A 144,179-nucleotide genomic window follows, 5' to 3' on the forward strand; every position below is an offset into this window, starting at 1 on the left:
CAGATGTGGCTGTAGTGTAGATGTTGTTTAAGACCTGCATTTTAAAAATTGTTCTTAATGATCATGAGGGAGATAGGGTGTATGTCTGCATGAGTTTGGTGTAGTGGTTAAATACACGGACTCTTATTTGGAAGAACTGGGTTTGATTCCCAACTCCTCCGCATACACCAGCTGATGTGACCTTGGGTCAACCACAAGTTCTCTCAAAACTGTTCTGCTCAAGAGCAGTTCTGGGAGATTTCTCTCAGCCCCACCTACCTCACAGGGTGTCTGTGGTGGGGAGGGGAAGGGAGAGGAGATTTGTAAGCTGCTTTGAGACTCCTTTGGCTAGCGAAGGGCAGGGTATAAATCCAATCTCCTTCTCCTCCTCTTCTTCTTCAACTTCAACTTCATTATCACTTCTCATAACTTCTCATGGAAGAAGTCAAGTGTCTTGTTTCCACTTCCAGTTCAGAGTTACCCATTTCTGCCTGATGTCACCATAAAGTCCAGTTCTCCTTTTGCTCGCTGACCCTATTTTGCACCTACCGTTCCACAAAGGAACAGAGTGGGCAATGATTCTTTTCCTCTAAGGAGTGGAAAACACCACAAGCGGACACCGACATGCGCCCTTTGCGACTAAACTAAACAGAAATAATTATGCATGTGCCCCTGCCATTATCTGAATCACTGTTATTGATTCTTTTTGCTGAAGCTCCTGCAGCGTTCCAAGAACTATAAGAAAGCAATTAAGAAGCAACTTTGAAAATGGTTATAGCATTGGTGCCATTTAGAGCTAAAAGGCAAGCAGGGCTCAGTAGGATTCAACTCTGAGGATTCAGTTGTATGGTTCCGACTCAAATAAGTGTACCTTGGTTGTTATTCCTTCTAAGCATGATTGCCTGACGTCAGTGCATGCTTGCCACAGAGGAGGCTATTAGACTTCTCTTTATGAAGCACACAGATGGAGTCTGCTCCCATCTGGTGTAGCTTGCAGAAAGCAATCTGCTGCAGGGATAAGCCTGTAGATTAGCACAGAAGAACCTGGATTTTAGGAGAAAATTTACATCCAGATGGCAGCCTTAGTGGTGCTGCTGGTCCTGTTGTGTCATGTGTTGTGCAAAGTAGACACCCTGAAGTGCCCTGTAATTGACGCCCTGACTGTTGCACATGAGTGGTTTCATCCGGGTGGGGTCCTCATTGGTGGGATGGCTTCTCAGATGAATTATATTTTCCACCCAGCTTTGTTCAGGGAACAACCATCTGAAAAACTGTTTGACCTTCCAATGTAAGGATTTTGGGGTTTTTTTTCTCCACGCTGTGCAATACCAGCTTGGTATTCTAAGAAAATGTAGTATGGGAAATGCAGTTGTCAAATATGTACATATGGGGTAACTCTATGCTAGCAGTGCCTTTCTCCAAGCCCTGGTATTTTGTGAGTCTGATGTTATTTACCATTGTTTACATCATAGCTGAACATTTGTCTCCAATAAAAAGACAGATAGACAGACAACCTTTATTGGTATAGCAAAGATAAATCAAGGATGAATCAAAGGTTTAAGAGCTAGAAGTTTAAAAAAAACCCAGTGAAAGAACAAAGCAAGGCAAAAACCAAAATACATCAGTTATTAGTTTCCCTGGTTCAAATTGTGAGCTGAAGGAAACAGGGAACATTAGAAATTATAAGAGGGTTATAACTAGAAAGTAACCATTGTACCTTAACTCTGTCAGGAAGGCCACGCCATGTACAAAGAAGGGGGTTCAAAAAATTTTCTCAGAACTTAATGCAAAGTGGACAAGTTAATAAAATGTGAGAAACAGATTCAATAGCTCCCAAGCTACAGGGGCATTGTCTAAATTCATAGGGAATCTTTTGACATCTTCCAGAAAAGATGGCCAATGGCAGTACATTAAATCTGGCCAGCATGAATGCCCTGCTTTGCTAAGGGTATTTTTCTCCATTTTGAAAGTTGAAGTTTGAAAGTATTTTATTTAATTGTTTTGAACTTGGATATAATGAAATATAACTTTTAGACACAATAGCGTATGACAAAAATCTGAGAAATTTCTTGAAAAGTCATCTGTGCAGGAGACTGTGAGATATGACAAAGTCCATGGCTTTTTTTTTTTCTGGGGGAACATGGTGGAACAGAGTTCTGGAACCTCTTCATGGAAACAAAATTCTCCAGAAATGTTTAGAAGTTCAAGAGGGGCACCCGTGTATTTCTCCTTCATTTCCCTCTTGAGAGTTCCAACACCTCTTTTTCCATTAAAAAAAAAAAAGCCCCGATAAAGTCCACTGTTGGGATCTGTATTGGGGTTACTCCTGCTTAATTTGTTGATAAATAATCTGGAATTGGAGTGTGCCAAATTATTCATGATGCTGAAGTCCAAAGGAGATCACGAACAGCTCCAGAAGGATATTTCCAAACACTGTAGATTTTTTTTTTTTTAAAAAAAATAGCAAATGAAGTTCAGTGCAAGTCAATCCAAAGTGATGGCAATTTACTTGTTGCTATATTTATAGTCCACCATGCCTATATCCTACTGCAGCAACATTGCTCATCTGAGAAGGTCTTCTGCAGGTGCTGACTTGCTAATGGTAAGATCCAAACTGCTGTACCCTGGTCTTTTCTTGTGTCTCCCACCCTATGCAATGACCTGTTAGAAGAGGCCAGGAAGGCTTCCATGCTCCTGGCATTTCCCAAGCTACGTAAAACAGAATTATCCAGAAGGCCATTTTAACGAAGGGCATAGGTGACATCAGAACAGACAGGCCCAGGAAAATGGCACTGTGTTCCTGCTGCTATCATTCCATGTTCTGTATTTTTTAACATGCCGTATTTAATAACTGTGCTTTGTCAAGACGACAGCTCCAATTCAGATTTCTGCAGTTCCTGGTCCTATCACATTGCTTGTCAGATGAATCAACCTACTGATTGCATTGATTTAGATGATGGAATCCTTTTGACGTCTCAGTGACAAACAAGCAACTTCTACTGGCTGTCTTTTGATATTCTTGAATGTTAGCTAACTGTTTTTGTTCAGAGAGCACATATTTTCTTACTCTGCTTTACCTATGCCATTCTCACCCATTGACAGTTTTGCCCACACCCACCTTTGATTCACAGTTCATGGTGGTATTGTTTTCACATGCCCTTTCTTGCGCTTTCTTACGCTTTGCCTCATTACTTTTGTACCTTTGCTCCCACATTCCCACAGTGCCAAAGGCACATGATACTTTTACAGCTTGTATTCAAACGTAGCTTGCCTTATTTGAAATTGGTGCACTTACCTGGATGGTCCAGGGTAACCTGATCTCATTAGATCTCAGGGCTAATTAAGCAGGGCTATTCTGGTCAGTACATGGATGGGAGACCTCCAGGGAGCTCCAGGGTTGCTACAGATAATGACAAACCACCTCTGAAAGTATCATGCATTGAAAAACTCATGAGGCTGCTATATGTCAGCTTCTTCTTGATAGCACCTTTCATGACCATTTGAAGTTGGTGGTTCAGCCTGGAATTATTGAATGATTGTCTAAGCAGCAGAAGGGACATTGCTTGTGAAAGAACATTTTACTTTCTTTGCAGTATGACAACAAAGCTATTCCAGCATGTTTTGGCCTTGGCATTTGCAGTAAATGAGATAAATGAAAATCCCAAGCTCTTACCCAATGTCACCCTCGGGTTCCATGTTTATGACAGCTACTATAATGTGATGATGACATATTGTAGTGTTCTTGATCTGTTGTTCAAATCACACCGATTGGCTGCCAACTACCAGTGTGGCTCCCAGAAAAATTTAATTGCAGTGATAGGTGGACTTGGGTCTGATATTTCTTTCCGATTGGCAGACATCTTAGGTCTCTACAAGATCCCACAGGTAAGACTGGAGGGTTTACAAGCTGGAAATGAAGTTAAAGAAAAATATATAACAATGTGTGTGTGTGGGGGGGTGGTGGTGGTGGTGGTGGGTGGGTAGTGGTGTCCAAACAAATAGATCCACTAAGAAGAAGGTCAGATCAGGAACTTTGAACATCACATTTCATTCCAATGAACTGCTATAATGTATATGATATAGCAGCAAGGTAGAGCCCCTCCTAAAACTTTGATTTGCCCCATTTAGAGGGGGGGAGGGTCCAGCCTCCTAAAGTAGTGATAGGCTGATAACAAACCTGCCTTTGGGCTAACTCAGAGATGCCTCTGAAGTCGGCCCCAAAAATCCCTTTAGATGGCAACATCTGCTGCCCATCCCCATCCTGCACTCACTCCGTCCTCCAGGTCGCTCTACCCGGCTCAAAAAGCTACCACTTTGGAAGTGGTAGAAATTTTTTGGGCTGGCTGCCAGGTGCCTCAACGTTGTTTGGAAGGGGAAGGGTGTACACGAGGTGACTTGGCAGTGTGGAAGCGCCAAGCCGCCCTAAGCCATTTCTGGCTTTATTTTTTGGTTTGCAGCCTGGGCAGAGCGCTTGTGCGCATGAGCGCTCTGCTCATAAAAAAACCTGGGGAAGTGACTTCTGAGGTGCCTCCCCATGTGGAGGCGCCTGGCCGCCTCATGGAGGGGATGTGGCCACCTCTCCAGGACTGTGTGGAGGCTCTGGGATGGCTCTTTTTGAGCCGTCCTGCTTTCAGCCACCTTCCAGCCACCCCAGAATGCCCGCCTGGTATCAGCCATAGATCCATTTTAAATGATGATTTTTTTTTTTAAAAAAAATCATATTTAAAAGATAATCAAGACACTATACTTAATAAAGATACAGAAGTGTTTCCATTTCTATCATTATTATTACAAAAACATAATAAAATATCCATCATGTAATAAACGGATCTATACTAAAACCAGTATTAAGTAGTTATAATAGGTTGATTTTTTCCTATATGTAACTGTAAATTTTGTATGACCATTCCAAGGTAGCTGGTAGGTCCATTTACAATATACTGCTATATACATGCTGCATGCTCATGATGATTTACCCATATCATTTATCAATCCCTATTTTGGATCTTATGGGATGTAATATCCCATCGTTTTAGGAATTCATTCGAGCACCAAGATCCACAACAAATGAGCCTCTTGGTCTGGGGAAAAATATGAAAATGCTCAGGCATTGAAATAGTTGCTTTTTAGAATGGAAAAAATGCCTGGTTAAAAATTCAGTAGTATGTGGACTCTCCTTCTCCATCTGACGGCAATGCCGATCCTGTGAACTTTGGCAGATTTATTTATTTGTTTTCTTGTTTAGGAAATTTAGACCGCTTTTGTACTAGGCTCATTCCAGGTGGAGAGCCCTTTTGTTCCTGGGGCTTCTCTCCGTTTTCACACAAGTTGCCCCAGCACTGCGAGTTGGCTCACCGCTTTCCCACAGCAAGCAAGATCCTCTTCCAAGTGGTTTCTGTTTGCCATGGGAGAATGGTGAGCCAATTCGCAGCTCTGGGGCAACTTGTGTGAAAACGGAGAGAAGCACCGGGATGAAAAGGGCTCTTCACTCAGAACAAGCCCTAGTGCAAAATCAGTCTTATATTCAGCCCCACTCTGTGAACAGGCTCAGGGTGAATTCCAACATGGTTAAACAATTTAAACAAGAACATTACAATTAATGAGGACAACCATTAAAACAGTTACCTCCTGGTTATAAACAGGAGACAAAATAATTTGCAAAATTCCAGCTGGCTGATGAATCAGGTAATATATCATGACTGAAGTAATATCATAACATGACTGGGCCGTCAGACATGGGGAGGGACGGTGGCTCAGTGGTAGGGGGAGGGACGGTGGCTCAGTGGTAGGGGGAGGGACGGTGGCTCAGTGGTAGGGGGAGGGACGGTGGCTCAGTGGTAGGGGGAGGGACGGTGGCTCAGTGGTAGGGGGAGGGACGGTGGCTCAGTGGTAGAGCATCTGCTTGGGAAGCAGAAGGTCCCAGGTTCAATCCCTGGCATCTCCAAAAAAGGGTCCAGGCAAATAGGTGTGAAAAACCTCCGCTTGAGACTCTGGGGAGCCGTTGCCAGTCTGAGAAGACAATACTGACTTTGATGGACCAAGGGTCTGATTCAGTATAAGGCAGCTTCATATGTTCACACTTCAGCACGCTTTAGTACATTCCAGACATGTCAGCATGCTACAGCAAGGGAGGCCAAATTAATTAAATTTAATTTAAAATCATGAGAGGGAAGGCAGGAAAGGTTGCAACAGTGCTTAGTTCTCATGGCCCTTTCTTACACGCCTAGGAAAATGCTGTTCACCACTTTGGGGCCAGGAAGTGATTCTTCTCTAGGCCACTTTGGCCAGGGATCCTGGAGTTTTTTTTTGCCATCTTCTGGGCATGGAGCAGGGGTCACTGAGGGTGTGTGGGGAGAGGTGTTTGTGAATTTCCTGCATTGTACAGGGGGTTGGACAAGATCACCTTGGAGGCCCCTTCCAACTCTATAATTCCATTATTCCAAATGAGGAAAGCTAAATGTGATTCTGGCTAAAAAGGAATTTGCATTTAATTTTAATTTTTTTAAACAACTCCTTTTTGTTTGCCTAATGCACATGCACTCACACATGCCTTCCAACCCAACTCTAAAATGTCTGTGTATTTCCTTTTAGCTCACATATGGCTCTTTTGCCCCAGAGGGGAGGGATGTGACACAGTTCCCTCGCTTTTTCCGCATGGTTTCCAATGAAACCCATCAGAACAGAGGGATTATCCAGTTGCTTCTGCATTTCAGTTGGACGTGGGTTGGACTCTTTGTTGTGAATGATGAAAGTGGAGAGCATTTCTTGCAGGGGCTGGAGCTGCTATTCTCCCAGAATGGGATCTGTTCAGCTTTCACACAGAGAATCCCAACGCAACCGTACTATTGGCTTCCGAATGCTGAAATTCCCAATTTGGCCTCAAATATTTACCTTCATTTCAGAGAAAGCAAAGCCAATTCATTACTCATCTATGGAGAAACTATGACCTTTATATGGTTGACCATAACTTTGGTTGTAGCAGTTCCTGAATATGAGGAAATCAAATCTCTTGGAAAGGTGTGGCTCCTAACAGCCCAGATTGATCTTGCTTTAAACAGCCTCCAAAGAGGCCTTGATTTGCAACTGTTCCATGGAACTATTGCCTTCCGAATTCATTCAAATGAGCCTTCGGGCTTCCAGGAATTTCTTCATAACATAAAACCTGACTGGACACAAGGGAATAGCTTTCTCAATTATTTCTGGGAGCAAGCATTTGACTGTTCATTTCCAAATTTCCATGAATCGGGGAAGACCAGTGAGACATGCACTGGGGAAGAGAAGCTGGAGAGTCTCCCAGGTCCTTTTTTTGAAATGAGCATGACTGGTCACAGCTACAGTATCTACAATGCTGTCTACACTGTGGCATATGCTTTGCACATTATGTACTTATCTCGGTCAAACTTCGGAGCAAATGTGAAGGGTGAAAATATGGAGCTGCAAGATCTGAAGCCCTGGCAGGTAATGTCTGTACAACAAAAGAACCTTAGCCAGTTTGGTGAAGTGGTTAAGAGCTGTGGACTCTAATCTGGGAGTATTTGATTCCCCACTCCTCCACATGCATCTGCTGGGTGATCTTGGGTTAGTCACAGCTCTCTCAGAGCTGTTCTCTCAAGACCAGTTCTTTCAAACCTGCCTCAGCCCCACTTACCTCAGGGTGTTTGTTGTGGGGAGAGGTAGGGAAAGGAGATTGTAAGCTAGTCTAAGACTCCAAGTGAAGGGTGGGGTATAAATCCTATCTCCCTTTCCCCTCCCCTCCCCCTCCTCCTTCCTTCCATAAGAACATAAGAGAAGTTATGTTGGATCAGGCCAATGGCCCATCCAGTCCAACACTCTGTTGCACAGTGGCAAAAAAGTGCCATCAGGAGGTCCACCAGTGGGACCAGGACACTAAAAGCCTCCCCACCAAGCACCGAGAACACAGAGCATCACTTCCCCAGACAGAGAGTCCCATCTACACCATGTGGCTAACAGCCACTGATGGATCTCTGCACTATATTAAGCACTATATGGTTTAAAACAATCCCCAAAATTTCTCTTCAACAAACAACTCAAAAATTATGTTCTACAGATAATTTAATGAATTTTTTTGTAGGTTCACATTTCCTCTTCTTGAAACCTGAAAAGGTTGAGTTTTTTCTCTGCCAAAGTAACTGCATTTTAGAAGCCATATATCTAGAAGCCAAGGGTTGATATATATATATGTGACCCATGGACAAAGTCACGCCAGGCCCTCCTGTCTTCCACCATCCTCCGAAGTCTGCTCAAATTCGTGTTTGTTACATAAGTAATGCTGTCCAGCCATCTCCTCTTTTGCTGTCCCCTTCTTCTTTTGCCTTCTGTCTTTCCCAGCATCAGGATCTTCTCCAGGGAGTGCTCCCTTCTCATTGGGTGGCCAAAGTGTGTGTGTGTGTGTGTGTATATATATATATATATATATATATATATATATATATTAGGATCATTAATAAATGTGACTGAGGATTCTGGGAGGTCAGTGGGAAAAAAATCTTGTTACAAAACACAAAATGCATTGTTTGAAGGAAAATCCTCATCCTGCAAAATTTATGGTTATATTTAAAAGGCTGAGGTTCAGGTTTGGGGCTGCCATAACAGCCTAAGATGGTTTGTGAACAGGGGTATAATTCTAGCAGGAGAGTACAACAAATACACACATAGAACATGACCTAAATGAGCCCCTAAACAGGAAACAGGGTCTTAAGGCATACTTATATTGCACAGTCCAATGTCTGGCTCCTTCTGCTTCCCAACGCTGCATTGTTCACAAACAAGAGCTTGCGAGGCTCTTTTTTGTAAGATCTTGGAGGATTGGCTACATCAGGGTGTGTGGCCTAATATGCAAAGGAACTCCTGCTAGAATTACACCCCTGTTTGTGAACAATGCAGTGTTGGGAAGCAGAAGGAGCCAGACATTGGACTGTGCAATATAAGTATGCCTTAAGACCATGTTTCCTGTTTAGGGCCTCATTTAGGTCATGTTCTATGTGTGTATTTGTTGTATTCTCCATCTCTAAGCGTTGGGAGCAATGAGGAGTCTTGCTGAATCTACCAGATTCTCCTGAGTGATGTCAACTGTGCAGGACAGAAAGGGGATATGAAGCAGGATAGGTAAGCTCACGGCTACCCATCATGCCTCAGAAGATACTACAGAAGAGAGGCAAGCAGGGGACAGGGGGAAGACAGGCTGTAGCCGGGGATGAGATAAGGAGAGTCAGCGGTAGTGGCAGTCAGTGGTAAGCCACGCTGGCAGATGTCAAGTGCCTTGCCATGATATATTTTGTTGAGATATGAATGAGTATTCTGAGCAGGATGTGAAGCCTGGGACTGTTCTTATTGCTTTGCTTCCCCCACACTTCGCTTGCTGTTACCTTTGTAACATATTATAGAAGACACTCTGCTGACTTGAGACACCGCCTCATGGCTGTTGCTAAAGCAAGCTTGATAACCACCTGCATTCTCAGGACATTGGGAGGGAGGGGGCTAATCTCCTGCCTAAGATCCCCGCCAAGCTTTCCCTCTTTTAGAAGAAGAAGAAGATATTGGATTTATATCCTGCCTTCCACTCTGAAGAGTCTCAGAGAGGCTCACATTCTCCTTTACTTTCCTCCCCCACACAACAGACACCCTGTGAGGTGGGTGGGGCTGGAGAGGGCTCTCACAGCAGCTGCCCTTTCAAGGACAACCTCTGCCAGAACTATGGCTGACCAAGGCCATGCCAGCAGGTGCAAGTGGAGGAGTGGGGAATCAAACCCGATTCTCCCAGATAAGAGTCCGCACACTTAACCACTACACCAAACTGGCTTTTAATTGAATATGTAACGGTTTTGCAGTATCTATATATCGGAACCATATTTCCTAGGGTTTTTTAGTCTTAGCAAAAGCCTGTTGTGCTTTCAGGTCTGTCAGTAATAAACTTAACCCTTTCCCATGATTAGAGAGCAGAGTGTTAAAGCTGCAGTACTGCAGTCCTAAGCTCTGCTCACGACCTAAGTTCGATCCCTGGCAGAAGCTGAGTTTTCAGGTAGCCAGCTCAAGGTTGACTCAGCCTATATATTAGAACCATATTGCCTAGGGTTTTTAGTCTTAGCAAAAGCCTGTTGTGCCTTCAGGTCTGTCAGTAATAAACTTAACTCTTTTCCATTATTAGAGAGCAGAGTGTTAAAGCTGCAGTACTGCAGTCCTAAGCTCTGCTCACGACCTGAGTTCAATCCCCGGCAGAAGCTGGGTTTCCAGGTAGCCAGCTCGAGGTTGACTCAGCCTTCCATCCTTCCGAGGTTGGTAAAATGAATACCCAGCTTGCTGGGGGGAAAGCGTAGATGACTGGGGAAGGCAATGGCAAACCACCCCATAAAAAGTCTGCCGTGAAAACGTTGTGAAAGCAACGTCACCCCAGAGTCGGAAATGACAGGTGCTTGCACAGGGGACCTTTCCTTTCCTTCACATGATTGGCGTGAATTACTGAACTGCCGGGATCTTGACAGCAGACGCCAGAGTCACCGGTGAACGGCTCAGTGGAATTTCTCCTCCTGTCTTCATACTCAGAGCTCTGCCCTTGTTCTAATAGATAATCAAATAAAGGTGTTATGTGCCATTGAATACTGACAATGTATAGCCAGTAAGCTATAGTTAGGCTTTCGTATTGATATTCCAAGTCATTAGAATATCATTCTGAAACAAAATTCAAGGTACCTTATCATATTTTAATTACAAATGCTAGGATTGTCTTTGAGGACTCTGGGGGGGGGGGGGGGGAAAGGATGAGAGCCCAAGTATTAGAGACTGCTTTTGAAAAAGTAAAGACGCTTACGATGAAACAAGCATGTTTACAGAGAGTGATATGCAATCCAACTTGAGTTTACCATGATTTCCTTCATTATCTGCATGTGTGTAGTAATTGCTGTTCATTGCGCAACCTTTTCTCTATGGATTATGTCATATTATTGTCATATGACATATTATTTTCATATTACTTAGATGTAAGATGTTATGTTTATGAACGTGAACACGTTAATAAAAAAGAATGTTCTCAGCCTCAATATACTGCTCTCCATTTGTTTTTATTTTTCCACTTTCGACTAGCTCCATCGCTTTCTCCAAGGCATTTTGTTTAACAACTCAGTGGGTGAAGCAATGTCTTTTAATGATAATATGGAAATGGGGATGGGATTTGACATAATCAATGCGATCGCATTCCCTAATACATCCTTCTTTAATGTGAAAGTTGGAAGGGTGAATCCCAATGCTGCTGATGGAAAATCATTCATCATCCAAGAACATTTAATTGTATGGCACAGAGGTTTTAACCAGGTATAGTGTTTGGGATATTCTTAATAACTTTTTGTGATGTAAAAGATTGTTTTCTTGCATGCCTTATTTATTTATTAAGGTTTTTACACCTCTTCCTCCCCCAAGCAGGTTACAACGTCACCCCCTTAGTTTATCCTTACAGTAACCCTGTAAGATAGTCACCCGGTGAGCTTTCATGGCAGAGTGGAAATCTGAACTTGCAGTTTCCTGATTTTAGTCTGAACTCCTTGATAAAAGAAGGCCAACTTTTTCCATTGCCCCTGTTCTGAGCTCTTCTCCTCTTTGCTAATAGGTGTTGCCGGTTTCACTGTGCGTTGATTGCTGCTGCCCTGGTTATCGGAAAGAAAAGAAGGAAAGGGAGAAATTCTGCTGCTATGATTGTGTTCCATGTCCAGAAAGGAAGATTACAAATCAGAAAGGTAGGTGGCAGAAAGCACCAATGTGTCCTTCATATGCCATTCATTCAAGTCAGACATGTAGGCGAAGCAATACATTTCCCAGCTTTTAGGTCTAATAAAGATAACACATGATCAAGTGGCAGTTAACTCAGCTATTCACACAAATGCTTGGTGTATATCAACCTGTCTAGATATTAGGAGAATTTGACCAGATCTACACAGCATTAGGAATGAGAAAGAACAGGGCTTTTTTTGTATCAGGAACTCATTTGCATATTAGGCTACACCCCTCCGATGTAGCCAATCCTCCAAGAGCTTACAGGGCTCTTCTTACAGGGTTTACTGTAAGCTTTTGGAGTATTGGCTACATCAGGGGTGTGTGGCCTAATAGGCAAAGGAGTTCCTGCTACAAAAAAAGCCCTGAGAAAGAATATCCAATCACCATCATTTTAGGAGCTGATTTGCAACATCTGATGAAAAGCCAGATGATATGTATGTCATATGTGAACCAAGCTTTCCCTGATAATATAACTGAGGAACAGAGAATTCCAGCAGGGGATTGATAGCAAATGCCTTAGCAAAGAGGAATGTTTGAGCTGGCACCTAATAGAAATCAGATAGGCACCAGGCTAAGCCTCAAGCATTGCACAGGTGAGGTGCCATCCTTGAAAAAGCCCTGTCTCTAGTCGCCACCTATCTCACATCTGCAGACAGGGGCATAGAAAATAGGGTTTGTAAGGAAGATCGTACTTGGTGGGTTGGACAATAAGAGAAGAAGCAGTTCTTAAAGTTCCCTGGTCACAAACCCTTCACAACCTTACAGGTAAGAATCAACCCTTTGAAATGTGCTTGGAAATAGATGGGCACAATTCCAGTATCCTTCACTCATATATGACTTACCTATAACTTGGACCCTCTTCCTTTTTTTCCCCAGATATGGAAGACTGTGTCACATGCCCAGATGATCAGTATCCAAGCAAAAATCAAGATCGCTGCATCCCTAGAATTATAAGTTTCCTGTCTTATCAAGAACCTTTAGGGATCAGTTTAGCCTGTGTTGCAGTTTGTTTTTCACTCACCACTGCTTTGGTGCTAAGAACTTTTATTAAGCACAGAGACACCCCCATAATCAAAGCCAACAACCGGGATATCACCTACATTCTTCTGGTCTCTCTCCTGCTCTGCTTCCTTTGTTCTTTCCTCTTTCTTGGACAACCTATGAAGGTCACCTGTTTACTTCGACAATCAGCTTTCAGCATCATATTCTCAGTGGCCATTTCTTGTCTCTTGGCCAAAACCATCACTGTGGTTTTGGCTTTCATTGTCACTAAACCAGGGTCCAGGATGCGGAAGTGCGTTGGGAAAAAATTGACCAATTCTATTGTCCTTTCCTGTTCCCTTATCCAAGGAGGGATCATTGTGGTGTGGCTCAAAACCTCTTCCCCCTTTCCAGATTCTGATAAGCAGTCACTGGCTATGGAGATCATAGCTAAATGTAACGAAGGGTCCGTCATTATGTTTTACATTGTCCTAGGGTACATGGGACTTCTGTCCATTATTTGCTTGTCAGTAGCTTTCCTTGCAAGGAAGTTGCCAGCCACTTTTAATGAAGCCAAGTTCATCATTTTCAGTATGCTGTTGTTTTGCAGTGTTTGGGTATCATTTGTTCCAACCTACCTGAGCACCAAAGGGAAATACATGGTAGCTGTGGAGATCTTCTCCATCTTGGCCTCCAGTGCTGGTTTATTGGTTTGTATCTTCTTCCCCAAATGCTACATTATTCTGCTGAGGCCTGAGCTGAACAAGAGGGGGAAGCTAATAAGAAGAAACGACTAAAGACTGGCTGTCTTATCACATTATGAGTTCTGTATTATCTTCTGTACTAATAAAAGTATATGTCTGTCCATCTGTGGCAAGTGTAACTCCTCAGAAAATAAAGCTGGGTTCCTCAAAATTGGCCATCAGTTTTCAGGACTGTGGTAGGATTTGCAGTGGCCAACAAGAAGGGAACTGGAAAATTCTGGCCTATGCAATCCCCAGAACCCCACCCCGTGCTTTTTGCAGTGTGAGATATAGCTATGTCTGGCAGGCACATCTCATTAGAAAATAAGGCTAGGAGCCTCAAAATTGGCCAGAAGTTTCAGGATGATGGGAGCTTCTGTGCTTAAAATGAAGAGAATCAGCACATTTTGGTCCTGGTGATTTTTAGACCTCCCCTTGTTATTTGCAGTGGAAGTTAAGGTTGTCTGTGCAGGCATAACTCTTTCAAGCATGAGGCCTTGAAATAGACCACTGGCTTTGAGATGATTGCAGGAGTTACAGTTACAATTCATGGAATCAAACCATCCTGGCTCAGGTTATCCACAGAAGCCTCTCCCCCCCCCCCCCCCTTTTAGTGATGGAAGCGAAGTTTGTCTGTGACATCAGACATCAGGCAATAAACTTAAAAGTTTTTGAAATTGGTGGCCAGCATCGTGGAAGTCACAGTGCCAAACATGGAAGGAATTGAAACCATTTGACCCATGCAATCTCCAGAAAAACAACCCCCTGATTCTGCTGTGGAAGCTACATTTGTCTCTGGAAGGTGTAACTCATTAGAAAATAAAGCTAAGTATTTCAAAATTGAACAAAAGCCTCCAAAATTAAAAACATCAATAGTAATAGACAAAAGTATATGTGTTTATTTCAAAAACATATATAAAAAAAATCTTTTAGGGACCCAAATAAAGCCTCATAAAGTAATCAGAGTGACAAAAAGAACCACATATGATCTGATGCATTTTGGCTCACAAGAGCCTTCTTAAGAGGTTAAATAGTATAGAATACAACTTTTTCTCAAACTTGTCCACCAGTTTCAGGATTATGGTAGAAGCTGAAATGCCAAAAGTGAACAGAATTGGTTAATTCCAGTGGTGGAACTCAATTTTGAGCAGACTTCGAAGGATGGTGGAAGACAGGAGGGCCTGGCATGACTTTGGCCATGGGGTTGCCAAGAGTCAGACTCGACTGTGCGGTTGAACAACAAAAAGAACTGAATTCCAGTGTTAGGGATGGCAAGAGGGGAAACTTTGTTTCTTGTGCTTGCGGGCCCTACGGGAACACCAGGTTGGTCATTGTGTGAAATAGAATGCTGAATTAGAGACCATTGCTTTGATCCAACACAGGTGATGTTACGATCTTACGTTCTAAAGGAGAGTCATGGTTCGGAAACACTACACCTGCTCCTTCAGTAAAAGAAATCCATATGTAGAAATGGGCTTCTGGACATGGCTCATCTTTAAGACCATAGGTAGTTTCACACGGGAGATTTACCCTGACCTAGCCCCACCTCTCTTTAGGATTAAAAATGCATGATCATATGAGCACATCTGCCCTCTGATCCGCACCCATTCTCACTCCATCTCCAGATACCACCTAGCTGCATGAAAAAGCTACCTGGATTTTCCTGGTAGCATCCCCTTGAATTGGATGTAGGTTGCATAATCGGCTGCTGTCTGAATGCCCTGGGGCAACTCATAAGTGGAAGAGCTGTGTGATTGTGCCAAGTCATTTCATATGAACATATGAAGCTGCCTTATACTGAATCAGAACCTCGGTCCATCAAAGTCAGTATTGTCTACTCAGACTGGCACTCTAGGGCCTCAAGCTGAGGTTTTCCGTGCCTATTTGCCTAGACCCTTTTATAGTTGGAGATGCCAGGGACTGAACCTGGGCTGGGACCTTATGCTTACCAAGCACTGAGCCACCATCCTTCACCTTTAAGCCTACAGCACTCAGTATTCCCAGGCTGTCTCCCCTCCAAGTGCTAACCAGGCCAGCAAGGTTGAGTTCCCACCCCCCCTCTCTGAGGTGCACTTGTGTGCTTCTCCAATTGAGCGCATACACAGGGGCCTTTTTAAAAAAAGACAGCCCTTTCTGCAGGGGTCCGTGGTTGAGCCAGGCTAGCAATGTGAATGGGCAACCACTGACGGATAGCCCAGAAAGGGTGGATTTTTTCGCAATGGGATCAAATCATGTCAATTTCACAGTGTGAAACCAGCCCATGTCTCGCAGATGTCTTGTTGTGCTTCCCTCTTCACATTCAGCCCCACAGAAACATATGCTAATTACTTGGGTGCAGGCTGCATACATGGCATCACACATTTAGACTTGCCAACTCCAGCATGGGAAATTCCTGAAAATGGGGGTGGGGTGGGGGGTGGTACAGGTGGAGGAAGGATCTGGAGAAGAATTTTACTTGCATCTATAGCATGGCATTGAGTTTGTTCTCTGAAAACATAATTTCCCATAAGAAGACCGGTCTCTATAGTTTGGAGACCAAATGTAATTCTGGGAGAACTTGAACACCTGGGAATTGGCAACTCTACCTTGCACAGAGATATGCATGAGAATCTAAAGGATGGAATTCCCTTTTGAAAATGCCTTTTATTAATGTTTGCTATTTGCTGGTGGAGGAGCAAGAGGAGGGAGCCAATTTTATCATGGGCAGTTCTATTCTAAAACGGATTTTCCCTGCCTACCTGAATCATAAGACTTTTTAAGGACTTTTTGGGCTTTTTCCCACAGAGCTTACCACGGAGCGACGTCCCTCTTCACCGCGCAGCGTCTGCGTGGATTTCCCACCAACTGCTCCGAGGAACCAGGAAGAGCCGTGGCTTTTGCGTCGCTAACGTAAACTGGTTTTTAGCGGTTTACATTTGCAACGCAAAAGGCCCGGCACTTCCTGGTTCCTCGGAGCAGTTGGTGGGAAATCCACGCAGACGCTGTGCGGTGAAGAGGGACGTCGTTCCGCGGTAAGCTCTGTGGGAAAACGCCCATTGTTGTTGTTCTCTGTGTTCACTGTGACTTCAGCTCTTTCTCTTGTTGTTCCATTCAGGCCCTGAGCAGAAGAAATAGCATTTCTGCTGATAGTGGCACTCAGAGGCCACATTTTACAAAGGTTAGTTTATTCACAGCAAAAGCCAGCAAAAAAACAATACAGATAAAACCAATGCCTGTTACAGTAACCCATATAAATTGTGCTGAGAGAACAAAGGTAAAATTGCTAAAATCAGTTATAAAACATACATACAGTTAATAATGGGATTAAACATTTTAAAAACGATCAACTAAGAGAAAGAGGAAGAAAATGCCTAGCCATTTCCCTTCAGAGCTATGAGTGACTTTCTAGTTCTGGTGGCAAGCCAGCCAAATTTAGCTAATTTGAGTATAACCCTAGGGTTCCTGTCATTCAAAAGATCCTTCAGTTGTTGCATTTTTTGATTAAGAGTGGTAGGCAAGATTGCAAGAAAAGAAAGGATATCATGGTGAATGCTGTACACCCTGTAGTCATACAGGACATGCACTAAAGATTCTATCCATTACAGCAGGGGCATAATTACAAAGGTTATTATTTCCCCTAAAATTATCTTGAACACTGTCATTGAGTCTTTTTGTTAAAGCCATTTTCCAGAAGGCACCAAAACCAATCAATAAATCAGCCTGAAAAGGGGCCTAAACTCGCACCAATTGTGCCATTCAGAACTCAGATTAGGGAGAAGGGCTTGTCTGCTTTGCGTCGGTTTGAACTCATTCACCTACTGATGCTGGGCCACCGTACTTTGGCTGCCATTCAAGATATCCATTTTCAGGCTTGCTGATGTTAATGATGATGAAGACGTATTTCTTCTTTTGATGCTCATTGCCCATAACTGCTGCCATCCAGCCTCTCTCATTGATGGGGATTCAAACGTTAGGACTGTTGATGAGGACTGACACATGTGACTACAGGGAGGAGGCCAGCTATCAGATGGAACACTTAGCAATTTTGTTGCTTCTGTCATCAAATATGACATGCAAAGCAGATGGTATGAAGTGCCCCTCAAATGATCCACTCCCTGTTCCACATGAATGGTATGAGCCGGGGGACTTCCTTATTGGTGGGATTGTTTCCCAGATTATGTACGTTTTCCATCCAATTACCTTCCAAGAACACCCTTCTCGGAACCTGTTTGACCTTCCAATGTAAGGAGTTTTTTTCCAGCCTATGTCTCTTTTTATTGGGAAGGTAAAGATTTGTAGTGTAAAGAAACAGAATTTTCAAACCACATCACATCTTTTGTTCACAGAGTAGTGGATTCCTACCTTCCACAATAAAAGAGCTACCTTTCTTTCTGGAAGTGGGATTTAGGATGTACTGAAGGGCGTAATGTTTTGTTTAGAAATCTGATAAATTATTCAAGATCTCTAGTGAGGATTGTAAAATACAGTAATATGGAGGAAAGCAGAGAAAAAGGCATCAGAGTTGTCTGTGTGTTTGCCAATATGCACAACGAACTAATTTTATTTCAGAAATGTTGAAACAACACTAGTTTGAAAGGAAATGATATTAATAATCGTAAGCCTCCAAATTATCTTTGTTGGTTAAAAGAGAGAATTGTGATTTAAATTTGCTGATCGTGTCGATATGACTTGTTTTGAAACTAGACTGTCTTAAATAGAGAATAGAACAGCACTGTGATAAAATAGTGCCTGTAGAATTCTCCTATAAATGATCATTTACTGCTATTTCAGAATGGTGACAAAGTTCTACCAGCATTCTCTAGCCTTGGCATGTGCTGTGTATGAAATCAACAGGAATCCCAAGATCTTGCCCAACATTACACTAGGATTTCATATCTATGACAGCTATCACCATGAGAAGATGACCTATCGCTCCATTCTGGAGCTTCTGTTCAAGTCACAGAGATGTGTTGCCAACTATAGATGTGATACTCAGAAAAATCTCATTGCTGTTATCGGGGGACTTAGCTCTGATGTCTCCAGCCACATTCAAGACATCCTATCTCTCTACAAGATTTCACAGGTAGGATCTTGGCATGTGGTCATGAGGATCTTTTTAAGTGATGCCATTGTGGTTCTGAAAATGAATTTATGGTTCTGAAAGAGGGAGAGATTTGGACAAAAATCTTCTCTAATGTATAAAGAACAAAGCCAGATGAGGAATGGGTTCAAGTAGACGGGGGAAACAAGAAGTGGAGAGTAGATACTGGCATTGAGGGATTTCTCTCCCACCTCCTCCCCATGATCAGCTAGACCTGAGACTGGGATATAATTTTTTTAGGTATAAGCTTGGGGTGTATGTTTGTGAGAGTCAAAAATCCCTTCATCAAATCCTATGACTCTTGAAAACTTCTATTGCCAAAATCTTGTTGGTCTCTTAGGTGCTACTGCACTCTAATCTAGCTATTTTACTGCCAATCAAGTTTACTGCTTGCTTCTTTCTGAACTCTGTGAGGCTTCAAGTGCTTATTCTTCACTCATTCTGTTACATTAATAACTATTTTAACTTGGAAGCAAGCTTATAATGGGGTCACTTCCTAACATCCATTGAGGACCTCTATCACTCCCTATTTTATTGTCCTGATTTTAAGATTGAATGGGATAGGTTTCTGAATCGTATTTTATCTTCTCTTTTTGGTAAGTCAAATCAGGAGAGTCTTCTTGCTGTCTGACAGAGATAGACATATTACCCTCCAAGTTGCAAGATTCATGACTGGAATTATGGAAAGGAAAATGAAGTCTGTACCACACTAATTGTTCATTATTATTATTCTGGGTAGCTTACTAGTGTGGTACCGGTTAAATTTTTTCTGGTGTTTTAAATTTTATATCTGGTTTTTAAAATTGAGTTTTATTGTATCTTATTGTATTAAGGCACGAGGTATTCTGTTTTTTTTCCCCTCTCTCTTCTTGCTTCTTTTGTTTTATTGCTGAATCTGGTTGTTTGATGCTATGGCAATATGTGCTAATGCCATAAATTGAATGACTGACTGACTGGATAATGGGGTCACTTAAGCATTCAAGGGAGTTGGAAGAACTCCCTCCCCCCATGATTAAGCAAAGATAGGATATTATTTCTCCATTCAAGTACCTACTAGCAACAGATTTTCAGCTCTGGCAAACTTATCCGACTCCCCTTCTGTAACCAGAGCCTCAATCGCTGCAATTGGTGCTTCAGCTGCTGACTCCAACGAGCTCCATAATGATGGAAGGGGTTGCAGCAATGGAGACCTTGCTCACAGCTCAAATTCTCCTAGGCCCAAGAGAGTGCCTGCCCAAGCAGCAAACTCTTACCATGTACTCTGTACTCTGGCTGATTTCTGTGTCCTTATGGCAAGAACTATGGAGCATATTAACAGCAATTGAACTTCCTTATATTTTAAAGTGGACTGATTAATCTGCCACAGCCAGAGATATAATAAAATTCCGGTATCTCATTCCAGGACTGGTCCATTTCACATAGTTTGTATTACATTTTATTTATTTATTTTAGGTTATTTATAGTCCGCCCTTTCCCAAGGATGGGCTCAAGGCAGATAACAACATTCTAAAAACAGCGTGAAATGGCAATTAAAACCATCTCAGTCACTGACAAAATTCAGCTAGATGTATAATGGGAATTTAATATGATAATTCAAATCCGGATTTTTAACTTGACAAAACCCCACAACATAATAGAATACACACTTACTCGCAGCTAATCTGAACAATGTCTGTCTTTTCCTTAAAGCTCACATATGGCTCATTTGCATCAGAAGAAACGAATACAACACAACTCCCTTCCTTTTTCCGCATGGTTTCAAGTGAAACCCATCAATACAGTGGGATCATTCAGTTACTTCTCCATTTCGGATGGGATTGGGTTGGACTTTTCGCTGTGGATGATGACACTGGCGAACATTTCTTGCAGGTCCTGGAGTCATTGTTTTCTCAGAATGGGATTTGTTCAGCATTCACACAAGGAGTCCCAAAAGCATCCTTCTGGCATCCTCATGGTGAAATGAACACTTGGGCTATGAATATTTTTCAACATTTAACAGACAGCAAAGCCAATACCTTTGTCCTCTATGGAGAAACAATGACCATCATATGGCTGGTTGCTGTTGTAGTCCTAACGGTTCCTGAAGGTATGGAAAGTGCATCACTGGGAAAAGTCTGGATCATGGCAGGACAGATTGATTTTGCTATAGCAGGCCTCCAAAAGGGTTTGGGGTTTCAGCTGTTCCAAGGTTCTCTTTCATTCACAATCCACTCAGTTGAGCTTCTAGGATTTCAGAAATTTCTTCACATTGTAAAACCTTACCGGACAGAAGGAGACGGTTTTCTCAAGGAGTTCTGGGGACAAGTCTTTGACTGTTCATTTCCAGATCCTCAGGAACCCAGGATGGTTGATGGAACATGTACTGGTGAGGAGAAGCTGGAGAGCCTTCCAGGACCTCTTTTTGAAATTGCCATAACTGGTCACAGCTATGGTATATATAATGCTGTGTACGCAGTGGCACATGCTTTGCATACCATGCACTCTTCTAGACGCAATCACAGAATGATAGTAGGTAGTAAAGAAATTCAGAATCTTCAGCCTTGGCAGGTAATTTCTTTGAACTGAAATGTCTTTGTTCTTTTGTGGGAAAATGTGGTGAACCTTTCTGATTAACCAAGTTTTGTAGATTGACATGTTCTGTTTAATGCCCTGACCTAGGTGGCTTAGGCTAGCCAAATCTCATGAAGGATCATAGGCTAAGGAGGGTTGGACCCAATCTTCCCTCTAAGCTGCAGAGTCTTGTGAGCAAAAATTCTATTTTGTGAGCTACTGCATAAATTATTGTGCTCTGGTGTCATCCTTCCTGAGCTCAGAAAAAATCTGTGAGCTGGAGGCTAAAAATCTGTGAGCTAGCTCACGCTAACTCAGCTTAGAGGGAACATTGGTTGGACCTGGTTAGTATTTGGATGGGAGACCACCAAGGAGTTCCAGGGTTGCTCTGCGAAGACAGGCAATGGCAAACCACCTCTGAACATTTCTTGCCTTGAAAACCCTATGAAGGTTCACAGTAAATTGGCTGCTACCTGACGCAAGCTTCCACTACTCACTGCTTAACAGCTGCAATCATTCGTTCATTCGAATTTAATATGGTCAACGACCAGCACAAATCAGAAAAAATTTACAAAAGCTAAAAAACAAAGCTAAAATACAAAGCTAAAATACAAAATATTTGAACATCACATTAAAAACAAAGCTAAAATACTTACAAAGTATTCGAACGTCACTTCCTAACAGTAGGAAGTAAGGTATATAAAATAGCAATTAAAATTTGGCTTCAGAACATAATATATCATTGTGAACTTTGCATACAATTGAAAAGAACCTTGCATAAAGACCCGTAATCTGTGCGTTCAGTCCCATAAGAAACTTCCTAGTGATCTCAAAATTAGAAAGACTGAAATGCCCCTGAAATCTACTTATTAAGCGACTAATTAACCTTGCCCGTATCTCCTTGTAAAATTGGCATGAGAGGAGAACATGTTCAACAGTTTCGATGGCCCCTGCTACACAAGGGCGGACCCTCTCATTCTTTGGGATCTTTCTATATCTCCCCTCTAAACCTGCAGGGGAGATTGCATGCCATCTAGCTAGGGAAAAGGCTCTGCGATGAACGGGAGATTCCAGGGATGACAGATACACTGCTGGAGCTACAATCTGGAGCAGTAACAGTCTATTTCAATGTCCAAGAGATAAGAACCCTTTGCTTTTTTCCCTTCTTTCAACCAGCTCCATCCATTTCTACAAGGCATTTATTTTAACAATTCAGCTGGAGAAACAGTGTCCTTCAATGGGAACAGAGAAATGGGAGGAGGATTTGATATAACAAACCTAATCACATTCCCAAACAAATCTTTCTTGAAAATGAAAGTTGGAAGGGTGGATACCAATGCACTCAAAGGGCAAGAATTCACTGCTGATGATGCTATAATTGTGTGGCACAGGGATTTTAACCAGGTGTGGATTTTAGATTCAAGTTCATTTACTGCTGAACCTTACCCTAATTGTAACCCTAACCTCAACCCTAACCCCAGTCTTACATTGGGATGGGCAATGGGGTTCTCTGTGTGTGCCATTTATAGTATTCCAAACTGAAAGAGATAGCCTGTTTAATCTCTCTTTGGAAAGCAGTATTTGTAAACAATGTAATGGTTTCAGCACGGTACATACTTCCCTTATGTCGATTAGAATTCAGTCGTGCTGTAGGGTACCTATTGTTCATTGGGCACAAACACAAAAGGCTCCACCAGTTGGCTACCTGAGTTTCCATGGATAAGAAATTAGGCCAAATTTCTTTTTTTCAGGGACTCAAATACAGTATCTCTTACCTAACAGCAGATATAATATTCACCAAAGTTAGGATTGTTTTGGGGATATTTGGAACACATTCATTTTTGTGTGTCAACTGCTTATTTCTTCTTTGTAAATCTGCAAATTACCATATAAAATTGATCCGTTCTCGTTTTCAACTCTTCTTTCATTTGCTGATAGGTGCAGCCCATTTCTTTGTGCAGTGACCCTTGCCAGCCAGGGTATTGGAAGAAAAAGAAGGAGCAGGAAAAATTTTGCTGCTACGATTGTTTTCAGTGCCCAGTGGGAAAAATATCAAGCCAGAAAGGTCAGGAAACCCTATGGCACACAAATCTCTGTAACTATCAGACTTCATGGATCCTTGAAGATGGGCATTTCAGTGTCTAGGAATGCGTTGTTGTTCAGTTCTATGCACATAGAAGGTTCTGAGTTCAATCTCCAGAAGTTGTTGGGAGACACCTTTTCTGTCTGAGATCTCAGGAGAGCCAGTTTGGTGTAGTGGTTAAGAGCAATGGACTCTAATCTGGAGAACCGGGTTTGATTCCCCACTCCTTCACATGCAGCAGCCTTGGGCTAGTTACAGTTCTCTCAGAGCTGTTCTCTCAAGAGAAGTTCTCTCAGAGCTCTCTCAACCCCAGCTACCTCACTGGGTGTCTGTTGTAGGGAGAAAAAGGGAAGGAGATTGTAAACTGCTCTGAGACTCTGAGTGAAAGGTGGGGTATAAATCCAACTTCTTCTTCTTCTTCCAGTGACCTTATGATTACTAACTCTAAGTTGGAAATTCCTGGAAATTTGGGGATGGATCCTGGGGCGGATTGGGTTTTAGGAGGGAAGGGACCTTAGCAGGATATAATCCTGTAGAGTCCATCTTCCAAAGCAGCCATTTTCTCCAGGTAAATTAATCTCTGTAGTCTGGAGATCAGTTGTAATTCTGGGAGATCTCCAGGCCCCACTTGGAGGTTGACACCCCTAATTGACCTCAACTACCCAATGGTTTAATTTCAGTATAAGGCAGCTTAATGTGTACTATGAAACAGCATGTCTTTTCTGGGTTAATTCAGGTGACATTCAATCAAATGTCAAAAATAAAAAAAAGATTCTCCCAATTAGGTTGGTTATCATCTCTGACTCACGGAAAGATAACAGTATTACTGTATGTTATGTATAAATAGTAATAAATATTTTAATTACTAGTGTCTGCACCCTGGCTTGTTCCACTCACCAACCCCCAAGTCCATATAATTATAGTTAGAACAATCAGTTTTGCCACATGCTAATAGAGCTGCTACATCCCCAGAGAAGCAACAGCCGGAGCGATCAAACCTTTTTGCAAACTGGAGCCAAAAGCTGGTTTATAACAAATGGTATACCGTACAATTCTCCCCAATGCGAAAACAGAGCCGCTCCCATTGTTTCCCTCTCCTCCATTTTATACTGACAAGAACCCTGTGAGGTAAGTCGGACCCAAAGTCACGCCCAGTAGAATGAGGGTTCAGACCTGGATCTCGTTGATTCTAATTTAACACTCTAAGCACTGTACCACACAGACTCTGATAGGTCAGGGAAACTGGTTAACCCTCCTTTGTTTGGTCAGAAGGATTTTCTATCTTGTGCTTTCCATTTACAGCTCCAGTGCCAAGGGGAGGGGCAGAGGTGGGCGCCCTGGACCATCACTCTATACATCCAAACCCCAGTTTAGTTTACATATAACAGATGAAATAACACACAAGCACAGTATTTTCAGAAAAAAAAGTGGAATAAAATTGCCCACAACTTTTATTGTTCCCAGCTGTAGTAAGCCTTGGCACAGGATGGAGTAAGGCTCCTACACATTGACTGATCCACCTGCCAGTTGATGAACTGCTGGTCACCTTGGGATGACAGGTTTTCAGAACCCACTAGGGCAGAAGCCCAGATGCGGTCTCCCCTGCCGCATGAGAGTGAGGGTGATCCCAAGACATTTCTCTGGGTTGGGCGCCTCAGCTGCCTCTCATGTCAAGATACCTTACTGGTATCCCCACACTCAGGAAATGGGCATGCAGATTGGTTTTCCTGAGAATGGATCCAGCCCCATGCTGATACCACCAAGTTGTGACAGGAAGAAACGCATGAACACAGAAACCACATGCAGCCCCTGAAACACACCTAAATAAAGGGATGGGTGGGTGAGCCAAGCAATCCGGAGGCAAAGAGAGGGGGCAGGAGTGGTGCAGCACCCTAAATAGCCAATAGGCACCCCTGCTCTCTTCTCAAGACATCTCATAGGCCTGAAAGGGGGGTGGGCAAGCATCCAACTTCCCATGATATGACTCCTGGCCCACCTTTTCTATCCTGCGGTGAAGTAGCAATGCCTACCCTCACTCTCCCCCTCCCCACAATACTGCAAATGGTGAGTCTGGATCCTGACTTGTGCTGACTGCGCATGGTAGTTTCTCAAGAGGAAACCTTTGCTTACATTGCAAATCCCAAAGATTTGTTTAGTAGATAATCTGTGCCGAGATGGTATGAGTCCTTTCATTTTTGACACTGCAAGTCCCAACATCATTTGAAGCCGGTCACCAATTTGAAGACCACTAGCTTTTTTTTTTTTTGTAATGAGTTGTGCCTGCCAAAGAAGAAGACGACGACATTGGATTTATATTCTGCCCTCCACACAAGAGTCTCAGAGCGGCTCACCATCTCCTTTATCTCCCTCCCCCACAACAGACACCCTGTGAGGTGGGTGGGGCTGAGAGGACTCTCACAGCAGCTGCCCTTTCAAGGACAACCTCTGCCAGAGCTCTGGCTGACCCAAGGCCATCCCAGCAGGTGCAAGTGGAGAAGTGGGGCATCAAACCCGATTCTCCCAGATAAGAGTCCAAGCACTTACCAAGCACTTAACCACTACACCAAACTGGCTCTCTAGATAACCATAGATTCAAAAGCAAAAATGATACATGGGTTTCTGCGGCTTGCATGGACAAGGATTTTCCAGTTCCTTTCATGTTTGGAATTGCAGCTCCCATGATCATCCTGAAACCAGTGGTCAGTTTTGAGGTTCCTAACTTCCTACCTTTATTTTCTGAGGAATTATGCCAGCCACAGGTGGATAGACAGAGGGACAGACAGATCCTTTTATTATCATAGATAATGCTTTATGATATTGTGAGAGCCAGCATTGTGTAGTGGTTAAGAGCAGTGAACTCTAACCTGGAAATCTGATTTGATTTCCCAATCCTTCACATAAAGCCTGCTGGGTCACCTTGGGTACAATTGACTTTCTCAGGCCCGCCTACCTCACAAGGCGCCTCTTGTGGGGAGGCAAAGGGAACAAGATTGTGAACCATTTTGAGACTCCTCAAGGTAGAGAAAAGTGGAGTACAAAAACCTCTTCTCTTCTACAACTGCAATAGAGTTAAAATGCTTAACCACAAAAATGAACAGGTAAACAAAACTGAAATAATGATGGTGATCATGATAATAAACCATAAAAAATTATTGGAATGCATTTTTACATGATCATTCCCACATTCTGAAATCGTGATATGGCTTGGATACTGTGGCACCATGGGTGTGAAGACGTGGGCTCATGGAGTGTAATTTTCCTGCCTCCTCCATCCTATGGCAAGTCAAAATGGGCACTGGAATCGTGTTGCTGTGGAAAGTTGTACCCCATGGGTGGAAACTGTTGCCCCCATGATACTGCTAGTCCAGATATAAGCCTAGAAGAGCATGCATAGCAATCCTTATTTTAGAGATCTGGATCAATTTCAAATTGTCTTAATGTGGCCATTCTTCCTTTATTTCAGACATGGATGACTGTACCAAATGCCCTGATGACCAATACCCAAGCGTTAACCAAGATCAATGTATTAACAAGGATATAATCTTTCTATCTTATGGGGAAATTTTAGGGATTGCTTTAGCCTCACTTGCAGTTTTCTTTGACATAATCACAGTTTTTGTCCTAGGAACATTTATTAAATACAAGCGTACCCCCATAGTCAAAGCCAACAACCTGGCTATCACCTACATTCTTCTGGTCTCTCTTTTCCTCTGCTTTCTCTCTTCTTTACTATTCCTGGGACAACCCAGAAAGGTCACCTGCTTCCTACGACAAACAACCTTTGGCATCATCTTTGTTGTAGCTGTATCGTGTGTGTTGGCCAAAACCATCACTGTGGTGGTAGCTTTCATAGCCACCAAACCAGGATCCCAGATGAGAAAGTGGGTGGGCAAAAGGCTGACCAACAGCATTGTCCTTTCCTGTTCTCTTCTTCAAGGAGCCATTTGTATGGTGTGGCTAGGAACATCTCCCCCTTTCCCAGATTTTGACAAGCACTCAATGATTCAAGAGATCATAGCCATATGCAATGAGGGGTCTGTCATCATGTTCTACATTGTTCTGTGTTACATGGGATTTCTATCTGTCATTAGCTTGACTGTGGCTTTCTTAGTTAGGAAGCTGCCGGGCAGTTTTAATGAAGCCAAGTTCATCACCTTCAGCATGCTGATCTTTTGTAGTGTTTGGTTGTGTTTCGTTCCAACTTACCTGAGCACCAAAGGGAAAGACATGGTAGCTGTGGAGGTCTTCTCTATCTTGGCCTCCAGTGCTGGTTTATTGGTTTGTATCTTCTTCCCCAAATGCTACATTATTCTGTTCAGGCCTGAGCTAAACAGGAGAGATCAACTAATGAGGAAAATTAATTAAACCACACAATAGTTCTCTTATAAGTATTTCTTTTATGCTGCGTCTGGCACAATTAGAATTATCCTGCTTCACCTGGTAGCTTCCTTCTTTATATATGTCAGTCTGGCTCATTCGACTTACAAGTCCACAACAAATGTAAAATTCATCAGCGTAAAATAAGAAAGGAAAATGTATGGAAGTAAAGTGTGGAATAAAACCTATCCTTAAATGCTAAATGATTATTCTTCAGTAATGGTGTTTCTAGTTTCGAACAGTACAGTTTCCAGTTCTCTCAGCCAAAAAACATAGAGTATTGAGCTGCATGAAGAGGTTCAAGAAAGAAAAGGGGTTGGTCCACCCTTTCACCTCAGAGAGTGTAAGAGAGGATGATGGCATCTCAATCCTCCGGAGACACAAAGGTTCTTACAGATGGGTGGTGGTGGCAGAAACACTGAACAAACAGGGGTTACAGGGGAGTAAGGGAGTGAAGGACATCTTTAGGCATTCTTGGGATGGCCACAGAGTTTCTGAACTCAGGACATGGACAGAGAGAGGGTCTTGAGTTGGCTGTTTCTCCACAGGATGACACTGTAAGTGACCTGGCTTGGTAACAAACTGAATATGGGTAGCCAAATTCAGAGACAAAGCTAATGGTTTATGTCTGGACTACAAGATTGATTGGTCAGTGCATTTATCAGTGCACATGGCTATAGGGTGAAAGGCAGTTGAGCCACCAAGTTTGAGAACTTGGCATACTAAACTTTGGGAGTACTTTGTTCTGGATAAGTTGGCTGATACGATTGTAACTGTTAAAAAATCTGGACCACATTTGTTATTAGATAAATGGTTTCCCTTCTTAAATTACATATTGGGCAAGGAGTTTGTGTCTGGGTGTGATGTACATTTAGATCAGGGGTGGGGAACCTCCATCCTGAGGGCTGTATGCGGCCCTCGAGGTCACTTGGTGACCAAAACCAAACCGAGCCATGTGGCAGCCTCCCTGGGGCCTGGCTGGCCAGTGAGGATCATGGGGCCCAGCCACGCTGTGCAGCAGCCTCCCCAGGGCTAGGCAGGGATCACAGGGCCTAGATGTACTGTGCGGCTGCCTCCTTGGGGCCTGGTTGGCCACCCAGAATTGCTGCAGGGCCTGGAAAAGTTCCTGTCACAGTTCAATTTGCACTTGATTATCCCAGAGGGTGTGGCCTAATATGCTAATGAGGGTGTGACCTAATATGCTAATATTTAGGGGATGTAGTCTAATATGCTACTGAGTTCCTGCTGGGCTTTTTCTACAAAAAAGCCCTGGACCTATGCATTTGCCTAGGGCGATGGGCTGGGTGCCTCTGTGTGTGTGTGTGTGTGTGTGTGCGAGTGCCAGGTTAGGCTCTCCCCGCATGACTTCAAATAAAAAAAATTATCTGCAGTAATTCTGCTGGCATGAATCATTCTCCCTTGGTGAAGCACTGCTTTTAAAGTTGATAATTCGATAATTTTTATGGCCCGCGAATGATGTTATAAATATCCATATGGTCCTTGGCAGAAAAAAGGTCCCCCACCCCTGATTTAGTTAGTATTGTATTATCATTATTGGTGTTTAAGTAACTGTCAATACTTGGTCACTTATTGTTTTTTCTGTACACTGTTCCATGTATGTGAATTCTGTAACTAGGAAAAATAAAGTGGACAATAGTTCTCAGAGGAGGAGGGGGAGAAAAAGCCGCCATTGGTTGATAGCAATTTTTACCCTTTGAGACCAACCTTTGCAGAAGGAATTACGCACCTCTGCAATTATATCTGGATCACTGTCATTGATTCTTCTTGCTAAGTCTCCTGCGGCCTTCCTGGAAGTATAAGGAAATGTTCAGTAACCAGATCTTAACATGGTTGTACACAATGTGCTTTCTAAGCTGCAGAGTCTTGTGAGCAAAAATGCTACTTTGTGAGCTACCGGCATTAAAGTTGTGAGCTACTGCATCAATTATTGTGCTCTGGGGTCATCCTTCCTGAATGAAGACAAAAATGTGTGAGCTGGAGTCTAACAATCTTTGAGCTAGTTCACGCTAACTCAGCTTAGAGGGAACACTGTGTAGTCGCCTCCACTTGTGCCACTGAAAACTGAAAGACAGGCAGGACTCAGTAGGATTCAGCTCTGTGATTTTCCTTCTTTGATTGTACGATTCTGGCTTTAAATCACTGTACTTTGGTTGTCATTCATTCCAGCCGTGCTTGTATGAAATTGCTGATGCTCAAGAACAGGCTGAAGTAGGCAAACAGATAATATGTGTGAACAGAGTCTGTCCCCATCCAGTGTAGCTTGTTGAATGCAGTAGTAGAGCTGAAGATGGGCACAGAGGAATCTGGAGCCAAACAGGGGATTTCTCATCAGATGGCTGTCTCAGTGGCACTGTTGATTCTGTTGTCTCACGTGATATGCCAAGCAGAGATTATTAGGTGCCCTATAAGTCATTCCCTCCCTGTTGCACATGAGTGGTATCATCCAGGTGGGCTCCTCATTGGTGGGGTTGCTTCTCAAATGATTTACATTTTCCACCCAGCTTGCTTTGAGGAACACCCATCTGAACAACTGTTTGACCTTCCCATGTAAGGAATTCTTTTCTCACTCCTGAGCAATGTAAGCTTGATGACCTTAAAATATGTTGAATGGGAATTCCAGTTGTCAGAGACTCTTTCTCTCTCTGTGTAGGTTTTTTAGATCAATGTTGCCTTTTTTCAGTAACTGATGTTCTGTAAATCTGGGGCTATATACCTTGTTTCATATTGTACTTGGATTTCTTTCTCACATAGTCAAACGTTTCCAGTTTTGAAGAGATTTATTCCTTTAATTGTTTTGAACTTTATTAGCACAATGGCTTATGAAAAAAAAAATCCCTTGAACAGTAATCTGTGTAGGAGATTGCAAATATGGCAGGTTTACAGTCAGTTTTCAATGGCTTCCCGGAGATATTTGTTTGATCATTGAGAGAGGAAGGATGCTGAACTAAATGGACCTTTGGTCTGACTATACAGGGCTATTCTTTATATTTTTATAAGACCTCTTCCTGTGCCTATTCATTCTTACTGTGTTTTATCTGTGACACCTTCGTTCATCTCCAGGTTTTACCCTTACCTTATTTTCAGCTGCAGTTTGCAAATTGCTCTGTGCTTTGGGTCTGAGCACCTTTGTATCTTCTCTTCTGCACTCCCAAAGTACTGAAAAGTACATGAGGCATGCAATATTCCCTTGAAGCATTGGAGCCTTGTGAGCCAAAATTCTACTTCGTGAGCTATTGGCATTAAAGTTGTGAAAGGAAAGGAAAGGAAAGGAAAGGAAAGGAAAGGAAAGGAAAGGAAAGGAAAGGAAAGGAAAGGAAAGGAAAGGAAAGGAAAGGAAAGGAAAGGAAAGGAAAGGAAAGGAAAGGAAAGGAAAGGTCCTCTGTGCAAGCAACCAGTCATTTCTTTCACAACATCTTCATGGCAGACTTTTTATGGGGTAGTTTGCCATTGCCTTCCCCAGTCATCTACACTTTTCCCCCAGCAAGCTGGGGACTCATTTTGCCGACCTCGGAAGGATGAAAGGCTGCGTCAACCTTGAGCTGGTTACCTGAAAGCCCAGCTTCTGCCAGAGATCGAACTCAAGTCGTGAGCAGAGCTTAGGACTGCAGTACTGCAGCTTTAACACTCTGCGCCACAGGGCTCTTCTTAAAGTTGTGAGCTACTGCATAAATTAGTTTGCTCTGGGGCCATTTTTCCTGAGCTAAGACAAAAATGTGTAAGCCGGAGGTTAAAAAAACTGAGCTAGCTCACACTAACTCAGCTTAGAAGAAACACAGGATGCATGTATGGCTTGAATTGAAAATTGTTCACCTTATTTGAATTTGGTAGTACAGCCTACTGTGATGAAATGAGTGCTTAACTCTCTTTCCAGTATGGTGACAAAGCTATATCAGCATCTTCTGGCTTTGGCGTTTGCTGTGTATGAGATCAACAAGAATCCCAAGATCTTGCCCAATGTCACACTTGGATTCCACATTTATGACAGCTACTACAATTTGATGATGACCTATCGTACCACTCTGGATCTGCTCTTCAGATCTGATAGATTCACCGCCAATTACAGGTGCATCCCCTTCAAACACCTTATTGCTATCATTGGAGGACTTGGCTCTGATATTTCCTTCAGAATGGCAGATATCTTAGATCTCTACAAGATCCCACAGGTAGGGTCTGTACGTTGGGGATATGAGGACGGAAACCTTTTTTTTGTCATTCTAGGGGTGATTTTGTGAAAAAGAAAAAGGGAAAGTTACAACTGAGAGAATATTTTGCCAAGTCATTACAGATTAAACCCCAGAATTACAGAATAAATAGGGCAGGAGTGGCCAACGGTAGCTCTCCAGATGTTTTTTGCCTACAACTCCCATCAGCCCCAGACATTGGCCATGCTGGCTGGGGCTGATGGGAGTTGTAGGCAAAAAACATCTGGAGAGATACCGTTGGCCACCCCTGCAATAGGACATAGCTTCAAAGAACAAGATAGACCCAGGAACTCAGGAAATCAGATTTCTATCTAATTAATTCCTAATGACATTGTGCTCTGAGAGATACAGCAAAAGTTAAACCAGGATCAGGGCTGTAGCCAGAGCAGGGCTAGTGGGGACAGTGCCCTAACTAGAGATCTGATCCACTATTCCTAACAAAAAAAGCCCTTCAAAAGTAAAGGTGTTATTTAAAGAACGAGACTTTGTTTTTATAATGGGGAAAAATTGGTTTTAAAAAATCACCAGTAGCTGGCACATCCAAATGTGTATGGCTTCATCTTAATCTCTCTCTCTCTCTGGATGGATAGATAGATAACCTTCCTATATATAGGAATTTAGGGGGAGGTATTTGTGAGTTTCCTGCATTGTGCAGGGGGTTGGACTAGATGACCCAACTCCATGATTATAGGCATATATCCCTCTCCATATCAAATGTGCAAGATGAATCACAGTGATTATTAGCACCAAAATACATTAAACCAGCAACTCTGCTGCAGTTTGAACCATCCTCATATTGCCCCCTTGACTAGTTTAGCTAGAAACATGACTGACTGCATTAAGTGAGTCAGAAGCTGCGAAATGAACAATATTGGTTTGGTTCTACCCAACTTTCCTGCTACTGAAAATGAAGGGCAGCCCCCATTTTACCACCCTAAAGGCTATGTTGGGAATAATGGGACCAGCATATACAAAATCCACATGGGTTGTGGGCTTTAATAAGGAGTAGAATTGGAAGAAAGTGACTGAAAATGCAGGCTAGATCCAATCTGTTGCAATTATCATGTAAGGAAAAAAAATGTGCTTTAGAAGATAAAAAGTATGAACTTGAAAGTAGCTAGTCTCATTTAACGCATACAAGTTGTTTATATCAAGCATGTAGACACAAATTTACATCTACAAATGTGAGTTTACAGAGCTCAAGGGATATAAAGACATTTATATTTGCTATTAAGAAATCACCAGTTTTCCATTTATACCCCTGAACACTCACCAGGGTATGAGTGAGTCTCATCAGGTGGTGAATAATGGAGAAGTGACCACCAAAAAGACTATGCTGGGGATTATGGGTTCTGCATTAACAAAAGATATGTCAGGCAGAAGCCAAGTAAGGCGGACAATTGAGCAACAGAACCAAAACCAGCCAACCAACCCTGGTTTGATCTAACCCCTGATGAGGACAGCTGAGTCTCGTATTGTTCAAGAGAACTGGATTTAATTTGCAAATTGTAACTTTTTTTAATCTCTCAAAAATGTAGTGCATAAAAGAGCACACACCTGCACTGAGACACATCTTTGGACCTGTTGCTTAAATATCCATGCATTTCTTTTTAGCTCACATATGGTTCTTTTGCCCCAGAGGAGACAGATACAACATCATCACCTCCTTTTTTCCGCATGGTTTCCAATGAAACTCACCAGTACAGAGGGATTATCCACTTGCTTCTGCATTTTAGATGGGTGTGGGTTGGACTCTTTGTCGTGGATGATGAAAGCGGAGAGCGTTTTTTGCAGGTGCTGGAACCATTATTTTCCCGGAATGGGATCTGTTCAGCTTTCACACAGAGAATCCCAACACAACCATATTGGCATCCAAAAGCTGAAATGACCAATTTGGCCTCAGATATTTACCTTCATTTCACAGAAAGCAAAGCCAATTCATTTCTCATCTATGGAGAAACCTTGGCCTTCATGTGGTTGAGCACAACTTTGGTCCTTGCAGTTCCTGGATATAAGGAAATCACCTCTCTTGGAAAGGTGTGGATCACAACAGCCCAGATGGATTTAGCTGTCATTAGCCTCCAAAGGGGCCTTGATTTCCAACCATTCCATGGTACCATTTCCTTCAAAATCCATCAAAATGAGCCTCGGGGCTTCCAGGAATTTCTTCATATCATACAACCTGACTGGACAAAAGGAAATGGATTTGTCCAAGATTTCTGGGAGCAAGCATTTGACTGTTCATTTACAAATTCCCAGGAACCAGCGGAGATAAGCAAGATATGCACAGGGGAAGAGAAGTTAGAGAGCCTTCCAGGACCCGTTTTTGAAATGAGCATGACTGGCCACAGCTACAGTATCTATAATGCTGTATATGTTGTGGCACATGCTTTCCATGCTATGCTTGCATCTCGTTCGAAGCACAAGGCATTGAGGAAGGGTGAAAATATTGAGCTGCAAGATTTGGAGCCCTGGCAGGTAATGTCTATACAATGAGATAGCCTATTAACACAAACACTTCAATAGAAATTTTAAGACACCATCACAAATTCTCAGCAAGCCACTGGCAAATGATATTCTGCACATTACTCATTGCCAAAGTTCAGTGGGTCAACATTTCTTCTTATTCTGGAAGTTCTACCTCTGCAAAAGAGTTGCATGTTCAGATCCTGGTATCTAATATCATGGGGCTGGCCTCCTGGGTGGATAGATAAATCTGTACAAGGGGGACAGAAGTAGGTATGTGTAGGTTCTACCTTGACTGTGGGGGTGGGGGAAGAACCCTTTTCTTACAATGCAAAATATCCATTTTGGGGTAACCCCTCTGGAGCTAATCGTGATACAGGGGAGATAGTGTGGCAGAGGTGTGTGTGGGAAGGGTAGCCAGCAGTTGACTGGAGGTGAGACAAAGGGACAGTGTTAGGGGGAAAGCCGATGCCGGGGAAGGCCAACATTGAATGGAATATGGAAGTTCCTCTCTGTCAAGAATGCTTCTTGCCATGAGTACTTCCATATCGGTCCAGACTTCTGTAATCTGCATGGCTGTAGTTGCTTGCTAGCTAATACAATTTTATGTATGTGAAATGTACCAGTAGCCTTTTTCCAACCTTGAGTTATGTGGTACGTCTAGGCATCAAGGTCAGTCGCACTCAGACTTTCACTTTTGAAGCAGCTTGCTTTAGCTGGAACTGATAAAGGAGGGAGGAGATGCTTCATTGATAGAGGGAAAAGGTGCTAATTGTTTCAAACCTGAAATGCTCTGGACCTGTACTATAACTAACTGCTCAGACCTGAGGGGCTCAGTTCTACCAAGACACAGCATTGGCTCTGCAACTCATTGAATAAACTTCATATGATTCACCATCAGAGAGGTCATCGTTGATGGAGATTGTGCAGTACTTGACACTCTCCCTTGTGAATATTTAACCCGTCCTTGTGAAATGTATATATAATAAAAAAGGCATTTATGAGTCTTATGAATCTTCTAAATCGTATCCAATCTTCTCCAGCATTCTGCTCTCCCTGTATGTTGCTTTCTCTCTTTCATCCAGCTCCATCCATATCTTCAAGGCATTTTGTTTAACAACACAATGGGTGAAACTGTGTCTTTTAATGACAACAAGGAGATGGGAGGTGGATTTGATATCATGAACTTGGTCACCTTCCCAAACAGATCTTTTGTGAACATAAAAATTGGAAGGATGGACCCCAGTGCATGCAAAGGACAAGAATTCATCATCAATGAAGATAAAATGGTGTGGCACAAAGGTTTTAACCAGGTGTGGATTCTGTTGATACTTTTTAGATGGGAAATTCAGGGACTGTTTAGCCTAACCAATAGCCAGAGTCAAGGGTTGTTTTGTAGAAAAATAGGTGGTCGAGCTCATCCAGGGATTGTTATGCAGCTGCACCTACTATTCAATGGACAAGGTGGGAAGGAGAAGATGGAACTCTCAGAAAGGTTCAGGAGCTGTGCTCCTGTGAGCTCCCACTGAATCTGAGGCCTGGCCAGAGTGCTATAGCATGTAAAAAATGTTAAGGGCTTTGGAAGCACATGGTAGTTCAGTGTTCTGCATTGAAACATGGATAGGAATGGTCAGGGCCTGGATGGGAGGCATGCAGGGCATTTTATATCTGTTGCTTTCTTAAGTTCCTTGTTGGAAAAATGGCCAAGTTTTTTGCATCCCTGCATTCTAAGCCCTCTCATGTTTACTGGTAGGTGCTGCCCATTTCTCTATGTAATGACTTCTGCCAACCTGGTTATCTGAAAAAGAAGAAGGAAAGGGAGAAGTTTTGCTGCTATGATTGTGTTCCATGCCCGAAAGGGAAGATTTCTAGTCAGATGAGTAGGTGATATAATGCAATATACTGTATGTTCCAGCATTCAGGGTAAGCACATGATCAAGTGGTGACTAACTCTACTGTTCACATGGATTCTTAGTGTTTGTCAAGGCTAGATAGAAGACATTGGCCATATTTGCACTATATTATAAATAGAGATGGGCACAACTTGGCCCATGAATTAAAGTTTGGGATGAATTTTGGCAAGTTTGTGGTTCACAAGCTGAAGTTCTTGGCAGATCAACTGGCGTGAACTTTCCACAAACTTTCAAGGTGGTTCATGTCAGTTTGTGAACAGATACGTTTCTAGACAGATTGGTTCTGCTCAATCGAAATATTTTCCAGACTTCAAATCAATGGGGAGAGGGGCTGGAACTTAAAGACATGTAGAGGAGAATCTGAAGGATGTACCCTGTGACTGATGTTTTCGCTTGCACGGGATCCTGAACCTGCGGCTGTCAAAATAACTGCCTGTTATTTCCCCAGAAAGCACTTTCCTGAAGGTACCTTTTTAGGGGTCATAACTCAGATCCCATAAATTCAATCTCCACCAAACTTGGAGGGCAGATTGAAGAGAGTCAGCTGGAGATTTCTTGGAAGTTTGGTTTCTCCAACACGCTGGGGGGGGGGGGGAGGCGCTGTTCTACCACCTCACAAACCTCGCCAGCTCATTTGGTGGCTAAAAGTTTGTGACAGTTTGTGGTTTGCGAATGGACCGCGCCATGAACCATGAACCAAACCAAAATGCATTTTCCTGGTTGGTGCCCATCCCTAATATGAAGAAGAATGTCTAATAGTGGTCAATGTCATCAATTGAGGGCAGGATACAGGAATTTTATCACCCCAGTGCTAACTGATCATTACTGGGCACAATTCAATCAGCTGGTTGTTAGGACTAAGGTACTTGAATGACTGACTCCTTTCACATAGTCCAGTCCACCAGTTAAGATCTTCACAAACCCTGCTCTCTATGCCCTTACTTTCAGAAGTGGAGGGAATGGTTTTTTTGGGGAACAAACAACAGTGACACCTGCTTGTGGAATGCCCTTCCCCTTGAAGTTTGCCTGGTGCCTATGTTCCTCTTCTGCTTCTCTATGGGTGTTTTCGCACTCACGTTTTACTGGCGCCACGACCCTCCTGACGCCGGCGAATCTGCATGGATTTCGCAACAGAAGCGCCGGCGCTCCCAGAAGCGCCGGCGCTTTCCGTCGCTAAGCCAGCGCAAACGTTTTCCTGCATCTTTGCGATTTCCGTTTGCGCTGGCTTAGCGACGGAAGTAGCCGGCGCTTCTGGGAGCGCCGGAGCTTCTGGTGCGAAATCCATGCAGATTCGCCGGCGTCAGGATGGTCGTGGCGCCAGTAAAACGTGAGTGCGAAAACGGCCTATGTCACTCCCACCATTGTTTTCTTTTCAACACCAGGCTGAAATGTTTCTGTTCACCAAGGCTTTTTAATTAAGAGGCTGATGTTAAATGTGATTTTCATCTGCAAACTGTTGTTTTAAGTTGTCTGTGGCCCGTTTTTCTGATATATCTTGTTATGTTGGGCTGGGAATTTTGAAATGCTGCATTTTAATTCATATCCTTTAATGGATTTTTTAACGATTTGTATTTTGTAATCAGCCCCCAGGCAGGTTGCTGTGCAGGTGGGATAAAGATGTTCTAAATAAATAGTTACATTTGGGTACCAGTTTTCAAACACTGATGAAATATCCACCTGTGAACTAGGTTTTCACTGCTAATAGAACTAGGGAACTGAATATTTCAACAGGGATTTCAATTCTCTCAGACAGAAAGAGAAGGAAAGCTTATGCAATGTCTTTGCATGATTTATTTCCAGAGTTTATAGACATCTGGTGTCTTCAAAACCATAATGTCCTCATGTCTATATCCACTATGGCAAGACACAGACTGTAAGGCTGGGCACATTTGAGGGTAGCAATATATGTCATTTTTTGCCACACTGTGGCAAGTACCTACAAAGCCCGGCAGAGAATGACAGCTTGTATTGTAGCCCTTTCGTTTGCCAGATACAAAAGAAGAAGAAGATGAAGATATTGGATTAATATCCCACCCTCCACTCCGAGTCTCAGAGTGGCTCACAATCTCCTTTATCTTTCTCCCCCACAACGGACACCCTGCGAGGTGGGTGGGGCTAAGAGGACTCTCACAGCAACTGCCCTTTCAAGGAGAACCTCTGTCAGAGCTATGGCTGACCCAAGGCCATTCCAGCAGGTGCAAGTGGCAGAGTGGGGAATCAAACCTGGTCCTCCCAGATAAGAATCCGTGCACTTAACCCCTACACCAAACCATCCTGCAGCTCAAAAAACCTGCTTTGAAAAGATGCAAGTTTTCTACCAGCAGGACTTTTATTTGTAGCAAGAACACATTTGCATATTAGGCACACACCCCTGATGTAGCCAATCCTCCAAGAGCTTACAGAGCTCTTAGTACAAGGCCTACTGTAAGCTCCAGGAGGATTGGCTACATCAGGGGTGTGTGGTCTAATAGGCAAAGGAGTTCCTGCAAAAAAAAAAAAGGCCTGTCTACCAGTATAAACTATCTTGGGCTATAGGAAAGTAGCACACTTAGCTGAGTAGCATGTTCCTACCATGTTTTTTCTGACAATTAAAGAGGGAAAAGGGGTCTATTTTGATCAAGAGCAGGCTAAGACTTTTTTTTTTGAACAGGAACACACAGGAACACAGTTCCAGCTGGCTTGGTGTTAGGGGGTGTGATCTAATATGCAAATGACTTCCTGCTGGGCTTTTTCTACCAAAAAAAAAATTCCTGTAGCAGACTGTTTTAGGGGTCATGGGATCCACACAGACAAATGCTACACAAGATTGCACTGAAATGACCATTTCCACCTATGGAACCAGCAACATGATCATGAAAATCAATTCCCACCCAGAAGGTAGGAAATAGGTCACATATGACTTGCCCACCATGTAGACTTTCTTCCTTTTTCTTTCTAGACATGGAAGACTGTGTCAGATGTCCAGTTGATCAGTATCCAAGCAAGAATCGAGATGGATGTGATCCCAAAATTACAAGTTTCCTGTCTTATCAGGAACCTTTAGGGATCTGTTTAGCTAGCATTGCAAGTTTTTTTGCTCTGATCACAGCTTTAGTTCAGGGAATTTTTATTAAGCATAAAGATACCCCAGTAGTCAAAGCCAACAACCGGGATATCACGTACACACTACTCATCTGCCTATTACTCTGCTTCATCTGTGCCTTGCTTTTTATTGGGCAACCTAAGAAAGTGACCTGCTTCCTCCGTCAATCTGCTTTTGGCATCATCTTCTCAGTGGCTGTGTCTTGTGTTTTGGCCAAAACCATCACTGTGGTGGTAGCTTTCATGGCTACCAAACCAGGGTCCAGGATGAGAAAATGGATGGGGAAAAGGCTGACCAACTCAGTCATCCTTTCAAGCTCTCTTATTCAAGCCAGCATTTGCACAATTTGGCTAGGAATGTCTCCCCCTTTTCCAGATTTAGACATGTATTCAATGGATGGAGAGATTGTAGCAGAGTGTAATGAAGGATCTGTCATAATGCTGTATGTTGTCCTGGGTTACTTGGGACTTTTGTCCATCATCAGCTTGACTGTGGCTTTTCTAGCTCGAAAGTTGCCAGACAGTTTTAATGAAGCCAGATTTATCACTTTCAGTATGCTGATATTTTGCAGTGTTTGGGTGACTTTTGTTCCAACATATCTCAGCACCAAAGGAAAATACATGGTGGCTGTGGAGATCTTCTCTATCTTGGCCTCCAGTGCTGGGTTACTATGTTGTATATTTGTCCCTAAATGTTACATTATTATATTGAGACCAGAGCTAAATGCAAGGGGAAAGTTAAGGCTAAGGGAACAATCCTAAATACTCTTTATGTTCAACTTCCCAACATTTGTTGACCACTACTGGCCTCAGGGACATCTGTCTTGCCTTGACCAGGGCTGAGGCCTTTTCTGCCCTGACCCCAGCCTGGTGGAATCAGCTCCCAGTAGAGATCCGGGCCCTATCTGAATTGCTATCTTTTTGTAGAGCTTGTAAGATGGAGCTGTTCCACCAGGCCTTTTGTTGAGGCAGCAGGTGTCCTTGATACAACTAAACTGTCCTCCTTTGCTGTGCTGTTGTGCTTTTGTGCTGCTGTAAGTTGTTGTAACATAGGGTTGCCAAGTCCCTCAAGCCTCCAGTGGGGGGACTCTCTTCATGTGCGCGAAGCGTGAGTGGCATGATGACATCACCTGGAAGTGATGTCATTGTGCCAGCAACAATCCATGGCAGCCACTCTAGGTGTTTCCAGGAATACTCTATGGTTTTCCTGGATGCTCTAGGCATTCGGGAGGGAAAAACTCTATGGTACCTATTGTATCATAGAGTTTTCTTTCCCAAATGGCTAGAGCATCTGGGAAAACCATAGAGTTTTCCCTGAAACGCCTATAGGGGCTGTCGCTCAACGTCACTGGTGCGATGACGTCACTTCCGGGTGATGTCATCGTGCCGGCGATGTTGAGGCAGGTTTGCCCCAGTGGCCCAATGTGGGCTAGTAGGTTGGGAACCTCCTGGGAGCTTGGTAGCCCTATTATAACACCTTTCTGGCCTATTACTGGGTCACCTCCCACTGGAATTTCAGTGCGGCTGTTGACTAATTTATAATCCATGGTTTTAACTATTTATTTTTAAATTGTTTTAATGGTTTTAAATGTTTTACTCTGTCTTGAGCCCCATTTTTGGTTAAGGGTGGCATATAAATTAACCAAAGAAATAAATAAACTCAGAAGTAGGTCATATTGTATTCAATTATAACTATATGACAAGTACAACTGTACGATTAGTCCAAGATGGGTAGCTGTGTTAGTCTAATTGTAGCAGCAGAAAAGAGTAAGGGTCCAGCAGCACCTTAAAGACCAACAAAATTTGTGGTAGGGGTCATGACATTTTTAATGTCGGTCGACCATCAGTTGCTGACTTGCCGCCTCGCCGACGCGGGGATTCAGGGGCTGGCCTTGCAGTGGCTTTCCTCTTTCCTTGAAGGTCGGGGACAAAGGGTCGCGATTGGGGGGGGGACTATCCCAGAGGCGTTCACTTAACTGTGGGGTGCCCCAGGGAGCGGTTCTCTCCCCGATGTTATTTAACATCTATATGCGACCTCTTGCCCAGATTGCCCGAAGGTATGGGCTGGGGTGCCACCAGTATGCTGATGACACCCAGCTCTATCTACTTATGGATGGCCGACCGGTCTGCGCCCCAGATAATCTAGATCAGGCATTACAGGCCGTGGCTGAGTGGCTCAGACTGAGTGGACTGACACTGAATCCTGCGAAGACAGAGGTCCTTTGTTTGGGCCGTCAGGGGCCGGGGGGGGGGGAATCCCCCTGCCAGCTTTTGGCGGTGTTCTGCTGAGGCCAGCGGACAGGGTCAAAAGCTTGGGGGTGCTACTGGAGCCGTCCCTAAATATGGAGGCTCAGATAGCGACCACTGCCAAGTCCGCGTTTTTTCATCTTAGACGGGCAAGGCAGTTGGCCCCCTTCCTGGACCCCAACGACCTAGCAACAGTGATCCATGCTACGGTCACCTCGAGGTTGGATTACTGCAATGCCCTCTACATGGGGCTGCCCCTGTGCCGGACCCGGAAATTGCAGCTGGTGCAGAATGCTGCGGCCCGGCTGTTATTGGGCCTCCCAAGATGGGAGCACATCTGGTCGGGTCTTCGGGCTCTGCACTAGCTTCCAATAATATACCGAGTCCGGTACAAGGTGCTGGTCATTACCTTTAAAGCCCTATATGGTCTGGGACCTGCCTACCTGAGGGACCGTCTCTCCCCACACGTTCCCCAGAGAGTACTGAGGTCTGGGACTCAAAATCTTCTCACCATCCCCGGGCCCAAGGAAGTGCGTCTCAAAACAACTAGAGACAGGGCCTTTTCCACAATGGCCCCTATATGGTGGAACCAGCTACCGGAAGAGGTGAGGGCCCTGCGGGATCTTACTCAGTTCCGCAGGGCCTGTAAGACGACCCTCTTCCGGTTAGCCTACGCCTGACTGGACAAATGTAGCTTTCTAGATTTTTGTGATTATACTGTATAGCTTCAATGTAAAATTTTAAGGTTTTTAGGTTTTTAAATGCTTGATTTTAAATGTAATAACTTTGTTCCGATTTTATTGTTTTATTGTTTGTTGTAAGCCGCCCTGAGCCACTTGTGGGAAGGGTGGGATATAAGTTACGGAATAAATAAATAAATAAAATAAAAAATCTGGGGTTTGTGTCCCTGTCTTGACTCTAATTGGCCCTTCCTGGCAACTATTCCCCACCCTCTCTCTTCCTTTACGTAATGGTTGAGGGAATGCTGCTTCACTGTATCTGAAGAAGTGCACTTGCACATGAAAGCTTATACCTTGAATAAAACTGTTGGTTTTAAAGGTGCCACTGGACTCAAATGAGAGCCAGTTTGGTGTAGTGGTTAAATGAGCGGACTCTTATCTGGGAGAACCGGGTTTGATTCCCCACTCCTCCACTTGTACCTGCTGGAATGGCCTTGGGTCAACCATAGCTATCGCAGGAGTTGTCCATGAAAGGGCAGCTGCTGTGAGAGCCCTCTCAGCCCCACCCACCACACAGGGTGTCTGTTGTGGGGAGAAAATATATAGGCGTTTGTGAGCCACTCTGAGATTCTGAGATTCAGAGTGGAGGGTGGGATATAAATCCAATATCTTCATCATCTTCAAATTTTGTTTCCTGCTAAGATTTCTTTTTCTGAGAGCCAGTTTCAGAGGGCATATCTATGTCATGGCTTTCAACTAGGGTTGCCAAGTTTGACTCAAGAAATATCTGGGGACTTCAGTGGTGGAGTCAGGAGCAAGGCTGTGACAAGTACAATTGAACTCCAAGGGGTTTTTTAACCATAACATTTAAAGGGACTGCACTCTTTTTTAAATGCCTTCCCTCCATTGGAAATAATGAGGGATAGGGGCACCTTCTTTTGGGCCTCATAGAATTGGACCTCATGATCTAAACCTTTTGAATCTTGAGGATTTCTTTTTAGGAGAGGCACCAGTGGAAAATTTTGTGCCTCTACCTCAAAAAACAACCCTTCCAGAGCCTCAGATAGCCATGGATTGATTCTCCATTATGCCCTATGGAGACTGGTCTCTATATGGTATAATGGAGTTCCCAGCAGACATTCCACCACCCCACTTTCTGATAACCCTGAAGTGGGGGGAGGGCCTCCAAACCAGGGGGTCCCCTGTCCCCAACTAGGGATTGGCAACACTACTTTCAACTGGTTTTACTATAATTTCTCCCAAACAAAGATATCTTGGAAAAGGTGATGGTGACTTCGGATTTAGTTAGGACTAGATGAATTGCAAAAGGCCTTTGCCACACATTCAACAGGAGATTTGCAATGCCATTTAGAAAAAAAAAAATCATTCTTTAATCTTCTTGTGGATGAGGGGAGAAGATCGCCAATAGTACCATTGCCTTTTCTGATCCACAAATGTATGGGTCTGCTTTCACCACAGGGCCTCGTCAGTTGCGTCGTCTGGCCAGACGGAACCCACCTCCCACCTGCTATGCTTCTAAGAAGTAGAAGAAAAGAAAAGTCATTTGCTAACAGTGATACTATTCAGTGTGAAACTTTTACACAGGCAATTAATTCCCCCTGTGATTATCTAAATCATTGTAATTTATCCTTTGTGCCAGAACTCTATCGACCTTCCAAAAGTTACTAGAAAAATAACCAATAAACATACCAGAAAGTAGTTATAAGAAACCCTTTCATATGCCTTTCGAAGCTGACATTGGGAGTAAGACATAGGCAGGGCCCGCTCCGATTATATCTTTTACAAGTCTCCCTTAACTTGAATAATTCTGGCCTTGGATTGCACTAGATTATCATCATTTAAGGCTTTTCTTAACCTTGCTGAGGTTAAAGAAAAGGGTGTTGTTATTCTCCCTTAGGAGTATCTTGGGAGAGTTCATTGCTGCCTCTTCCAGCTTGTTTACACCTCACCAGTGCAGTCATGGGGATGTAGAAGGGCACAGGAGCAACTGTGTCAGGAGACCCACTTTCTTATCAGATGGTGGTGTTAATTGTGTTGCTGCTTCTTCTGCCTCCCATGGCATGCAAGGGAACTGTTCAGAAGTGCCCCACAAATGATGTCCTCCCTCTACCACATGAGTGGTATCAGCCCGGTGACTTCATCATTGGAGGGATTACTTCTCAAATCCTTTATATGTTCCACAAATACTCCTTTGAGGAACACCCTTCTCAGAAGCTGTTTGATACCCCTGTGTAAGTTATGCTTTTCATTATCGTTCTCCCCATGTTATGTGAAGTTGGAAACCTAAGTCATCTGAATCTAGAGATAAGATCCTCAAAGAACATGAATATATGGTGCATTGTGAGAGCCAGTTGTATGTAGAGGTTAAGTGTGTGGACTCATATCTGGGAGAACCAGGTTTATTCCCCACTCCTCCACTTGCAGCTGCTGGAATGGCCTTGGGTCACCCATAGCTCTGGCAGAGGTTGTCCTTGAAAGGGCAGCTGCTGTGAGAGTCCTCTCAGCCCCACCAACCTCACAGGGTGTCTGTTGTGGGGGAGGAAGATAAAGGAGATTGCGAGCCGCTCTGAGACTCTGAGATTTGGGGTGGAGGGTGGAATATAAATACAATATCTTCTTCTATTTCCATAACTACACATTTAATACGGAACATTTGCAAGGTGTGCTTGAAAGCTTTCACAGCACTTCTCACAATTGCAATCCTTACAAACACTATGTATGGTGGGGAGAAAAGCGCAGTTGTCCCTATATTGTAGATGATGGGAGGGAATAGGAGGAAATGTTGGGGGGGACGGTTGTCTAAGACTACATAGTATAGGTTAAGGCTTTATGGAGTACTTTTCCACTGCCAAATGTACTCTTGTTCTCCTCTGTATCGGTATCTTTCATTGATCACCACTGTAAATCCTCTTCTTAGCCATTGCAAGCTTCCCCTCCTTCTTTCTAAAAATGATGCAATATGGTAATGCTCAGATGAGTCAATTTTAGATTAGGTTACTTTATTTTAAGCTAGAGTGGATCAGCACTATGGTAAAGTAACACCTGTGCATTGTAGAATTGCCTTGTGAAGGAGTATGCACCTTTCTCTGCAGTGTGGTGCCCAAGTTCTACCAGCACATGCTGTCCTTGGCATTCGCCATAAACGAGATCAATGAGAATCCCATGATCTTGCCCAACGTCACACTGGGGTTCCATGTCTGTGACAGCTACTATGATGCAAAGATGACCTATCGGACCACTCTGGAGCTGCTCTTCAAATTACACAGATTTGTCCCCAACTACAAATGTGACAAAGAGAAAAACCTCATAGCAATCATTGGGGGACTAGGCTCTGATATCTCCTTCCACATGGCAGATATCTTACACCTTTACAAAATCCCACAGGTAGGATCTCTGCATAGGGTGTGTGGATTTTTTACCAATCTTACATGTTATTCACTCTTCTTTTGTCTTTCCGAGAGTGATTCTATGATTTAGATAGGGAAACCTACCACAGATCAAAGAACAAAAGCTTCGGAGCTTCTGAGAAGCAGAAAGAACAGGATGCACTGGGTATATTTAGCTATTTTTGAGTTCAACAGCATTTCAAAGACCAACAAAATTTCAAGGTATGAATTTCTGAGAATCCAAAGTCCTTTCATTGAAGCTTCTTTGATCCCTGAAAGCTTGTACACTTGAAAACTTGTTTGGCCTTCAAGAAGCTACTGATCTTGAGTATAACTCTTCTACGACAGATGAACATAGCTCTCCACCTAAAACTATCTTCTTGGGAAAGTTCACACACTTTTAGTAGATGACTGTTTCCTAGAGCTTTTACTATGTTAAGACACTTCAGCAGGAGTAGCCCTGGACTTTCATACTCTCTGAAACAGCAAGCTGAAATCATTTTTTTTATTCATTCTGTGAATGGGGACAGTATATTCTCCCTCTCTCTAAAAAAAATAAAATTATCCTCATTTTTTTTCCAGTTTACATATGGTTCATTTGCTTCAGAAGATGGTAATACACGACAGTCCCCATCCTTTTACCGCATGGTCCCCAATGAAGCCCAACAGTATGTTGGAATTATCCATTTATTGAAGCATTTTGGATGGATGTGGATTGGGCTATATGTTGTGGATGATGAGAGTGGAGAACATTTCTTGCAGGTCCTGGAGCCACTGTTTGCCCAGCATGGACTGTGCTCTGCATTTGTACAAAGAATTCCAAGACAAACCTATTTGACAGACTTTTTTGAAATCAACGAGATGGTCATCAATATCTATCGACCTTATACAGATGCTAAAGTCAATACGTATGTCCTCCATGGAGAAACTTTCTCCATTTCATGGCTGAGCTACTTTATGCTTCTTGGAGCTCCTGGACACAAAGAAAATGCATCTGATGGAAAGCTATGGATTATGACGGCCCAGATTGATTTTGCTTTGACAAGCCTTCAATCGGTCTCGGATCTGCAGATGTTTCAAGGTGCCATTTTCTTTACGATTCATTCCACTGAGCTTCAAGGGTATCAAAATTTCCTTCAGCTGATCAAGCCTTGCTGGACTGAAAGAGATCATTTCCTCAAGAGCTTCTGGGAGCAAGCATTCAACTGTTTTTATCCAAATTGCAGCCTGCCAATAAAAGTTGATGGGACATGTACTGGGGAGGAGAGGTTGGAGAATCTTCCAGGGCCTCTTTTTGAAATGCGCATGACTGGCCACAGCTATAGTATCTATAATGCTGTCTATACTGTGGCACATGCTTTACATGGCATGTACTCCTCCAGATACAATCACAGAACATTGGTGGGTGGCAAAAAAGACAACCTTCAAGACCTGCACCCTTGGAAGGTATTGCCTCTATAATGAATCAACTTTTTGTCAGTGAACAGCTTCCCCTTCCATTAATCAGTTGCTCTACTGACAAACTTGTGTGGGTTTACATTTTTTTCCTATACCTGGAACCTACAAAAGCATAAACTGTGCAATTTCAGTGATTTACAACTGCAACAAACTAAACCAAAACTGCTTTACCAAATTAGGTCTAGATGAAACTGCTTAGTTATAGCGTGGTATGTGTGAATAGGTTAATGTTTGTGGAAAGAATCTATTGCTACCTGTCCCCCCCTCCCCATTCAGCATACTGTTTCCCCCAAAATTGTTCCTGAAAGATTGGGGTCTGCTTGGAACAAGGTGGGATACAACATAGAAGGTGACTTCCCTCTTTTACAAATGGACTAAGTTTGCATAAAAGAATACATGTGGGATTTATGCCAATTACTCTTTCTCACTGCAGTCCCTTGCACAATGTTCTGTCATGTGCTTACACTCAGGAGTAGCTTGTGGAAGATTCAAGGACTGTCAGAGGTCAGCAAAGGCATAAAAGTTCTGTTCTGCAACAATATCATGCAATAACATGATTACCTCAAATGTCAAAAGGAGTGCGGGGTCTATCAAAAAATTCTACTGGGGCAAAGGGGGTAAATGCATAATTGCGGCCCTTAGATTGTTTAAGGCTAAATCCCTCTGCCAGCTAACATTTGTTGTCCCAATCAACACCACTACAAATTACAAAAAACTGGAGAGTGTTTAATCAAAATTTTTAAGAACAGTTCTCCAGGTACCCAAGGGCATTCTGAATGCATTAATTAGGATAGAAACTGGCATGATTATAGTAGAAGCAAGGCTTTGGATTTTTGCCATCCAGTTCTGATTGAAACGTATGTTTTTTCCTAAGGGCTTGATCAGTTTAATTCTGCAAGATACCTTTGTCCCAAGATGGATTAGGGACATAGAGGACAGAATTCATTATTATGGCCTTTCAAAATAATATCTCAGTTCTCTCATTTATGATAATGCTAGGAAAATAGAGAAACAGAGAATATTGGACGTTGTCTGACAAAATGACCTCAATAGCGCAACCAAATGGCGAGTTCTGACAGAACCAATCAACAGGGTAACCCCGATGCCCTACCTATACCGCTTAACAAATAATGAATATAGGAGAACATTTACTCTTATGAGGTGGGACGTTCTCCCTTCAATGGTGGCGGAAGGGAGATACAAAAAGGTGCCATTCCAAGAATGATAATGTCCCTGCTCCAATGATGGTATCGAATCTCTAGTCCATGTCATATTTGACTGTGAGGCTTATAATGATCATCTAGAAGTACTTCCATTTTCCACGGCATACCTTTTACCAGTAGCCAAAAATTGCAACTCCTTAAGAATCTTCTTAGTGATAAGAACCCTGAGGTTACATACAAATTAGTGAAATTTGGCTGGCTTGCCACAAGAATAAGGAAAACTCTAATAATTCAGTCAGCAAATGAGTAAACACCTTTGCCGATCTGTTTGCTGTAACTGCCATGTTCTGTTATATTTGTAGTTTTACAACAGTATTTTATGCCTTTTTATGTATGATTTTATAGCCAATCAGTTTTAATTTTGTATGATTTTACTGTTTTAGATGGTGGCTTAGGCTGTGAATAAACAATTTATATATTTAGGGAAGAAACAAAGAGGCTAGACAGGGTTATTAGTTTATCCTTGGTTTTAACACTAATTTTACATCTTCAGTGTCTTAAAGTCTGTATTCGTATTTTATGTATATTTTAGGTGGTATCATATTTATACCACCTTTTATTGGTTATGGACCTTTATGAATTGTTTGTTGGTCTATGACCGTTATAAATAAATAAAAATATCATGCTCTAGTTCACTGACTCCAAGACACTCTCAAAGTGATGTTTGTAAAATTCAAGTCTGTGCGCAAAGGTTCTTAATATATTGTGAGTCTCTTGTTTTTATTTACTAGCTCCACTCATCTCTTCAAGATGTTGCATTTAACAACTCGGCTGGAGGAACTGTGTCTTTTAATGTAAACAAAGAAATGAGAGCTGACTTTGATATCATGAATCTGGTGACATTTCCAAACAACTCCATCTTAAGAATGAAAGTTGGAAGACTTTATAACAGTGTTCTGGAAGGCCAAGAATTCAGCATTGATGAGGATATGATTGTGTGGCCCAGACGTTTTAACCAGGTGTGTTTTTTGTAGGCCCCAAGTGTCGATGTCCACTCCATTCTTCAGATGGGCTATTCCACAGCCAGAATTGTCCCGCTCATCACAGTGGTTGCCCATACAACTTTTCTAATCTTTTGCAAATTTGGCACATAACACAACATTTTCCATCCAATCTCAACACGGTTTTCAGCCAAATAATAGAATGGACCTATGTCCTATCTTTCCTTGGAAGACATGAGCATTTTTTTACATCACTTTTTGACATAAATTCATGATGCTTTTTTCTTTATGGAGTGCCTGATAGCCAACTATTTCTCCTACTTTAAAAAACCTCTTGTGTTTGCCCACAGGTGCTGCCGGTTTCTCTGTGCAGTGGTTCCTGTCACCTTGGTTTCCAGAAACAAAAGCTAGAAGGGAAGCCATTTTGCTGCTATGATTGTGTTCGATGCCCAGAAGGGAAGATTTCAAACCAGAAGGGTAGGTGACAGGAGTCCTTCATATGACATTAATTCTGACAGCTATAAACCAAGCAGGGTTCAACAGGATTTATGAGTAAGCACTTGGTGAACTGGAGAATTTGACCACATTTCTCTATAGAACAGTAAATAGTTAACTCTGAGGATGAGGCTAATCTTCTGCATAATGCTATCCAATAGAATCAATTAAAACATTAAGTTGTGAATCACCAAGTGATGTATATGATGATTTGAATAACCATTCACTAGTGGACAACAAATCTTGGAATTAAAAAATATTTAATGACCCACAGAACAACTACACAGCCATACAAACAGACAGGGAGGACTGTGGCTCAGCGAAAGAGCCTCTGCATTGCATGTAGGCTATATCTGACATCAAGGTCAGTAGTGATGTACAGCTGTCAGCACCATGTGCAGAACTATGGTGTATAGAGATATTATGGTGCTGCAAATCTTTGGAAAACTTCATATGGAACGTTGGAGTAACATGTATCATGCAAAGAGTAGTATGTGCCAGGTTATATTTCCTTTTTTTGAGATGAAAATCAAGGAGAGAGATTTTCATGGTGCTCTTGCAATGAAGGTAGCTGTGAAAAACTAGTCTTAGCTTGCATATAAATTGACACTGAAATGAGACATCTAATCTTTTCCAGACATGGATGACTGTATCAAATGTCCAGAGGATCAGTTTCCAAGTGAGGACAAAAGCCAGTGCATTCCCAAGACAATCAGCTTCCTCACTTATGAAGAACCTCTAGGGATATGTTTAGCTTCGCTTGCTGTTTCTTTTTTCCTGACCACAGCCATAGTGCTAGGAACTTTCATTAAGCACAAAGATACCCCCATTGTTAAAGCAAACAACCGGGATGTTACCTCTGCTCTCCTGATCTCCCTCTTGCTCTGCTTCCTCTGTTCTTTGCTGTTTATTGGGCGACCTAGGAAAGTGTCTTGTTTCCTCCGACAATCTGCTTTTGGCATCATCTTCTCAGTGGCTGTTTCTTGTGTCTTGGCCAAAACCATCACTGTGGTGGTAGCATTCATGGCCACCAACCCAGGGTCTAGCATGAGGAAATGGGTGGGGAGAAGACTGGCCAACTCCATTATTCTTTCCTGCTCATTTACTCAAATAAGCATTTGTATAGCATGGCTTGGAACTTCTCCTCCTTTCCCAGATTATGATAGACACTCATTGACTAAAGAAATCATAGTAGAATGTAATGAAGGATCTGTTATTATGTTCTATACTGTCCTGGGCTACATGGGACTTCTGTCGACCATAAGCTTGACTGTGGCTTTCCTTGCTCGAAAACTTCCAGACAGCTTTAATGAAGCCAAGTTCATCACCTTCAGTATGTTTATATTTTGCAGTGTTTGGCTGTCTTTTGTTCCAACCTACCTCAGCACCAAAGGGAAGTACATGGCTGCTGTGGAGATCTTCTCTATCTTGGCCTCCAGTGCTGGGTTACTGGCTTGTATCTTTTCCCCTAAATGCTACATTATTCTTCTAAGGCCAGAATTAAACAAGAGGGAGCAGCTAATTAAAAGGAAGAATTAAACAATCTAATTGCCTTATTCTATGAATTTCTCCTGTGGAACAGAAAGACCAGATCTTATGTATTGTTACAATCATATGGTGGCAGTTTTGGCCTATTAACCAATGTCAAAATCTTCTTCACCTGTCAAAACAATGAGTATGTCAACTTTCTCTACATTCCTGATTATCTGGAGCTTCAGCCATACTTGTCACCCAGCAGGTTTCCACTACTGTTGTGATAGAAAACATCAGAATGCCAGAAAGAGCATTTTATTGTGGTGGCGGTCACCCTGATGAACACTCACATAAACAGATGAAGCTGCCTTATACTGAGTCAGGCCACTGGTCCATCAAGATCAGTATTGTCTACTCAGATTGACAGCATCTATCCAGTTTCTCAGGTAGAGGTCTTTCACATCACTATCACCTAATCCTTCTTTACTAGAGATACCAGGGATTGAACCTGGGACCTTCTGTAAACCAAGCAGAAACTCTACTAAAGAGCCACAGCCTATTCTCAGCTCTTCAGGCTTGGCAGCTTCTGGCCCAGATTCCACCAGTTTAACTTGGAAGAGGATATATGGAGAACAGATAGAATCAGTTTTGATGAAAGCACATGTCCTACAGACACTCAAAGCATATTGATATTCTGGATGTATAAAGAATTGTTGGTCTCTCAGCCATAAGAACTGGCTTTGAGGCTGAAAAGGAGAACCTCTTTTAACAGCAAGAACTCTGGACTTGCAGTTTGCATTAAGGGTTCCTATCCTATCTCATCCCACACCACCCCTTCTAAGGAAAGGAAAGGAAAGGTCCCCTGTGCAAGCACCATTCGTTTCCGACTCTGGGGTGACGTTGCTTTCACTACATTTTCACGGCAGACTTTTTATGGGGTGGTTTGCCATTGCCTTCCCCAGTCTTTTACACCTTCCCCCCAGCAAGCTGGGTACTCATTTTACCGACCTCGGAAGGATGGAAGGCTGAGTCAACCTTGGGCCGGCTACCTGAACCAGCTTTCGCTGGAATGGAACTCAGGTCGTGAGCAGAGTTCAGATCACAGTACTGCAGTACTGCTGCTTTACCACTCTTCTTTACCCCTTCTAAAGAAAGAAGTAGTACTGGCAAAATATGGCTTATGGATGTTGAATAGTATCATATAGCCCAATTCCATCAGATCTCATGAGACTGTGAGACCACCAAATAAGACTTGTAGGGAAAGGCAATGGCAAACAACCTTAATTTTTTTTTTTTTAAAAGTATAGCCTTATGTACACACCAAAAGCTCATTTAGGAAGAGGCAAAGGGTATCTCTAGGAATCACCAGAAACACTATGGTTTTTACCTGGGAGTTTCTGGTGATTCCTAGAGTTACTCTTTGTCAACTTCCAGTAAGTACACAAGGCTGCTTCCCCCTCATAATTTCCTCCCACTGCTAGTTTGAGCAGCATTGGGAAACAGGATCTGGGATCTTTGACTTGGCTCATTGTCTTAAGTCATCTGGAGTACTTGCTCTGCAGATTTACTTCCATCACACTGTTGATGTCTGAGGCTTAAAATGTATATTTGTGGAGAGATGTTCAGACTTCAGAGAGATGCTCCTCAAACCATTCATTACAAAGGAGTCTCAACAAATGGCGAACTATTCATCATTTTGTTGCATTTTTAGATTCATGTTCCCAAGTTCTTATGAGTTTTCTTTTGTCTGTGAGGTTTATCATGTATAATTAATAGATAGGTAGGTGATAAAGCCTTTCAATAAATAGCATTTATTTATTTAGCTATTGATGCCAGTTTGGTGTAGTGGTTAAGTGAGCAGACTCTTATCTGGGAGACCCGGGTTTGATTCCCCACTCCTGCATTTGCAGCTGCTGGAATGGCTTTGGGTCAGTCATAGCTCTCGTAGGATTGTCCTTGAAAGGGCAGCTGCTGTAAGAGCTCTCTCAGCCCCACCTACCTCACCGGGTGTCTGTTGGGGGGGAAAGTAAAGGAGATTGTGACTGCTCTGAGACTCTCCTCCTTCTTGCTAGCAAAGCAGAGTAATTCTTGTCTCCTCTATTTTATCCTCTAAATCAGGGGTGGCCAACGGTAGCTCTCCAGATGTTTTTTGCCTACAACTCCCATCAGCCCCAGCCAGCATGGCTGATGGCTGGGGCTGATGGGAGTTGTAGGCAAAAAAAGGTCTGGAGAGCTACCGTTGGCCACCCCTGCTCTAAATGACCTTGCAAAATTGGTGTGTATGTGAGGGGGGGGGGAGAGAAAGGGGAGAGAGAGAGAGAGAGAGAGAGCGAGAGAGAGAGAGAGAGGCACGAGGCACCCACCAATCTTCCATGGCAGAATGGGGAATTGAACCTTCATCTAGCTGTTCCTAGTTCTGCACTATAAGCTCTACTCCTTGCTGGTTAAACACATGAAAAAAGGGAGGCACGCCCTTTTGCAAACTCATTCAAGAAATTAAGAATCCAAGGATTTATCGTCCTATTGAAATTAATGCAGTTTAAACTCCTAGATCTCAACCCAGCCTACTAGTTGACTGTTCTAAGTTTTTTTATGTTGTCTACTGTAGAGTGGAAAAGGAGAGTTTTTGGCTTGGGTGTAGACTTAACTTCCTCTTACTGTGTCTTTCACACAAAAATGTAGAACAGTGTCTTCAGATTTTAGGCTGTTCATTTTCAAATGCAGCATGTTTGAGGGATTGTTCTTGGTGATAATGAAGCACGGTTCTTACTGTACAACCTGCTTCCCCCTTTTTTTGTCTGGGTTCTTAGTTCAGTTCTCTCACTGTGCCTCCGTGCACCGTGCAGTAGTATGTGGCAGAGTCTGCAACAGTCAAGGAAGAGATCTGCAGGTAGAACTGATTCCTGCCATCATTTTTGGAGATGGAAATCCTGCTCTGGAGAGAGGGTGTATAGTATGTGCTCCCACTGTGACGTATAGCTGCTACCCATTCTAGGCCTTTGCCTGGAGACTGCCTTATCAAAGTCCAGTCATAGTTACTAGAGACATAGTTATCCGGTGACAGTGCAGGTCAGCCTGATAGACTCTCCAGGCTTGGCTGTTCTTGGGCTGGATTCCAGTAGGGTGATTTGAGAAAGGACCCCTGGGAGAAGAACAAAGAGAATAATTCCGTTGTGATCCGTCCACACATAAGTAACAGCAGAATTATCTCATACCTTTGCCTCCCAGAGTGACTCACATGAAGGGCTGACGAAAATCAACATCAATGCAATGGAGTATTTCATGTTTGCTGATTGGCAACTATCTGCCAGTGGTTTAGGAAGTGCCTGTTTTGGGAATACGGGGGCATCTCACCGTGATGCTGTTTAAGGACATATAGCAAAGGGTTTGGGATTTGCATAAGGGGTTCATATCCCCTCCCTCACATCCCGTTATTGGGGAGGGAAGGTGGCTCAATGGTAGAGCATCTGCTTGGGAAGCAGAAGGTCCCAGGTTCAATCCCCCGTATCTCCAAAAAAGGGTCTAGGCAAATAGGTGTGAAAAACCTCAGCTTGAGACCCTGGAGAGCCGCTGCCAGCCTGAGTAGACAATACTGACTTTGATGGACCAAAGGTCTGATTCAGTATAAGGCAGCTTCATATGTTCATATGTTCATAAAGGACTGTCAGAGTAATGTGTTCATTAAAAAGGGGAACATTTGTTGGGACGGTTGGCTATTGTCTGTGGTTTTCACACACATGTGGTTCTAATTCTGTGATTGCAAAGGTGGGTGTAGGTGGGAGAAGGGGATCCCCTGGTTCGGAGGCCCTCCCCCTGCTTCAGGGTTATCAGAAAGCGGGAGGGCAAATGTCTGCTGGGCACTCCTTTATACCCTACGGAAATATAATGGAGAATTGATCTGTGAGTATTGGGGGCTCTGGGAGGCTGTTGATGTAGAAGCAACAATTTTTCAGCATAGCATCTGGGATCTCTCCACAAAATGTCACCCAAGTTTCAAAAAGATTGGACCAGGGGGTCCAATTCTATGAGCCCCAAAAGAAGGTGTCTGGGTTTTTTGGCCACTGTGTGACACAGAGTATTGGACTGGATGGGACATTGGCCTGATACAACATGGCTTCTCGTATGTTTTTATGTGACCTCATCCTCCATTATTTCCAATGGGGGGAGGCATTTAAAAAGGAACGTTAGTTGCCAGTTGTAATCTGAAATACTCTACAGCCCAGTAGCAACCAGGAGAGAGAGCTGGGAGCGGTGAATGCCCCTGAACCCCATGGCTTAGTCCAACTCACCAGCTGCAGGTGTTGAGATAGATATTGAAACTGCAGAGCATCCTGTCAATGATATTTGAAATGAACAAATGAAACAGGACGTGAGTGCATATGAAGAGCCCTGCAGGATCAGGCCAATAGTCCATCTAGTCTAGCATCCTCTCTCATACAGTGGCCAACCAGTTCCTCTGGATGGCCAACAACGGGGCACAGAGGCTGAGGCCTTCCCCTGATATTGCCTCCTGGCTTTGGGATACAAAGGATTAGTGCCTCTGAATGTGGAGGTTCCCCTCAGACACCAGGGCTAGTAGCCACTGATAGACTTATCCTGTCTGTCTGTCTGTCTGTGTTGGACTGGATGGGCCATTGGCCTCTTATGGCTTCTTCTATCTATCTATCTATCTATCTATCTATCTATCTATCTATCTATCTATCTATCTATCTATCTATCTATCTATCTATCTATCTATCTATCTATCTATCTATCTATCTATCTATCTATCTATCTCTGCCTGTCTGTCTGTCTGTCTGCCCTTTTAAAGCTGCTTGTTCCTGTGGACAAACCACGTTCCTAGTCTCTTAAAAAGTTGAGTGTTTGTGCAAGGAACAAGAACATTAGCTGTTTTTAAGTAAAATAGGACAGAGGATGCTATGCTAGTAAATTCAGTTGGAGCTTTCCTGTGTCTACAACCCGCTTCCCCTTTTTGTCCAGGCTCTTCATTCAGTGTGTCTCTTGCACAGTAGTAAATGGCTGAGTCTACAACAGTCAGGGAGGACATCTGCAGGTAGAACTGATTCTTGGCATTGTCATTGGAGATAGAAATCCTGCTTTGGAGAGAGTAGGCATAGTTTGCACTACCATCATTAAATACGGCTCCTAACCATTCCAGGCCTTTACCAGGAGGCTGCCTTAGCCAGTTCCACCAGTAGCCCTGAGAGATGTAGGATCCAGTGACTGTGCAGGTCAGCCTGATAGTCTCTCCAGGCTTGGCTGTTCCTGGGCCTGATTCCACTAGGGTTGCCAAGTCCAATTCAAGAAATATCTGGGGACTTTGGGGGTGGAGCCAGGAGACTTTGGGGGTGGAGCCAGGAGACATTAGGGGTGGAGCCAAGATCAAGCCTGTGACAAGCATAACTGAACTCCAAAGGGAGTTCTGGCCATCACATTTAAAGGGACGGCACACCTTTTCAATTCCTTTCTTCCATAGGAAATAATGAAGGATAGGAGCACCTTCTTTTTGGGCTTATAGAATTGGACCCCCTGGTCCAAACTTTTTGAAACTTGGGGGGCATTTTGGGGAGAGACACCAGATGCTATGATGAAAATTTGGTGCCTCTACCCCAAAAAACAGCCCCCCCAGAGCCCCGGATACCTGAGGATCAATTCTTCATGATTTTCTATGGGAATAAATCTCCATAGGGAATAATTGAATTCCCAGCATAAGAACATAAGAACATAAGAGAAGCCATGTTAGATCAGGCCAATGGCCCCATCCAGTCCAACATTCTGTGTCACACAGCGGCCAAATATATATATATATATATATATATATATATATATATATATATATATATATATATATATATATATATATACACACACACACACACACACACACACACACACACACACACACACACACACACACTGTGGCTAATAGCCACTGATGGACCTCTGCTCCATATTTTTATCTAACCCCTTCTTGAAGGTGGCTATGCTTGTGGATGCCACCACCTCCGGTGGCAGTGAATTCCACATGTTAATCACCCTTTGGGTGAAGAAGTACTTCCTTTTATCCGTTTTAACCTGTCTGCTCAGCAATTTCATCGAATGCCCACGAGTTCTTGTATTGTGAGAAAGGGAGAAAAGTACTTCTTTCTCTACTTTCTCCATCCCATGCATTATCTTGTAAACTTCTATCATGTCACCCCTCAGTCGACGTTTCTCCAAGCTAAAGAGCCCTAAGCGTTTCAACCTTTCTTCATAGGGAAGGTGTTCCAGCCCTTTAATCATTTTAGTTGCCCTTTTCTGAACTTTCTCCAATGCTATAATATCCTTTTTGAGGTGCGGCGACCAGAACTGCACACAGTACTCCAAATGAGACCGCACCATCGATTTATACAGAGGCATTATGATACTGGCTGATTTGTTTTCAATTCCCTTCCTAATAATTCCCAGCATGGTGTTGGCCTTTTTTATTGCAAACGCACACTGTCTTGACATTTTCAGTGAATTATCTACCATGACCCCAAGATCTCTCTCTTGGTCTGTCTCTGCCAGTTCACACCCCATCAACTTGTATTTGTAGCTGGGATTCTTGGCCCCAATGTGCATTACTTTGCACTTGGCCACATTGAACCGCATCTGCCACGTTGACGCCCACTCACCCAGCCTCAACAGATCCCTTTGGAGTTCCTCACAATCCTCTCTGGTTCTCACCACCCTGAACAATTTAGTGTCATCCGCAAATTTGGCCACTTCACTGCTCACTCCCAGCTCTAAATCATTTATGAACAAGTTAAACAGGATGGGACCCAGTACCGAGCCCTGCGGCACCCCACTGCTTACCGTCCTCCACTGCGAAGACTGCCCATTTATACTCACTCTCTGCTTCCTATTACTCAGCCAGTTTTTGATCCACAAGAGGACCTGTCCTTTTACTCCATGACTCTCAAGCTTTCTAAGGAGCCTTTGATGAGGAACTTTATCAAAAGCTTTCTGGAAGTCAAGGTAAACAACATCTATCGGGTCTCCTTTGTCCACATGTTTGTTCACCCCCTCAAAGAAATGTAACAGGTTAGTGAGGCAAGATCTTCCCTTGCAGAACCCATGCTGAGTCTTCCTCAATAACCCGTGTTCATCAATGTGCCTACTCATTCTGTCCTTGATAATGGTTTCTACCAACTTTCCCGGTATTGAAGTCAGACTGACTGGCCTGTAATTTCCCGGATCTCCTCTGGAACCCTTTTTAAAGATGGGGGTGACATTTGCTACCTTCCAGTCCTCAGGAACGGAGGCAGATTTCAATGAAAGATTACAGATTTTTGTTAGAAGATCCACAAGTTCAACTTTGAGTTCTTTCAGAACTCTCGGATGTATGCCATCCGGACCCGGTGACTTATTAGTTTTTAATTTGTCTATTAGTTGTAGGACCTCCTCTTTTGTCACCTCAATCTGACTCAGGTCTTTCAACACCCCTTCCAATATTAGTGGTTCTGGGGCGGGCAAACACTTCTCATCTTCCACGGTGAAGACGGAGGCAAAAAATGCATTCAGCTTCTCAGCCATTTCCCCATCCTCCTTCAGTAATCCTTTTACCCCATGGTCATCCAAGGGCCCCACTGCTTCCCTGGCTGGTTTCCTACTTCTAATATATTTGAAGAAATTTTTATTGTTGGTCTTTATGTTTTTTGCAATATGCTCCTCATAGTCCCTTTTTGCCTGCCTGATCACAGTCTTGCATTTGATTTGCCACTGCCTGTGTTCCCTTTTATTAATCTCACTTGGACTGGTTTTCCACCGCTTAAAGGAGTCCTTCTTACCTTTTACAGCTTCCATTACTTTGTTTGTTAACCATGCTGGCCTCTTCTTATACCTGTTTGTGCCTTTCCTAACTTGTGGTATGTATTTTATCTGAGCTTCTAGGATTATAGTTTTAAATAGTCTCCAAGCTTCCCCAAGGGTTTTGACCGTATTTACCTTTCCTTTCAGTTTCCTCCTCACATGCCTCCTCATCTCAGAGAATTTACCCCTTTTAAAGTTAAATGTGGTTGTGGCGGTCTTTTGGGGCAACTCCCTATTTATACAAATGGTGAAATCAATAACATTATGGTCACTGTTCCCAAGCGGCGCAATCACTTTTACGTCTCTCACCAAGACTTGGGCATTACTTAGGACCAGATCCAGGATCGCCCCACCCCTGGTAGGTTCTGAGACCATCTGCTCCATAGCACAGTCATTGAGAGCATCAAGAAACTCAATCTCTTTCTCTCGACCAGAACACATATTGACCCAATCAATCTGCGGGTAGTTAAAATCACCTATTAAGACACAGTTTTTACGTTTAGCCGCTATCTTTAATCCCTCCATCATATTATAATCGTCCTCTCTCTTTTGATTTGGTGGGCGATAACAAACTCCCATAGTTAAATTTCCTTTTGGGCCCTCTATTTCAACCCAAAGCATTTCTAAAAGGGAATCTAATTCTCTGACCTCAGTCTTACTGGACCGTATATCCTCTCTGACATACAGAGCCACCCCACCTCCAACCCTTCCCTCCCTATCCTTCCGATATAACTTATATCCAGGAATCACCGTGTCCCACTGATTCTCCTCATTCCACCAAGTTTCTGAAATTCCCACAATGTCTATGTTTTCTCCCAACACTAAACATTCCAATTCACCAATTTTACTTCGGACACTTCTAGCATTTGCATTTCAGCAGACATTTCCCTCCCCCTGACATTTCCCTTTCTGACAACCCTGAAGCGGGGGGAGGGACTCCAAACCGGGGGATCCCCTGACCCCACCTGGGGATTGGCAGATTCCACCAGTGTGATTTGAGAAAGGACCCCTGGGGAGAATAAATAAACAAGAGAAAAGTTCTGTTTTGATCATCCCAAATACAAAGAACAGCAGAATTATTTCATACTTTTGCCTCCCCAAGAGACTCACATGAAGGGCTGATGAAAATCAACATCAAAACAAATAAGTATTTCATGTTTGCTGATAGGCAACTATCTGTCAGTGGTTTAGGAAAAGCCAGTTTTGGTAACACAGGAAGGTCTAACCGAGAAGCCATTTAAGAAGAAATAGCTCAGGGCTTGAGATTTGCATAAGGTGGTGCATCAGCCCCTACCCTTTCCTCCCCTTCAAAGGATAAAAGGGATGGCAGAGTGATAACTTCTTTAAAAAGGGCAACAACTTTTGGGAAGACTGGCTGTTGCCTGTGGTTTTCTTTCACAAACATGTGGGCATAATTCTGTGCTTGCAGAGGTGGGTGGTAGTTATGGAGGGCCCAAGAGAAGGCAAGGAGAGGTTGCTTAAGAACATAAGAAGAGCCTTGCTGGATCAGACCAGTGGTCCATCTAGTTCAGCATTCTGTGTCACACAGTGAAGAGCCAACCACAGGGCTGCTGTTGCCTCCTGGCACTTTTGATTCTCAGCTGGACTACTGAACCCCCTCTGTGTCCACCACATTCAGCCAGGAAACAAATTCATTGACTTCTTCTTCCCAGTTCTGCTCGCTTCCATCAAAAGGGTTGCTGAATTCATATTGATCTGTAATGCTCTTATATGCCAATAAAGCTTGGCATTTGGGGAAAAAAAGGGGGAAAAAAAAGTTGCTGAAGAAAACGGATTTTAAAAAATGACCAGGGGTGATTTCCCACACAGCTTACCGAGGAGCGAAGTCCCTCCTCACCGCGCAGCGTCTGCTCCGATTTCCCGCCAACTGCTCCGTGGATTCAGGAAGTGCCGGACCTTTTGTGTCTCAAATGGAAATTGCTAAAACCCTAGTTTACGTTAGCAACGCAAAAGGTCCGGCACTTTATGAATCCGTGGAGCAGTTGGTGGGAAATTCGAGCAGACGCTGCCTGGTGAGGAGGGACTTCGCTCCTCGGTAAGCTGTGTGGAAAATTGCCCCAGGATTCATTTGTAGGAGAGATTCATCCATCAATGGGTCTGTTAAATATCCCCTTTCCCGCCAAGGATCCCCTGCAAATTCCACCCCTCCTCCTCCCATCTCTTGCATTATTGTTATCAAATTTTGACCCTGATCCTTCTGATCAACTTTCCACTTTGTCTTTGTGGAGGAAAATCTTCATCTGAGGAACAAGGGAATTGGCTGTTCTTGGGCAACACAGCTCAGAGGACACAATGCTGCTAAATTCAGTTGGAGCATTCCTGTGTCTACAGCCTGCTTCTCTCTCCTTTTTGGTCTGGGCTCTTAGTTCAGTTCTCTCACTGTGTCTCTCGACTCCTGCGCAGTAGTAAATAGCTGAGTCTGCAACTGTCATGGAGGACATTTGCAGGTAGTACTCATTCCTGCCATCGTGTTTGGAGATGGAAATCCTGCTTTGGAGAGAAGGTGCATGGAAAGTTTCTCCGCTGTACCGTATAACCGCTAACCATTCCAAGCCTTTGCCGGGAGGCTGCCTTAACCAGCTCCACCAGTAGCCCAAAGCAACGGAGTATCCAGAGACGGTGCAGGCCAGCCTGATCGATTCCCCGGGCTTGGCTTTTCCTGGGCCGGATTGCACCAGTGTGATTCGAGAAAAGACCCCTGGAAGGAGAAGGAGAGAAAAATTCAGTTGTGTTTAACCTGCAGGTGAATAACAGAAGATTTTATTTCATGCCTTCCCTGCCGAGAGGGACTTACACGAAGGGCTGATGAAAATCAACATCAAAGCAAAGGAGTATTCCATGGTTGTCACTAGGTGGACTATCTGCCAGTGGTTTAGGAAGGGCCAGTTTTTGGGAACAGAGGAGGCCTTAATGGAGGTTCTGTTTAAGAAGATATGGCGAAGTGTAGTGATTTGCATAAGGGGGCTCATGTCCACCCCTCCCCGACATCTCCTTTTCAGCATAAAGGGGCTGGCAGAGTCCTGCTTTCATTAAAACGGGGGACATCTGCTGCGAAGGCTTGCTGCTTGAATACCTGCTACTATACAATAACAATTGTCATATCTGCTCCTCTCGGAGTTGCTGTGCTGAAAGTACGATATGTCTGGATAGGGTTGCCAAGTCCAATTTAAGAAATATCTGGGGATTTTGGGGGTGGAGCCAGGAGAGTTTGGGGGTGGAGCCAAGATCGAGGCTGTGACAAGCATAATTGAACTCCAAAGGGAGTTCTGGCCATCACATTTAAAGGGACGGCACACCTTTTCAATGCCTTCCTTCCATAGGAAATAATGAAGGATAGGGGCACCTTCTTTTGGAGCTCATAGAATTGGATCCCCTGGTCCAATCCTTTTGAATCTTGGGGGCTATTTTGGGGAGAGACACTGGATGCTGTGCTGAAAATCTGGTGCCTCTACCTCAAACAACAGCCCCCCCTAGATCCCTGCGGATCAATTCTCCATTATTTTCTATGGGAGTAAATCTCCATAGGGAATAATAGAGTTTCCAACAGACATTTCCCTCCCCTCCCCCCACTTTCTGATGACCCTGAAATGGGGGGAGGGCCTCCAGCCCGGGGGATCCCCTGCCCCCACCTGGGGATTGGCAACCCTATGTCTGGAGAAGTAGTGGCTCAGACATTTATCCTATCTTACGTAAACGGAGCTGTGGCGAAACCGGCCCGATTCTGCCTTCAGACCCGGTCCCGTCAGCTCCCTATTGAGTCGCCAACTCCTGGAGGGAGCTATTCCTCCTCCTGCCCCTTGGGCTCGCTGCCACCACCTGCTCAGTCTTGGGGTTCAGATTGAGAGGAACAGGACTCCCAATCCCCCTCTCCAGCTGTGAGGCCAGGCCTCAAGGTCCTCTGCCACCCTGCACTTGGGTTTCACAGAGACCTCAGCGCTTCTTTGGGGCACCCCTGGAGGATTGGCACCTTATCCAACTGCATGCCTTCCCCCCTTCCCTGGGGCCCCCTTCTTAAAAACAGCGTGGTCTAAAGCGGTCTGGGGATCTATGTGGTACAGAGATTGACTGCCAGTATTTAAAACAGAAAAAAAACATTTATTTAAACAGTAAAAATGATAGGAAAAGAAAAACAAAACAAAAGCAGTTGCATCTACCAAATTAGCACAGCACAGCACAGCACAGCAAACAGCATAACAAAGGAAAGTTGTTTATAAACGCTTTCTACTGTCCCTGGTCTAGACTTGTCCTGTCTTGAGAATTACTTACGTTGCCTTGCTGCCTGGAGCCTCCCAGGCAGGAGCTCACAGCCAAGCAGCCTCCCTTCCCGAGCGCCTGCTGCAAACTGAGACTCTCTTCCTGCCTGGCACATGGCAAGAACAACAGCACTTCCTGCCTCTCTAGGAGGCTTTCCCCCTAGGCTCTCTGCCCTCAGCTCCTCCAAGCCACCCATAGTCCCACTATTCCCAGGACACTCAGCCAAAGTTTGATCTGGGTTCTCCGCCCCCTCAGCTGGTTTTTCCGTGTCAACCAACTGAGCTCCTTCCTGCCTGGAAGGCTCCACAGCATCCTGCTGCCCTTGCGGAAATTGGCACCCATCTTCCCATTGGGCACCCCCTCCTGCAGGGCTTGATGCAGGCTGGTCCTCCCCCTCCCTGGTTGGTGGTGAGGTGGCTTCCCTAAAGTTGCCTTCCTCCCCCCACTTTCCTCTGAGGGTTTGGCTGCGGGTTACAGCATTGATAGAGTACTGGCCAACCAACAAATCCCGGCCCAATAAAACTGGAACTGTCTGTTCCTTCATTACCCCAACCTCCATAAGACCTGCTGATCCTCGCCATTCCACTGGCATCCGGGCCACAGGAATCATGGCAGGTGGTCCCAGAACCCCCTTGATACTGAACGCCATATCAGGGACAATGTCAGCTTCTGACACCAGATCTGCCCTCACAAGGGTGACTGAAGAGCCAGTGTCAGCATAGCCCAGAACCAACCGGTCCTTAAGCCTCACTGGTTCAACGAAATCACTCCAGGCCTCTGCAGGCTCCACTCTGGTGAAAAGACATTCATGGCTTACCACGGCCACATACTCCTCCTTCACCTTTGGAGCGACTGGTGCTTTTATGGTGGGCCTGGGGGTTTCAGCTTGCAGCTCTGGGCAGGCCGACCTTAGGTGCCCAGGCCGGCCACAGCTGTAGCACGTTCGAATCTGGGGCCGATCCTGATTAGTCACATTGGGGGATTTTCTACCCTGTTCCTGGGCAGGTTTCCCTTCCCTTTGTGGTGATGGTTGCTCCTTCCCACCCCTTAGGGACCCCTTGTGTCCCCTCCCCAACTGGGAGGGGATCCAGGTCAACCCCTCTCTGTTTTGCACCAGCTCGTCCGCCAGCTCTGAGGCCTCTGTAATGGTTTTAGGTTTCCTATCCTTTACCAGGCATTTCAACTCTTTGGGAAGTTTGAAGTAGAACTGGTCTAAAATTAACAACTGAAACAAAGCCTTAAAATCCTGGGCTTTTTCTTCCTCTACCCATCTCTTCCCCAGATCACCTAGTTTTACACCAAATTCAGAATAGGATTTACATTCTTGTGGGGCTAAACCCCTGAACTGCTTTCGGAAGTGGTCTGGCCCCAGTTTAAACCTTTTAAATACAGTGGCTTTATAGCCTGCAAAAGTTATCCCCTCAGGAGCATAATCCATATTTCCTATTAATGGCATTCATTTCTATAGTTCATTCTGGGGTTTGTGTACCAGGAGGTTCTTTCCAAACATTAGGATCACCAGCAGGCCTCATTTTGGGCTGGAGCTCACAGGAGTGGAGCTCCAGAAGCTCTAAATTTTATTGTGCTCTTTCTTTCTTAACCCCTCCCCCCACAAAAAAACCTTGCTTCTGGGCTTCATTGTTCAACCCCCCTGTGAGAATTTTGCTGCTTTGACAATCTTTCTAATATTTCCCCCCAGAAAAAATGGGAAGATAACCAAAACGTATATAGAAGACAGATGGAAATCTTCCTCATGCCACTGTGGCCACATAGGAGAAAGTCATTTAAAAAGTATGATAGAAGCAAGGTTTTATTATGACCATTATAATTCAAGAAGCATTTTAAGGTGGATGTTGAGCTGATCTAATTGACTACACCTTCTGATGATGTCAGGGGTGTGTGATGTAAAAATAAAATTAATAATTCCTTGAAGTTGTGATCTGCTAATGAGAATACACACACACAAACACATGACTGTTAGCGTATTTTATTGTATGGAATTATGCATATGGTTATTGTCAAGTCTGCTATAATGTTTAAGCCATTCAGCTGTAACTTTGGTTCAGGAAAAGGATCCTGGGTAAAACCATTCTGTATTCAGATGCTGCTAGCTAAGACTCTCCTTCCCCCCCTCCCATCCTTTGTTATGTAGCAATGCTTGGAAATGAGAATATGGGAACAAGATTGTGGTGCCTTCTCAGAAGACAGCCGGTGCTAGAAAGTGCCTCAAGGCCAGCCGGTGCTTGAGAACGATAAAATAATAACAATGTGTGAATGTGCCCTGCATAGAGTATCCCCACCCTCAGGAATTCCTTTGATGTATACCTTAAATGTTTGCTCTTTGTGCATGCTCGCCAGTCTCTCAATCTGTTTCTACAGTCTTGCAACATGTTACCATAAACTAGAAACTTTTTTATCAATAAGGTCTCGTTATTGAAACATCAGACTTGAGCATTGTTTGTAAGAAGAGCCCTTTAAACTCTTGAAGGATTGGCTACATCAGGGGTGTGTGGCCTAATATTCAAAAAAGTTCCTGCTACAAAAAAAAGCTCAGGATAAGATAGTGTATTTTTATATACCTTCTATACATTCAATATAGTGTTTCCAATTGTCCTTGTTCCAGGGGCTTTAGAGGGACTGAATGTAACTTGAATGGAATTCTCATAAAGTCTTTTAACAAGTACCGTACTCTGTAGTCGTTATGTCAATTTTTTTGATAGTAATAAGGTTTCCAGTCCCCCCCCCCCCCGATTTCATAAGTTACACTGGACCTTTCCCCTATATATTCTGGAAAGGAAAGGTCCCTGTGCAAGGCACCAGTCGTTTTCGACTCCGGGGTGACGTCGCATCATGACGTTTTCATGGCAGACTTTTTTACAAGTGGCTTGCTCTTCCCTTCCCCAGTCATCTACACTTCCCCCCCAGCAAGCTGGGGACTCATTTGACCGACCTCGGAAGGATGGAAGGCTGAGTCAACCTTGAGCCGGCTACCTGAATCCAGCTTCCGCCAGAATTGAACTCAGGTTGTGACTTGTGAGCAGAGTGAAAAACTTTAAAAACGACAGGTGAAGGATTTGCTCTGTTTAAACCTCCAAGGAAAATATGCATTTCTTTACACTGTGTCTAAGGTTACCTATCCCCAGGTGGGGGCAGAGGATCCCCCGGTTTGGAGGCTGTCCTCCCACTTCAGGGTCATCAAAAAACGGTGTGGGGGAGGGAAATGTCTGCTGGGCACTCCATTGTTCCCTACGAAGACCGATTCCCATAGGGTATAGTGGAGAATCAATCCATGGGCATTTAGGGCTTGGGGAGGGGCTCTTTTTGAGGTAGAAGCACCAAATTTGCAGCATAGCATCCGGTGTCTCACCTCAGAACATGCTCCAAGTTCCAAAATAATTAGACCAGGGGGTCCAATTCTATGAGTCCCAAAAGAAGGTGCCCCTATCCATTATTTCCAATGGAGGGAAAGGAATTTGAAGAAGAAGATTGCAGATTTATACCCCACTCTTCGCCCTGAATCAGAGACTCAGAGTGGCTTACAATCTCCTATGTTTTTTCCTCCCACAACAGTCACCCTGTGAGGTGAGTGGGGCTTAGAGGGCTCTCACAGTAGCTGCCTTTCAAAGACAACTCCTGCGAGAGCTATGGCTAACTGAAGGCCATTTCAGCAGCTGCAAGTTGAGGAATGGGGAATCACACCCAGTTCTCTCAGTTAAGAGTCTGTGCACTTAACCACTACACCAAACTGGATCTAAAAGGTGTCCATTCTCTTTAAATGTGATGACCAGAACTCCCTTTGTTCAGTTATGTTTGACATAACCTTGTTCCTGGCTCCACCCCTAAAGTCTCCTAACTCCACCCCCAAAGTCCTCAGACGTTTCTTGAACTGAACCTGGCAACCCTAACTGTATCTAAAGCCTGCTTCCCTTTTTTTGACTAGGCTTTCAGTTCAGTTCTCTCAGTGTGACTCTTGCACAGTAGTATGTGGCTGAGTCTGCAGCAGTCAGAGAGGACATCTGCAGGTAGAACTGGTTTTTGCTGTTGTCTTTGGAGATAGAAATTCTGCTTTGGAGAGAGGGTGCATAGTATGTGGTCCCACCATAATGTATCATTGCTACCCATTCCAGGCTTTTGCCAGGCGGCTGCCTTATCCAGCTCCAGAAGTGACCACTAGAGATGGAGTATCCGGTGACAGAGCAAGTCAACTTGATAGACTCTCCAGGTTTGGCTGTTCCTGGGCCTGATTCCACCAGTGTGACTTCAGAAAGGACCCCTGGGGGAAGAAGAAGAGATACGTTCAGTTGTGATCACTCTGTGGATGAAGAACAGAAGGATTATTTCATGCCTTCCCTTCCAAGAGAGACTCACATGAAGGGCTGATGAAAATCAGCAGCAAAGCAAAGGAGTATATCATGTTTGCCAGTAGGTGTGGACCACCTGCCAGTTTTGGGAACACAGGAGGCTCTAACGGAGAAGCTGTTTAGGAAGACATAGCACAGGGCTTGGGATTTGCATAAGGGGGCTCATGTCCCCTCCCCCTGCATCTTCTTCATGGGATAAAGGGGCAGAGTGGATTCCTTCATTCAAATGGGGAACATCTGCTGGGAATATTGCCTGCTATTTCTGTTTTTTCCCCCACCAGGATGTGGTTGTAATTCTGGTTTTGCAGAGGTGGGTGGCATTTATGGAGAGCCAAAGGGAAGGCAAGGAGGGGGTGATTAACACCTTCTGTAACCGCCAGTTTTACCCAGTAAGTGATCTTCTTGGCTGCCTTCTTCCCAGCTAGGGTTAGCAGCTCTGGGTTGGGAAACACCAGGAGGTTTTGGGGGGTGGAGCCTAAGGAGGCCAGGGTTTGGTAAGGGGAAGGACCTCAGCAGGGTATATTGCCACCCTCCAAAGCCATTTTCTCCAGGGGAACGGATCTTGGTTGTCTGGAGATCAATTGTAATAATGGGGGATGTCCAGGTGCCACCTGGAGCATGGCAACTATATCTGTAAAGGTAATCTTCTGTGTAAGCACCAGTCGTTTCTGACTTTGGGGTGATATTGTATCACAATGCTTTCATGGCAGACTTTTTTGTTATGGGGAGGTTTGCCATTGCCTTCCCTGGTCATCTACACTTTACCCTAGGCTTGCCAATCCCCAGGTCCCAGCGGGAGTTCTTCCGCTTTCCCAGGCTCCTTCCCGCCCCCAGTCAGCTGGCCGGCGGGGGGAAGCCCCGACCCCAGAGGACCATGTTCTGGCTTCCTTTTAGGATGGTGTGTCTGTGTTACTTTGGAGAAGTTGGCAGCAACTCGTGAGTAGAGAGGCCAACCCTTCGCTTTAGAGTCGCCAGAAACTGGGGGGGGGGGGGGGAGGGAAACGTCTGCTGAGCACTTCATTATTCCCTATGTGGAGATTGATTCTCATAGGGTATAATGGGGAATTGATCTGGAGGTTTTGGGGGCTCTGGGGGAGCTGTTTTGTGATGTAGAGGCACCAAATTTTCAGTATAGTATCTAGTGCCTTTCCCCAAAGTACCCCCCAAGTTTCAAAACGATTGGACCAGGGGGTCCAATTCTATGAGCCCCAAAAGAAGGTGCCCCTATCCTTCATTATTTCCTATGGAAGGAAGACATTTAAAAAGGTGTGCTGTCCCTTTAAATGTGATGCCCAGAACTCCCGTTGGAGTTCAATTATGCTTGTCACACCCTTGTTCCTGGCTCCACACCAATGTCTCCTGGCTCCACCCCCAATTCTCCTGGCTCCACCCCCAAAGTCCCCAGATATTTCTTGAATTGGACTTGGCAACCCTACTTTACCCCCAGCAAGCTCAGTACTCATTTTACCGACCTTGGAAAGATGGAAGGCTGAGTCAAACCTCAGCCAACTATCTGAACCCATCTTCCGCCGAGATTAAACTCAGCTTGTGAGCAGAGCTTGGACTGCAGTACTGCAGCTTATCACTCTGCACCAGGGGCTCCTCTAACCATATCTGTGTTCAATTCCACTGAAAGTGTTGCTGAAGGAAAAATAATTTTAGAAACGACTGGGATACATTTGCAGGGGCAATGAATACCCCCCCTTTGCCTACCGAAGATTCCCTGCAAATTCATCAACCCCTTGCTTGGGAGCAATCCAGTTAGATACCAAAACACCAGCAGAACTTTTCGATTTGTGTCTCTGGACTTGGTGTGCATACTGTCTAGGCACGAGACAGGAGAGTTAGGATTCTGTGAACTGAAGATCCAGGAGCTGGTGAGCACCTTTGCTGCCACCTTTTGGTCAAGGAGATTACAGCTTGTGCTAGAGAGTTTTCTGAGGAACCCTTTCAGCGGGCATAGCTACACCGAGGCCTTCAACGGATTTTAATATCATTTCCCTCCACAAAGATATCATAGGAAGTGTGAAGGGGGTTGGGGATTTTTTCAGGCCTTGATGAATCCCTAAAAGTCTTTGCCAAAGATCTGGACAAATGTTCAACATTGGACTTGCTGTGAAGTTTAGCAAAAGTTTTGGCCATTCGTTAATCTCCTTATGGAAGAGGGGAGAAGATGGCCAATTCCGCCATTGCCTTTTCTGATCCACAAATATAGCAGTCCACATTCGCCTTTGGTCCTCGCTTCCTCTGGCCAGACAGAACCCACCTCCTACGTACTCTACAAAAATGTGGAAGAGAAGAAAAGCCACTTGGTAACAGCAAAATTATTCAGAACTCAACTTTTGCAGTAGCAATTAACCCCGCCAGGCAATTATCTAAATCACCATAATTTATTACCTGTGCCTGAACTCAGAACGTACTTCAAAATAACTAATATAGAAATAAGAGAGTAGTTATAAGCTCCTCCAAGTGCCTTTCAAAAGATGAGGTTAGGAGTAAGAGATGGACAGAGCCCTGTTAATTCGAATCCTGAGAAAGTCTCCCTTGATTCCTGTACTTCTGACTTCAAATTGGTGTAGCTGTTGTCCAGGGCTTTGTCTTCCTTGGATGAGGTTAATTAAAAGAGAAATACTTTTCCCTGAAAAGTCTATTGGGGAAGTCCATTCCTGACCCTTCTCACTTGGTTACCTTTCACCAGTGTGGTCATGGGGATGCGGATGGGCAGGGGATCACCTGTGGCCAGAGAAAAGGTCTTTTATCAGATGGTGGTGTTAATAGCATTTCTGCTTCTGCCTCACATGGCATGCAAAGGAACTGTGAAGAAGTGCCCCATGAATTATGCCCTCCCAATTCTACATGAGTGGTATCAACCCGGTGACCTTATCATTGGTGGGATTACTTCTCAGGTCTTTTATGTGCTCCACAAACCTTCCTTTGAGGAACACCCTTCTCAGAAGCTGTTTGACACCCCTGTGTAAGTTATTCTTTTTCCTCTCCCCATATGATGTGAAATCGGAAAGCTAATGAAGTTATAAGAATCACAAAGAATGCACATATATGTGGTGTTTCCATATCAGCATACACAATATGGAGCATTAGCATGGTGTGCTTCACTTCTCAGAGTTATCGCCACAATGTACGTTAGGGAAAATAGTACAGTTCCCCCCATATTGCTGATGAAAGGGGTCGGACAAGGAAAGGTGTGAGGGGGGCTTATCTCAGGTGACATAGTGTTCATAAAAAAATAAAGGCAGTCCCCTGTGCAAGCACCAGTCGTTTTTGACTCTGGGGTGACGTTGCTGTCACAACGTTTTCATGACAGACTTTTTATGGGGTGGTTTCTGCTGGGATCGAACTCAGGTTGTGAGCAGAGGGCTCCGACTGCAGTATGGCAGCTTTACCGCTCTGCGCCACGGGGCTCTTAGTGAGTTCATAGCAGAGATATATATTTTAAATCAGTAAATAAAAACCATGCCTCACTTTTGACTCAAGGTAGCTAACAAAGCAAGATGTCGCAAATGCACACAATGCAATGGTGGGATCCACCAAGCTTTTTTACTCCATGTCACTCAATCCTCTTTCTTAGTAAAGCCTCCATCCAACAAGGATTTTGTCCATGCAGGTCCCATCATGGTCTTTGTGATGGTGAAAAGGGACTTTTCTTCCCTTTTCCCCCAAAAGAAAAACCAATGCAACCAACTGAAACAACAAAAGAATATTCTAATCAGGCACCTCCAGAGCCAAGCTGTTTGCCATTGCCTGGTACACTCTTGTTATCTTATGACTCTTCTAGTCTGTCTCCCCCAATAGTCACCTTTTTGAATTCTCTTCTCCTTAGCCACTGCAAGCTCCTCATCCTTTCTCAAAACAATGCAAGCTTGTAATGTTCAGATGAGCTGATTTCAAAATCAGGTTAATTTATTTGAATTCAAAGTAGATCTGCAGTATAGTAAATTGTTGTGTATCCACTGTAGTATTGTCTCTCTGTAGTGTGGTGACCAAATTCTACCAGCACATGCTGTCCATGGCATTTGCCATAAACGAGATTAATGAGAATCCCATGATCTTGCCCAACATCACACTTGGATTCCATGTCTGTGACAGCTACTATGATGCAAAGATGACCTATCGGACCACTCTGGAGCTGCTCTTCAAATTACACAGATTTGTCCCCAACTACAAATGCGGCAAAGAGAAAAACCTCATCGCAATCATTGGGGGACTAGGCTCTGATATCTCCTTCCACATGGCAGATATCTTACGCCTTTACAAGATCCCACAGGTAGGATCTCTTCATCTCTCTCCACTGTGTTAGCACATATCAGCCAGGGGAATCCTTGACTTTCACACTCTCTGAAACTGCAAGCTGAAATCAGGTTTCAGGCTGCACAGGTATTTATTGTGTAAACAAAGGCTGCATATTCCCCTCTCTAAAACAACAACAAAACTTTACATGCCTTTCAGCTCTCATATGGCTCATTTGCCTCAGAAGACAGTGATACCTTTCATTCTCCATCCTTTTACCGCATGGTTTCTAACGAGGCCCAGCAATACACAGGAATTATCCATTTATTGAAGCATTTTGGATGGACATGGGTTGGGCTATACGCTGTGGATGATGAGAGTGGAGAACATTTCTTGGAGGCCCTGGAGGCCCTGTTATCACACCACGGATTGTGTTCTGCATTTGTAGAAAGAGTTCCGAGAGAAACCTATTTGACTGACATTTTTGAGATCAATGACATGGTCTCCAGTATTTATCGACCTGTTACAGATGCTAAAGTCAAGACGTGTGTCCTTTACGGAGAAACTTTCACCATTTTGTGGCTGAGCTATTTTATGCTTCTTGGAGTTCCTGGGCACAAGGAAAACAAATCTGATGGAAAGGTATGGATAATGACCGCCCAGATCGATTTTGCTGTAACAAGCATTCAGCCCCTCTCAGATCTGCAAATGTTCCAAGGTGCTTTTTCCTTCATGATTCAGACCAGTGAGCCTCCAGGGTATCAAAAATTCCTTCAGGTCATCAGACCTTGCTGGACCAAAAAAGATAGTTTCCTCAATAATTTCTGGGAGCAAGCATTCAACTGTTATTATCCGAATTGCAGCATGCCTATAAAAGTCATTGGAACCTGTACTGGGGAGGAGAGGTTGGAGAGTCTTCCTGAGCCTGTTTTTGAAATGCACATGACTGGCCACAGCTACAGTATCTATAATGCTGTCTATGCTGTGGCACATACTTTACAATCCATGTACTCATCCAGATCCAATCACAGAGCATTGCTGGGTGGCAAAAAAGATGATCTTTTGCATTTCCACCCTTGGAAGGTAATGCATTCACATGGTCGATTGAATTACTGACCGATTGAATTACTGGCATTCACATGGAACAATGAACTGCTTTCTTTTCCATTAAGTACTAGGGAAATGATGTTGGAAGCATTAATTATTGTCACAGTTTTGTGGGCTCATCTTTCTTTCAATACTTTGAGGTTGAATAATGCTAAGCTGTTGATTTTCGGGGATTTACAACTGCAAGAAACCAAACCAATTGCTTTACCAAATTGGGTCTCGATGTAACTGCACAAAATTATAGCTTGGATCCAGGAATGTGTGAATAGGGTAATACTTATCGAACATATATTTGTTAGCTGTTTTTTTCTGCATCCTGCTGTGTTCCCCCCAAATTGTTCTTGTGGGTCTGCTGTCTACTAGGAACAAGGTAAGATACAACACAGGGATCGGGCTTGAGTGCAAATGGTAATTGTCAGACAGTGACCAGTCTTTTCCATAAATGGGTGAAGTTTGCACAATTGAATGTATGTGGAATTTTTGCCAGTTTCCCCTTTCAGTCCCCTGCAGACCTACTATCACATGTAACATTGATGGACTTCTGCAGGACGGGAATGATCGCAAAGATCAACAACATCCTACTCATTGGTCACTGGCTATCAATGGGAAATAAATATTTGTAAAGGAAGATTATTAATCAGTTGTGATTAATTTATTTTTTAAAAAAATCTTACAACTAGCTCCACCCAGTTCTTCAAGATGTCTCATTTAATAACTCAGCTGGTGGAACCATGTCTTTCAACGCAAACAAAGAAATGAGATCTGGCTTCGATATCATGAATGTGGTCACATTCCCAAACAACTCCATCTTTAGAATGAAAGTTGGAAGAGTGGATTATAGTGATCTCAAAGGACAACAATTCATCATTAATGAGGATAAGATTGTGTGGCCCAGGCATTTCAACCAGGTGCGGTTTCTTGCATGTTCTATGTGGGCCATTCCATTTCTCAGATGGATCACTCTGCCATTGGAATCGTCCTACTCATTGGAGCAATTGTCCCATACTACTCTTCTGATTTTTAGCAAAGAGAAATTGAGCATGTAATTTAGTTTTCCTTTGTCTTTGGACATTGCACCTTTGTAATATATGATTAAAGTGAAAGTTTAGGACCAAGAGCTATTTAAAATATCATATTCATAATATTTAATGTTTGTAGCCCAAACCATCACATCCCTCACTTCTATAATACAGGGTGCAAACTTTGCTGGGAGTAAGACCCATTGAAGAGGAGGAGATCTATTTTTAAATAAACCTACTAAGTTTGCCAACCCAGTTTCTTTGTCAACCACATTTCTCCAAGAGCACAACAAAAGCTATGACATTATGTGTGTGTGTGTGTGTGTGTGTGTGGGAGACACTGGGTGAAGTAATAAACTTTTTTCATCCAATGAGCTGAAAGATAGAATGCGCCTATGTACTATGTTTTCTTGGAAGGCATGAGCATATTTGTTTCATACTTCACATTTTATATAAATTCATTATGCTACATCATAAATTGTTTCTTTCTTTGTGAAATGTTTGAGGGGCAACCATTACACCTCTTATGTTTGCCAATAGGTGGTACCAGTTTCTTTGTGTACTAGCTCCTGCCACCCTGGCTATCAGAAAAATAAGAGAGAAGGGGAGAAATTTTGCTGCTATGATTGTGTTCAATGCCCAGAAGGGAAGATTTCCCACCAAAAGGGTAGGTGACAGATCTCAAGAAGGTGTCTTCCACATGCCATGAATTTGGGTGGCTAGATAGGAAGCAGAGTTGACCAGGGGATGTGTGTAAGCATTTTTTAAACTGGAGAATACATTTCTGGATGGAAGGATAAATTTGAGGATAATCTTTTGTGTAACGTTAGTCAATGGAATCTGTTAACACATGAAGTTGTGATCACCAAGTGATATATATATATGAATGAATGAGCTACCATATGTTAGTGAATGACAGATTTGGAAAATAAAAAGGACTTCCTGCTCCAAACAGCCATGATTCAGCAGAAAAGCCTCTGCTTAGCATGCAGAAGATCCCAGCTTCAGGCCTTTGGATCTTCAGTTAAATTGAACCAGACAGTAGGTAATGTGAAGGACCTCTACCTGTGATGATTGATAGATAGATAGATAGATAGATAGATAGATAGATAGATAGATAGATAGATAGATAGATAGATAGATAGATAGATAGAAATAGATATGAAAACTAAACATTTTGAGAAAGCCATAATTCTCTGGAGGATGGTGAATCAGAACTCCATGTTACCAACATATACAATTTGCATCTTTTTCTTGAGCAAACATGAATCCATTTTTAAGATCTTCAAATGTTCATGACTCCAATAAGTATCAGTGATGTGCAGCTGTCTGTACTATGTGTAGGTGTGTATGGAAATTCTTATTATGCTGCTGTGAACCCATGGAAAACTCTGTGGGGTGGTGGAGAAACATGCATGCATACAAATTTAATACGTCCTCAGGTTATTTAGTTATTTGTTTTGGAATGAAAAGTGTTGAAAGTAACTCCTATGGTAACCTTACAATGAAGAAGGAAGCCGTATAAAGTCAGCCTTAGTTTGTATACAAATTGATCCTGAAATGGGACTTCTAATCTTTTCCAGACATGGATGACTGTATCAAGTGTCCAGAAGATCAGTATCCAAGCAAGCACCAAAACCAGTGCATTCCCAAGACAATCAACTTCCTCACTTTAAAAGAACCTTTAGGGATCTGTTTAGCCTCTCTTGCTATTTCTTTTTCCATGATCACAGTCATAGTACTGGGAATTTTCATTAAGCACAAAGATACCCCCATTGTCAAAGCCAATAACAGGGATATCACTTTTGCGCTCCTGATTTCCCTCCTGCTCTGCTTCCTCTGTTCCTTGCTGTTTTTTGGACGACCTAGGAAGGTGAGCTGCTTCCTCCGGCAATCTACTTTCAGCAGCATCTTCTCAGTGGCTGTTTCTTGTGTGTTGGCCAAAACTATTACTGTGGTTGTAGCTTTCATGGCCACCAAACCAGGGTCCAGCATGAGGAAGTGGGTGGGGAAAAGGCTGACCAACTTCATTATCCTTCCCTGCTCACTTATTCAAGTAAGCATTTGTATGGTTTGGCTAGGAACTTGTCCCCCTTTCCCAGACTTTGACACACAGTCACTGACTGAAGAGATCATATTAGAATGTAACGAAGGGTCTGTTATCATGTTCTATATTGTGCTGGGCTACATGGGACTTCTGTCGATCATAAATTTGACTGTAGCTTTCCTAGCTAGAAAACTGCCAGACAGTTTTAATGAAGCCAAGTACATCACCTTCAGTATGTTTATATTTTGCAGTGTTTGGGTGTCTTTTGTTCCAACCTACTTGAGCACCAAAGGAAAATACATGGTAGCCGTGGAGATCTTCTCTATCTTGGCTTCCAGTGCTGGATTACTGGTTTGTATCTTTTCCCCTAAATGCTACATTATTCTTCTGAGGCCAGAATTAAACAACAGGAAACAGTTAATTAGGAGGAAGAGTTAGACAATCTAATTGTCCTAAACAATTAAATTAAATACTCTAATTGTTTTCTTCTCTGGAATGGAAAGAGTGAATCAAATATGTTGTTACAATCCTATGGTAGCAATTTTGGATTACTAAGCAATAATAAAATCATCTCGCTTTATCAAAATGATGACTTTGTCAACTTCCACTAGATTGCTGATTGTCTGGGGTTGTCCCCAGCCTTGGCCTCCAATGGTTTCCTGTACTGACAAGGTGCCTGATGGTAGAACATGGGCATGACTGAAGAGGAAGCACTGTGAGTTGTAGATCTAGGTGGCTTTCTGAGAGGTTTCAGATGGACCAAAGTATGAGGAAGAGGGGAGGACAGTCTGACGAGCAGCCAAAGAATTCAAATGTCCTTTTGAACCAGAATTGACCCCTACAGGAATAGAAGACAGTCTTTCTGGAGGTCAGGCTGCCAACTAGACACCCTTGCTGGGCAGACTTATGACAGCTGCAAGTAAGAACATAAGAGAAGCCATGTAGGATCAGGCCAATGGCCCATACAGTCCAACACTCTGTGTTACACAGTGGCCAAAAAAAGGAGGTTCACAAGTGAGGCTAGAAGCCCTTCCACTTTGCTCCCCCAAGCACCAAGAATACAGAGCATCACTGCCCCATACAGTTCCAATAATATGCTGTGGCTAATAGCCACTGATGGACCTCTGCTCCATATTTTTATCCAAACGCCTCTTGAAGCTGGCTATGCTTGTAGCCGCCACCACCTCCTGTGGCAGTGAATTCCACATGTTAATCACCCTTCGGGTGAAGACGTACTTCCTTTTATCCATTCTAACCCTACTGCTCAGCAATTTCATTGAATGTCCACGAGTTCTTGTATTGTGAGAAAGAGAGAAAAATACTTCTTTCTCTGCTTCGCCCATCCCATGCATAATCTTGTAAACCTCTATCATGTCACCCCAAAGTCGACGTTTCTCCAAGCTAAAGAGCCCCAAACGTTTTAATCTTTCTTCAAAGGGAAAGTGTTCCAAACCTTTAATCATTGTAGTTGCCCTTTTCTGGACTTTTCCCAACGCTATAATATTCTTTTTGAGGTGTGGTGACCAGAATTGTATGCAGTATTCCAAATGAGTCTGATCCAATGAGTCTTCACAGGGTGCAAGAACATCTGATGTCTTTTGTTTGGCACATCATTTTTGAAAAAGAAATTAAGGATTCAAGGGATTGTTGTCCTATTGAAATGAATTCAGTGGAAGCCCCTGGATCTCAACCCAGCCTGCTGATTGATTGATGGTGCTTCTAATATCTTTGTTAAGTCTACGGTAGATAAAATTGGCTGTAGGCTTACTTCCTTTTACTGTGGGTCTTTCATGCAATAATAAAGAGCAGTGTCTTGGGATTTCAGACTGTTCATTTACAAATACAGCATATTTGTGATGAAGCACCCTTTGACCAAATCAGTATTCTTTTCCTTTGCATATTAGGCCACACCCCTATGTAGCCAATCTACCAAAAGCTTTCAGGGCTCTTAGTCCAGGGGCTACTGTAAACTCTTGGAGGATTGGCTACATCAAGGGGCGTGTGACCTAATTTGCAAAGGAGTTCCTGGGTACTCAAAATGATACAATAGAACCTCCATATCCAGAGGAAGCATACCTCAGTCTGCCAGATACTGGGGATGACTAGCAGAGGATGCCCATTCTCTTGGTGCTGCTTTTGGATGCTGAACATGATGGACCCTGGTGAGGCTCAACAGTTCATACTATACCCCGTGGCAAAGTATAGTATTTGCCAAGCCCTCAGAGCCGTTTTTGTGTTATCACTGATGACAAAGAACAGCAGAGGTTGTGTCATTTTCTGAACTTTTAAAAACAAATCTCTTCCAGTTTTTCATCTTATGTACACCTATGCATGGCTAGACAGATTCTGGCTTATAAAGTAATGTAGAATGACTTTCTTCCCACTACAACATCATCCCATATTGTGATTTCTTTATAAAAAAAAGTATACCCATGAGCACATGTCTACCCCAAACCAGTTCTCTGGTAAAGGAAATGTCCAGTGATGAGAGAGAAGAAGGAGGTCCTGAGGGAGGGAAGATTTATTTATTCATTTGTTTCAATTTTTAGCCCACCCTTCCCATAGAACAGGCTCAGGGTGGGTTACATCATTAAAACAATCAACAGTTAAAAAACCAATTTAAAATATATAAAATCTAAAATTACAGAGTAACAGTAGAGACGAAAATGGCAAATTCTGCCTCACAGTTATGGCCTATTGTCCAGGTCCAGCAGGTCCTACAGCACTGGGATGGAATGAAGGGGGGAAGCTGATAACAAGTGACATTCACTGCCTCAGCTGAAAGCCTGATGAAAGAGCTCTGTTTCACAGGTACTGTGGAATTCAAGCAGATCCTGCAGGGCCTAGATCTCCAGGGGTAGCTCATTCCAGTCAAAAAGGCCCTGGCCCTTGTCGAGGCCAGATGGACATCTTTGAGGCCAGGTATTACCAAAAGTTGTTGGGTCACTGATCGTAAATACCTATGGGGCTCATACAGGGAGCGGCGGTCCCGACGGTTTGCTGGTTCCTGGCCAAGATGGCATGGTAGTGCCTGATCTCATTGGATCTCAGAAGCTAAGCAGGGTCTGTATTTGGATGGGAGAATACTGTCCTGTACTCTGTAAACAGGCTGGTCAGGTGTAGAGAGGCCTCAGGTCTAGACAGCAAGACTTGGGAACATCATCAGGAGATGGAACTGGCATACAGGCTTGCATCTAGTGGACCAGTTGATCCAGCAAGCTTCCCAGACCAGCCCAAAGCTTAAATAGACTGAAATGACCATAGCTCTACCTGGTTGGCTCCCCTCCTGTACTGATAACATCACTGAGTCACATGGGGGCATTCAATTTGGCATCCCCAGAAGGCTGGCACCCTAGGCAATCATCTAGTTTGCCAAGTGGCAGGGCTGGTCCTACCAGGATGGCTTCTTCAAAGTGACCTAGCAACAATATCCTTCTCCGCATGGACTGTGGCCCAGGCCACAAACACCCTTCTTGCACTCTGAATAAGGTGCCACTTTCCAAGTTATGCAAGATGGAGCTTTAGAATGTGCACTTGTCTCTATTCAGTATTAGAAATCTTCCCTGGCTCAGCATTATTTCCCCACTGGAGTCTCCCTTTTTTCAGGTTTGCATCCTCACCACACCACGGATCACTTGACTGACTCGCTCGAGGTTTCTGCAGGACTTTGAGCCACAGAGAAGTGACTAGGGTTGTCAATCCCCAGGTGGGGGCAGGGGATCCCCCAGTTTGGAGGCCCTCCCCCCGCTTCAGGGTAATCAGAAAGCGGGAGGGGTGGAGGGGGAACTCCATTATTCCTTATGGAGACCGATTCCCATAGGCTATAATGGAAAATTGATCCATGGGTATCTGGGGCTGGGGGGGCTATATTTTGAGCTAGAGGCACCAAATTTTCAGCATAGCATCTGGTGCCTGTTCCCAAAACATTCTCCATGTTTCAAAAAGGTTGGACCAGGGGGCTCAGTTCTATAAGCCCCTAAAGAAGGTGCTCCTATCCATTATTCCCAATGGAGGGAAAGCATTTAAAAGGTGTGCAATCCCTTTCAATGTGATGGCCGGAACTCCCTTTGGAGCTCAATTATGCTTGCTCCCGGCTTCACCCCCAAAGTCTCCTGGCTCCACCCCCAAAAGTCCCCAGATATGTCTCAAATTGGACTTGGCAACCCTAGAAGTGACAGCTGCATCAACTCATTGCTCTGCTAGTTTCTGCACGGCTGCCAGGTTCCAGTCAACCACTGTGCAGCTGCATACTGAATGGCACAGTAATAGGTGCCACTGTCTTCCATTGCAGCACTGTTGACTTGCAGATATACTTGGTTTTGGGCCGGATCCCGAGTGATGCTGATGCGTGATCTTAGAGCAGTGTTGTAGTCAAGGCTCCCTCCTCCCCACTGGATGCCCATCCACTGAGGAGCCTTCCCAGTTGGCTGATGCAGCCAGTTGACACCATAACTGGTGACTGAAAATCCAGAGGCTGTGCAGGTCAGCCGGAAGGCATCTCCTGGGGGCTTGAGGCCTCCCTCTGATTCCTCCAGCTTAATCTGGGAGCAAACACCTGCCAGAAGGAAATGAAGACAAGGTTAAGGAAGCAGGGTATGAAGAGAGGCAGTGAAGTGAATTCAACAGCTTGCATTCATTGACAGAATCTGCCTGTTGCAATTAAACCAATCCAATGGCAATTTAGAAACTCATTTCACTGCGACCTCATGAACCGTTGGTGTATCATTTCTCCTGTGGAAGGAACAGCCGGAACTTACACACTGAGAAGAGCATCAAAAGCACAATTGCAACAGAGGTGGTCATGCTTCTTTGAGTCTTAATCTCAGTCAGACAACTCACCCAAGCTGAATAGCACAATCACAGAGCTGGTGGTCCAGAGAGCATCACGCTTTAAAGAAGATTGCAAGGGGAGTCATTTGCATGGGACCTGGGTCTTGGCGGAGTCTAATCTGCAGAGGCTGTGTTCATTTATGCCTCCTAGTTATATTTTGAGCACAATCCTTTTTGCATGAGATGTGATTACAGGGAGAATGCTGACCACCTTGTGCAGCTGTCTTATACTTAGTGGAGGCTCCCAGGTTTTTCCAGCTCTTTTCTTTGAAATCATGTTAGCTCTAGTGCTGAGATACAGACTAAGATATAGATCAGCTGAGCATGCAAAAAGTGCAAAACAACCTACCATGGATTAATATGCCCTTTGGCGGGGGAGGGCGGGATACAAAAATAAAGTTGTTGTTGTTGTTGTTGTTGTTGTTATTATTATTATTATTATTATTATTATTATTATTAGTAGTAGTAGTAGTATCCATATTAATCTAGATCTGGACCATTTAAATCTCCTCTCGACTTTATTATTTCTGATCAGACAAGGAACACATACGAACACATGAAGCTGCCTTGTGCTGAATCAGACTATTGATTCATCAAGATCAGAATTTGTGGCGGCAGCTCTCCAGGATCTTAGGTTGAGGTCTTTCCCAGCACTTACTGCCAGATCTTTTGACTGGAGATGCTGGGGATTGAACCTGGGACCTTCTGCATGCTAAGCAGCTGCTCTGCAACTGAGCCACAGTTCCTCCCTCCTTTGTTTCCTTTTGTTTAGTAGTTTCCCTGAGATAAAGGCCTTTGTTTAGGAACATGGTCTTCTCTCTTGCTAATAATTTCTGGCTTAAAGTTTACTCTATTAGAAAAAATAAGGCTTTATTATAAAATGCTTTAAGCTTGATCAATATATCCAGGGCTTTTTTTTTTTTTTTGGTAGAAAAAGCCTGGCAAGCTCATTTGGACATTAGGCCACACCCCTGTGCAAACAGGTTGATTTGTTCATCAGGGACACATGTCAGTCTTCATCTTCCATACATTTCAATGGTGGCAGCCGAGCCCTTGAGATCTCTCTCTCTCTCTGTGCATGTATGAGGTTGAGTTTATGCATCAATAATGAAGGGGATCCAGGAACTGCTTATGAGGGAATGGTTGATTTGATTTTGCAATTATTTTGGCATTTTGAAATGACTTACATTTGTTCTCCAGCGTTCTTAACAGCTGAAAACACTGAGAGGAAATGGAAATGGCCCTTCCTGTTTTTGATTCAGCTGCAAGCGACTTTGTCCTGTTGTGTATCTTTGGGCACAATAATAGACAGCGGAGTCGGAAGCCGTCAGGGAATTCAGCCGAAGGGAGAACTCGTTCTTGGAGCTGTCTGAAGAAATGGTGGCCCGACTTCGGAGAGAAGAAGGGTAGTATGTGCTCCCACTGTAAGCATATATTTCTGCAACCCATTCCAGGCCTTTCCCAGGAGGCTGACGGATCCATTCCCAAGAATAAGACTGAGTAGTGATGGAGAATCCTGTCACTTTGCAGACCAAGTTGAGATTCGCTCCCGGTCTCAATATTCCTGGTCCTGACGATGTCAGCTGAATGTCTGTAAAAGCCCCTGGGAAAAAGAGAACATTTCAATGAACTGGTAACATTTAGCCAGAGTTATAACTAAGGCAATAGTTCTGGTATTTTCATTAAATATATTCATACATCTTGGAACAGTCATCAAGGAAAACAAGAAAAATACGATTGATTTCATGATGTCAAGGAAGCAGTGGCTCAGATTGGCTGGAAGGATAGCGGGAGAAAGGGATGATCCCAAATGAAAGGGACTTCTTTTTGAAGAGGAGGTCTTGAAGCCCTTCAGAGCCTTCTGGAGGGATTTGCATGAGTCCTTCCTCTGGTGACCTGTGGATATAAAAGACCTGTTAGAAGCAGGACTGTGTAGACTGTTTGGTCCTTTGGCTTCATTGCCAAAAGTAAAAAAAAAAAGTTTTGACTGGGGGGTGGGGTGAGTGCAAAAAAGAAGCCATTTCTTTCTGTGGGCAGCTATTTTTGAGCCACCCGGGTTAACAGCTGAGTCTAATAGTTGATCTGTCATAGAACTGCTAAAAGATTCCCTGATGCTCACTCAATGGGCATTAATTGTTCAGAGACAGCTCCCTAAGAAGTCTGTTAACTCCCCAAAAATTCTAGAGAAATGTTAGAGATTTCTATTGATGGTGACAAAAGTTTCTTTCTTTCTTTCTTTCTTTCTTTCTTTCTTTCTTTCTTTCTTTCTTTCTTTCTTTCTTTCTTTCTTTCTTTCTTTCTTTCTTTCTTTCTTTCTTTCTTTCTTTCTTTCTTTCTTTCTTTCTTTTTCTTTCTTCATATCATCATCATCATCTAAATTTTAAGTCACTTTTCTACCCAATCAGGGCCACTAAAGTGGTGTACACAAAACATTTTAACGTTTGAACATTTCAAAAGATTCAGAATTATAAAAGAAATGATTAAAAACATAACATGCAGGCACAAAGCCAAATCCCACAAGAAGGATGACACTTTTCTTGGTTTGGATATTCTTATCTTGCCACAGTCATGAAACTGTTCTTTGACCAGTTCTTTGAGAGCCCTCTCAGCCCCACCTGCCTCACATGGTATCTGTTCTGAGGAGAGGAAGGGAAGGAGATGAAGCTTCCTGAGTGAAGCGTGGGCTATAAATCCAACTATTCTTCTTCTAACTTCTTCTAACTTTCATTACTGTCATTTAAAACCATTTTATTAGCATTCATATGTTAGAACACATCTGTGCAATATTTGTAGGCTAGTGATGGAGAAAGTAAACAGGATTATTAGGGTTTGTAGAATCTTTCGGGATCAAGGTGAAATCTTTGATAAAATCGGTTCATGGAGGTGTCTGCAGAAATTGTTGCATGGCTTTGGAGAGAGGGGTTGTACCACCTATTCCCATCATAAGGATATATTCTTGCAATCCATTCCAGACCTTCCCCAGGAGGTTGACGAACCCAGTGCCAAACATAGGCACGAGTAGTGATGGAGAATCCTGTTACATCGCAGACCAAGTTGAGACTTTCTCTGGGTCTCACTGTTCCCGGTCCAGAGGGTGAAATCTTTGATAAAGTAAACAGGACTTCTCTATTCCCAAGTTATAGACCTCTGATAGAAACTGGGGACAAACAAAAAACATTCCAGTCCCCTTTGGTGCCACTCTTTGACAAAGATCCAGTGATGTCATTGCATGGGGGACACTCTAGCATTTGGGTAAAAGCTCTATAGCACCTAGGGTTTTTACCCAAATGTTGGAGCATCCTTGCATGACATGCCTGGCGCAGTGATGTCACTTCTGGGTGATGTCATTGCATTGGGCACATTGGGTGGTGATGGACCTCTTTGGGGGCAAGGCTCCCCCTGCTGCCATCTTCAGGTTGGATGTGTCACTGGATGTCCCCAAAATAAGGGAAATCCCTGCCAGGGGCAGGGGAATGGGAACCCTGTACACATTCGTTTGACCTGTCTATTCCTTTTCCCTTGCGGCAGCAGAACCCTGAGTATATAATGTAGGCTTGGACCTAAATACTGAAGGGAATGTCGGATGTGATAGCCAGGGAATCTGTGATCAATTATGCATTATTGTGGTGCTTTGAGGCCCTTAACTTTGTTCTTCAGCACTGCACTTCGGACTTCTAAATAGTGAATAGAATTAGACAATGAGTGTTCTTCTTTTTGATGTACCTCCAGCTGGTCTTTTCTCACTGTGATTCTCGGGCACAGAAGTATACAGCAGAGTCAGCAGCTGTCAGGGAATTCAGCTGGAGGGAAAATCGGTTCATGGAGGTGTCTGCAGAAATTGTTGCACGGCTTTGGAGAGAGGGGTTGTACCACCTGTTCCCATCATAAGGATATATTCTTGCAATCCATTCCAGACCTTCTCCAGGAGGTTGACGAACCCAGTGCCAAACATAGGCACGAGTAGTGATGGAGAATCCTGTTACATCGCAGACCAAGTTGATACTTTCTCTGGGTCTCACTGTTCCCGGTCCAGAGGGTGTGAGCTGAACGTCTGAAAAACCCCCTTGGAAAGAGAGAACATTTCCATAAATTCTACACATCATATAACCAGAAACATAACTGAATCAATATTTCTAAAATTCTTATAGAGTACATACTTACATCTTGGAGAGGTCACCAAGAAAAATGCAAAGAATAGAATTAATTTCATAACACGATCGGAAAAACTGCTTAGCTTGACAGGCAGGATGAAGCTCTGAACTTGGACTAGAAGGGAGCTTGGGTTCCTTTTGAGTTTATCCTGACCGCCGCCCCCAAGTCAAATGTGGTTTGCATGCCCCCCCCCCCAGTGACCTATGTAATATAAAGATGGTTTTAGAAGCAGGCTTGAAAAGGAGATTTTACTCCTAGCTTCCTTCTGGTTTATTTCCAAATAGCTAGAAATTGTAAATGGGGATGGAAAACTGCAGTGATTGGTGGATAAACTCTTTTCTTTTGATGAGCGATTCTGGGTCATTGCTGTTGTGTTTATTCCTCATAGGCAGGACCGGATCTACATTTTTTCAGGAGGGGGGTTAAAAAATGGCGTCCCCTTTTGGGCCATCCTATCTTATGGTCCCATAGAATACAATGGACTCCATACCCAATTTGATGCCCCCCCTCCATCGGCGCCCGGGGCAAGCACCCCCCTCTCCTCCCCCTAGATCCGGCCTCGCTCATAGGCAATCTCAACCATCTTGTGGCCTACCACGCTTGGACCCAGAATGCTGAAATAGATGGACCTTGGTTTTTGTGGTTGTTCAATCGCGCAGCCGAGTCCGACTCTTTGCGACCGGTCCTTGGTAGGACCCAACAAATTCATGCTTGTGACCCACTTGCGGTAACCCACCTGGAACTTGAGTATGAGGCCCCAGCAGACCAGACCAGGAGGCTGGTGGTCCCTCATCACTCTGATGGGTTTCATCTAGTGCAAGACAGCCTTGGTTACTACATTCTTTAATTAATTTACTTTTCCCACCACCATTGCCCCACTTTCATTATGATTCACGAAGGGGATGATATTGAGGGTGGTGTTTGCTTCCCTCTAGTGATGATAGTGAGAAATGGTCACTTCTTCCCTCCTTGTTTGCATTGTCCATGTAAATTGAAGCATTTTCTTATACAACACACATTTTAGCTCATAGATAACACTATCATCTCATGGAATAAGGACCAGAAGTTTAGAATCATAGTGTTGGAAGGGACATCCAGGGTCATCTAGTCCAACCCCCTCCACAATGCAGGAAACTCACAGATATCTCCTCCTCACATACATCCCCAGTGACCCTGCTCCATGCCCAGAAGATGTCAAAAACTTCCAGGATCCCTTGCCAAACTGGCCTGGAGAAAAATTGCTGATTGACCCCAAAGTGTCAACAGTGGTAACAGTGGGAGGGCTTCTAGAGTTCTGGCCCCACTGATGCTCCTACTGATGGCCCTTGGGTTTTGGCCACTGGGTGACACAGAGTGTTGGATTGACTGGGCCACAGGTCTGATCCAACATGGCTACTCTTTACGTTCTAAAATAAATGTGACAGAACCGCACATAGATCTTGCTTAAGCAACACCTTGGTACACTGAATGTTCCATTAATGGCCGAGAGAAACAGGTTTTGGCTGGGGAAGGGACACGGTGAGAAAAGCAGCACATTGGCTGTATCTGGGAATGAAGCTTTAGGGGCCCGAAACAGGATCTCTAGGGATTGGATGGTCTGTTTGCTTCCAATGCACTCTATTTATATAGTCATAAATTAAGCAGTATAACAAAGGCCTCCTGAGACTTCTGGACTCTCCAGTCCAAAGGGAAGTAAATGTGATAGAGCTACACATGGATCCTTCCACTAGTCAGGACACACTACTTAAGTGTTCAGACATAATGGGACATTACTTTTAATTAACTAGATTAAATTAAGTTAAATCAGATTAACAGTAGTTTTGGGGCTTCCCTTAAATTCTTTTGTTCCATCTGTTGCAGTTCCATCAAAATGAAAAGCTGCCAGAAGCAAAGGAGAAGTTTTATATGGTTTTAGACCCACTTCCTCTCACTGGGTATTTCCCACAGTAATAACGGGCTGTGTCTTCAGGTTTCAGGCTGTTCATTTGCAAGAATAACATGTTGGTAGGGTTGTTCCTGGAGATGGTGAAGCGCCCTTTCGCCGAATTGGCATAGCTTTGTGCCTTTCCATCACCGCTTATCTCTGCCAGCCATTCAGGTCCCTTCCCAGGGGCCTGCCTCACCCAGCTCATGTGAGAGCTGCTAAAGTCAAACCCAGAGGCTTGACAGCAGAGGCGGAGGGATTCTCTGGGCCTTTTGATATCTCCTCCTGTTTCCATCCATTGTTTCTCTGAGCAGGCACCTGAAAAGGGGGGGAAAATGCATTTTAAAGAGAGATGCTGTACACAAGTCCCTAGAATGTCTGTATCCCCTGGATTTTTAAGGAGAAGAATGATACCTCTAAAGGCTGCAAAGAAGAAAAGAAACTGAATATCATTTTTCTGCCCAGCTTCGTTACCTGGAATGTGACCAGGCTGTAGCCACAACGACAGCGTTGGATAATTTTAAACAGGAAGCTGTCTCGGTATTTGCATACACCTGCAGGCACAGGACACATCCTTGGGGTGATGACAAACTTAGAATCATAGAGTTGGAAGGGACCTCCAGGGTCATCTAGTCCAACCCCCTGCATAATGCAGGAAACGTCTGTGCATCACTCCCCCCATAAACCATAGGGAAGGGATTCAGGGCTCAATGTCTGTGACAGGGAAGCTATGGCTAAAAATAAAGTGACACTAAAGGGAACAGCTCAGCAATGGAAGAACCTGTTTATGGCATGCTTTCAAGAACAAGCAGATGTATATCTATTGCGCCATAAATCCTGTTTACCTATCCTGCCAGTTTCTAACAGAGGCTTATGACTATTAAACACTCAATGAGAGTTTTTACGAAGACATATACTGAAAAACAATGTTTAACCACAGTATATTCACATGTGAATCAAGAAGTATTTTACAGTCCATTTTAAAGACGATGTGCAATATTCTTGCATTGTTTGTAGGACTTCCTGAAGTCCAATAATTCCCAAACAGGTGTGGCTGCAACCAGACCACTGCTTCCATCCACTTTTGAACAAAAGGATATAAGAGAAGCCATGTTGGATCAGGCCAATGGCCCATCCAGTCCAACACTCTGTGTCACATAAGGACATAAGAGAAGCCATGTTGGATCAGCCAATGGCCCATCCAGTCCAACACTCTGTGTCACATAAGAACAGAAGAGAAGCCATGTTGGATCAGGCCAACGGGCCATCCAGTCCAACACACTGTGTCACATAAGAACAGAAGAGAAGCCATGTTGGATCAGGCCAATGGCCCATCCAGTCCAACACTCTGTGTCACATAAGAGAAGCCATGTTGGATCAGGCCAATGGCCCCTCCAGTCCAACACTCTGTATCACACAGTGGCCAAAAATTTATATATATATACATATATATATACACACTGTGGCTAATAGCCACTGATGGACCTCTGCTCCATATTTTTATCTAACCCCCTCTTGAAGCTGACTATGCTTGTAGCTGCCACCACCTCCTGTGGCAGTGAATTCCACATGTTAATCACCCTTTGGGTGAAGAAGTACCTCCTTTTATCCGTTCTAACCCAACTGCTCAGCAATTTCATTGAATGCCCACGAGTTCTTGTATTGTGAGAAAGGGAGAAAAGTACTTTTGGAATCAATCCTTCTTCAGGCAGCTCACCAAGGGATAAAGTATTTCATTTGCACTGCTCTGTAACTCCGATGCATCTAGCAGGGCTCCAACCATCTATTTGTCTTGGGCTTCTCTTCCTTCTAGGGGAGGACAAGCCTTGAACTAGGCTTCTATACAGAACTGAATTAACAATTAGGTCAATTAGGCACTGGCCTATGGGCCACCATGCTTTTAGGGGTGCAAGGCTGGCTCCCCCTGCCCAGTTTCCCCCCCTGTTTGCAACCCTCCCAGTCTGCACACGCAGCCAGCAACAGAGCTGCTCTTTGCCCAGTTTGCCTAGTGCGGCTGCTGTTGCCGTTGTCACCAAGTTGTCTGCCTATCCCCTGTAGCTTAGTAAAAGGGGCTTTTAAGAAGGTGCTTGCAGGCTGCAGTGGGGGCTGTGGGCAGTGGGACAGGTGCTCAGACTCTGGGAAAATTTGTGAGCGGGCCCCCGAGATTTTGACTGCTTCAGGGCATCCACAGGGTTGAATCCGGTACTGCTTCTATATCATCTTTATTTCTACTCTTCTCCAAGCAGAGGGAAACTTGCCACATGGAATGTTTGGAGAACCAAGTACAGATATTCTCCTTTTCTTAAAGCAGGGATCACTTTTCATAAATATAAACAGAAGTCATTTGTTCTGGGTCAAGTCAGCACCATTCTCTCCCATGTTGATCTAGGAATATGCTATGGAATCTCAGATATCTATAATTAACTTTCCATTTTCTGAGTTTCAGGATTTCTCAATATCCATTACTTCAAGCTCATTTGGACTTGCTGACGATCTAGTCAGGCTGTTTCTATTCTACTTCTTACCAATCTACCCCTCCCTTGGTGGAAACTGTGCCTGAAGTGAGGGCTTTCCATATTTGGAAATTCTGATATCAATCATATTTCAGGTTCAGGTATACAATCTGGCTTTGCTTGAAGTAGAAGATATATTGGCCACTGTGTGACACAGAGTGTTGGACTGGATTGGCCATTGGCCTGATCCAACATGGCTTCTCTTATGTTTTTAAGATATTGGATTTATATCCCGTCCTCCACTCCGAATCTCAGAGCGACTCACAATCTCCTTTATCTCCCCCCCCCCCACAACAATCACCCTATGAGGTAGATGAAGATACTGGATTTATATCCTGCCCTCCACTCCTGAGAGTCTCAGAGCGGCTCACAATCTCCTTTCCCTTCCTCCCCCCCCTCCACAACAGACACCCTTTGAGGTAGATGAAGATATTGGATTTATATCCCACCCTCCACTCCGAATCTCAGAGCGGCTCACAATCTCCTTTATCTCCCCCCTCCATAACAGTCACCCTGTGAGATAGGTGGGGCTGAGAGGGCTCTCACAGCAGCTGCCATTTCAAGGACAACTCCTATGAAAGCTATGGCTGATCCAAGGCCATTCTAGCAGGTGCAAGTAGAGGAGTGGGGAATCAAACCCGGTTCTCCCAGATAAAAGTCCGCACACTTAACTATGACACCAAGCCCGCTCTGAGGCACCACCAGCCCTCGTTTCCTACAAAGTGAATTTTGACAATGGTCCATTAATTAGCACGAAGGTATTTACTTCAGACAGGCATTGCAAATGCTGCATCCATAGAAGATGGACTACAAGAAAAGAAGATGCTATGGACAGGGATTTCATGGCACTGGAGGACTAGAAGCTTGGTAGTTACAGAGGCAGAGTTTTCATCAGCTCACGAGCCAGCTGACATTGGTGGGTTGCTGAACTGAAACTGGAAGAGATTACTCTGATCATCATCATTGGAAGATCTGTCCCTAGTGGAGGTTATCAGCTCTATTGTATAGAGTTATTGCATTGAATAAAGGTAACCACTGGTTTCTCATTGTTAGCAGATTTGGTGTCCTCCATTTTCATCACAGTCACTTAGCACCATTTTTACATTATATTCATACTTAAAGAACATTTACATCCTACATAGAAAGCAGTTGAGGCAGAAGAAAAAGCATTAATAGCATTAATAGTCCCTAGTATAATCTCCAAAGAGACACCATGAATAAATCTCCAAATAAATTGCAGTATGAAGAACATATTGGAAAACACATAAGGACCCACAGTAAAAATTTCTTCAAATACATTAGCAGCAGAAAACCAGTCAGGGAGACAGTGGGGCCCTTGCATGACCAAGGCGTAAAAGGATTACTAAAGGATGATGGAAGCTGAATGCAAGTGTGGCAACAGAATGCTTATGATTTTTGTGTCTATGATGTGGTGCTTTTTTTTTTTTAAACATGGAATCATTTTTGCAAAGGATTGCTTGCTGTACACTTACAGCTCATAAATGCCAAATAAAACTAGAAGCCTGTTGCTCTTTTTTGATGCACATTCAATGGATTTCGTCTCACTGTACGTCTGTCTTGGGCACAACAATACACAGCAGAGTCGGCAGCTGTCATGGGGCTCAGGGAGAATTGGTTTGTGGAGCTGTCTGCAGAAATGGTGACACGAATTTAGACAGAAGGGTTGTACCATTTTCTCCCATCAAAGGGGTATATCCTTTCAACCATTCCATAACTTTCCCGGCAGGATGACGGATCCAATCCCAAGCATAACTCCTGTCAGTGATGGAGAATCCCGTCACTTTACAGACCAGATTGAGATTCTCTTCTGGTCTCAGTGTTCCTGGTCCCGATGATGTGAGTCGAATATCCGAAAAGGCTCCTTGGAAAAAAAATAGAAGATTGCAAGGAATTCAGAGCATCATACAATTGGAAGTGTAGCCAAACCAGTGGTTCTAAAATTCCCATAGAGTACATACTTACCTCTCAGAGTAGTTATCAAGGAAAATATGGAAAATATAATTCATTTCATGATGTAATTGGGGGGGGGGGGGGAAGAATGTTTAGTTTGGCAGGATGGATGAAACTTTGACTGAGAGATAAAAGTGAGCTTCTTAAATGTTCAGGTTCCTTTTGAACTCACCTTGCCCCCACAGTCTTTGAATGGGATTTTCATGACCCCCTCCTACTGTAATCTATGCAATATAATGCAATTTCCCAATTACTTAGGCATCAACATCTCCCAGAAAGTTTCAGTCTTTGCCCTCCCAGCAAAGAAAATATGTGCCAAGGTAGCATATGAGCCCTGAAGATCGCCGTGATCTGCCAATCAACATCTTTTGGGCATCCTTGGCTCAAAGGACATCCGACTTGCGTCGACCAGATGGAATCAGCTCCCCATGGAGATCTAGGCCCTATCAGACTTGTTACCATTCCATAGGACCTGTAAGATGGAGCTATTCCACCAGGCTTTCAGATGAAGCAAGTGGGCATCCTTTATTTTTACTGTCTACACCACTTTTATCCTCCCACACGATGATGTACCATCTGAACTATTATATTCGGGCGAATAACTATATTGTGCTCTGCAATATAAGCCCACTCCGCCTTTGCTATATTTATTGAGTTGTGTTGTTTAATTGTATTTTATTAATTTATTGCTGCGTTTTAACTGGTTTTATTATGCTACAATCCACCCTGAGCCCACTAGGGAAAGGGCAGAATATAAATCCACCAAATAAATAAAATAATGCAAAGGGATGCTTTTTAGGTTTAAGAGAACATAAGAACATAAGAGAAGCCATGCTGGATCAGGCCAATGGCCCATCCAGTCCAATACTCTGTGTCACATAAGAACATAAGAGAAGCCATGTTGGATCAGGCCAATGGCCCATCCAGTCCAACACTCTGTGTCACATAAGAACATAAGAGAAGCCATGTTGGATCAGGCCAATGGCCCATCCAGTCCAACACTCTGTGTCACATAAGAACATAAGAGAAGCCATGTGGGATCAGGCCAATGGCCCATCCAGTCCAACACTCCGTGTCACATAAGAGAAGCCATGTTGGACCAGGCCAATGGCCCATCCAGTCCAACACTCCGTGTCACATAAGAACATAAGAGAAGCCATGTTGGACCAGGCCAATGGCCCATCCAGTTCAACACTCTGTGTCACACAGTGGCCAAAAAATTATATATATATGGCTAATAGCCACTGATGGACCTCTGCTCCATATATTTATCTAACCCCCTCTTGAAGCTGTCTATGCTTGTAGCCGCAGCCACCTCCTGTGGCAGTGAATTCCACATGTTAATCACCCTTTGGATGAAGAAGTACTTCCTTTTATCTGTTTTAACCTGATAGAGCAGGGGTCCTCAAACTACGGCCCGCGGGCCAGATGCGGCCCGCTGAGGACATTTATGCGGCCCGCCGGGTTATGGCAAAATCAGACCGGAAGTGATGTTCGACCTAAACTCGCGTTAGCACACTTCCGGCACTGGGCTGAGGCGGCAGAGACAGAGTGTGAGGTGATACCGAGGTGAGGTGAGTTCCCAGGCCAGGGTGTGTGGTGTGGGGAAGGGAGAGAGATGCAGAAGACGGAGAACTGATGGCCCGCGGCCTTGTACAGTAATGGCAGTCTGGCCCTCCAACAGTCTGAGGGACAGTGAACTGGCCCCCTATTTAAAAAGTTTGAGGACCCCTGTGATAGAGGTTTACAAGATTATGCATGGGATGGAGAAAGTAGAGAAAGAAGTACTTTTCTCCCTTTCTCACAATACAAGAACTCGTGGGCATTCAATGAAATTGCTGAGCAGTCGGGTTAAAACGGATAAAAGGAAGTGTATATGTGTATATCTCTATTTTCATTGCTCTTGTATTGCATTTGTTGTTATGCCCTTTTGTTTTACACAATACTTTGTATGTTCATTAACTTCTAGCTTACTTTTCTTTCCCTTGAGATTCTTGCAGATCTGTAATCACCAATGGCTAATTACAATAAACAAACTTGAACAGAACTGAACAAATCCTTATATATTTAAATGATAAATTTAGCGGTGTATTAAATGAAAATGGGAATGGAAAAAGTAACCCCCCCGCCCCTACACACTGTTGACAGAAATAGAAATGGATATGAAAAAGAAACCAAATGGTGTTGCAGTGTGTGGGTGGTTGGGATGGCAATGGAACAAGTTTATTAGGGTTGTTCATAGCTTTCTACTGCTTGAAAAACCTTCATATAGAAAGTGCAATTTGTTTCTATTCAGTCTTGTTTCATCTGCTATAAGGGCTATAGGAGTTTTAGCTCTCTGGCACCACCTCTGGATCCGTTTCTGAAATATTCCTATAGGGAAGGGTTTTTGCCTGACCTCTGCTAGGATCTCTCTCACTGTGTCCCTTGCACAATAATACATGGCTGTGTCCTCTGCTTTCAGACTGTCCATTTGGAGGTAGAAGTTGGAGCTGTCCTTGGAGGCCGTGAATTGCCCTTGGATTGCAGGGGAGTAATTACTGTTCCCAGAACCAGGGCGATAGTACCAGACAAGCCATTCCAATGCTTTGCCAGGCTTCTGCATGATCCAGCTCATCCAGTAGTGTTAACATCAAATCCTGTGACGGCACAGGAGAGTTTATGGGATTCTCCTGGTTTTTTCACTACAGGATCTGACTGGGTGGGAACCACCTGTGAGAGAACACCTGGTAGAAACAGGGAAAAGAACATTGGTTGAGATAGGAACAGCAGCAGCTCACAAGGCTCATGTACAACCCAAATGCAATGATGGAAGGAACTGGATTCTAAAAACATACATGGGGAGGCAACCAAGAAAATGAATGTTGGCAATAAGAACAGCATAGCAGAATGATGGACGAGATCTCAACCAGCCTGCGTCTCCTGAGCCAGGAAGTCTGGGTGAGAGGAAGAGTCTTTGAGGTTTAAATAGGAAGCAAGTGTGTGCTTGTCTTTGCATACATCACCAACAGTATTTATTCAGGATCACACCCCTTCAGAATCTGAGATTGCTGCATTTATGAAGAAGGAAGGACAACCATTTGCTGGTAGTGTGAAAGTGGACCTGTTAAGAATGCAGTCACCTACAGCGATGTGACTTGTTTTGGCCAACTTGTGCCATGCCTCTGTCCTTCCTAGGCCCCTCTGGATGGCACTGTATGTGTAAGGCGGGGGTGGATACTAACCCCCAAGAAGGCACTCATAGCCATCACATTAGAGAAGAAAGGTGTATTGGTCTCTAGGGATAGGCCTGGGAGGCACTGGATTGTGACCATGTGCCCCGATAAGCAAGGGACAATTCTGCTGTGGAACTCCTCAAGTGAAGTTGGAGCACAGTCGCTTTCTTCTAAACTCTTAAAGCACTGATGCTAACAACTGTGTTATCCTGTTGCATAAGACTTTCCAGAGGAGGAAGAGAGGACCTTTGGGAATTGTGGTTTGCTTTGCAGCTGGTGAGACTCACCACAGTCTTCATGAGATGCTGGATGTGGGAGGCAAACTTCTCAGTTGCTGACCACAAACAACCATCAGTGTTTGTCCTATTGCAGAATTGTGGGGAAGGAGACCTATCTGCTTTTATTGCTGTCAGTTTGATGTAGGAGAGCCAGTTTGGTGTAGTGGTTAATTGTGCGGGCTCTTTTCTGGGAGAACCGGGTTTGATTCCCCACTCCTCCACTTGCACCTGCTAGCATGGCCTTGGGTCAGCCATAGCTCTGGCAGAGGTTGTCCGTGAAAGGGCAGCTGCTATGAGAGCTCTCTCCAGCCCCACCCACCTCAAAGGGTGTCTGTTGTGGGGGAGGAAGATAAAGGAGATTGTGAGAGCCAGTTTGGTGTAGTGGTTAAGTGTGCGGACTCTTATGTGGAAGAACTGGGTTTGATTCCCCACTCCTCCACTTGCACCTGCTAGCATGGCCTTGGGTCTGGCAGAGGTTGTCCTCGAAAGGGCAGCTGCTGTGAGAGCCCTCTCCAGCCCCACCCACCTCACAGGGTGTCTGTTGTGAGGGAGGAAGGTAAAGGAGATAGTGAGCTGCTCTGAGACTCTTCGGAATGGAGGGCGGGATATAAATCCAATATCTTCATCTACCTCACAGGGTGTCTGTTGTGGAGGGGGGGAGAAGGTAAAGGAGATTGTGAGCCACTCTGAGACCCTTTGGAGTGGAGGGCGGGATATAAATCCAATATCTTCTTCTTCTGTCAGTAAAATTTATGAGACAAGTGGTTAAAATGGTTGAGGGAGTTGATGAGAGGGATCATGAAAAGGCGGTGGCTAGCTGGGGCCTATTCAATGTGGATGAATTGGCACAGATTAGGTCAGGGATAAGAAGCAGTGGGGGAAATGGCGTGCAGGGGCATGACTTTGGGGATTGATTCCTCCAGTCACATATAAACTGTAAAGCAGCTGCAGCTGCTGAAAACAGTCTTTCTGTGTCCTTTTGATGTCATCTGAAAAATGGATAGAACTTTTGATTGAGGATGAAAAGAGACATTCCCTCTGGAGCCAGTTCTTTCATGGGCCACTCTGAGTAATAAAGAGAGCCCCGTGGTGTAGAGTTTAAAAGCTGCAGTACTGCAGTCCTAAACCCTGCTCACAGCCTGTGTTTGATCCCTGGTGGAAGCTGGGTTTTCAGATAGCCGGCTTGAGGTTGACTCAGCCTTCCATTCTTCCGAGGTTGGTAAAATGTGTACCCAGCTTGCTGGGGGGAAAGTGTAGATGACTGGGGAAGGAAATAGCAAACGACCACGTAAAAAGTCTTTCGTGAAAACATTGTGAAAGCAACATCACCCCAGAGTCAGAAATGACTGGTGCTTGCACAGGGGACCTTTCCCCTTCTCCTGAGTAATAAGTTTTCAAGGTTTTATTATTGACTTTTAAAGCCTTACACAGCTGGGACCAACATACCTATGGAATCGCATCTCCCCAAATATGCCCTGGAGACCATTACGATTTGGCATACAACATCTGCTGACTGTCCCCAGCCCGAAGGATGTCCATCTTGCCTCAACGAGGGCCGGGGCCTTTTCAGCCTTGGCCCCAGCCTGGTGGAATCAGCTCCCCTTGGAGATCTGGGCCTCCAATGAACTGTTACCTTTTCGTAGGGCCTATAGTTGAGGCAGCAGGCGTCCTACTCTGTTGGGCGTTCCATTCCATCAGCTGGCCCTATGCTGTGGTACCATCTCTGCTGTATAATATTAAACTACCTCTTTGCTGTGCCAGATTCTTAATCTATATAACATGTGCCCAACTGAGCCACCACCTATAACTGTTTATGATTAAGTTGTATTGTTTTATCGCTATGATATGTTTTGCTATTTATATTGTTTTTAAAATGTCGTTATCCACCCTGAGCCCTTTCTGGGATAGGGCAGAATATAAATAGTCTAAATGAATGAATGAATGAATGAATAACAGTTTGTATCTTTGACTTGTATCTCGATTGAAGCACATGTGCATAAAACAAGTCAAATATAGCCCATAAAGATTTTGTATCTTGCAGTTGTCACCATGTTTTGTTTGCCTCATTTGCGTTACTGTCATTTGATTTAACATCATTTCTCATAATTTAGAAAATATTTGCACTCCATGTAAATGCAGCTGATAAAAAAAAAAATTGCAAAAATGTTGAAACAGTTAATTTGTCCATTCATTGGAATGGGCATAATTTTGGGCCATGTCAAGAGGATAACAAGGAGGGGGGGAATGGGGCATCACACAACAGCATCTAATCAAGCCCCCTGCCCCCAATTGGTGAAGATGCATGAGCAGAAAATTAGGATCTACTTCAGTTGGAGACAAAGAAGATATAGGAGTATTGAACATAAGAGAAGCCATGTTGGAACAGGTCAATGGCCCATCCAGTCCAACACTCTGTGTCACATAAGAACATAAGAGAAGCCATGTTGGATCAGGCCAATGGCCCATCCAGTCCAACACTCTGTGTCACATAAGAACATAAGAGAAGCCATGTTGGATCAGGCCAATGACTCATCCAGTCCAACACTCTGTGTCACATAAGAACATAAGAGAAGCCATGTGGGATCAGGCCAATGGCCCCTCCAGTCCAACACTCTGTGTCACACAGTGGCCAAATATATTGTTCATTCTTTACTTGTTCACGGCATGTATAGATTGCGTTTCTCACAGATACTGAAGATGACTTGCTGAATTTGTCCTTAAAAAAAAAAAAAAGGTGGGTAGCTGTGCTAGTCTGAAGCTACAGAACAAAGCTACAATTCAGTGGCATTTTAAGACCAACAAAGTCTAATTCAAGGTATGACCTTTCATGTGTAAGAACACTTCTCAGATACAAGGCCTTCAGATTTATAACTCTCCGGTGTCTATTCTGGAACCTTTTCTGAAATGTTGATACAGGGTTAGGGGTTTTTTTTGTAAAGAATATCTTTCTATGCCCTGGGGATAAGGAGTGAGGTGGATCTAACCATCCTCTATGCTGTTATTCCTCCAACTTATGTGTCCCTTCTTCCAACTGAAAAGCCACTCACATTGGAAGGAAGCTCTTTAGACCGGAGGAAGGCTAAACCAAAGGAAAAGTGGTGCATAAACATTTTAATTAATAAATCAATGAATTTTGCTCAGTGGAGGGGTGGGATAATGGTATGATATATGACAACCATACTAGCAACACTGATTTCCACCCATATTAACAGAACACAAGATTTTTGTGTATATGATGTGGAAGGGTTTTTTTTTTTTTAATAAAGGAAGGTTGAAGGGTTCATGGGATCATTTTTGCAAAGGATCCCTTGCTCTAGTTCAAATGCCTTTGTTCTCTCCCACTACACTTATGACTTGTGTAAGTGCTAAACACAAGTAGAAGCCTGTTTTCTTCTTTTTTGATGCATGTCCAATAGACCTCGTCTCACTGTGGTTCCCGGGCACAATAATACACAGCAGAGTCTGCAGCTGTCATGGAGCTGAGCTGGAGGTAGAACTGGTTGGTGGAGCTGTCCGCAGAAATGGTGATGCGACTTTGGGGAGAAAGGTTGTACCACTTTCTCCCATCATAGGGGTATATTGCTGCAACCCATTCCAGACCTTTCCCTGGAGGCTGACGGATCCAGTGCCAGAGATAATGCTGCGTAGTGATAGAGAATCCTGTCACTTTACAGACTAGATTGAGGTTCTCTCCAGGTCTCAGGGTTCCTGGTCCAGTTGATGTGAGCTGAATGTCTGAAAGGGCCCCTTGGAAAAAAGAGAGCATTGCAATGAATTCAGAGCATCATACATTTGGAGTTGTAACTAAAACAATGGTTCTAAAATTCTCAAAAGAGTACATACGTCTCAGAGAAGTCACCAAGAAAAATATTAAAAAGATAACTAATTTCATGATATCCTTCAAAAAAATTAATGCTTAGGTGGGCAGGAAGGATCCAGCTCTGACCAAGGAGTAGAAGTGAGCCTCCTAAATGTCAGGTTCCTTTTGAACTCATCTTTCCCCCATGGACTTCAAACAGAATTTGCATGAGTCCCTCCTCCTGTGGTCTATGTAATATAATGACATTTTAAGAAGCAAGGTTGAGTAGGAGATTCACTCTTGGCTTTCACTGGGGGAGACTAAGTGAACTCAGTTGGGAAGAGACCATGTGGACTGGACCAAAGGACCATGCCAGTTCCCCAGCCTGTCCAGTCTGATTGATTCTGAAATGGATGAGTTTTCCAGTGAATTTTACATACAGTTTTTGTAGATTTTGATACACCAGGTAACATTGCTTAACAGTGTACTATCAGAGGACATAATTCCAGAGACATAGCAATGATCTCAATGGTTGTTTTGAGACCAGGCAGAGATGCTTCGTGCATCATATAGTCCAATCACCCTCCTAAATCAGGATGCCAAAATATTTTGCCACTAGAATAAGGGCTATAATCCACCACAATGAGGACAAAGACCAGAATGGGGTTACAGTTAACTAGGAGATGCAGTTAGGAGAGTATAAAATGCAGCACACTGTAGTGCTCCCTATAAACTGAAATAGTGTGAGTCAGCTCACAGATTTTTGTCTCAGCTCAGGAAGAATGGCCCCAGAGCAAGCTGATTTTTTCAGTAGCTCTCAACTCTAATGCCAGTAGCTCTCAAAGTAGAATTTTTGCTCACAAGACTACACAGCTTTGAGGGAGTATTAGTAACCAAACTAAAAATCCAATAGTCATTCTTTGGTTAGATGTGCATAAAGCACTGGGCAAGCTGCAGTGATCTTTTTTACTTAATTTATTGAAGAGGATGAAGTTGGGATGTGTGGGGAAGCCCCACAGACCACCTGCCATGCACGCTGCTGCCATGTTCCCTAAGCCTGTCTGCCTCCCCCTCTTGGTGGGATGCATGTAGCGTATAGGAACATTTTCTCCTCTTTCTCTAGATGAGCTCCTAAGTAGATGACGCAAGAAGAGGCCAAATAAAATTAGCTAATTGCTGTAGCAGGACTAGTGGCCAAAAGGTAACCCCCCCCCCCCATGTTTATCACTAACACTGCAATCCTAAATTGATTGTGTGAAAAGGATTTGCCCCTATTTTTAATTGTTCTGTTAATTACAAGATGATGCACCACTTATTTCATCATGATTCGTGATCAGAGATGTAATTACTGCCTCCAAGTGGTCATCGTGAGAAATGATCGTTTATTTCCCTTTTGTAACATCAAGACCATGTTAATGAAAGCACAATATTCCACATATGGAAAACACTGGCACCATTTTTGATTCTTCTATGAGCCACTCTGAATAATAGCTGGCTTGTATCTCCATGAAAGTGTATGTGCATAAACAAGGCTTATTTTGTAGGAAAAGCCCAGCAGGAATTCATTTGCATATCAAGCCACACGCCCTGATATCACCCTTACTGCGCACAGGACATTTTTTTGTAGAAAAAGCCCAGCAAGAACTCATTTGCAAATTAAGCCATGCCTCCTGCTGCCAAGACAGCCGAAACTGCATTCCTGCGTGTTCCTGCTCAAAAAAAGCCCTGTGTATAAAAAAATAGGGATTTTGTATCTTGCCATTGTCATCATATTTCATTTGCCTCATTCACAATACTATCTTTTAACATCATTTTTCATAATTTAGCGAATATTTACACTCCATTTAAATGCAGCTGATTAAAAAAAAAATACCCACAAGAATGTTGAAACCGTTAATTTGTCCGTTCATTGAAATAGGCAAGATTTTGGGTCATGTCAAGAGGATGAATAAAAGAGGGGAAATGGGGCATCACAGCAGATTCTGATGAAGCATACACCACCCAATTGGTGAAGATGCATAAGCAGAGACTTAGAGTTTACTCATGTTAGAGACAGAGAGGCCCTAGGGGTATTGTTCATTCTTTATTTGTTCAGTGCATGTATAGGTTGCCTCTTTTGCAGACGCTGAAGATGCATTGCTGAATTTAAAAACAACAACAACTACAAATAGCAAGGATCTCCAATAAACAAAGCAGTAGGAGAAGAGATAGGTGTCCATGTTTGTTCAAATATACTCAACTTAGTACTGGAGAAGCATCATCTCAGTGGATGAAGAAGGCAGATTAGGGATGGTGGCTCAGTGGTAGAGCATCTGCTTGGTAAGCAGAAGGTCCCAAGTTCAATCCCCAGTATCTCCTACTAAAAAAGGGTCCAGGCAAGTAGGCGTGAAAAGCCTTAGCTTGAGTCCCTGGAGAACCGCTGCCAGTCTGAGTAGACAATACTGACTTTGATGGACCGAGGGTCTGATTCAGTAGAAGGCAGCTTCATATGTTCAGATGGAGTGAAGATATCCCATTGCTATTTCAGCAGGAGAATGCTCATTTCCTGCTCCCTGATGAGAACTAAACCCATATGTTATATATGTGATCTGAAATGTGTATGATGTATGGTGTTCTTGCCTGGCTAATTGGAGTCTGTTGGACTGAGCTTGAGGACTCAGGAACAATGGACAGTAGGATCCAAATCCCTGCTGTCCTGCTCCAATCGCAGGCCCCCTGCTGGTTTGAATGGTCCAATAGCATGCTAGCACGGGAACCTGGAGTGTATATATAGTTGGCCCAGTTGGCAGTTTTAGTGCACAGCCGTAATACTATGCTGTGCTAATAAAAAGTGCTATGATCACTACCACCTCGCCCCTTCATTTCGTGGAACCCACTAGTTTATACCATAATTTATTTTATCCACAAATGACAAACTTGCCACATAACTATACGTATATGTCCCATATTACTTAGGCATTTATGTCTAAACGACGTATTTCGTGATGTATTAAATGAAAATGAGAATGTAAACAAGAAAGCCCCACTTGTTGATAGAAATATAAATAAATACAAAAAAAGAGAGAGTAAGTAAATGGTGGTGATTAGGGTTTGTAGAATCTTTCGGGATCAAGTGCCGTGTTCTACTGGAGAAAGTTTTCCTTCCAGACGTTTCGTTTTCAGCTGCAGAGAACATCCTCAGTGGCGTTGCAGCCGGAGCAGGCGCTCTGACCTTCTTGGCTGCTGTGCATTGAGTGGAGCCAGAGCTGCTGGAGAGCTGCTATTTCTAGGCTGGAGGGGGTGTGATGAAAGGGCAATTGGTTTGTGGATGTGCCCATTGTGGTGGGTTGTGTTGGTATATGGAATGGCCATGGGGACCCAATAATTTTCCCAGGGCTTTGCATAACTGTTACTACTTAAGGCACCTTCATAGACCATGCGATTTGTTTTGTTACTCAGCTAATATTATCTTCCACGAGGCCTTCAGAATTATAGAGCTTTGGTGCCCCACCTGGAGCCTTTTCTAAAATGTTGATGCAGGGAAGCCCCCCCCCCCCCAATGCCTTTCTATGCCCCGGGTATAAGGAGTGAGGTGGATCCAACCATCCTCTATGTTGCTGTTCCTCCAACGTATGTGGTTCTTCCTCCAACTGAAGAGCCACTTACACTGGAAGGAAGTTATTTAGACTGGAGGAAGGTTCCCAAAATAAAACCAAAGGAAAATGGGGTACAAAAATTTCAATTAAAAAAAATGACAATTTTTTGCTCAGCGGATTGGTGGGATAATGGTATAATAGGGTAACCATACCAGCAACACTCTCTTCCACCCATGTGAACTGTGGCAAAATAACACTTAAGATTTTTTGGGGGTGTGATGTGGTGTTTTTTTTTTTTTTTAATGAAAGTTGAATTGATCATGGGATCATATTCACAAAGGATCCCTTGCTAATGTCGTTGTTCTCCCCTATTACACTTATGACTTGTGTAAATGCTAAACACAAGTAGAAATCCGTGTTCCTCTTTTTTGATGCACGTCCAATAGACTTTGTCTCACTGTGGTTCCCGGGCACAATAATACACAGCAGAGTCTGCAGCTGTCACGGAGCTCAGCTGGAGGGCAATCTGGTTTGTGGAGCTGTCCGCAGAAATGGTGACGCGACTTTGGAGAGAAGAGTTGTACCACTTTCTCCCATCATAGGGGTATATATCTGCAACCCATTCCAGACTTTTCCCTGGAGGCTGACGGATCCAGTTCCAGAAAAAATGCTGCGTAGCAATAGGGAGTCCTGTCACTTTACAGACCAGATTGAGATTCTCTCCAGGCCTCAGGGTTCCAGGCCCCAATGGTGTGAGCTGAATGTCCGAAAAGGCCCCTTGGAAAAAAAAAAGAAGAGAATATAGTAATGAATTCAGAGCATCATACTTTTGGAGGTGAAGCTAAAACAATGGTTCTAAAATTCTCGAAAGAGTACATACCTCTCCGAGCAGTCACCAAGAAAAATATGAAAAATGTAATTAATTTCATGATGTTATTGGGAGAAAAAAAGAATGCTTAGTTGGGCAGGAAGGATCTAGCTCTGACCAAGGAGTAGAAGTGAGCCGTCTAAATGTCAGATTCTCTCCCCCCCCCCCCCGTACTTCAAACAGAATTTGCATGAATCCCTCCTCCTGTGATCAATGCAATATAATGACATTTTTAGAAGCCAGGTCGAGTAGGAGATTCACTCTGGGCTTTCCCCCAGTGTTAGCTGGGGGAGAGTAAGTGAATTCAATTGGGAAGAGAGCATGTGGACCATAGGCCAGACGATACCAGTTCCCAAGCACAATATCCCAAGACCAGTCTGATTGATCCAGAAATGGATAGGTTTTCCAGTGAATTTTACATACAGCTCTCAGAAATTTTGATATGCCATCTGACAACATTGTTTAACAGTGTACTATCAGTTGACAGTATTCCAGACATATAGCAACAATCTCGATGGTAGTTTTGAAACCAGGCAAAGATGCACCATGTATCATATAGTCCGATCACCCTCATAATCAGGATGCCACAATATTTTGCCGCTAGAATAATGGCTATAATACACTATGATGAGGACAACGACCAGAACAGCTTTACAGTTAACTAGGAGGTAGTGACCAGACTAAAAAGCCAATAGCCATTCTTTTGTTAGATGTGCATGAAACACTGGATGAGGTGGAATGATCTGTTTTACTTAAGCCAGTTTGGTGTAGTGGTTAAGTGTGCGGAATCTTATCTGGGAGAACCGGGATTGATTCCCCGCTCCTCCACTTGTACCTGCTAGCATGGCCTTGGGTCAGCCAGAGCTCTGGCAGAGGTTGTCCTTGAAAGGGCAGCTGCTGTGAGAACCCTCTCCAGTCCCACCCACCTCACAGGGTGTCTGTTGCGGGGGGAAAAGACATAGGAGATTGTAAGCCGCTCTGAGTCTCTGATTCAGGGAGACGGGTGGGGTATAAATCTCCAATTCTTCTTCTTAATTTCTTGAAGAAGATGAATCTGAGGTGTTTTTGGAAGCCCCATAGACTGCCTGCCATGTTTACTGCCGCCATGTTCCCCAAGTCTGGCTGCCTCTGCCTCTTGGTGGTATGCATGTAGACCAGGGGTGGCCAAACTTGCTTAAGAGAGAAGAGCCAGTTTCGTGTAGTGGTTTAGTGTGTGGACTCTTATCTGGGAGAACCGGGTATGATTCCCCACTCCTCCACTTGCAGCTGCTGGAATGGCCTTGGGTCAGCCATGGCTCTTGCTAAGTAGTTAAGTGCACAGACTCTTATCTGGGAGAACCGGGTTTGATTCCCCACTCCTCCACTTGCAGCTGCTGGAATGGCCTTGGGTCAGCCATAGCTCTTGCTAAGTGGTTAAGTGCACAGGCTCTTATCTGGGAGAACCGGGTTTGATTCCCCACTCCTCTATTTGCATCTGCTGGAATGGCCTTGGGTCAGCCATAGCTCTGGCAGAGGTTCTCCTTGAAAAGGCAGCTGGAGTGAGAGCCGTCTCCAGCCCCACCCACCTCACAGGGTGTCTGTTGTGGGGGAGGAAAGTAAAGGAAATTGTGAGCCACTCTCTCTTCCGAGTGGAGGGCGGGATATAAATCCAATATCTTCTTCTTCTTCTTAACTTAAGAGCCACATAGAATAAATGTCAGATGTCTGAGAGCCACAGGACATGGACATTAGATGTCTGAGACCCACAAGACATGACCATCAAATGTCTGAGAGCCACAAGTCAGAGCGGGAGGAAAGTAAATGGGAGGGGAGAGGTGGAAAGAAAGCAACTTTAACTTTAAGTGCATTCTCCAAGCTGCCAGCTAGCCTGGCTTGGAGACGTGATTTAAAGAGACAAATGCGTTCTCTAAGCTGGCCAACAGGGCAGTGGGGGCTTCAAGAGTCACACAATCTGTGTGGAAGAGCCACATGTGGCTCCGAGCCACAGTTTGGCCACCCCTGATGTAGAGTATAAGAGCATGTTTTCTCTAGATGAGCCCCAAATCTGCTAAGGACAACCTAAGTAAACGATGCAAGAAGACGACAAAATAAATTAGCTAATTGCCATAGCAGGATTACTGGACAAAAGGAAAAACAAAACGGTTATCACTAACACTGCAATCCTAAATTTATTGCATTGAAAGGGCATACCCCTATTTTTAATTGCTCTGTTAATTACCATGTGAAAACCACTTATTTCATCGTGATTTGTAATCAGAAACATAATCACTGCCTCCAAATTGTTAAATACAACCCACAGGGATTTTGTATCTTGCCATTGTCATCATATTTCATTTGCCTTATTAGCCTTACTGTCATGTAACACCATTTCCCACAATTTAGAAAATATTTACACTCCATTTAAATGCAGCTGATTAAAAAACACAACAACACCCACAAGAATGTTGAAACAGTTAATTTATCCATCGTTGAAATGGGCAACATTTTGGGCCATGTCAAGAGGATGAATAAAAGGGAAAAAAATGGGTCATCACAATGGATTCTGATGAAGCATACCCCACCCAATTGGTGAAGATGCATGTGCAGAAGCTTCGAGTCTGCTCATTTTCGCAAAGGATCCCTTGCTGTAGTTGATATGCCTTTGTTCTCCCCACTACTAATGGGAGGTAAGTACACTTGACAGCTAGTTGAAGGGGCAATGGCTAATGGGGCAATGGCTTTCTGGGAGAACCAGAAAGTGTCAATGTGCTAGGGCTTTTATATAGAACTGTTGACTGCAGTCACCTGGAGTGATGTCATCTGCTGACATACTTGTGCCACTTGGGAAGGGACAGTGGCTCGGTGGTAGAGCATCTGCTTGGTAAGCAGAAGGTCCCAGGTTCAGTCCCCAGCATTTCCACTAAAAAAGGGTCCAGGCAAATAGGTGTGAAAAACCTCAGCTTGAGACCCTGGAGATTTGTGGGGAAGGAGGCCAATCTGGTTTTACTGCTAGCAGTAAATTTTAGGAGACAGTTGCTGAAATAGTTAAGAAGGTGAGGAGTGGGATCATGATAAAGCCTTGGCTGGCTGGGACCTATTCAGTGCCGATGAAATGTCACAGATTATATTGAGAATAAGTTCTTTCAGGGAGAACTTACATGCAGGAGTGTGACGTTACAGATTAATTTCTCATCTGCAGCCAGGTGAAGGTGACAGGATGAGAAAGAGAGACAGGTTTCAGAGGCGCATATAAAAGCCAGTTTCTTATCTGCTTTGGGCTAGCTGGTCAAAATTGAGATTTGATTATTGCACATGGTCTAGTTTCCCAAACATTCAAAAGCATCAGGGGCTACAACATACTTTCAATGAGAAAGCTCTGGAGAAATTTGAATTTTTAATTTATATCCCACCCTCCCCCCCCGAAACAGGCTCAGGGCGGCTTACATAGCATAAAACACAGATATTACAATAATATAATAACAAAATACCCCAATTGCAGCATAATTATATTTCTTAATTAAATATACTATTGCATTTAAAACCAACTGTTAAAGCTAACAATTTAAACCACAAATTAATTTTGTGCTACGATCTTGATATAACACAGTTTTTATATGACGATGGTAACATTCCACATTAAAAAGCCAGCTGGAAGAGGGTGGTCTTGCAGGCCCGGCGGAACTGGTTAAGGCCCCTACCTCTTCTGGTAACTGATTCCACCAGTGTATATCTCCCCCCCAACTTCAGTCTGCAGAAATCAGCAGAGAATGCCTTTTTGTGCCATGGGGATTTGAGTGAGGTGGATCCAACCATCCTCTGAGTTGCTGTTCTTCCAACTCATGTGCATCTTCTTCCAACAGAAGACCTACTTACTTTGGAAGGAAGTTCTTTAGATTGCAGGAAGGCTTTGCACCTGAAGCAGAGGAAAAATACAGTATAAGTATTTTCAGGGCTTTTTTTTTGTAGCAGGAGCTCCTTTGCATATTAGGCTGTTCACCCCTGATGTAGCCCATCCTCCTGGAGCCTACAGTGGGCCCCTGAATAAGAGTCCTGTAAGCTCTTGGAAGATTGGCTACATCAGGGGTGTGTGGCCTAATATGCGAAGGAGTGCAGCAGATTTACTGTATGTGGTCATTGGCCATCACAATACAAGGTTAAACGCAGTATCATAAAAAGTGGTCAAACAGAAATAAAGAATGGTTAAATAAAAATACAGAACAATGGGTTTAAGAACATAAGAGAAGCCATGTTGGATCAGGCCAATGGCCCATCCAGTCCAACACTCTGTGTCACATAAGGACATAAGAGAAGCCATGTTGGATCAGGCCAATGGCCCATCCAGTCCAACACTCTGTGTCACACAGTGGCCGAATACACACACACACACACACACACACACACACACACACTGTGGCTAATAGCCACTGATGGACCTCTGCTCCATATTTTTATCCAACCCCCTCTTGAAGCTGGCTCTGCTTGTGGCCGCCACCACCTCCTGTGGCAGTGAATTCCACATATTAATCACCCTTTGGGTGAAGAAGTACTTTCTTTTATCCGTTTTATTTTATTTATTTATTTATTTTATTTATTTATTTGGTAACTTATATCCCGCCCTTCCCACGAGTGGCTCAGGGCGGCTTACAACAAATAATAAAACAATAAAATCGAAACAAAGTTATTACATTTAAAAACAGACATTTAAAACCTAAAAAACCTTAAAATATTTAACATTAGAACTATACAGTATAATCACAGAAATCTGGCAGCTACATTTATCTAATCAGGCATAAGCTAACCGGAAGTTAACCTGACTGCTCAGCAATTTCATCGAATGCCCACGAGTTCTCGTATTGTGAGAAAGGGAGAAAAGTACTTCGTTCCCTACTTTCTCCATCCCATGCATAATCTTGTAAACCTCTATCATGTCACCCCGCAGTCGACGTTTCTCCAAGCAAAGGTTTAATATGCAAAGGAGTTCCTGCTACAAAAATAGCCCTGAGTATTTTAATAAATCTTGCTCAGCGGAGTGGCATACTTGTAGCACTGTCTTCCATGCATATCAACAGTGTCAACAGAACACTTAATATTTTTCTGTGTATGATGTAGTGAATGTTTTTTGCATGACCACTGATGAGATGATGGCATCATTTTTGCAAAAAATCCCTTGCTGCACTTGAAATGTCTTTGTTCTCCCTTACTACACTTAAAAAAAAAAAAAAGGAAAGGTCCCCTGTGCAAGCACCAGTCGTTTCCAACTGGGGTGATGTTAATTTCACAACGTTTTCATGGCAGACTTTTTACGGGGTGGTTTGCCATTGCCTTCCCCAGTCATCTACGCTTTCACCCCAGCAAGCTGGGTACTCATTTTACTGACCTTGGAAGGATGGAAGGCAGTGTCAACCTTGAGCCGGCTACCTGAACCCAGCTTCCGCCAGGATCGAAGTCAGACTGGGAGCAGAGCTTAGGACTGCAGTACTGCAGCTTTACCCCTCTGCACCATGGGGCTCTTACCCTACTACACTACACTTACGACTGCTAAATGGAAAATAAAACAAGAAGTGTGTGTTCCTCTTTTTGGATGCACGTCCAATAGAACTTGTATCACTGTGCTTATCGGCACAACACAATAATACACAGCAGAGTCTGCAGCTGTCACCGAGTTCAGCTGGAGGGAGAACTGGTTGGTGGAGCTGTCTGCAGAAATGGTGGCACGGCTTTGGAGAGAAGAGGCGTAGTACTTGCTTCCATCATAAAGGTATATTCTTCCAACCCATTCCAGCCCTGTCCCAAGAGGTTGCCGGATCCAGTGCCAACTATAGCTCGCGTCAGTGATAGAAACTCCTGTCACTTTACAGACCAGGCTGAGATTCTCTCCAGGTCTCACAGTTCCTGGGCCTGATGATACCAGCTGAATGTCTGAAAAGGCCCCTGGGAAAAAGAGAACATTGCAGTGAAATGAGAACATAGTCTAAAGAAGAGGTTTAACCAAACCCAGATTTCTAAAATTCTCATTAGTATATGCATACATCTTGGGATGGTCACCAAAGAAAAGAAGAAAAGGATAATTGCCATGATGTAGATGAAAAACTGGGCTCCCTGGAGAACCTGAAGCTCTGAAGTGAGGTGTAACTAAGGCTCATAAAGAGGTAGGACTTTATTTGAAGAAGAGTTCTCACAGACGCCTCCCAAAGCCTTCTGAGACATTTGCATGAATTGTTCCTCTGGTCACATATGACCTATAAAGCAGCTGTTGGAGACAGTCTCTCTGGATCCTTTTGATGTGGTCTGACAAATGGATAGAACTGGATAGAACTGAGGATCTGGTGCCAGTTCTTTTATGGGCCACTCCAGACAATAGCTGACTTGTATCTTCATTAAAGTACACGTGCACAAAACAAGTCAAATTAGGGTTGCCAAGTCCAATTCAAGAAATATCTGGGGACTTTGGGGGTGGAGCCAGGAGACTTTGGGGGTGGAGCCAGGAGACATTAGGGGTGGGGCCAAGATCAAGGCTGCGACAAGCATAATTGAACTTCAAAGGGAGTTCTGGCCATCACATTTCAAGGGACCCCACACCCTTTCAATGCCTTCCTTCCATAGGAAATAATGAAGGATAGGGGCACCTTCTTTTGGGGCCCATAGAATTGGACCCCCTGCTCCAATCTTTTTGAAACTTGGGGGGTATTTTGGGGAGAGGCACTAGATGCTATACTGAAAATTTGGTGCATCTACTCCAAAAAACAGCCCCCCCCCAGATACTCACGGATCAATTCTCCATGATTTTCTATGGGAATAAATCTCCATAGGGAATAACAGAGTTCCCAGCAGACATTTCCCTCCCCTCCCCCCGCTTTCTGATGACCCTGAAGCAGGGGGAGGGCCTCCAAACCAGGGGATCCCCTGCCCCCACCTGGGGATTGGCAACCCTAAGTCAAATGCAGCCCATAGTGATTTTGTATCTTCCCATTCTCACCATGTTTTGTTTGTCTCCTTTGCATTACTATCCTTTTAGTGCAATTTCTCATAATTCACAAAATAATCACACTCCATTAAATGCAGCTGATTAAAAACCCCCCAACAATCACAAAATGTTGAAACGGTTAATTTGTCCATTAATTGAAATAGGCCACAGTTCGGGCCGTGTCAAGTGGATATATAAAGGGGGGGGGAGGGGAAATGGGGCATCACACAAGAGCATCTTATCAAGCACCACCCCCTATCCCCAAATTGGTGAAGATGCGTAAGCAGAGAATTAGGGTCTACTCAGGATGGAGACAGAGAGGCTCTAGGGGTATTGTTCATTCTTTACTTGTTCACTGCATGTATAGATTGCCTCTCTCACAGATGCTGAAGATGACTTGCTGAATTAAAAAAAAAATAACAACAGGTTGGTCTGAAGCAACAGAACAAAGCTACAGTTCAGTGGCATTTTTAAGACCAACAAAGTTTAATTCAAGGTATGAGCTTTCATATATAAGCGCACTTCTCAGATACAAGGCTTTCAGATTTATAGCTCTTTGGTGCCCCATCTGGAGCCTTTTCTGAAATGCTGACACAGGGAAGGGTTTTTGTAGAGAATGTCTTTCTATGCCCTGGGGATAGGGAGAGAGGTGAATCCAACCATCCTCTGTGCTGCTGCTCCTACAACATGTGGCCCTTCTTCCAACTGAAAAGTCACTCAAATTGGAAGAAAGCTCTTTAGACTGGGGGAAGGATCCAGGCCTATACACAGGGCTTTTTTTGTAGCAGGAACTCCTTTGCATATGAGGCCACACCCCTCCAATGTAGCCAATCCTTTTGGAGTTTACAGTAGACCCTGTACTAGGAGCCCTGTAAGCTCTTGGAGGATTGGCTACAACAGGGGTGTGTGTGGCCTAATATGCAAAGGAGTTCCTGCCACAAAAAAGCCCTGCCTATAACAAAGGAAAAGTGGGGTAGAAACATTTTAAATAATTAATCAATACATTTTGCTTAATGATTTGATTTATTAGATTTATATCCCGCCCTCCCTGCTGAAGCAGATTCAGGGCGGCTCACAACAATGAAAACAATAAATTACAATAAAGCATCAATTCAACAATTCCAACATTTAAAACAATATAAAACAATAAAACAGTTTGGTGCTAGTATAAAATTAATTTTTGATGGCATTTCATGCTCTTAGGTATCCTTTTGTATTAGTGGAAAGGTGGCATAACAGTATGATAAGGCAACCATACTAGAAACACTGTCTTCGACCCATATCAACTGTGGCAACAGAGCTCTTAAGATTTTCGTATGCATGATGTGCTTTTTTAAAAATGAAAGTTGACGGGATCATGGGATCATTTGCACACAGGATGGTGGTGGCCACAAGCAAGGCCACCTTCAAGAGGGGTTTAGATAAAAATATGGAGCAGAGGTCCATCAGTGGCTATTAGCCACAGTGTGTGTGTGTGTGTGTATGTATATGTAAATCCGCAGCGTCTGCGCGGATCTCGCACCAACTGCTCCGCAGAACCCGGAAGAGCCGCAAAGTCCCGCAGCTTTTGCGTCACAAATGTAAACTGGTTTCTGGCGGTTTACATTTGTGACACAAAAGCCGTGGGACTTTGCGGCTCTTCCGGGTTCTACGGAGCAGTTGGTGCGAAATCCGCGCAGACGCTGCACGGTGAAGAGGCACGTTGCTCTGGGGTAAGCCCTGTGCGAAAACGCCCAGAGTGTTGGACTGGATGGGCCATTGGCCTGATCCAACATGGCTTCTCTTATGTTCTTAGGATGCCTTGCTGTGGTTAAAATGCCTTTGTTCTCCCACACTATACTTATGGCTTGTGCAAATGTTAAACACAAACAGAAGTCTGTGTTCCTCTTTTCTGATGCACGTCCAATAAATCTTGTCTCTCTGTGTTATACTGTGCTTCCCGGGCACAATAATACACAGCAGAGTCTGCAGCTGTCACGGAGCTCAGCCGGAGGGAGAACTGGTTGGTGGAGCTGTCCGCAGAAATGGTGATGCGACTTTGGAGAGAAGGGTTGTACCACTTTCTCCCATCATAGGGGTATATTGTGGCAACCCGTTCCAGACCTGTTCCTGGAGCCTGACGGATCCAGTGCCAGTAAAAATTCTGCACATTGAAAAAGAATCCTGTCACTTTACAGACCAAATTGAGGATCTCTGTGGGTCTCAGTGCTCCTGGTCCAGATGATGTGAGCTGAATGTCTGAAAAGGCTCCTTGGGGGAAATAGAGAACATTGCAATGAAGTCAGTACATCATACAAGTGGAGGTGTAGCTAACCCAATGGTTCTAAAATTCACATGGGGCATATACTTACCTCTCAGAGTAGTCACCAAGAAAAATATTAAAAAGATAACTGATTTCATGATGTCCTTGGAAAAAAAAAAAAGCTTAGCTAGGCAGGAAGGATCTAGCTCTGACCGAGGAGTAGAAGTGAGCCTCCTAAATGTCAGGTTCCTTTTGAGCTCATCTACCACCCCCCCCCCCCATGGACGTCAAATGGGATTTGCATCTTCCGGTGATCTCAGCCATATAATGATACTTCAGAAGCAAGGTTGAGTAGGAGATTCACTCCTGGCTTTCACTGGGGGAGATTAAGTAAACTCAATTGGGAAGAGACCATGTGGCCTGGACCAAAGGACAGACCATGCCAATTCCCCAGCCTGTCCAGTCTGACTGATCCTGAAATGGATGGATTTTCCAGTGAATTTTACATACAGTTCTCAGAAATTTTGATACACAATCTATCATTGTTTAACAGTGTGCTATCAGAGGACGTTATTCCAGACACATAGCAACAATCTCAGTGGTAGTTTCAAAACTAGGCAAAGATGTTCCATGCATCATATAGTTCGATCACCCTCCTAAATCAGGATGACAAAATATTTTGCCACTAGAATAAGGGTTATAATCAACCACAGTGAGGACAAAGACCAGACCGGGGTTACAGTTAACTAGGAGATGCAGTTAGGAGAGTATGAAATGCAGCACACTGTAGTAACCAAACTAAAAATCCAATAGCCATTCTTTTGTTAGATGTGCATAAAGCACTGGGTAAACCGCAATGATCTTTTTAACTTAATTTATTGAAGAGGATGGAGCTGGGGTGTGTGGGGAAGCCCTACAGACCACCTGCCATGTGCATTGCTCCATGTTCGCCCAGCCTGGCTGCCTCCCTCTCTTGTTGAGATGCATGTAGAGTATAGGAGCATTTTCTTCCCTCGCTCTTGATGAGCTCCAAATCTGCTATGGATAACCTAAGTCAAGGATGGAAGAAGAGGCCAAATAAAATAAGCTAATTGCCGTAGCAGGACTAGTGGCCAAAAGGAAATAAATGTTTGTCAGTAACACTGCAATCCTAAATTGATGGTGTGAAAAGGACTTACCGAGAGCCCTGGCACCCTTGTTGCATGATTCTCAGGACTGACTGGGTACAGAATTATGACGAATTGCTAATAAAGGGATGTAAAATTGCAGTTGTGATAATTCCTCCAGGGCAGCCATATTGCTGTTGCATCTTTTGATGTTATGGCTTATGATCTTTATTCTGGTGTTAATCATGGATCCTGTAAACTGTTTTCTGACTGTGGTGTGGAGTCTCTTTGTCTTGGTAAAAGTGTTAGTGCTCCAAAGAGCTTCCCCTATAGATTAGTTTGGCAATATACTAGAAAAATAATATCTCTCTCCCCCCCGGCCACCTTCAGACTGCAGAAATCAGCAGAGAATGCCTTTTTTGTGCCATGGGGATTTGAGTGAGGTGGATCCAACCATCCTCTGAGTTGCTGTTCTTCCAACTCATGTGCATCTTCTTCCAACAGAAGACCTACTTACTTCGGAAGGAAATTCTTTAGATTGCAGGAAGGCTTCACACCTGAAGCAGATGAAAAATACAGTATAAGTATTTCAGGGCCTTTTTTTGTAGCAGGAGCTCCTTTGCATATTAGATTACACACCCCTGATGTAACCAATCCACCAAGAGCTTACAGTGGGCCCTGGAATAAGAGTCCTGTAAGCTCTTGGAAGATTGGCTACATCAGGGGTGTGTGGCCAAATATGCGAAGGAGTGCAGCAGATTTACTGTATGTGGTCATTGGCCGTCACAATACAAGGTTAAACGCAGTATCTTAAAAAGTGGTCAAACAGAAATAAAGAATGGTTAAATAAAAGTACAGAACAATGGGTTTAAGAACATAAGAGAAGCCATGTTGGATCAGGCCAATGGCCCATCCAGTCCAACACTCTGTGTCACATAAGAGAAGTCATGTTGGATCAGGCCAAAGGCCCATCCAGTCCAACACTCTGTGTCACATAAGAACATAAGAGAAGCCTGTTGGATCAGGCCAGTGGCCCATCCAGTCCAACACTCTGTGTCACATAAGAACATAAGAGAAGCCATGTTGGATCAGGCCAGTGGCCCATCCAGTCCAACACTCTGTGTCACATAAGAACATAAGAGAAGCCATGTTGGATCAGGCCAGTGGCCCATCCAGTCCAACACTCTGTGTCACAGAAGAACATAAGAGAAGCCATGTTGGATCAGGCCAGTGGCCCATCCAGTCCAACACTCTGTGTCACATAAGAACATAAGAGAAGCCATGTTGGATCAGGCCAGTGGCCCATCCAGTCCAACACTCTGTGTCACACAGTGGCCAAATATATATATATATATATATATATATATATATATATATATATATATATATATATATATATATATATATATATATATATATATATATATATATATATATATATATATATATATTTGGCCACTGTTTCTCCAAGCAAAGGTTTAATATGCAAAGGAGTTCCTGCTACAAAAATAGCCCTGAGTATTTTAATAAATCTTGCTCAGCGGAGTGGCATACTTGCAGCACTGTCTTCCATGCATATCAACAGTGGCAACAGAACACTTAATATTTTTCTGTGTATGATGTAGTGAATGTTTTTTGCATGACCACTGATGAGATGATGGCATCATTTTTGCAAAGAATCCCTTGCTGCAATTGAAATGTCTTTGTTCTCCCCTACTACACTTAAAAAAAAAAAAAGGAAAGGTCCCCTGTGCAAGCACCAGTCGTTTCTGACTCTGGGGTGATGTTGCTTTCACAATGTTTTCTTGGCAGACTGTTTATGGGGTGGTTTGTCATTGCCTTCCCCAGTCATCTACACTTTCCCCCCAGCAAGCTTGAGTACTCATTTTACTGACCTTGGAAGGATGAAAGGCAGAGTCAACCTTGAGCCGGCTACCTGAACCCAGCTTCCACGGGGATCAAACTCAGGTCATGAGCAGAGCTTAGGACTGCAGTACTGAAGCTTTACCACTCTGCACCATGGAGCTGTTATCCTACTACACTACACTTATGACCGCTAAATGGAAAATAAAACAAGAAGTGTGTGTTCCTCTTTTTGGATGCACGTCCAATAGAACTTGTACCACTGTGCTTTTCGGGCACAATAATACACAGCAGAGTCCGCAGCTGTCACTGAGTTCAGCTGGAGGGAGAACTGGTTGGTGGAGCTGTCTGAAGAAATGGTGGCACGGCTTTGGAGAGAAGAGGCATAGCTCTTGCTTCCAGCATAGGAGTATATTACTGCAACCCATTCCAGTCCTTTCCCAGGAGGCTGACGGACCCATTGCCAGGAATAGTACTGAGTAGAGATAGAGAATCCTGTCACTTTACAGACCAGATTGAGAGTCTTTCCTGATCTCAGTGTCCCTGGTCCTGATGATGTGAGCTGAACACCCGAAAAGGCCCCTAGGAGAAAGAGAACATTGGAATGAATTCAGAGCATATTAAATCCATACAATTGGAGATGCAGCTAAACCAATGGCTCTAAAATTCTCAAAGAGGATATACTTACCTCTCAGAGTAGTCACCAAGAAAAATACAAAAAAGATAATTAATTTCATGATGAATGCTTAATTTGGCAGGAAGGATGAAGCTCTGACCAAGGAATCGAAGTGAGCTTCCTAAACGTTCACTTTCCTTTTGACCTCATCTCGCCCCATGGACTTCAAATGGGATTTGCATGAGTCCCTCCTCCTGTGATCTGGGCCATATAATGATGTTTTTAGAAGCATGCTGGAGTAGATTTGCTGCTGACCTCCCGCCAATGTTATCTGAGGAAGAGCAATTGTAGTAGACTGGGGAGACAGCAAAGGACAGACCATGAGAGTTCCCCAATACCATATGCCCTGCCCACTTTGATTGATCCTGAAATGGAGGGGTTTTCTGGTGAATTTCTTCCCCCCCAATATAGTTTTTTAATTTAAAAAAAAACTAAATAAAAGATTTAAAAAGATTAGAAGAATGTCATTACATATGAAGAACAATAAATAAATAGAACAGTACAGATAAATTATCAATAAAGTAATACAGGGCCTTATTTATATTAAGACTAAATCCTTTGCATCTATTTTAAGTAAGTTTGCATAACAATATCAGACTATGCATGTTATAGAGTAATCATGAACCCCCCCCTCCTTTCTTAAAGTACAGCAAAGGTTTGTAGTAATCATTAGCAGGTAATATACCCTGTTGAAATAAGTAATTTGTGACTGGGTACCGCATGGTGACAAAAAATTATCGTCGCTTTACTGATTGGGTCATGGAAGGGTTTTCCACTATTCTCCCTAGAATAAAATGATCCCACAATTTCTTGCACCATTGTGGTAAGGGTGGGATTGATTTATTTTTCCATTGAAAGGGCAAGTAGAGTTCTAGCGACTGATATTAGTGTCGTCAATATCTAATTTGTTCTTTTAGCATAGTTCTCAAATTTCCAATAATTCAATGATGCAGACACTTCTCAGAGATTTTGGTACACAATCTGATAACATTGCTTGTATATTAGCGGAGGGTGTTACTTCAGACGCATAGGAAGAACCTTTTGAAAGCAGGCAAAGATGCTTTCATGCCTGTAATCATATAGACCAAACATCCTCCTAAATCAGGATGCCAAAATATTTGTTACTCTTTTGAAACTATAATAAGGGCTATAATACACCACAATGATGGAAAAAAGATCAGACTGGTGTTGCAGTCCACTAGGAGATGCAATAAAGAGAATATTAGATACAGTGCATTATAGTAACCAAATTTTTAAAAAAAACCCCAAATCACTGTTCTTTTGTCAGTCTCTTAATGGGTGGATGGTAATTGTTTCTTTCTGCCATTTTGCTTGACGGCACCTTCCTTATCACTCTGTGCTAGCAGATAAGAAACTGGCCCTTGAGACCTACGGTACTTCACACCTTTATTACCTTCACCGGATTTACCTACGCTTGTTTGCTTTAGAATTGGACCCCCGTCAGTTAATTGGAGATAGGTGAACTCGATCCTGTAGTAGGGCTCCTTGAGAACACTGACCACAAAATCATAAGGTACACACAGCTTACGTTGTGTTGCCTTATCAAATGAACTTCAGTGAGGAGATAGGAACAGCAGCAGTCCGCCAGGGATCAACCCAAATATAGTGATGGAGGGAACCACCTCAAATGAGGAGTTCCTTTTTTATGCCAGCATGGTGTAGTAGTAAAGATCTGCAGACTCTAACTAGAGAACTGGATTTGATTCCACGTTTCTCCACATGAAGCCTGCTGGTTGATCTTGGCCTAGTCACAGTTCTGTAGCACTCTCTCAGCTCCTTCTACCTCACAAGGTGCCTGTTCTGGAGAGAGGAAAGAAAGGTGATCATAAGCTGCTTTGAGACTCTTTAGAGAAAAGTGGGGTCTAAAAACCTCCTCTTCCTCCTCCTTCCCCTCCATGTGAAAAAGCCACTGTAAATCCAATCTCTGTGAAACTAATATGCTACCTGTAAGGAAACATTCAAAAATATAATCTCCCATCCCAGCCTGAAGTTGTACACTCATTCTCCTACCTCAAACCTATCATTCCTCATTTGGTTGGACAGAGACTCTTTTTACTAGCTGGGAACAATATTTTAAAATGAACACATGAAGATACTTTATAGCGAGAAGGACCAATGGTCCTTGTATTAAGGAGAGCCGGTTTGGTGTAGTGGTGAAGTGTGCGGACTCTTATCTGGGAGAACCGGGTTTGATTCCCCACTCCTCCACTTGCACCTGCTGGCATGGCCTTGGGTCAGCCATAGCTCTGGCAGAGGTTGTCCTTGAAAGGGCAGCTGCTGTGAGAGCCCTCTCCAGCCCCACCCACCTCACAGGGTGTCTGTTGTGGGGGAGGGAGATAAAGGAGATTGTGAGCCGCTCTGAGACTCTTGAGTGGAGGGCGGAATATAAATCCAATGTCTTCTTCTTCTTCTTAATCGTTGTTCACTTAAGTAGTCACAAAGCTTCCAAACCTAGAAAACACATTTGACCCCAAGTGGCCACATTGGACACACTGAGACCTCACAGTCATGAGAGAGAAAGAAGAGGAGTGTCATATTCTGGGTACTCCAGGCCCTGGGGAGAAGGACTGGCACAGGGGCACTGCAGGAATTTCACAGATACCGCCCCTATGTACCCAGAGAGTCTTGTTCCATGTCTAGAAAAGATGGCAAAAAACCTGCAAGATCCCTGGACAAACTGGCCTGGAGGAAAACTGCCTAAATATGTATCCATTCCCCACGTTACCTAGGCATTAGCAAGTTGCTGTATGTTTAAATGATATATTTAGTGAAGCGTCAATTGAGGGGTGACATGATAGGGGTTTACAAGATCATGCATGGGATAGAGAAAGTAGAGAAAGAAGTCCTTTTCTCCCTTTCTCACAATACAAGAACGTGTGGACATTCAATGAAATTGCTGAGCAGTCGGGTTAGAACGGATAAAAGGAAGTCCTTCTTCACTCAAACGGTGATTAACACATGGAATTCACTGCCACAAGAGGTGGTGGCGGCTGCAAGCAAAGACAGCTTCAAGAGGGGACTGGATAAACATATGGAGCAGAGGTTCCTCAGTGGCTGTTAGTCACAGCATATTGTTGGATCTTTCTGTCTGGGGCAGTGATGCTCTGTATTCTTGGTGCTTGAGAGGGGGGAGAGAACAATGGAAGGGCTTCGAGTAGCCCTGGCCCCACTGGTGGATCTCCTGATGGCACTTGGGGTTTTTTGGCCACTGTGTGGCACAGAGTGTTGGACTGGATGGGTCACTGGCCTGATCCAACATGGCTTCTCTTATGTTCTTAGTGGTGTGTTGAATGAAAATGGGAATGGGAAAAGAGAGCTCCAGTTGCAGATAGAAACATAAATGCATATGAAAAACAAAAAGAATGGCAGTGGGGTGTGTGGGTGGGTGGAATGGCAATGGAGCCCCGCTGAATTTATTGGAGTTGTTCATAACTGTCTACTACTTGAGAAGCCTTCATAGAACGTGCAATTTGTTTCTACTCAGTCTTGTTTCATTTCCTATTTGGGCATCAGACTTTTAGCCCTCTGGCACCACCTCTGAAGCCTTTTTTGAAATGTGAAGGGTTTTGAAAAGGGAAGGGTTTTTGCCAGAGCTCTGCTAGGACATCTCTCTCTGTGTCTCTTGCACAATAATACATGGCCGTGTCCTCGGCTTTCAGTCTGTCCATTTGGAGGTAGAAGTTGGAGTTGTCCTTGGAGGCTGTGAATCACCCTTGGATCACAGGGGAATAATCACTGTTCCCAGGACGATAGTACTGGACAAGCCATTCCAATGCTTTGCCAGGCTTCTGCATGATCCAGCTCATATAGTAGCTGTTAATGTCAAATCCAGTGACGGCACAGGACAGTTTATGGGATTCTCCTGGTTTTTTCACTGCAGCATCTGACTGGGTGAGAACCACCTGTGAGAGAACACCTGGTAGGATCAGGGGGAAAAAAGAGAGAGAATTGGTTGAGATAGGAGCAGCAGCAGCCCACTGAAGATCATGTCCAACCCCGAATATAGTGATGGAGGGAACTGGATTCTTCATGATCAACATACATGGGGAGACAGCCAAGAAAATGAGTGTCAGACATAAGAATGGCATCGCAGAATGCTGGACGGGATCTCAATCGGCCTGCGTCTCCTAAGCCAGAAAGTCTGGATGAGCGAAAGAGCCTTTGAGGGTTTAAATAGGAAGCAAGTGTGCGCTTGCCTTTGCATAAATCACCGACAGAATTTATTCAGGATCACACCCCTTCAGAATCCGAGATTGCTGCATTTATTAAGGAGGAGGGACAACCATTTGCCTGTGGCGTGAGAATGGATCTGTTGACTGCAGTCACCTGGAGTGATGTGATCTACTGACCAACTTGTGCCATGCCTCCCTCCTTCCTAGGCCCTGTGGATGGCACTGTATGTGCGGGGGTGGGGGTAATTGCCAGCCCCCTAGAAATCACTCGTGACCATCACAGTGGAGAAGAGAGGTTTATTGGTCTCTCGTGATAGGCTTTGGCAGCAGTGGATTGTGCCATCTGCCCTGACATGGGCAGGGACAGTTCTAGTGTGGGATTGGTCAAGTGCAGCTGGAGCCCACATTCTCTCTAAGCTGCAAAGTCTTGTGATCAAAAATTCTACTTTGTGGACTACTGGCATGAAAGTTGTGAGGTTCTGGCATGAAAGCTGTGAGCTACTGGCATTAAGGTTGTGAGCTACTACATAAATTGTTGTGCCCTGGGGGTCATCCTTCCTGAGTTATGATAAAAATGTGAGAGCTGGAGGCTAAAAATCTGTGAGCCAGCTCACGCTAACTCAGCTTAGAGGGAACGTTGGCTGGAGCATAGCCGATTTCTTCTAAACTCCTAACAACAGTGATTCTGTTTCATAAGACTTATAGAGATGGAAGAGGGGAGCTTTTGGAATTGTGGTCGCTTTGCAGCTGGTGAGACCCACAGCAAGCCTCATGAGATGCCCGATTTGGAAGGCAAACTTGTCAGTTGCTGGCCACAAACAGCCATCAGTGTTTGTCCTCTTGGGGATTTGTGGTGAAGAATGCCAATCTGGTTTTATTGCTGTCAGTAAAATTTAAGAGACAACCGCTTAAAATGTTTGAGAGAGTTGAGAAGGATCATGAAAGGGCTGTGGTTGGCTGGGGCTTATTCAGTGTGGTTGAAACGGCACAGATTAAGTTAGGGATAAGAAGCGGTGGTAGAATTGGCATGCAGGAGCATGACTTTGGGGATTAATTCCTCAGCTGCAGCGGGGGAAGTGGGCAGTCTGAAAAAGAGAGACAGGTTTAGGAGCAGCATCCAAAAGCCAATCTCTTATCTGGCTTATCTGAGAGCCAGTTTGGTGTAGTGGACTCTTATCTGGGAGAACCAGGTTTGATTCCCCACTCCTCCACTTGCACCTGCTGGAATGGCCTTGGGTCAGCCATAGCTTTTGTAGGAGTTGTCCTTGAAAGGGCAGCTGCTGTAAGAACTCTCTCAGCACCGCCTACCTCACAAGGTGTCTGTTATGGGGGGGGGGGGAAGGTAAAAGAAATTGTGACTGCTCTGAGATTCAGAGTACAGGGTGGGATATAAATCCAATATAATTGTCGTCGTCGTCGTCTTCTTCTTCTTCTTCTTCTTCTTCTTCTTCTTCTTCTTCTTCTTCTTCTTCTTCTTCTTCTTCTTCTTCTTCTTCTTCTTCTTCTTCTTCTTCTTCTTCTTCTTCTTCTTCTTCTTCTTCTTCTTCTTCTTCTGACCAACTGGCCATGGAGACCCAGCTGGCTGCATGCAGAGGAGGAGGGGGGAATCAAACCTGGTTGTCCAGATTAGAGTTTGCCACTTTTAACAACTCCACAAAACAGGCTCTGGTTAGACCTCTGAGATTACATCTGTAAGGATATTCTAAACTGTCCAGAAGCTCCAATAATAATAGGAGCAGAGGTGAATACTAGACTGGGCCCCTGAAATGATGCCCTTCAGAAATCTAGACTTTTTGAGGGTCACATGAAAACCGGCTTCTTTTCTTTCTGAATGCTGATCCCATCACTCAAAGATAATTTATTTATTCGATTTATATCCTGCCCTCCCTGCCGAAGCAGGCTCAGGGAAGCGGGCATGTATGTAATTATGCAAGAATACGTCTTATTATGTCCTATACATTCTAGACTTGTTGATTGTTAATGGTCATACCAAGTTAGATGAGATAGTAAACTTATATTTCTACTTCATGTAGCAGTGTAGTTGATTACGTTATTTTGCCTCATCAAATTATTCAGACAGGAGTTCAGTTTTCAGTAGGAAATCTGTTGTTGTCAGACCATCAACCTCTTTCATTAATTATAACGACAAATGGTTAGGAGCTTTTACAAATATTGAAGGTTTCTTTCCCAATCCAAAACTCCCAGGGCATAGAAATTCCCTATCTGTGAAATGGCAGAGTAACTGCTTCTTCTACTCAGAGACCCCCCCAGAATTGTGGTTCTGGCTGGAGAAGGGTCATAATTGCTGACAAAGAATTCCTACACCTTTGTGAAATGATTCTTAGGACTGGAGGAACAGAGGTATGGCAAACTGCTATTTCTGTGGTATATATTAATGTTCATGAAATGCCGTCCATGCAGTTATATTACTGTTATATCTTTGTCTGTTCCGGTTTAATGTGATTTCCACTGCTGTGGTAGTTATGGAGTCTATCAACAGTTTTCAAATTGTGGTGTGGAATTTTTTTGTCTTTTTAGCAGAGTTACTGGTCCACACATTTCCTCCTTAGGTCAGTTTTCCAATTGCCTTGGGAAAATCACATATGAGTGTGTCTTCACTCTGCGAACATCAGCAAATTATTCCCTCTTATGAGACAGGGATAAACACTGTGTGTGGAGGGGTGTCCAACCATCCTGTGTAACTCTCTCTCCAACTTCAGTGGCTCTTCCTCCAACTGAAGAACCATGCAGCTGGAGAAAGGATCATTTGACTGGAGGACGAGGTCATACTTCAGCCAAAGGACTACTGTGGTATAAACATTTTATTAAATAAATGAGCAAATTTTGCTCAACAGAGTGGTTCCCTGTAAGCTGAGTTAGCGTGAGCTAGCTCACAGATTTTTAGCCTCCAGCTCACACATTTTTGTCTTAGCTCAGGAAGGCTGACCCCAGAGCACAGTATTTTATGCAGAAGCTCACAATATCCATGCCAGTAGCTCACAAACTAGGATTTTTGCTCACAAGACTCCGCAGGTTAGAGGGAACACTGGGTACAACTAGGGTAGGGTTCACCCCACTATCACCTGCTAGCAAGTTCCTGCCAATGGCACAAGAGCAGGAACATATAAATATATTTGTTGGCAACCATGCAAGGAACACTTATTTCATCTGCGGCAACAGAATGCTTAAGTTATTTCTGTCTACAATGTGGTGATTTTTCAACTTGAACATTGAAAGGACAATAGGATCAGTTTGGCAAAGGATCCCTTGCAGTATGTGAAATATATTTGCTCTCCCCCACTTAGACTTGTAAAAATGTTATATAAAATGAGAAGCCTGTGTTTGTCTTTTTTGATGCATGTCCAATAGACCTTGTCTCACTGTGCGCTTTGGGCACAATAATACACTGCAGAGTCCGCAGCTGTCACCGAGTTCAGCTGGAGGGAGAATTGGTTTGCGGAGCCATCTGCAGAAATGGTGGTGCGGCTTTGGAAAGAAGAGGCATAGAGTTTGCTCCCATCATAGGGGTATATTCTTGCAACCCATTCCAGACCTTTCCCAGGAGGCTGACGGATCCAGTGCCAATAATAATATCTTGCAGTGATAGAGAATCCTGTCACTTTACAGACCAGATTGAGATTCTCTCCGGGTCTCAGTGTTCCTGGTCCGGATGATGTGAGCTGAATGTCCGAAAAGACCCCTTGGAAAAAAAGAGAACATTGCAAAGAATTCAGAGCATTGTACAAAAGGAGCTGTAGCTAAACCAATGGTTCTAAAATTCCCATAGAGTATATATTTACCTCTCAGAGTAGCCAACAAGAAAAATATGACAAATATAATTAATTTCATGATGTATTTTTTTTTTAAAATAAGGCTTAGTTTGGCAGGGAGGATGAAGCTTTGACCGAGCACTCTAAGTGAGCTTCCTAAATGTCATGTTCCTTTTATGCTCATCTTGCCCTCATAGTCTTCAAATGAGATTTGCATTAGTTCCTCCTCCTCTGATCAATGCAATATAATTATGCTTTAGACATAGAATTGAGTTGGAGGTTTGCTTTGGGTTGCCAATCCCCAGGTGGGGGCAGGGGATCCCCAGCTTGGAGGCCCTCCCCCCACTTCAGGGTTATCAGAAAACAGGGGGGGGGGGATGTCTGCTGGGCACTCCATTATTCCCAATGGAAATAGATTACCAAGGGAGAATTGATCCAATTCCCAATGGAAAATTGATCCACAGGTCTGGGGCTCGGTGGGGCTTTTTTGAGGTAGAGGCACTAAATTTTCGGCATAGCATCTGGTGCCTCTCCTCAAAACACCCCCTGAGTTTCAAAAAGATTGGACCAGGGGGTCCAATTCTATGAGCCCCCAAAGAAGGTGCCCCTATTCTTCATTAATTCCAAAAGGGGTAGGGGGAGGTATTTAAAAGGAACACAGTCCCTTTAAATGTGATTGCCAGAACTCCTTTCCAAGTTCAATCATGGCTGTCAAACCCTTTCTCCTTGCTCCACCCTCAAAGTCTCCTGGCTCCATCCCAAAGTCCAAAGATATTACTTGAGTTGGACCTGGCAACCCTAGTTTTGTCCCTGGCTTTTCCTCAACATTAGCTGGGGAAGAGCAGGTGAATTAGACTGAGAAGACAGTATGTAGATGAAAGGACAGACAATGCCACTTCATCACTATGTCCGCTGCCCAGTCTGGTTGATCCTGGAATAGAGGGGCTTCCCCGTGACTTCTGCAGACAGTTCTCAGAGATTTTGATAACTGATTTGACAACGTTTTTAAACTGTGTCTTAGCAGAGGACTTTATTCCAGACACATTTCAAGAAACAAGTCTGGGGTTTTGAAAGCAGGCAAAGATGCCTGGACTCATATAGACCCATTACCCAAAATGTTCAGAATAAATGTGATTATACACCACGGTGTTGACAAAGACTAGACGGGTTTACACCAGTGGTCCCCAACCTTCTTGGTACTGGGGACCGGCACCAGGGCTGGCCCGCCCGCCATGGCCCCAGGGCCGGCAGGGTGGGGGCACTGAATTTCCCCCACCCCCTATGGTGCTGCGCACCCTTGCTGCCCCCCTGGTCCCACGCAGCCTCGCCGCCCTGCCCCCCTCGCCGCCCACCCCCCGCAGCACCTCTGCAGCGGTGGGCAACCTGCTGAAGAAGTGGCCCGCCAGAGTTTAGCTCCGTCACCCCCCCACCCTGCGCGACGAGGCTTAGGTCCCCCCTCCTGCTGCCTTCTCTCTCTCCCCGGCACTGCAACGCAGTGTGGCGCTCTGTCATCGCCCTCCCCCCCTCTTTCCCTCAGATCGAGCAGAGTCGAAACTTGGACTTACCAGTTTCAATGGGACCAGCGTGCCATCTAACACTTTGAAGTACATGTGAGAGAATGCTTCTCTCCCCTCACTGCCGTTTCCAGGAAGGAGGGGGGGAGAAGCATTTTCTCTCATGTTCTTCAAAGTGTTAGATGGCGCGCTGGCCCCATCGAAACTGGTAAGGCCCAGTTTCAGCGTGGCTTGACTCAGTGCAATCGGAGAGAGGGGGGAGGGAGGGAAACGACAGAGTGTTGTGCTGTGCTGCATTGCAGCACCAAGGAGAAAGGGAGGGCAGCGGCAGGGGGGTGACGAAGCTAAACTCTATGGGGGGGTGCGTGCGTGCCAGACTTCACGGCCCAATTGCAGACAGGCCATGGCCCGGTAGTGGTCCCCGGCCCGGAGGTTGGGGTTCCCTGCTCTACACAGTGCAGATAGAAGGTGACTCATTTATTATCACACATAGCCAGTAAACCTTTACATTTTATACCTTTTGGCACATTGCTGGGTGTAGCCCAGTTTTTTTCGTCATCCATTTGTTATAGGCACACACATACAGCATTGTTGAAATGATCTTTTTTACTTAATGTATTGAAAAGGACAAAGCTGGGGTGTGTTTGGAACTTTCCATGCTCGCTCTGAGCTGTTTTGCTCTACTTCTTCTGTGATGTGGTGGTATGAAGAAAAGCCCCCCCCCCTTTTTGCCTTTTTGCTCTTTTTCTCTATTTTCTTTTGTTTGCAGTGACAGTAGGAGCCTTTGTTATATCTATCATTTGGTAATTAATAATGAAAGGACCCCAAATTGCTAATCAGAGTTATGTCATACAATCTATTTGCTGATGGTGTGGCAGTCATTTTACAGAACCCTAAAGGGTGATCCTGGAGTTATGGTAAGTATTGAAAGACTATGGGGAGGCAGCATTGCTGCCAACTCCTGTTGGGAAAATTTCTGGAGATCTGACCGTAGAGCCCAGGGAGTGTGGGGTCTGGGGAGGGAGAACATGTGGTTTCTGGAAGTTACAACTGATTTCCTGATGGCTGTAATAATTTCCCTGGGAAACAAAGGCTGCTTTGGAGGGCAGACTCTGTGGCAGTTATACCATGCTGAGGTTGCCATTCTGATGGTAATTACAGATACTGTAAACTGCTTTCAGATTGTGTTGTGGCATCGCCTTTTCTTTGTAAAAGTTCCTGCTTAAAACTGCACCCCCTATAGGCAATGCTCCCTCTAAGCTGTGGAGTCTTGTGAGCAAAAATTCTACTTTGTGAGCTACTGGCATTAGAGTGGTGAGCTACTGCATAAATTAGTTTGCTCTTGGGCCATTTTTCCTCACAAAAAGGTGTGAGCTGGATGCTAGAAAACTGTGAGCTCATGCTAACTCAGCTTAGAGGAAACAATGCCTATAGGTTATTTTGGCAACTGACTAAGAAAATTGATCCACAGAAACCAGCATAGAATACCTTTTTATGCCCTGGGAATAAGGAGTTGGGTGGATCCAACCATTCTCTGTGTTGCTATTCCACCAGTTTTTGTGGCCATTCTTCCAACTGAAGATTCACTTATGCTGAAAGGAAGTTCTTTAGGCTTGAGGAAGACTCCAATCCTAAACCAAAGGAAACATAGGTTATAAATATTTTAATAAATAAACTAAGATTTTTTGCATGAGCAGAATGGTAGTAGAAGAATAAAATATAGCAATTATACTTGCACTGCTGACTTCCACCCATATCAACTATGGCAACGGAACACTTAAGATTTTTTGTTTGTAGGATGTAGTGAGTTTTTTTCCCCATGAACATTGATGGGATCCTGTGGGCAAAGGATCCCTTGCTGTATATGAACTGTCTTTGTTCTTCCCCACTACGCTTAAGGCTCGTATACGTGAACTAAAGCAAGACATTCAGAATTCCTTTTTGATGCTTGCCTTGTCTCACTGTGCTTCTCGGCCACAATAATACACAGCAGAGTCAGCAGCTGTCACTGAGTTCAGCTGGAGGGAGAACTGGTTTGCAGAGCTGTCTGCAGAAATGGTGGCACGGCTTCGGACAGAAGAGGCGTAAAATTTGCTCCCACCGTCGGGGTATATATATGCAACCCATTCCAGACCTTTCCCGGGAAGCTGACGGATCCAGTTCCAAGAATAACCCCTTGCAGTGACGGAGACTCCTGTCACTTTACAGACCAGAATGAGAGTCTCTCCGGGCCTCCTTGTTCCCGGTCCTGATGATGTGACCTGAAAGTTTGAAAAGGCCCCTTGGAAAAAGAGAAGATTGTAATGAACTCAAAGCATCATACAATTGAAGGTGTAGCTAAACCTGTGGCTCTGAAATCCCCACAAATTACTTACCTCTCAGACTAGTCACCAAGAGAAATATGAAAACTATAATTAATTTCATGATGTATTTTTTTTTAAAGAATGCTTAGTTGGGCAGGAAGAATGAAACTGACCAAGGAGTAAAAGTGAGCTTCCTAAATGTCAAGTTCCTTTTTACCTCATCTTGCCCCATGGAGTTCAAATGGGATTTGCATGAGTCCCTCCTCCAGTTTTCTATGCAATATAATGACATTTTTAGCAGCAGGCTTGAGTAGGAGTTTTGCTCCCGGATTTTCCTGAATGTTAGCTGGGGGGCAGTAGGTGAATTAGATTGGGAAGATGTGGACCGAACAGGCCAAGCCAGTTCTTTAGCGCTATGCCCCCTGCCTGATTTGCTTGATCCTGGAATGCATGGGTTTACACATAAATTCCACAGACAGTTCTCAGAGATTTTGATATCGGATATATATATTTATTTATTTGTTCGATTTATATCCCGCCCTACCCCACCAAAGCGGGCTCAGGGCGGCTTACCACACAGAGTGCTAACAATAGATCAATTTAAATACATTAATAATTTATACAGTAAAATACATAAAAATATAGAAAAACACACATCAATACACTATGCTACCGCTTCCTTAAGTCGGTTCTTCAAATATTCCAGTATTCAATTATTCTGATGTTCATAAGTTTGGATATTCAAGCATCCAGGTATCGGTCAGTGGTATGCCAACCGGAAGAGGGCTGTTTTACAGGCCCTGCGGAACTGTTCGAGATTCCGCAAGGCCCTCACCTCCTCCGGGAGCTGGTTCCACCAACAGGGGGCTGCAATCGAAAAGGCCCTGTCTCTGGTCGCTTTCAGACGGGGCCTCCTTTGACAAACATTGTTTCACAGTGTATTAAAAGTTGGTATTATTCCAGATACTTGGCAAGAAACTGCAATGTAGTTTTGAAACCGGGCAAAGATGCTACCTGCCTGGAATGACGTATGCCCATCATCCTTTTAAACCATGATGCCAAATATTTGTTAATCTTTTAGCACAAGAGTATGAGCCTTAATACACCAAAAGGAGGACAAAGACCAGACCAGATTTACAATCCACTAGGTAGGAGATGCAGTATGTTATAGCAACCAGTCAAAAAAAAACTCCAAATAGTTGTTAGATACACATAAAGCACTGGACAATTTAATTTATGATGAAGTTGGGGTGTGTGGGGAAGTCCTGCAGACAACCCTCTAAGTTTACTGAGCCTGGCCATTGCCTCCTCTTGATGGGACGCACCCATGTGCTAAAAGATTGGCAAATATTTGGCATCATGATTTAAAAGGATGATGGGCATACGTGATTCCAGGCAGGTAGCATCTTTGCCCGGTTTCAAAACTACATTGCAGTTTCTTGCTAAGTATCTGGAATAATACCAACTTCTAATACACTGTGAAACAATGTTTGTCAAATCTGATATCAAAATCTCTGAGAACTGTCTGTGGAATTTGTGTGTAGAGTAGGGGAGCATTCCCTGTCCCCCAGTAATGATCAAGAAGGACATGATTTGACTGGGACCTTGTTTAGGATAACAGATAGAGGAGATGAAAATCTGCTAAAAAGGTAAAGGTAGTCCCCTGTGCAAGCACCAGTCGTTTCCGACTCTGGGGTGACGTTGCTTTCACGTTTTCATGGCAGACTTTTTACGGGGTGGTTTGCCGTTGCCTTCCCCAGTCATCTACACTTCCCCCTCAGCAAGCTGGGTACTCATTTTACCGACCTCGGAAGGGTGGAAGGCTGAGTCAACCTTGAGCCGGCTACCTGAACCAGCTTCCGCTGGTATCGAACTCAGGTCGTGAGCAGAGGGCTCCGTCTGCAGTACGGCAGCTTTATCACTCTGCGCCACAGGGCTCTTAGCGAAAATCTGCTAAGGACCCCTTAAGTCAACTATGCAAGAATGAGCCAAATATAATGAGATAACTGTGGCACCAGGACTAGTGGCCAAAAGGAAAAAAAATGTTTATCAATCACTCTCACTGTGATCCTCAGTTGATGGTTTCAAAAGGACATGCCTTTGTTTTGAATTGCTCTGTTAATTAACAGACGAAGCACTACTCCTTGCGTTGTGATTTGTGATCAAAAACATTATCACTGCCTCCAAGTGGTCATGGTGAGAAATGGTCCCTTCATTTCCCTTTTGTTGCATCAAGACCATGTTATGGAAAGCACAATATTTCACATATAGAAAACAGTACCACAGTTTTCAATTGCTTTCTTTAATGCATTAGTTCAACAGCCAGAGTAATTCTCGTGGCCAGCAGATTAGCTAAAGGAACCCAGGACAGGTCTTTCATTAGTTCATGAGGACAGGCAAAAATAAGTCTTCTACCTCAGGGGTGGCCAACGGTAGCTCTCCAGATGTTTTTTGCTTACAACTCCCATCAGCCCCAGCCATTGGCCATGCTGGCTGGGGCTGATGGGAGTTGTAGGCAAAAAACATCTGGAGAGCTACTGTTGGCCACCCCTGTTCTACCTGTAGAGGTAGTACCAGGTATGACACCCTTGGAATTTACCTGCCTGAAGGAAGCTCATCTGCTGTATAGGATGCCAGAGGCCTCCCAGGCTTTTTGTACCATTTTCTTTAACATGCATATCATTTTTTGGTATTCCTGTCTCCTTGCTTTTAGCATCTCTTCACTTATCATGTTCATTCATTGTTATGCTTTTACAGTGTTACTCTTAGTGCCTCTGCCTGCTCCAGAACCACTTATTTTGGAAGGGGTGTTGAAAGACCTGAGTCAGATTGAGGTGACAAGAGATGAGGTCCTACAACTGATAGACAAATTAAAAACTAATAAGTCACCAGGTCCGGATGGCATACATCCAAGTTGAATTTATGGATCTTCTGACAAAAATATGTAATCTTTCATTGAAATCTGCCTCCGTTCCTGAGAACTGGAAGGTAGCAAATGTCACCCCCATCTTTAAAAAGGGTTCCAGAGGAGATCTGGAAAACTACAGGCCAGTCAGTCTGACTTCAATACCGGGAAAGTTGGTAGAAACCATTATCAACGACAGAATGAGTAGGCACATTGATGAACACGAGTTATTGAGGAAGACTCAGCATGGGTTCTGTAAGGGAACTAACCTGTTACATTTCTTTGAGGGGGTGAACAAACATGTGGACAAAGGAAACCCGATAGATATTTACCTTGACTTCTAGAAGGCTTTTGATAAAGTTCCTCATTAAAGGCTCCTTAGTAAGCTACCTTCTTCTGAACTACCTTCTTCTGAACTCTTGAAGGACTGATCCTAACAAGAGTGATCCTTTTTTGTAAGATTTAACAACTCCTTCCAGAGGGAGAAGAGGGAACCTTTGGTAAATGTGGTCACTTTGCAGCCAGTGAGACTCACAGTAGTCCTTATGAGATGCTGGATTCGGAAGGCAAACTTGTCAATTGCTGGCCACAAATAGCCATCAGGGAATTGGGGATTAGTGAGGAAGGAGGCCAATCTGGGTTTAAATTTAGTGAAATACCAGTAAAATTTAGGAGACAAGTTGCTGAAATAGTTGAGAAGGTGAGGAGCAGGATCATGAAAATGCTTTGGCTGGCTGGGACCTCTTGGGTGAGGATGAAATGCCACAGATTATGTTGGAGATAAGATCTGCCATGGAGAACTGGCATGCAGGGATGTGACATTGTGGATTAATCCCTCATCTGCGGCAGGAGAAGGGGACACCCTGTAACATAGAGACTAGTTTAGCAAGAGACACCAAAAGCCAATCTTGTATCTGGCCTTTGAGTATCTGGCCAAAATTGAGATTTGATTATTGTGCATTGTCTACTACTTCATGGCACAGGGTGTTAAAGCTGCAGTATTGCAGTCCTAAGCTCTGCTCATGACCTGAGTTCGATCCCTGGCAGAAGCTGGGTTTTCAGGTAGCCAGCTCGAGGTTGACTCAGCCTTACATCCTTCCAAGGTTGGTAAAATGAGTACCCAGCTTGCTGGGGGGAAAGTGTAGATGACTGGGGAAGGCAATGGCAAACCACCCCATAAAAAGTCTGCCATGAAAACGTGAAAGCAACATCACCCCAGAGTCAGAAACAACTGGTGCTTGCACAGGGGACCTTTCCTTTCATTTCCTACTTTCCCAAACTGTCAGAAGCCTCAGGGGCTTCAACATACTTCCAATGAGAGAGCTCTGGAGGGTTTAAATTTTCCAGCGTATGAAGGTGCCAAAGAGGCAGCCATTTTGGCTGGACTTTATTTAAAAGGCATTTTGGAGTTCCTTTAGGAATGTGTTTGCACTCCCAAATCCCATTTTTGTACCCAAACTGATTTCGTTAAAGAGGAATCACAGCGGGGAAAGACTGGCAAAAGCATATTATTGGGACAGACCCAGGGTCAAATTAGCAAGGAAGCTGACAACCTGGTTACAACGCATCAAGGGTTTATTTGCAACATATAAGTACATGGAAGAACAACCATTCCTTCTACCCAGAGAACACTTGGAATTGTGCTTCTGGCTAGTGGCAAGGAACACTTGCTAACTAAGCATTCTTACACCCTTGTCACATGACTCAATATCAGGACCAACTGGGGACAGAAATATGACAAAAATACTAATAATGAAATGTTGCAGTTGTGATATGCCCCCAGTCTAGCTGTATTGCTTGTTCCATTTTTTTTTTTTTTACTTTTTCAAAATTTTATTGAGTCATCAATATTTTCCAACAATTCTTTTACATAGAGAAAAAAAGGAAAATACTCTTACTATTACACACATATCTTTCATCCTTAAGGAGGTATTTAGGGATACAAATTAATAAGAGAAAAAAAAGAATACATCACCAACATCCATTTACCAAGTAATTAACAAATACTACTACTAATGTAGTATGTTATTTCTTTTTCCTATCCAATTATAAAATTTTACCCATTTTCTACTAGCTTCACTTTCAGATATCCCTTTTAGCAAGTTTGATAAAATATCTGACTCTGCAGCCTGAAGGATTTTAGCTATGACTTCACTCATATCTGGACATATCTTTTGTCTCCAGTATTTAGCGAATACAATTCGCGCCGCAGTGATAATGTAAATTGTTAAATATTCATCCTCTAAGGGGACCTCTTTTCTGACAAATGAGAGAAGCATTAACTCGGGTTTAAAACAAATATTAACATCAAGTATTGCCTTCAACATACCGTAGAGACTCAACCAAAATTTTTTAACAACTTTACATGTCCACCAAATGTGATAAAAGGAGCCTATTTCTGATTCGCACTTCCAACATTTGGGAGATAAAACTTTGTTAATCTTGGAGAGCTGAAGGGGGGTAATATACCACCTGTGGAACAACTTAAAAAAATTTTCACGAAAATTAACAGGTTTTATTACCTTATAATTTATTTTCCAGAAAATCTCCCATTTTTCCATCTCAATATTTTTCTGAAAGTTTTGGGCCCATTTAATCATTGGTTCTTTAACCATTTCATCCTCTAGTTTTATTTGTGTGATATAATTATAAACTGTCTTAATTACCTTATCTTCTTTCAAAAGTAAAATCTTATCAAAGTCAAAATTAACCTTGGTGAATCCTACCCTTCTGTCCTTATTGTACTTTGTTATAATCTGATTCATTGTCCACCAGTCTAGTTTTATTCCACGAGTCTCCAAGTCTTCTTTTTTAATTAGCTTATCCTCATCATCTAGCAAGTCTTGATATCTTGTCCTCATTGAGGAGTCCCATAAAACTGGGTGGATTGAAGCCTCTTCTGGCGACAACCACCTCGGAGTCTTACTATATATCAATGTTCTAACTTTCACCCAGACTTCATATATAGCCTTACGGATTAGATGATTTTAAAAATATTTTTGGGCTTTAGTTACATACCATATGTTCGCATGCCAACCGCTTGTTCCATTTTTTGATGTTACATTTTTATTAAGTTTGATGGTAATTATGGATCCCGTAAACTGTTTTCTGACTGTGGTGTGGAGTCTCTTTGTCTCGATAGAGCAGTTACTGTTCCAAAGAGCTCCCCCTTTAGGTTAGTTTAGCGACTGACTTGGAAAATGACATCAATTCCCACCCTCCTCTTCGATCGGTACAAATTATGCCATGGGGATTACACCATGGGGATAAGGAGTGAGGTGGGTCCAACTGTCTTCTATGTTGCTGTTCTTCAAACTGAAGACCCAGACCTAAAACAAAGGAAAAACAGAGTATAAATATTTTAATCAATAAAACAATAAATTTTACTCAGTGGAGTGTAAGGATAACAGTAAAACATGGCATCCAAACTGAAAACACTGACTTCCACACATCTCAACGGTGGCAACAGAATGCTTATTTTTTTTTGTATATGATATAGTGGATTTTTTTCATGAACTTTGACAGGATCATGGGATCATTTTTGCAAAGGATCCCTTGCTGTTGTTGAAATGTCTTGGTTCTCCCTGACAACACTTGTGACTTGTAAATGCTAAATAAAATGAGAAGTCTGTGTTTCTCTTTTTTTGATGCACATCCAAATAGACTTTGTCTCACTGTGGTTTCTCGGACACAATAATACACAGCGGAGTCTGCAGCTGTCACTGAGTTCAGCTGGAGGGAGAACTGGTTTGTGGAGCTGTCTGCAGAAATGGTGGCACGGCCTCGGAGAGAAGAGGCATAGTACTTGCTCCCATCGTATGGGTATATATCTGCAACCCATTCAAGACCTTTCCCAGGAGCCTGACGGATCCAGTCCCACTCATAACTACTGTCAGTGATGGAGACTCCTGTCACTTTACAGACCAGATTGAGAGTCTCTCCAGGTCTCAGGGTTCCCGGTCCTGAAGATGTGAGTTGAATGTCTGAAAAGGCCCCTTGAAAAATGAGAACATTGCAATGAATTCAGAGCATCATACAACTGGAAGAGTAGCTAAACCAATGGTTCTAAAATTCTCACAAACTCTATGCTTACCTCTCAGAGTGGCCACCAAGAAAAATACAAAAAATATGATTAATTTCATGATGTAGTAATAATAATAACAAAATAATGCTTAGCTTGATGGGAAGGATGAAGTTCTGACCAAGGAATAGATGTGAGCTTCCTAAATGTTCGGTTTCCTTTTGAGATCCTTTTGCCCCATCAAATTCAAATAGGATTTGCATATGTCCCTCCTCCTGTAATCTATGGAGGGGTGGAATTCTAGCAGGAGCTCCTTTGCATATTAGGCCACATCACCTGACGTAGGCAATCCTCCAGGAGTTTACAAGGCTCTTTTTTGTAATCTTTTGGAGGATTGGCTACCTCAGGGGTGTGTGGCCTAATATGCAAAGGAGCTCCTGCTAGAATTCCACCCCTGGATCTAGGCAATATAATGATGTTTTTAGAAGCATGCTAAGTAGATCTGCTGCTGTCTTTCCTCCAGTGTTATCTGAGGAAGAGTAATTGAAGTAGACCAGAGAGACAGCAAAGGGCAGCCCATGGGAGTTCCCCAGTACCATATGCCCTGCCCAGTTTGATTGTTGATCGTGGAATGGAGGGATTTCCCAGTGAATTTTATAGACAGTCCTCGGTGATTTTGATATGCTATCTGGCAACATTGTTTGTATGTTAGCAGAGGGTGTTATTCCAGACACACAGGAAGAATCTCTACGGTAGTTTTGAAACTGGGCAAGGATGCTACATGCCTGGAATCATATGGGCCATTCACCGTCCTAAATCTGGATCTCAAAATATTAGCTACTCTCTTGGCACTATAACAATGGCTATAATATGCCATGAGGAGAACAAAGACCAAACTGTTTTTACAGTCCACCAGGAGATGCAGCTAGGAGCAGTGTTCCCTCTAAGTTGAGTTGGCATGAGCTAGCTCACAGATTTTTGGTCTCCAGCTCACACATTTTTGTCTTAGCTCAGGAAGGATGACCCCAGAGCACACTAATTTATGCAGTAGCTCACAACTTTAATGCCAGTAGCCCACAAAGTAGAATATTTGCTCACAAGACTCTGCAGCTTAGAGGGATCATTGGTTAGGAGAGTATTAAATATAGTTCCTTATAGTAACCAAATAGCAAAAAAAAAAATGCTATTCTTATGTCAGTCTCTTAATCTCACTTTGGAGTGATGGGTGGATAATAAATGTCTCTTTCTGCCATTGTTCTTGATAACACCTTTCTTATCTGTTTGTGACAGCAGATAAGAAACAGGCCCTTGAGACCTTGAAACAGGCCCGTTTCCCACATTACTTAGACATTAACAAGTCCTTCTATGTTTAAATGATACATTTCACGGTGTTTTAAATGAAAATGGGGATAGAAACAAGAGAGCCCAATTGCTGACAGAAATGTAAATGATCATGAAAGAGAAACAAAATGGCGGTGGGGTATGTGGGTGGTTGGGATGGTAATTTTGCTACAGTAAGTTTATCAGAGATATTTGTAAATTTCTGCTGCTTGAGAAACACATATACGCCCCAGAGGTTGTTGTGATCAGCTACGCAACACTTCCTCACCACCTAGGGTTGCCAGGTGGGGGCAAGGGATCCCTCGGTTTGGAGACCCTCCCCCTGCGTCAGGGACGTCAGAAAGCAGGGGGGGGGGGAGGGAAATGTCTGCTGGGATCTATTATTCCCTATGGAGATTTATTCCCATAGAAAATCATGGAGAATTGATCCGTGGGTATCTGGGGCTCTGGGGGGGGGGCTGTTTTTTGAGGTAGAGGCACCAAATTTTCAGTACAGCATCTAGTGCCTCTCCCCAAAATACCCCCCAAGTTTCAAAATGATTGGACCAGGTGGTCCAATTCTATGAGCCCCCAAAGAAGGTGCCCCTATCCTTTGTTATTTCCTATGGAAGGAAGGCATTGAAAAGGTGTGCTGTCCCTTTAAATGTGATGGCCAGAACGCCCTTTGGAGTTCAATTATGCTTGTCACAGCCTTGATCTTGGCTCCACCCCTAATGTCTCCTGGCTCCACCCCCAAAGTCTCCTGGCTCCAGCCCCAAATTCCCCAGATATTTCTTGAATTGGACTTGGCAACCCTATGACCACCCCTGGCCCTAAGGATGTCCGACTCACCTCAACCAGGGCCAGGGCCTTTTCAGTCTTGGCCCCTGCTTGGTGGAATCAGCTCCCTGTGGAGATCTGGGTCCTACTTGAACTACTGCCATTTCGTAGAGCCTGGAAGATGGAGCTGTTCCACTGGGCTTATAGTTGAGGCAGCGGGTGTCCTATTATTCCATCATTTGGCCTTCCTTGTGGTGATATTGTGCCCTACTGCAGTGCTATCTTATTGCTACTACCATTCTTTAATGTGAGCCTATAACTGGTTACTTGAAATGCTGTGCCCTTTCCACTGGTGGCGCATTTTATTTATTGTTTTATTGTTTTTACTGTTTAATTTTAATGTGGTGTTTTAACTTTGATCTGTAGGTTTTTATTGTTATTATTATATATTGTGATCCTCCTTGAGCCCGTTTACAGGAAAGGGCGGAATATAAGCCTACTAAATAAATAAATAAATACATAACACCTTCATAGCATTTGCCATTTGTTTCTACTCAGCCTTGTTTCATTTTCTATAAGGGCTTCAGACTTTTAGCTCTCTGGCACCACCTTTGGATCCTTTTCTGAAATGTTCCTACAGGGAAGGGGTTTTGCCTGAGCTCTGCTAGGATCTCTCTCTTACACTGTCTCTTGCACAATAACACACGGCAATGTCTTCTGCTTTCAAGCTGTCCAATTGGAGGTTGAAGTTGGAGGTGTCCTTGGTGGCTGTGAATCACCCTTGGATTGTGGGGGAATAATCACTGTTCCCAGTACCAGGATGATAGTACCAGACAAGCCATTCCAATGCTTTGCTAGGCTTCCGCATGATCCAGCTCATATAGTAGCTTTTAATATCAAATCCAGTGGTGGCATCAGACAGTTTATGGGATTCTCCTGGTTGTCACTGCAGGATCTGACTGGATGAGAACCACCTGTGAGAGGACACCTTGTAGGAACACAAAAAAGGGGAGAATGGGTTGAGAGAGGAACAGCAACAAATCATGGGGAGCATGTGGAACCCAAATATAGTGGTGGAAGGCACCGGATTCTACAAGATCAATATACATGGGGAGCCAGCCAAGAAAATGAGCGCGAGCAACAAGAACAGCATAGCAGAATGATTGACGAGATCTCAACCGGCCTGCGTCTCCTGAGCCAGGAAATCTCCTGAGTCTGCATCTCTTGAGATGAAGAGTCTTTGAAGGCTTGAGAGCCAGTTTAGTGTAGTGGATAAGTGCGTGGACTCTTATCAGGGAGACATGGGTTTGATTCTCTGCGCCTCCACTTGCAGCTACTGGAATGGCCTTGGGTCAGCCAAAGCTCTCACAGAGTTATCCTTGAAAGGGCAGCTGCTGTAAGAGCTCTCTCAGCCCCACCTACATCACACGGTGTGTGTTGTGGGGGAGGAAGGTAATGAAGATTGTAAGCTGCTCTGAGATTCAGAGAGAAGGATGGGGTATAAATCCAATAACATCATCATCTTCTTCTTCTTGTGCTTGTCTTGCATAACTCACAGCCATTATTTATCCAAGATCACTCCCCTTCAGAATGTGGTGTAAAAATGGATCTGTTGAGAATGCAGTCACCTGGGGTGAGGTGATCTGCTGACCAACTTGTGCCATGCCTCTCTCCTTCCGAGGCTCCTTTGGATGACACTGTGTTTTGGGGGTGGGGGTGGGGGTGGTTGCCAATCCCCTAGAAAGCACTCATAACAATCACAGTGGAGAAGAGGGCTTTTTTGGTCTCTAGGGGTAGGCCTGGGAAGCCCTGGATTGTGGCCATCTGCCCTGACAGTTCTGGTGTGGGATTGATCAAGTGCCGTCTTCTAAACTCTTAAGAGCACTGGTCCTAACAACATTGATTCTGTTTCATAAGGTTTATGGACGGCAACTCCTTCCAGAGGGGGAAGAGGGAATTTGGGTCTCTTTGCAGCTGGTTAGCAGAGCCCCGTGGCACAGTGTGTTAAAGTTGCAGTACTGCAGTCCTAAACTTTGCTCACGACCTGAGTTCGATTCCCGGCAGAAGCTGGGTTTTCAGGTAACCGGCTCGAGGTTGACTCAGCCTCCCATCCTTCTGAGGTTGGTAGTATGAGTACTGAGCTTGCTGGGGGGAAAGAGTAGATGACTGGGGAAGGCAATGGCAAAACCACCCCGTCAAAAGTCTGCCGTGAAAATGTTGTGAAAGCAACGTCATCCCAAAGTCGGAAATGACTGGTGCTTGCACAGGGGATCTTTCCTTTTCCTGCAGCGGGTAAGACCCACCACAGCCCTCATGAGATGCCCAATTTGGAAGGCAAATTTGTCAGTTGCTGACCACGAACAGCCATCACTGTTTGTCCTCCTGGGGATTTGTGGGGAAGGAGAACGATTTGGAAGGCAAATTTGTCAGTTGCTGACCACAAACAGCCCTCAGTGTTTGTCCTCCTGGGGATTTGTGGGGAAGGAGAACAATTTGGTTGTATTGCTGTCACTAAAATTAATGAGACAAGTGCTTAAAATGGTTGAGAGAGTGGAGGAGAGGGATCAGGAAATGGCTGTGGCTAGCTGATACCTATTCAGTTTGGATGGATTGGCAGAGATTAGAACAAAGCAGTAGACAAGTGCGCCTTTAAGACCAACTAAGTTTTATTTAGAATGTAAGCTTTCGTATGCTCTTAAGCAGACTTCATCAGACAAAAAGGCTTTCCATTTTGACATTAAGGGAGAAATCTATCACTTTTGGTGAGGTTCAAAGGAACCGGATTGGCCTCAACAGAGCCATAAAGTAATCTGACCAGTGTAATTAAAATTCCTCTTTTGGAGTATGGGTGTATGGCACTATGATCTCTGATTGGATACTCAGCATATGACACTCCGGTTTTCCATTGGACATTTGGGTTCTGACACTCTGTTATCTTATTGGACAATTGAACCTCTTGATGTGATGTAACTGACCCTAGAAAACTGGCAACCCTACCTGTCAGGATTAGATTTTTCCACCCTCCCCTCCATCCAGGAATTTTCCCTTCCTCCCATTCTCCCCTCCCTTCTTGCCTTTATTCCCTCCCCTTCTTCTCGTGAGGAATCTCCAGAGGCCTCCTGCCTTCTCTGATTAGCCTACTCTGTAAGATTTAGGTATTGTATACCCCCCTATCCACACTTATTCAGCTAACCTCTGTATTAATCTAGTATGCTTGAAATTGTTTGATTGAGATGTAACTATTTGAAAACCAATGCCTATAATAAAATCCATTAATTAACCAAAGGATTTCCAGTGGTCTATCTCCGTAAACATTGACAGAGATCCTGCTTTACCCCCACCTCTTGTAGCCTGCCATTTTGAGCTAAGAAATATGAATATTCCCCAATAAAAAGCTGATTGAGGGTGGCACAGATTAGGTCAGGGATAAGCAGTGGTGGAAGAATTGGCATGCAATGATGTGATTTTGGGGATTAATTCCTCATCTGCAGCAGAGGAAGGGGACTGGCTGAAAAAGAGAGACTGCTTTAGAATGGAGCATCCAAAAGTCAATCTCTTCAGAATAGCTGGTCATGGTGAACCTAGTCGGGTGCATGTGGAGGAGTAGTGGGGAATCAAACCTGGTTGTCCAGATTAGAGTCTGCACTCTTAACCAGCACAACAAACTGTCTCTGGTTATTGTAAAGTGTCCGGAAGCTTTTATTTTTAAAGAAAGAAATATCCTTGAATATTGTAGTTATGTTCTATTGCTTGCTTTTAGATCTGAAAAATGTATTTTATTAATATAGTTGCCTTTCTTTTTTTAAGTAGTTATTCATGATATCTTGATACTTTTTCATGAATTCTCATCTCCTCCAACCCCTCTTTCCGTCTGTACCCTAATGTTTTTATTTTTGAGGGGGGGGGGAAGAATCATGGACATATCTGTTGCCAACCATGCTAGGAATACTATTTTCCGCTTAGTTCATCTGTTGCAACAGAATGCTTAAGTTTTTTCTGTGTACCATGTGGGGATTTTTCTTTTTTACATGAACATTGAAGGGATCATGGGATCAGTTTGGCCAAGGAACCCTTGCTGTAGGTGTCTTTGTTCTCCCTCACTGCACTAGAGACTTGTAAATGCTAAATAAAATGAGAAGCCTGTGTTCCTCTTTTTTGACACACGTCCAATAGAACTTGTACCACTGTGCTTTTTCTGGCACAATAATATAGAGCAGAGTCTGCCAGTGTCACGGAGTTCAGCTGGATGGAAAACTGGTTGGTGGAGCCGTCAGAAGAAATGGTGATGCGGCTTTGGAGAGACGAGGGGTAATATTTGGCCCCGGAATAGGGGTATACGTATGCAACCCATTCCAGACCTCTCTCAGGAGGCTGACGGAACCAGCTCCAATCATATGTTCTGTCAGTGATGGAGACTCCTGTCACTGTACAGACCACAATGAGATTCTGTCCTGGTCTCAGTATTCCCGGTCCCGATGCTGTGAGCTGACTGTCCGAAAAGGCCCCTTGGGAAAAAATGGACATTGCAATGAGTTCAGAGCATCATACAATTGGAGGTGTCGCTAAAACAATGGTTCTACAATTTTCATAGAGTATATACTTACCTCTCAGAGTAGTCTCCAAGAAAAATATGACAAATATAATTAATTTCATGATGTAATGGGGGGTGGGGAGGATCTTAGTTTGGCAGGAAGGATGAAGCTCTGATCAAGGAATTGAAGTGGAATTCCTAAATGTCAGGTTCCTTTTGAGCTCATCTTACTCTCATGGACATTAAATGGGATTTGCATAAGTCCCTCCTCTTGTGATCTAGGCCATATAGTGATGCTTTAGAAGCAAGCTTCAGTAGGAGGTTTTGCTCCTGGCTTTTCCTCAACATGAGCTGGAGAAGTGAATTAGATTCGGAAGACAGTATGTAGACCAAAGGACAGACCATGCCACTTTCTCAGCACAATCTCCCCTGCCCAGTCTGGTTGATCCTGGAATGGAGGGGTTTCCCAGTGAATTTTACAGGCAGTTTTTAGAGATTTTGATAACTGATCTGAGAACATTGTTTAATGGTGTATTAGCAGAGGGCTTTATTCCAGACACACTGCAAGAAACAAGTCTGAAGTTTTGAAACCAGGCAAAGATGGTACATGCCTGGAATCATATAGGCCCTTCATCCTCCTAAATCAGGATGCCAAAATATTTTGCCACTCTTTTGGCTGTAGAATAAATGTGATAATACACCTCAATATGGACAAAGATCTCACAGATTTACAGTTGTCTAGATGTAATCAACACAAATTTGAGCAGACTTCGGAGGATGGTGGAAGACAGGAAGGACTGGCGTGACTCCATGGGGTCACAAAGAGTCGGACTTAACTGTGCAACTGAACCACAACAACAACAAAAGGTAATGCAGTTAGGAGAGTCTGAAATATAGTACATTATAGTAACCAGACAAAAACCCAAATAGCTGTCCCTTTATATAGATGCCAAAAGAACAAAAAGTGGGGAAATGTCAGATGTTTGGTGACTTGTTTATTATCATACAGAGCCTGTAACACCTGCCATTTTTCACCTTTTGTTCTGTTGGCACCTCACTGGGTACAGCTCAGTTTTCCCTCATGTATTTGTTAGATGCACTTAGAGCACTGGACATGTTGGAATGATCTTTTGTTACTTAATTCATTGAAGAGTATGAAGCTGGGGTGTGTATGGATATTTCCATGCTCTCTCTGAGCTCTGTCTTTGGCTGTGATCATATGAACTAAATAATGCACTTCCAGTGCACTTTACAATTGGATTTTACTGTGTGAACTGGCAAAATCCTGTTGGAAAGTGCATTAAAAGTGGATTGAAAGTGCATTATTTAATGTGCGTGATCACAGCCTTTCTCTACTTTTTCCGTCTCACTGGTATGAAGAAAAGCAATAGACTCTTTGCTATTTGAAGAGGCAGGAAACCGGGCTGTCCATTATTCACTCTTTCGTTTGCAGTGTCAGTAGAAACCTTTGCCATACCAGTTGGCAGGAAATTAATAATTAAAGGACACTTAATAGCCAAGCAGAAGTCCCTCATAGATCTCTGTGCTGCTGGTGTGGCAGTCATGTTACTGAACCCTAAAAGGTAATATCAGAATTATGCAAGATATTGAAAGAATACGGGGAGGTAATATTGATGCCAATTCCTGGTGATAAATTCCTAGAGATTCGGGGGTGGGGTTTGGGAGAGAAAACATGTGGTTTCTGGGAACTACAACCGATTCACAGATGGCAGTGACCAGTTCCCTGGGAGACAATGGCTGCTTTGGAAGGCAGACTCTATGGCAGTTATACCATGCTGATGCTTCAGCAGCACATATACTAAAATTGGAATGATACAAAGTAGATTATCATGGCCCCTGTGCAAGGATGACTTGCTGATGCAATTATACCATGCTGAGGTTGTCATTCTGATGGTAATTATGGATTCTTTCTCCAGATTATGGTGTATAATCTCCTTGGCCGTTTTCCCACTCACGTTTTACTGGCGCCACGACCATCCTGACGCCGGCGAATCTGCCTGGATTTCGCATCAGAAGCTCCGGCGCTCCCAGAAGCGCCGGCGCTTTCCGTCGCTAAGCCAGCGCAAACGTTTTCCTGCATCTTTGCGATTTCCGTTTGCGCTGGCTTAGCGACGGAAGTAGCCGGCGCTTCTGGGAGCGCCGGAGCTTCTGATGCGAAATCCAGGCAGATTCGCCGGCGTCAGGATGGTCGTGGCGCCAGTAAAACGTGAGTGGGAAAACGGCCCTTGTCTTTCTAGCAGAGTTACTGGTCTGGAAAGTTCCTCCATAGTTTAGTTTTCCAACTGCCATGGGAACATTACATATGAGCTTTTGTTTCTTTACTCTGCAAACACCAGGACATGATTTCCTCTTATGAGATGGGGACAACCACTGCAAGGGGGTGCGTGTATCCAACCATCCTACATAACTCTCTCTCTTCAACTTCAGGGGCTTTCCTTCCAACTATTTATTTGGTAAAAGGTTCATTTGACTTGACAATGAGGTCAGACTTAAGCCAAAAGACAACTGTGGTATCAGGGGCTTTTTTGGGGGGGCGGGGGGAGCAGGAGCTCCTCTGCATATTAGGCCACACTCCCCTAAGGCAGCCAATCCTCCAAGAGCTTATAAGGCTGTTAGCGCAGGGCCTACTGTAAGCTCTTGGAGGATTGGCTACATCAGGGGTGTGTGGCCCAATATGCAAAGGAGTTCCTGCTACAAAAAAGGAGCAAGCCTTGAAAAAATGAGCAAATTTTACTTAATGGAGTGGTACGACTGGGGTAAGGTTCACCCCATTAACACCCGTAAGCGAGTTCCTGCCA

General features: G+C 43.7%; 3 protein-coding genes, 1 non-coding gene and 1 gene segment (V, D, J or C); 3 read left to right on the forward strand and 2 right to left on the reverse strand.

The window, feature by feature from the left end:
• The first annotated feature begins 40,613 nt into the window (after window positions 1-40,613).
• LOC132584625 (vomeronasal type-2 receptor 26-like) lies at window positions 40,614-51,247 on the forward strand. The gene is made up of 6 exons (XM_060256526.1): window positions 40,614-40,681; window positions 45,298-45,589; window positions 46,174-47,037; window positions 49,004-49,231; window positions 49,564-49,690; window positions 50,346-51,247. The coding sequence occupies exons 1-6, from the start codon at window positions 40,614-40,616 to the stop codon at window positions 51,245-51,247; spliced, it is 2,481 nt and encodes an 826-aa protein (XP_060112509.1).
• A 19,108-nt stretch (window positions 51,248-70,355) lies between these two features.
• On the forward strand, window positions 70,356-76,506 carry LOC132584627 (vomeronasal type-2 receptor 26-like). The gene is made up of 6 exons (XM_060256528.1): window positions 70,356-70,624; window positions 71,641-71,932; window positions 72,115-72,537; window positions 73,683-73,910; window positions 74,562-74,688; window positions 75,605-76,506. Exons 1-6 carry the CDS (start codon window positions 70,356-70,358, stop codon window positions 76,504-76,506), a joined length of 2,241 nt encoding a protein of 746 aa, XP_060112511.1.
• A 21,869-nt stretch (window positions 76,507-98,375) lies between these two features.
• Window positions 98,376-103,254, reverse strand: LOC132584628 (immunoglobulin heavy variable 4-59-like). The segment is given in 3 exon segments: window positions 98,376-98,649; window positions 102,763-103,102; window positions 103,206-103,254. Coding segments are annotated over 3 exon segments (663 nt in total).
• Window positions 103,255-103,450: 196 nt separating this feature from the next.
• On the reverse strand, window positions 103,451-113,582 carry LOC132584629 (uncharacterized). Its single transcript, XM_060256530.1, has 5 exons — window positions 113,557-113,582; window positions 113,303-113,427; window positions 112,037-112,386; window positions 108,781-109,044; window positions 103,451-103,477 (listed from the first exon to the last, which is right to left on the reverse strand). The coding sequence occupies exons 1-5, from the start codon at window positions 113,580-113,582 to the stop codon at window positions 103,451-103,453; spliced, it is 792 nt and encodes a 263-aa protein (XP_060112513.1).
• Window positions 113,583-143,159: 29,577 nt separating this feature from the next.
• LOC132584903 (U6 spliceosomal RNA) lies at window positions 143,160-143,263 on the forward strand. The gene has a single exon (XR_009556279.1). It is a non-coding gene; the product is annotated as a U6 spliceosomal RNA (small nuclear RNA).
• The last annotated feature ends 916 nt before the right edge of the window (window positions 143,264-144,179 follow it).

Source organism: Heteronotia binoei, chromosome 15 (assembly GCF_032191835.1).
Source record: "Heteronotia binoei isolate CCM8104 ecotype False Entrance Well chromosome 15, APGP_CSIRO_Hbin_v1, whole genome shotgun sequence".
Lineage (NCBI taxonomy): Eukaryota > Metazoa > Chordata > Lepidosauria > Squamata > Gekkonidae > Heteronotia > Heteronotia binoei.

Excerpts from the sequence above, each read along its gene's own strand:
- LOC132584625 (XM_060256526.1), top strand. The coding sequence starts at position 40,614 with ATGACGTCACTTCCGGGTGATGTCATCGTGCCGGCGATGTTGAGGCAG. Across the intron at positions 40,682-45,297 it reads GTTTGCCCCAGTGGCCCAAT|TGTGGTGCCCAAGTTCTACC; the intron begins GTGGGCTAGTAG and ends CTTTCTCTGCAG. Across the intron at positions 49,691-50,345 it reads GAAGATTTCAAACCAGAAGG|ACATGGATGACTGTATCAAA; the intron begins GTAGGTGACAGG and ends AATCTTTTCCAG.
- LOC132584627 (XM_060256528.1), top strand. The coding sequence starts at position 70,356 with ATGGGGATGCGGATGGGCAGGGGATCACCTGTGGCCAGAGAAAAGGTC. Across the intron at positions 71,933-72,114 it reads GCCTTTACAAGATCCCACAG|CTCTCATATGGCTCATTTGC; the intron begins GTAGGATCTCTT and ends CATGCCTTTCAG. Across the intron at positions 74,689-75,604 it reads GAAGATTTCCCACCAAAAGG|ACATGGATGACTGTATCAAG; the intron begins GTAGGTGACAGA and ends AATCTTTTCCAG.
- LOC132584629 (XM_060256530.1), bottom strand. The coding sequence starts at position 113,582 with ATGCAACAAGGGTGCCAGGGCTCTCG. Across the intron at positions 112,387-113,302 it reads TGGAGCAATGCACATGGCAG|GAGCCTTTTCAGACATTCAG; the intron begins GTGGTCTGTAGG and ends ATTTCCCCCAAG. Across the intron at positions 103,478-108,780 it reads GTGTTGTGCCGATAAGCACA|CTAACACTGGGGGAAAGCCC; the intron begins GTGATACAAGTT and ends ACTCTCCCCCAG.